At 44.6% G+C, this 141,184-nt stretch overlaps 8 protein-coding genes and 1 pseudogene across 11 annotated transcripts; 4 read left to right on the forward strand and 5 right to left on the reverse strand.

Moving 5' to 3' along the window:
• The first annotated feature begins 6,446 nt into the window (after window positions 1-6,446).
• On the forward strand, window positions 6,447-8,667 carry POP5 (POP5 homolog, ribonuclease P/MRP subunit). Its single transcript, XM_079942148.1, has 5 exons — window positions 6,447-6,490; window positions 6,558-6,700; window positions 7,735-7,884; window positions 8,066-8,149; window positions 8,262-8,667. Exons 1-5 carry the CDS (start codon window positions 6,471-6,473, stop codon window positions 8,375-8,377), a joined length of 513 nt encoding a protein of 170 aa, XP_079798274.1. The 5' UTR covers window positions 6,447-6,470; the 3' UTR covers window positions 8,378-8,667.
• Window positions 8,668-9,418: 751 nt separating this feature from the next.
• Window positions 9,419-42,066, reverse strand: RNF10 (ring finger protein 10). 3 transcript variants are annotated; one of them, XM_079942065.1, is made up of 17 exons: window positions 41,460-42,066; window positions 32,649-32,848; window positions 27,532-27,731; window positions 26,321-26,411; window positions 25,114-25,298; window positions 24,898-25,034; window positions 22,084-22,244; window positions 20,635-20,760; window positions 20,045-20,321; window positions 19,697-19,830; window positions 18,577-18,694; window positions 18,237-18,338; window positions 17,069-17,224; window positions 14,159-14,259; window positions 11,716-11,773; window positions 11,460-11,618; window positions 9,421-10,859 (listed from the first exon to the last, which is right to left on the reverse strand). In XM_079942065.1, the coding sequence occupies exons 1-17, from the start codon at window positions 41,614-41,616 to the stop codon at window positions 10,783-10,785; spliced, it is 2,439 nt and encodes an 812-aa protein (XP_079798191.1). In that variant the 5' UTR covers window positions 41,617-42,066; the 3' UTR covers window positions 9,421-10,782. The 3 variants fall into 3 exon arrangements, with proteins under 3 accessions (XP_079798192.1, XP_079798191.1, XP_079798190.1); XM_079942066.1 differs by lacking the exon at window positions 17,069-17,224 and having other exon boundaries at window positions 9,419-10,859; XM_079942064.1 differs by lacking the exon at window positions 9,421-10,859 and having other exon boundaries at window positions 10,895-11,618.
• A 2,912-nt stretch (window positions 42,067-44,978) lies between these two features.
• On the forward strand, window positions 44,979-63,331 carry COQ5 (coenzyme Q5, methyltransferase). The gene is made up of 7 exons (XM_079943392.1): window positions 44,979-45,189; window positions 48,916-49,065; window positions 52,932-53,153; window positions 57,755-57,861; window positions 59,692-59,780; window positions 60,373-60,484; window positions 60,567-63,331. Exons 1-7 carry the CDS (start codon window positions 44,988-44,990, stop codon window positions 60,666-60,668), a joined length of 984 nt encoding a protein of 327 aa, XP_079799518.1. The 5' UTR covers window positions 44,979-44,987; the 3' UTR covers window positions 60,669-63,331.
• A 153-nt stretch (window positions 63,332-63,484) lies between these two features.
• Window positions 63,485-65,840, reverse strand: DYNLL1 (dynein light chain LC8-type 1). Its single transcript, XM_079943393.1, has 3 exons — window positions 65,686-65,840; window positions 65,335-65,472; window positions 63,485-63,804 (listed from the first exon to the last, which is right to left on the reverse strand). The coding sequence occupies exons 2-3, from the start codon at window positions 65,464-65,466 to the stop codon at window positions 63,667-63,669; spliced, it is 270 nt and encodes an 89-aa protein (XP_079799519.1). The 5' UTR covers window positions 65,467-65,472; window positions 65,686-65,840; the 3' UTR covers window positions 63,485-63,666.
• Window positions 65,841-86,754: 20,914 nt separating this feature from the next.
• Window positions 86,755-93,363, forward strand: SRSF9 (serine and arginine rich splicing factor 9). Its single transcript, XM_079943593.1, has 4 exons — window positions 86,755-87,077; window positions 89,452-89,612; window positions 91,108-91,280; window positions 92,903-93,363. The coding sequence occupies exons 1-4, from the start codon at window positions 86,890-86,892 to the stop codon at window positions 93,044-93,046; spliced, it is 666 nt and encodes a 221-aa protein (XP_079799719.1). The 5' UTR covers window positions 86,755-86,889; the 3' UTR covers window positions 93,047-93,363.
• Window positions 93,364-93,540: 177 nt separating this feature from the next.
• GATC (glutamyl-tRNA amidotransferase subunit C) lies at window positions 93,541-105,738 on the reverse strand. Its single transcript, XM_079943594.1, has 4 exons — window positions 105,552-105,738; window positions 105,284-105,456; window positions 98,147-98,250; window positions 93,541-94,683 (listed from the first exon to the last, which is right to left on the reverse strand). The coding sequence occupies exons 1-4, from the start codon at window positions 105,630-105,632 to the stop codon at window positions 94,631-94,633; spliced, it is 411 nt and encodes a 136-aa protein (XP_079799720.1). The 5' UTR covers window positions 105,633-105,738; the 3' UTR covers window positions 93,541-94,630.
• LOC307197565 (heterogeneous nuclear ribonucleoprotein A1-like) lies at window positions 95,142-98,088 on the reverse strand (annotated as a pseudogene). Its single transcript has one exon. The product of its transcript is annotated as a heterogeneous nuclear ribonucleoprotein A1-like (transcript).
• TRIAP1 (TP53 regulated inhibitor of apoptosis 1) lies at window positions 105,585-108,900 on the forward strand. The gene is made up of 2 exons (XM_079943597.1): window positions 105,585-105,875; window positions 106,830-108,900. The coding sequence occupies exons 1-2, from the start codon at window positions 105,696-105,698 to the stop codon at window positions 106,911-106,913; spliced, it is 264 nt and encodes an 87-aa protein (XP_079799723.1). The 5' UTR covers window positions 105,585-105,695; the 3' UTR covers window positions 106,914-108,900.
• A 123-nt stretch (window positions 108,901-109,023) lies between these two features.
• COX6A1 (cytochrome c oxidase subunit 6A1) lies at window positions 109,024-110,960 on the reverse strand. The gene is made up of 3 exons (XM_079943595.1): window positions 110,805-110,960; window positions 110,517-110,659; window positions 109,024-109,314 (listed from the first exon to the last, which is right to left on the reverse strand). The coding sequence occupies exons 1-3, from the start codon at window positions 110,902-110,904 to the stop codon at window positions 109,231-109,233; spliced, it is 327 nt and encodes a 108-aa protein (XP_079799721.1). The 5' UTR covers window positions 110,905-110,960; the 3' UTR covers window positions 109,024-109,230.
• Window positions 110,961-141,184: the final 30,224 nt, after the last annotated feature.

Here is a 141,184-nt window from a genome sequence, read left to right on the forward strand (position 1 = left end):
CATTTTATAGGTAATGGAATTGAGGCCCACGAGTATGTATACAGATCATGTAAGTAGTAGTGGCTGGATTTGAACCCCTATATTCTGAGTCCTTTAACCCTTTAACCACCACCCTATAAAGCCTCTAGAAGCCCCAGAGCCTGCCTCTCCCGTCAGCTTGGCTTCTAACCAGCTTTGTGATCTCGAGCATGTGAACCTCTCCCCGGGCCTCAGTTTCCCCACCTGCCAAGAGAGGATTGTGGGGGCCAGTGTTGAAGGGCACTTCCTATTGGTCTAAGAGTCCAGGTCCTGGCCAGGATCTAGCCAGTGCTGGTGACCTGCTGACCCCCCAGCCCAGGTGGGGCAACACTTGGCATGGGCTGGATTGTCACAGGCGGGTCACTGCATACCGACAGCTGCGCGATCCACCCGCCCCACACTGGGGGGAGTCTGGCCTCTGCCTATTCCCGGTCCCCCAGGGCTCCTGAGGGAAGCTGAGGCGGCCACCCCCAGATGTCTATTCCTGTCCCTGGCCTAGTGCCGTGCTGGGGAAGCAACAGCTATTTTGAGACCCTTCTCCCTCCAAACATGAGCGGTGGGAAGGCGCTGGGAACATCCCGAACTGGGAGGCCGCCCGTCGCAGCCTCACCCTGGATCTGGGCCACACCAGCCCTGCGGCTCTGCCCCTTTTTCCAGCTCTGGTGATGTGATCAATTCTGATCACAGCAACCACAGTGGGATAACCCAGGAGAACAGATCCCAAAGGACTTCTGCTGGAGGCTGGAGCACAGGGCAGGCTGGGCCTTTCCCTTCAGGGAGGGGACGGGAGCAGCCACAGCTGAACCCACCAGCTGGGAGATGGAACTGCTCTGAGCTTGAAATTGGGGAAGACAGCATTCAGGACAATGTATAAAAATACTCAACATTTCTTGAGCGTTCACAATGAGACAGGCCCTGTTCTAAGCACTTGACATGGAGGTAATGTTCTAAGCACTTGACATGGAGGTAAGTCATTTAATTCTCACAGAGAGGAAACTGAGGTTCAGAGAGGGGAAGTGACTGGCCCAAAGTCACACAGCTGGTGAGTGGCTGAGTCAGGACTTGAACCCAGGTAAGCTGGCTCTGGAGTCCATGCTTTTAACTGCTTTTCTCCCCTCTGGGCCTTCCAAGCCCAGGAGGCTAATATAAATTAGGGGAGTGAGCACTGGGTTGAGGGTCAGTACCCCTTTGCCATTCCCAGGCATGTCACCCAGCAAGACCACCTCGGTGAGCTCAGCTTCCTTACCTGCAAAATGGGGGTCATGATAGAACCCACGGCCAGGGTTGAGGTAAGGATTAGTAATAACATACTGTAGTGACTGGGGCTCAGTAACTCCTCTAAATTATGAAACTAACATATGCACATGGTAAAATAATATGGTATAAAAGGGGACACAGTAAAAAGTGAGGTCCCCCTCCTACGTCACACCTGTAATTCTTCTCCCCACAGTTAACCACCATCAAAGCTTTTGTGTCACCTTCTGGAAATTTTCCATGCACATAAAGAAAGAGAAGCTGAATAGGATAGTGGTTAAGGACAAGAACTGCCTGGTCCAAACCCTGGCCCTGCTGCTTACCAGCTGTGTGAAGCTTCGGCAAGTTACATGTCATATGGGGTTAATAAAACTAAGTCCCTGTTTTATAGGGTAGTTGTGAGGATTAAATGAGTCAATCTATGTAAAGCATTTAACAAATTCTCTGGCACATGGTCATCTAATAAATATACACATACAGTGGATCCTTTCTGGCAGACATTGAAGTAGCCTTTTGCTATCACAAACAATGCTGTAAGACATGTCCTAGTCTACCTGTCATTGGGCACAAGTGCAAGAATCTCTGTGGGATAAATTCCTGGTGGAGAAATTGCTGGGTCAAACAGTAGTGTCCTTGTAATTTCAACTAAGTTGGGGATGAGTGAATCCTCACAGCAGGCAGGGCAGAGGAAAAGAGGTCCACAAAGCAGGGAGGATGAGGGAAGAAGCAGGATGGTTCTGTCTCTGAGGTCCAGGGAGGGCCGTGCCTGCCCCTGCAACCCAGTGGATACAGCAGCTCCCCAGGCCCCTGGCCAGGCAGATGGAGGGTTTACTTTTATCCAGATTGTCCCCATAAAGGTTTTATAGGGAATTGGCTGATTGGATTAGAGGAGCAGGAGCCCCTAATGAGCAGCGGCTGATTAACAAAATGCTGAAGCTGAACAATGTTCCTTTGCCACCATCCACCACGGCAGCATCCAGGCTCTGATCGGGACCCCCTGGCTGCCAAAGACACTTCAGAATGTATATGCCTTCCTTGAACATTCCTCTAGGTCCCAGACATCCCAGAAGAGGTAGAGAGCAAGGGGTCAAGAGCACAGGTTTGGGGGTAAGACAAAAGGTCTCTGTCTGCTGAAATTACTGTGAGACCTTGGACAAGTCACTCCCCTCCCTGAGCCTCAGAGAATAATGGGGCCTACATTCATGGGGTTGTCATGAGGACTAAAGGAAGTCAAGCGCATGAAGTGCTCAGTACAGTGTCTGGAACAGAGAGCCTAATAAATGGTAGCTGGCGATGGGGTGAGGGGGAGGGATAAATTGGGAGATTGGGATTGACATATACACACTACTACATATAAAATAGATAACTAATATAGCACAAGGGACAATTCTCAATACTCTGTGATAACCTATATGGGGAAAGAATTTTTAAAAGAGTGGATATATGTGTATGTATAACTGCTTCACTTTGCTGTACAGCAGAAACTAAACACCACATTTTAAATCAACTATATTCCAATAAAATTTATTTTAAAAAAATTGGTAGCCCAGAACGTAAGGATGAAGAATAAAGCCGGCTACTCTGGATCCCACCGCAGAAGGCCCTGAGAACAAGGTACATAGTTACAGCTTCCCACCTTCATGGTATGGGAGCATTTTAGCAGTTGCCTCAACTACCTCCTAGGGAATGCGCCAGGTTTCCCAGTCCGAGAAATGGGTTGTGTGATTTACGTTTCCAAGTAAGGTTTAAGGGACTTACTGGAGCTGATACTCGGCTTTGTGTCTGATCCAAAAGGGCAAATTGACAGTAAGAACCTTCAGATGGGAAGGAGGGGAAGAGCTCAAAGGAAGTTCCCCCCCACACACCCATTCCTCCTTTTATCTGATCTGAGACCCACTCTTCTGAGTAGTCCCACGAGTCACAACAGCAAGTACCCCATTGATCTAGGCAGTAGCCGGTTAAGAGCACAGGCTTGGGGTCAGGGAGGTAAGGATTAGACCATTCCAGCGTGCGTTTTCGCGCCTGTGAGTTCACTTCTCCGAGCCACAGGCCCCTTCCTCACCTGTAAAAGCGGGATGATAATGGTTCCAAAGACTGACGGACGCGCATTCTGGGGTCAGGCACTGCCGGGGCGCACACCCGCCGCCGCCAAGCGGATCTCCTGGCCGGGGAGGCAGCCGCTGTCCACACCCCAGCGGGCAGATTCCCCCGCGGCCTCCCGCGCCGCGCGCCGGGGACCCGGGTGATTGCAAACAGCCACCGGCCTCATTAGGAGACGTGTAATTAGCGGCTGGCGCAGCCGGAGCAGACACCGGCTAATTACCGCGGGGAGCGGGCTGAGCCACCGGCGCCGCCCCTCCCGGCCGCCCGGGACCCTCGTGTGGCCTCCAGGCAGGCCGCCCGGCCTGGTCGGAGGAGCGGAGGCCCAGGACCGCCCCGCTGTGCTTCCCCTGGGGCTATGCCTGCGGGTAGCGGTAAATCATTCGCTCAAATCTGCGTTTACTGTGCACTCACTGTGCCAGGCGTTTGCCCACGATATCTGGTTTAAATTTCATATGCACCCATGAGGGAGGAACCATTATTATCCTGTTGCACAGATGAGGAAACTGAGATCTTGGAGACGCGAATCAACCGCCTCACAGCACGTGGCTGGTAAACGACGGAGAGGAGATTCTAATTTACGTCTGTAGTCTCTCCAGTGTATACGAAGTGGACAGCGAAACCGTGCACCGGAGGACATCAGCGGTGTGGACCGGAGCAAGGACCACGGAGTCGGATGGCCTGGAGTTCGAATTCTGATCCTGCTCCTTATTGGATGTGTGACTTTGCTGAAAGCCCCAACGGCATCTATGAAATTGGCGCGGTGTTTGGATTAAGTGAGTTGAAGGCTGGGAAGTGTTAGGGGAGTTACTTTAGGGACGGGAGAGGAGGGGGGAAGCTCAGAGGCTGAGACTTTATCCACGCACTACGAGCCTCTGACGCCCCCTGCTGACCAAAGGAGGACGCTGGCGGGAACAGTTTTTGGATAAAGAGGTGGTTCTTGGGTGAGGGGCAAAGAGCCCTGGTCCCTCAGCAGGACCACAGCTCTCCCTCTTCCCCTTACTTCCTTAGCATCCCTCTTTTAAGGTGATTTAGAGTGAGAGATGGAAAAATTGAGAACTCATTCCAGATCTTGCAAACAATCGGTTGTGAAACCCGACTCCCTTCAGGGACCTCACAGAGCCCACCAAGTCCATGACAGGTCTACAAATAATCAGGGATGGATATAAAGAGCTTGTTACAAGGCTGGGCATCAAAGTGCTGGGTATAACAAGAAAATCTGGAACTAATTTAAACGTCCATCGTGGGAATATTGACCAGTTTAGCAGCTGAAAAATAACCTTGAAGAACAGTTGACATTAAAATATAGTCAAATGACAAGAATGAATCGTACAGACAATATGTTGAGAGAAAGGAGCCAGACGCGCACACACAAACATGCTGTTGGAGATTTATATTTATATAAAGTTCAAGGACAGGCAAAGCTAATCTATCGTGATAGAGGTCAGAATAGAAGCCATTTCTGGGAAGGTTTATGGCTGGGATAGGGCACAGGAACCTTCCTGGGTGCTGGAAATGCTCTCTTAATGTGGGCAATGGTTGCAAAAGTCTATACGTATGTAAAAATTCAATGATTTGTACACTTAATATGCGCTTTATGTATGTTATGCCACACTAAGACAATTTTTAAAAAAGATATTCAAGGGGAAAAAAAGAAGAGTACTAAACAGTATGATCCTATATATATATATTTTTTGTCTGCTTTGGGTCTTGTTGCTGCGCGTGGGCTTTCTCTAGTTGCGGCGAGCGGGGGGCTACTCTTCCTTGCGGTGCACAGGCTTCTCATTGTGGTGGCTTCTCTTGTTGTGGAGCACGGACTCTAGGCACGCCGGCTTCAGTAGTTTTGGCACGCAAACTCAGTACTTGTGGCACACAGTCTCAGTAGTTGTGGCACACGGGCTTAGTTGCTCCACGGCATGTGGGATCTTCCCGGACCAGGGCTCGAACCCGTGTACCCTGCATTGGCAGGCGGATTCTTAACCACTACGCCACCAGGGAAGTCCAGTATGATCCTACTCTTAAAAAGAAAATAAAAGGAAAAATATAATTTAACATACGGCAGAAGTTCTCATCTCATACTTTTTTTTTGTCTCAGGACCCCTTTTCACTCATTAAATTATTGAGGATCCCAAAGAGCTTTTGTTTTGTGGGATATATTGATATTTACCATGTCTGTTAAAACTGAGAAGTGTTTAAAACACAATACACAATTCTCTTAGCCATCAGAGCAATAATGTCAGCACTGTTATGTGGCCTCTGGAAAACTTCACTGTCCACTCTGAGACAGTGAAACAAATAACATCTTAGTATTATTATGAAAGTAATTTGATCTTGGGAACTTCCTGAAAGAGTCTCAGAAAACCCAGTGCTTCCTGGACCTCACTGGAGAACTGCTGGCACAGGGGGAAAATGAAGGAAGAAAACCCACTACATTATAAATTATTCTCTCTCGGTGCTGAGATTATAATTTATTTTTATTTGCTTCTTTGTGCATTTCTGTTCCACACAGAAAATATAAAGACCACGGATGGTTTTTGCAAACAAAAAACAAGACAATACACCCGACTCCATAAGGTTGTTGAAAGGCCTAAGCAGTAATAACATATTTGGCTGTATGGGGAAATTAAACCGAGCTCTAATCTGAAAATAAGGGTCTGATTTCCCCTTTGTCAATCCCTGGCCTGTGAGTGCAAAGTGTTGCCTTCAAAAGTTCCACCGTCCATCTTGGGGAGAAAATATAAGTGCACACACGACTGTGTTGCAAGCTAATAGAAGGTAAACGTCCTGGAGGTTCCGAATGCCGCGGCTGCGTCCTACACAGCGGTGGAAACTCCAGCGTGGGGCGTAACCACCCATCACAGCACAAGGTGTTCTATCTTGGAATCCAGCTCCCAAACAACTCAAATCAGCGAATATCTGAGCAGGCCGCCTGCGCTCCTCAGAGGGAGGAGGAGCTCGAAGGAGACCGACACGGGGCTCCGCCTACATTCTAGCTCCGCCTCTCCCTCTGAGTGGCTGCCAGGACAACTTCCCATTGGCCGCCGACCAGAAAGCAGACATCCGGTTTGCGGATCCGCCTGCTGGAGGCGGAGGCCGCAATGGTGCGGTTCAAGCACAGGTAAGCAGACCCTTGCCCGGTCCCCGGCGGCCTGGCCCCGCGCTCACCGCCCTCTCGCCCGCCTTAGGTACCTGCTCTGTGAAGTGGTGTCTGACGACCCCCGCTGCCGCCTGAGTCTGGAGGACCGAGTGCTGGGCGGCCTGGTACGGGAGACGATTGCCCGCGTGCACGGGACTTTCGGCGCGGCCGCCTGCTCCATCGGCTTCGCGGGTGCGAGGGTGCTGGGGAACCGGGGGCTGGCGGGACGTGGAGGGGGCAGTGGCCAGAGGAGGGAGAAAGAAGGGGCACAAGCGACCCCAGCAACTGCCAAGCCCTGTGCACAGTCCTATGTAAGATATAATCCTTTAGGACTTTGCTGGAGGCCTGATGGTTAAGCCTCCTCGCTTCCAATGCAGGGGGCACGAGTTCGATCCCAGGAGGGGGAACTAAGATCCCACATGAGGGGGGTGGGGGTGGGGCAAAATAAATTTTAAAAAGATATCGTCCTTTTTAGGAATCTCGGATCCGAGCCCAAAGTCTGCGTGAGTCCAGAGTTAGGCGGAGAGCTAAGAGCAGTAAGCAGTGAGACTTTGGGCAAGAACCCCCTGTACCTATTTGACATATGTATTGTTTAACAGGATGGTGAAAATTAAATGAGGGAAGCCGTGTATGGTTCTAAGTTACTTGACTGGTTACGTTGACATCACATGGAAAAAACATTGTCAAAATTAACCCTGAAAAGGGCCTGTGAAGTACAGAATGTGTGTAGGTAAATGTAGAAGGCCCTTTCAACAGGCACTCTATGTAAACTCATTCTCTTACCATCTACTCAAAATTGAATCCAGTATAAGGAATGCACGTAGGCACAACTCTCCTACATCAGGTGAGACCCAGTTGGCTGCTACAAGAACCTGCATAGACCAGTTGCAGAGCAACTTGCTTTTCAGCCAAGGGTTTTCTGAGGAAGATGGATCTATACGCTCCCCACCCATTCATTAACTAGTCAGTCGATTAGAAGACCGTTTTAAATTCTGAATTCACCAATTCTGAGTGGTGTGCGAGGCACTGGATGTTGTTTCTCTCCCTTCTGTAAATGAAGGTCTGTCCTAATTTTTTTTTCTTCAGAAATCAGTTCTTGCTTAATGCATCCCAGCTGCCACTGCCTTGAAGGATCTCTAGCGCATAGGCTCTGAATTACCCCAAGATGTTTAACCCATTCCCGAAAATCCAGTTTCCCCAAATGATTTTTTTTTTTCCTGCTGTAGTGCGATACCTCAATGCCTATACCGGAATAGTGCTACTTCGATGCAGGAAGGAATTCTACCGGCTTGTGTGGTCAGCTCTTCCCTTTATCACATACTTGGAGAACAAAGGACACCATTACCCGTGTTTTCTCAACACCTTACACGTGGGAGGTATGGGTGCATGTGATATGTCTCATTTCCAATAGGTAACAAGCTCAGTGTTCAGTCTTCAGTGGTGGGTGGATCTTCCTGCTCTCCTGCCAAGAGCAAGATACTTTTTCCTAGCTCTGCAAGACTCTTGAGGCAAACACTTTTCACAAGCTGTTGACCACAAAGCTCTTTCATGTGCCAGGTACAATCAGAACATGTCAGAAGTTCCTGATTCAGTACAACAGGAGACAGCTGTTGATCCTGTTGCAGAACTGCACTGATGAAGGTAAGGCACGCTAGCCCTGTGCCCACTGAGCAAGTGACTGGCCTCCTCCTCCAGCTGAATGAAAGGCCACTCCCAAAGACATCTTTAATCACCCGTACTGTACTTTCTTCAGGAGAACGAGAGGCTATCCAGAAGTCTGTCACAAGAAGCTGTTTACTAGAGGAGTCGTCGGCTGGGGAGGAGCTTTCAGACAGTGGTGGTGAGGAGGCTGCTGAGGCAATGGAGTGAACCTCTACAGACTGCCCTGTGCCCCAGCCTCAGGGCCCACTTGTTGGGACAGGACATTCTGGGAGGCAGCAGCATCTTCTGTACTTCTCAAACAGGATGACTGCTGACCAGAGGCCAAGTGACCAGCTCAAAATGGACTTATTTGCTTAAAACTAATCGAAGTCACCTTTACCCAGCATTGCCTGGTTAAGTGGTTCTGGAGGTTGTGAAGCCCCTGGAGTTATAGACATCTTTGTATCTAACTGCCTGGCTGAGAGCAGGTTTAATAAATGTATTTGGCTTCTGTAGTGTTTAGTGCGCATGTGAAGTTCATGCTTGGCCTAGTCTCTTTCACCCCTCCACCCTCGGCTGGAAAACTGGCTCCCCATGTGGTACTAGATGCACAGCCTCCCACTTGAAACCTTGTACCCCTGCCCCTAGGATGGGCCCTAAGTAATCCAGGTCATTCAGAGTAGCAGTTTTAGTGAGACACAGCAACTAAACTGGCACAGATCTATAGCTGGTCTCAGTACTGACCCACAGGACCTTAAGAATTCCAGATTCCTTGCCAATACTTAACCAGGTAACCTGACAAAAAGTACAGTTCTTGCAGTTTTGAGTGGGGAAAAAACCTGGTCTCACCTGACCTCATTATTACGAAGTCAAGCAGCAGCTGCCAACTTCTGGTAGTTTTCCGCAGTTCCACCCTTCCCCATTGCCTTTTACCTGCCTGGTACCTGAAGGCAGGTGAGACAGTGCACTCACAGGAATTAGGAGGGAGAAGAGACTATGATCAGTTTTGATCTGCTACCTATGAAAGACATTTCTAGGACCTATCTTCTCCTTAATGAAATGGACATCACTCAAAGTCCCTTAAATATTTAACAAAGATTTGTGATTTTTTGCTTCACATGCCCCTTCATCCACCCAGAAGAGTTCCTGACCCAGGATCTCTTCCTTTTAAGAATGGGAGGTTAGAGTTAAACCCAGCTCAAGAACCCTTTAGGCCTGACCTAAAGGCATTACTCGAATTGCTCAAGCTCATAGTAGCTATTAATCTATTAGGAAGTATAGGTCTTCCCTGGTGGCACAGTGGTTGAGAGTCCGCCTGCCGATGCAGGGGACACGGGTTCGTGCCCCGGTCCAGGAAGATCCCACATGCCGTGGAGCGGCTGGGCCCGTGGGCCATGGCCGCTGAGCCTGCGCGTCCGGAGCCTGTGCTCCACAACTGGAGAGGCCACAACAGTGAGAGGCCCACGTACCACAAAAAAAAAAAAAAAAGTATATGTCTAGCGACTTCCCTGGTGGTGCAAGGGGTAAGCCTCAATGCTCCCAATACAGGGGGCCCAGGTTTGATCCCTGGTCAGGGAACTAGATCCCACATGCATGTTGCAACTAAGAGTTCACATGCCACAACTAAGGAGCCCGCCAGCCACAACTAAGACCCAGTGCAACCAAACAGATAAATACTAAAAAAAAAATAAAAAAAGCTGCCCTGAAATCATCTTAAAGAAACCAGAATGCTCACAATGCTTGTGGAGGTGATTTATTCCAACTATTGGCCTTCATCGTCTATTACACCTAGAGGTTACTTTATTAAGCAGCAAAATAGTTCACATCAGCCAACTTCAGCTGAAACCAAGGCATAAGACTGCTCTAGGCAACAGGGAGGCAGTGGGCAAGCCCACCGCTTTTAAACCTGTCCTGCTCTTCCTCCGGTTGTGCCAGGCTCCTCTGTTCCTGTAACTCAGGCCACTGTCACTTGAAACAAGCTTGATCCAAAGGTTGCCAAGTCCCCAAGCTTCCTTCGTCAATGACAGTTACAGCTTTCCTTGCCAAACAGAAGCCACGTTCAAGAGGCAAAACCCTCCATCACACATGCCAGTGCAACCTGGGTCTGACACCACAGCGTGGTTATTTGTCAGAAGAAAAACTGCAATTTAAGCTGGGTGTCCTAAATCCATATTATTCCCATCCCTCTGTTTCTTAAAGATAACAAGAGGAGAACTGAACAGATAGAAAAGATTCAACTATTAGGTGTGCTGAAAGCATGGTGCCCTGACACAAGATGTCACAGCAGAGCAATGCTGTAACACTAACACTGATGTGGGCTGCTCCAAGGGACTCAAACTTAGTTCAGGTTGAGAAAAACTAACTACACACGGGTCAAAAAGACTAACCTGGCAACAAACTAAAAACCGTGGCAGGAAGAGATCTCTTGTGAGTGTCAATACTTTATTTTGGTGTGAAGACAGGAAGCTGGAAAATACACTGTATTTAAAATTTTCTTGGTTCCCCCTCACATTGTGGAAACCCCCTCCCCCCAGAGCTAATCTGTTCAAACTCAAATACTTAAAAATTACAGCAGCAAAACAAAAGCGCAGAAAAAAGAAAACCAGATGGAGAAGGTAGCCAGGCCAGTAGTGTCACTTGGTGTGGACGACTGAGGTGCTGAACAGGAGCTTCTGTTTCTGTTTTTTTCTTTTCTTTCCTCCTTTCTCTTCTAAACAGAAAACAGAAACAGCTTAGCTTAGAATGCCATCGCCTTGCCCCTGGCCAGTTTTCATTAATGATAGTCGCAGGCAGCTAGGAGTGCAGGCTCTGGAATTAGACCTGGATTCAAATACCAGTCCTTGCACACTCTGGTGTTTGTCTTCAGGTACATCACTTACGTCCCCAGCCCAGCTCCTCGTCTGTAATGTGAATTATACCCATTTAATATGGTATTGGGAGAATAAAATTAGCACAACGCCAGGCACACAGGAAGCACGCATAAATGCCAGTGTTGTTCTTATCTAGTTCATGAACACCACAGAGCGGGGGTGTGCTTCAAGCCTGACCTTCTTCATCTATTAGCCACCCTCCACCACTGTGTCTTAGAAGGTTAAAAAAAAAAAAAGGTCCTCAGAATTTCACACCAAGGCCTCAAAAGAACTAATCTGGGGTGCAAAAAGGTGCTAACGTACCAAATGGAATGTTAGTTGACACTAGAACGTGAGCCCTGAGGCTCAGAGGGAAAAATGCAACTGATTAGTGATGTCTGCCACTGGATCCAGGAGGGAATGACAGCCCTGAGCTGAGCACCCCACTTCTGTGCCTTTACCAGAGAGGGGATCTGAAGTAGCTGGCGTGTCCAGTTTCATGAAGGCTGCTTCAATAGCTTGGCTGAAGGAATTCTGGAAACTGGGCACAGGAACACGGTCTGAGTTATCACTCTCCCCATCGCTGTCCACAGGGGCAGGAGGACCTAAGCTGTTTTCACCTAAAAAACACCAGTGTTAAAATTGTAGAAACAACACTAGAGCCTTTTACCTTCTGAAAGGGGCCAAATTTCCCCTTTACCAGAGGGCTGTTCTCACCTTTCTTTGGAGCAGTTTTGGGCCACACATCTGCTTTTGCTTTTCCAATTCTCAGCATCTGCCAAAGTGGGAAAGGGGAGGAAAGAATTTAAGTAACTGACGCCATTTCTTCTCCAGACTCCTACCTTGACACCGACTGGTACGGGAGACAAAGAACCAACTACCCCTCTGGGAAAAAGATTTTCTAGATACTTCTCTCCTTAACACTGTTTTGGTCATGTCCTCTATATCCTGACCAATGGAACTGGCAATGAAACTCACAAGGTGGGAAACCAGTTGTTCCTTAGCAAACAGGTAAAGCATATTGCAAAGAAGGCACAAGAGATTCATACTCAGATTCTGAAGCTGGGAATCCTGACTGTGTCATTGCCTGCTTCTGACAAATTTTCCTACTCTTCTGGAGACTCCTAAAAACATCAACCTCTTAGAATAAGGAGTGTACAGGACCTTCCAATTTTAAAACAAACCACCTGGCTATCAAACCTCAGTTACTTAAGGCCACAAAAATCAATTTAACTTTATCTCGAAACTGCTCCCACAGCCCTCGTTACCTTGTGGTCTTTGCTTTTCCAATAGTTCTTTAACTATTAACTTTTAGATCCAGCCATAAACCATATTCCTGCAAGTACAGTAAAATCAGAACAACAATTCCTCTTGCCCCTGAGTGAGGAAATTTTTCATCCCACTTGGCCAAGACCAGCTTTGTAAGTGCTGAGGGCCACTATGCATCCCAGCTGCCACACATACCATGCCACTCAAAGCAGGGTGAATTTTACCAAAAGACAACCCCAAGAAGATACAAGTAGGAATGCCTGTCCTAAATGTTTACCAAAGTGGGGCTTGCATGTTGTGCAAGATGAGTTCAACTGGCAGATGCTGATTTCACTGATAAACTTCATCATGTGCCACACTTTGATGATCTGCTCCCTTGGTCCCTGGGAGTCTGGGGTCCAATAGTACGACATCTGAATCATCTTACTCTTCCAAGGTCATTAAAATATATCACCTATATTTTAATCTTGACAAAAATGTTTAAATGTTTAACCTGAGTCCACTCATAAAGAAACAATCAGAAAAATCTCAACTATAGGATAATCTATAGAACAACTGGTCTGGATGCTTCAAAAATATCCATGTCACAGGTAAAAAACAAAAAAACAGAAGCCAGAGGAACCGTTATGGATCAAAGGACACTAAAGAGACTTGAAAACCTAAATGCAATGAATAGTCTTTGATTAAATCTGACTGAAAACAATACAGGACACTGAAACAAATGGGAAAATAAAAATATGTGGCATCTTAGATAGTATTAAATCAGCTGTCTTTGATGTGATAATGGTAATTGTAGTTATACAGGAGAATGTCATTTTGGGGGCATGTATCTCCCAAGTATTTAGTTGTCAAGTGTCATTCATGAGGTCTGTAACTTACTTTCAACATAGCAAAAAAAAAGAGAGAAAAGCAAGCAAATATAGCAAAATAGTAACAACTGGTAAATCTGGGTGAAAGGTATGAATGTTCATTATACTATTCTTTCAACTCTTTAAGTTTGAAGTTTTTCAAACTATAAAGTTGAAAAAAGCAATGGCAGTAAAACCTAGCTAAAAAAACAACTTAGGCATTGACCTAACTCCTAGGAGCCACTTGCTTATAACCTCTGAAACCTAGCAGTTCATTCTCAGGATTGCTCTCAATTATTTCATCCTCCTTGACTTCAAAGACTCTCCTCACCAAAGTTCAATTCCTGCTTATTCCTCAGCACAAACTGCCGTTTGTACGTGAGAAATACCCAGATCAACTAACTGCTCTAAAGAACTGTTAAGCTAACGATTCCAAACTAGCCCCAAAGAAGTGAACACTAACCTCCTACAAGGCTGCTTGTCAAGCTGTCTGTCCATCTTCCTCAGTTATCTGAATACAGGAATGCTGAGTGTTTTGCTTGTTTTAAAGATTAATACTGATCTGACATCAAATCTCACTAGCCTAGTGTTGCCTCCAACCCAACTCCTCAAGAAAGCTGATTTGGCTACTTACAGGATAATCAAGACAACTTTCCCTTTCCCAAAGTGAAGAAGAATGGTTTATTGTATGTAACAGATACCACTGAATCAGAGGTCCTAGAACCAGGGACCAGTTAAAATTGACTAACATATCCCCAGCCCCTAGAACAGTGCTCAGTATAAAAGTATCTATTGATGTGTTAAATAATTAAAACCCCTGATTCTTCCTCAACTACTCTTAGCCACTTTCCTTGGTAAGTCTATGGTAATATCTGAGACTAACTCCATGACCTTCCATCTTTAAAAAGCCTTCCATGGTTATTAGAGTCAGTGCAACATTAGCCTGTAAGTCTCCCCATCTCCAACAGAGGGATTTCCAGAAAGAACAAGCATCAGAGTTCATGTTAAATACCCTTGGGCTGCTTCACAAGCAACAGGTTTACCTGGGCAAAGGAAGGGAAGGGAGAGTCTTCTTCCAGACTCCCAACGCAGAATGAAGAACTGCCCTGACTGGCCGTGGGTGACAGAGGGGTCAGCAGGAAGTCTGAAAGGGAACCAGAGACCTGATTATACAAGTCAAGTTCCAAAAAGTTAGTGTCCTGTTAATAAGAAAGAAGAAACAAACCCAGAATCGGGTCTGGATAATTACCAACCCTGCCTCAGAAAGCTAACTGTGATCCACTTTCAACTCTGCCATATGCTTATAAAACCAAGAACATGGCCTATTGTTCACAGGAGTGATCACCATAGAGAGAGAAAAGTTTAATGGTTACAATAACACTAGAAGGCATAGCAAAATCTATTCCCACGGTAAGAAAAATCCTCTCCACATCAGCCGGTTCTCAAGGCCTAGGTATCGGACTGTCAGAGAATGGTTTTATATGGATGAAAAAGCTCCAAGAAAAGATATAAAATGTAATCATGTCAGCCTTTATGTTCCCGCCAAAAGAAGTCTATGACCTGGGAATATTCAGTTAGAATCCAAAACACATACAGCAGCAAAATCCAGCAAGATGCAAGCTTTTCCCTGATACTCCCTAGGGAAATTAGTCTTTTCCATCCTTTCTGACCTAGGGTTGAACATTTCCCACAGATCAGTCTACCCACTGCCCTGATCACTGCTGGGAGGGAGAGGCCTATTCACTCTCCCAGCAGCAGGCCCTGCCACAGTCAGCCAGGGCTCTGTGGTACTTTTATTCCTAGGACCATCCAACTGCTCTTGCCTGAATACATTAAAGCCCAAATAACTTCAGAAAAGCTAGTATGTGAAAACGCAATCTTTTTATCACAGATGATGTAGTCAGTGTTTTGCCATGTTCCTTTAGTAGCTTTAGTAGTTCCTTTAGTAGCTCTCTTCTCATTATGAAGAGCATAAGTGTTGTGCAGCCCTCAAGACCCAGATTCTAGTCCCAGTCCCTGCCACTAACCAAGTCCCTGCCTTGGTCTCAGGTTCCTAAATCTGCCAAGTGATGGGCATATGATCACAAGGGTCACCAAGAGTTTTAAATATTCTGATCTTGGACTTTTCATTGAAAATGCCTGACAAAAATAAATTTTAAGTATCAGAAACTATCTGCCAGGAGGATGAAGATCAGAAAAGACAGCTCTCTGAAATTATAGTAACTCCTTTTAACTGTTTAATTTCATGACACATTAACACATTCTATATATAAGGAAAAACATTTTTAAAAGGCTGAAGGCCTATACCCTGAGAAAACCATAATTCAAAGAGAGTCATGTACTACAATGTTCACTGCAGCACTATTTACAGTAGCCAGGACATGGAAGCAACCTAAGTGTCCATCGACAGATGAATGATAAAGATGTGGCACATATATACAATGCAATATTACTCAGCCATAAAAAGAAACGAAATTGAGTTATTTGTAGTGAGGTGGATGGACCTAGAGGCTGTCATACAGAGTGAAGTCAGTCAGAAAAACAAATACCGTATGCTAACACATACATATGGAATCTAAATAATAAAATGGTTCTGATGAACCTAGGGGCAGGAGAGAAATAAAGACGCAGATGTAGAGAATGGACTTGAGGACACGGGGAGGGGGAAGGGTAAGCTGGGACAAAGTGAGAGAGTGGCATGGACACATATACACTACCAAATGTAAAACAGCTAGTGGGGGGGCTTCCCTGGTGGCGCAGTGGTTGAGAATCTGCCTGCCAATGCAGGGGACACGGGTTCGAACCCTGGTCTGGGAAGATCCCACATGCCGCAGAGCAACTAGGCCCGTGAGCCACAACTACTGAGCCTGCGCGTCTGGAGCCTGTGCTCCACAACAAGAGAGGCCGCGATAGTGAGAGGCCCCTGCACCGCAATGAAGAGTGGCCCCCGCTCGCCGCAACTAGAGAAAGCCCTCGCACAGAAACGAAGACCCAACACAGCCAAAAATAATTAATTAATTAATTTAAAAAAAACAAACAAAAAAAAACAGCTAGTGGGAAGCAGCTGCATAGCACAGGAGATCAGCTCGGTGCTTTGTGACCAACTAGAGGGGTGAGATAGGGAGGGTAGGAGGGAGATGCAAGAGGGAGGGGATATGGGGATATATGTATGCATATAGCTGATTCACTTTGTTATATAGCAGAGACTAACACAACATTGTAAAGCAATTATACGCAAATAAAGATGCTAAAAAAAAAGGCTGAAGGCCTCTCAATCCTGCCCTCACTCCTTAGAGTGGAACACTGTTACCGGTCTGGAACACAATCATCCCAGTATTTTTCTATACATTTAGACATATAAACCCATACTGAAATGCTTTGTTTTGTGTGGCTTTTTTTTTTTTTTTGTGTGTGTGGCTTTTTTAACCCAAAAATGGTGTCATGTTTTGTCTTGTTCTACAACTTCCTTTTATCTTAAAGGTCTATCCATTAGTTCAGGAAGAGAGCTATTTCCTTTTTCAGTAGGTGTAAAGAATTTCATAGTAAAAATGCTGTAATTTAGCCATTTCCCTACCAGTATACTTTAGGCTGTTTTCTCTCCCTATCATAAATAAGACAACATAAATAAAGATGTTCACAGAAACAGGGGGAGCATCTTTAAGGTAGAAACTAGAAATAAAACAGCTGGGTTGTGGAGAAGAATCTAGGTTTAACCATCCTGCTATATGAGCTGCCTGAGGTTTTTAGAAGCTAAGTCGGTACAGCCAATGGAAAAGTGAATCAAATAGTAGCAATTTGATGGATCTCAGGAATCTATTAACTACCCAAGTAAGGTTAGTCCCGTAAAGACCCCCACCATGCCGAGATCACAGTTGTAAATTCAGACACTAGGGCTTTGCTTAAGGTCTGTGGCTGGTGGTCAACTTGATTCTTTAAATCCCAACTCTATTTACCTGCTTGGGAACCTGGACTTCTGCTAAGAGAAGAAAGGGAGAGAGCCCCATGGCCCTCGGTGCTGGTAGGACCCAAAGCAGAATCAGAGGAGCAGGTATAGGAACTGAAGGCAGGAAACTGCTGTAGATTCTCTAAGGGAATGTGGACTTCTGGGTCTGCAAAGCAAAGACGAGAATGGTAGGCCCATGTACAGAATCCCTCAAATCTTTTCCAACAGTTGTGGACAGTCAATATGAATCCCCCAGGGATCTGAATGATGGAGACAGAGCTTTAAAACCCAAATTTATAGTAACTGTCACTTTATAATATGCCTTTGTTTTAGTATAAAAGCCTTGCTCTAACTCTTCTTGGTTGAAGCTAGGTGATAAACCTGGGGGTTAATTATAATATTCTGTATACTTGTGTTTGAATATTTCCATAATAAAAAATTAAAACAAAAAAGCCTTTGTTCCTGAAACATCACTTTTCTCAACTATTCAGGACTTGTGCTTTAAACAGCTACACAACACTGGTATGCCAGCTATACACTTATCCCAGTTGAAGAAGTAAAATTTATGTTTACCATACCACATGGAGTCAAAATAGTTAAGTCCTTTCCCTAGCCAAGGACTCAATTCCTTGTTTTCAGGAGGTTAACTAGACCCTCATGTCACACAGTCCTTGGTTCAGTGAAGCTTATGTTTAAGAACCAGATCAAAAGATTCTACTTACTGGTATTAAGGAGCTCAAATCTAACTTCCTGCATGTATTTCCTAGTTTGTCAATAGGTCTCTACTATTTCAAACTCTCCTGGTAGACTTGCTATGTATAGATGTCTCCAGAGTCAAAGGTGAGGCCAACAATGTATCCAGAGAGCACAGGGCCAGTTATCCCCAACATGCAGCAGATCTCCAATTCCCTTCCCCCGCCCACCCAGGGTTTTTTCACCCACTATGCCAAGGATGAACTTACTATGTGCTATGCACTTTGACCAACATCAACTCGTTAATTCTCATGTAAGCCTACAAGTAAGGAGGTACTCTCACAACTCACATTTAAGAGCTGAAGAAAGCAAGTGGCAGACCTGACATACGACCTAAACAGTCTGGCCCCTGGGCCCAGGCACGGGATCTCTGTACAGTGATGCACAGTTGTGCTCATCACTGAGATGAGAGTTCTTGAACTTACACTTGCCCTGCTTCTTGTTCTCCTCCATCTCAATCCGGCGCTCTCGGCGACGTTCCTCCCGGGCCTTCTTCTGGCGCTGCCGCTTCCTCTTCTCAATATCATCTGCAGGTTGGTGAGGTTGTGAGGAGACAAATGCAGGACAACCTGGCCATTAACTCCTCCCACTTGGCTAGTAGCTAAGGGCACACGAGTGGGCCCAGCTGGATTGGGTGAACGGATGGAACGTATCAGGAGGTTCTGAGACTCATGACAAAAGCTCCTTACTTCCTCTTGTGGGTTTCTAGTCACAAGAATCCCTAAACTCCACTAAAAAGGGAAGCAAAGTAGGGGGCATTCTCACCTGAGAATATCTCTAGGGTTTCCTTAGAGACCAGAGGAGGCTGCAGAGCCAGTTCACAGATGCTGAACTCGCAGGTGAGCGGCAAGTGAGAGAGGTATCTATGACGCTGTCGCACATCCTACAAGGGAAAAGGGACCGATGCTCAACTAAGACCAGGCCTAACTCTAAGAGCAGAGGTTCCCACCCCAGGTATCAGGCAGTACACCACACCCTCTCAGATGGCAATGGGGCTCAAAGAGTTAGTGCTCAAGTTATCAGCTTTTGAAAAGCTGAACAGAAATTGTCAATTAACCTACTGTAAGGTAGAATAAGCAACCAAAAGCAGTTTTTTGGTTTGTGCTGCAAATGAATGAATTGAGGCTGGTAATGAATGATCTAAAGCTGATCAGCTGTTTCAGCTTTTCTGGGGGTCCACAACAAACGGGAGAATAAGGAAGGTAAGAGTTATTTACTGGGAAAAAAATCTGGGAACCACTGACTGAATTAATGATAACTGAGAAGGCAGATAAAGCAGGTTTCCCTACTGAGCAAAGCTTGGCCTAAAATAATAAAAAATGAAGGTCATTAATTTAATTTTCTTTTAATTCTTTTTCGGCATGTTTGATGGAAAGTTCACAGTACTTAAAAAATCTCTAAATTTAAGGCTTTTAACAAATTTGTGATCAATACAACTGTAACTCTCAAAGAGCAAATATTCACATATGTAAATTATCAGACACTAATTCACAGGTAGCTGCTAAACCAAAAATTCATAACGAGCTTGTGTAAGCTACCTTAAAGCCTCCAAGGACTTTGTTTTCTTGCCATTTTCTCCCAAGCAATAAGGAGAAACAAAAACAAACTCATCTCTGAAAGTAGGAGACATCTCTATTCCCAAACCACAATAAATGAACCTGTGATACAGGGAGCAGTGGTGAGTGACCTAACAGAACCCCGGCACAGTGGGGGAGGGTCATTTAACTTTTTAAAAATTCACAGGCACCATCACTAACAAAAAGACTTAAAACCTTTCAAGACTAAAGGCCTTGAAAGTTTGTGAACTTGGTTCAGCTAGGCCCACCACAAAGAGACTAGGTTAATGCCGCTTCCTGCCCCTCCACCTTGCAAGGCAGGCCCTTACCTCAGACATGGAATACCCAGCGATCTCCACCACCGTGGCTGAGATCTTCTCAGGGCTCTGTTCCAGGCTGCCATACTCCCGCACGAGGCAGCGCACATTCACGGGGTGCAGGAACATGTGCTGCCCATCCTCCGCTGAAGACAAGTGGCTCTATCACACAATACTCTTGGCCAGTCCTCAAGTCAGGCCCTCCTTATCCCAGGCCCAACTCTCCCTCCCCAAGCTGAAAGGCACAACAGACCCCATCTGCCCAGGAGCTAGCGGCAATACCTCCCTCTGCTCAGAGAGCCAGATCAGGTCTCTGAATCATTAAGCAGCAACCCAGCCCTCCTCCTCAGGGACACTCACCTTGGTAAAAGTAGTAACAAGGAGAGCTGCTCAGGTGTGTGATGCTTGGCTTGGTGACGGGTTCCTGCTGGCTGGACTCGGTACAAATGGTCCCCTCTCCAAGATTGTCTTCTGCTAACTCCAAGTCCTCACAGGCCTCTGACAACCCCTCAGGCTCTGGTTCAGAAACTGCTTCCTCTTCCTCTACCAGAGGGAGAGCAAGAGGACGAGGAGGAGAGCCAAGAGAACAAACTTCTGTGGTCTCTTCATCAAAAGCAGACAGATACTCCAGCATGCCCTGTTGGGACAAACTGCAGGTCACAGAAAGAACATGTGGCAAAGGCAGGCACAGGAACCAAGCTCTCTTGAGGTTTACCTTAGCTGTCACATTCACTGATTTAACATAACTGGGGAAAGAACACACATAGAAAAAGCACATTGGAAAAATTTTAAAATAAATAAATAAATTAATTAATTAATTTAAAAGCACATAGGAAATACTCATAGTTCCCTCTTACCCCAAAAAAGTTCAAACCTCACAACAGGGCCTAACAGCTGAAGAGCAGCACCTGAGGAATGGCAGCCATTTAGTCTGTAACTGGGACACTAACCTTCCTTGGTTGAAAAACGGACTCCTTCGCCAAGGGAGCCATCAGCACCAGTTGTTCCAGAGCAGCCACGACACCAGCGACCTCCCCGCTGCTTTCAGCCAATCCTGACAGAGCCTCTTCCCGAGTCTAGAGCACCAGAGAGAAAACCAGAAACATACTTAGTGTGAAGGGCCAAATCTTACAATGGCCTTTCTCAACAGGAGCAAAAGTTAAAAGGCAAAAAGGAAGAGTCTAAGTACTTAGAATTCTCAATCTTTAAGGGAAGCAGGAAGCAAAAACACCTAGTACTCAAATGGGATGGTACTCTGCTTAGCATCTCTGACAAAGATAACGACAACACTACAAAAAAGCTTCCTGAACAGAAATCCCAGGACACAGGACTAGTCTTCTAGTTTTTACGAGCGAAGCTTTGAGAGAGCCCCAGTGCAGGAGACAAAGAGTCTGGGCAACCCCCACCTCAACCCGGATAGCTCTACTTCTAGGCAGCTTTTCTTCTCCCTGAAATGCATTTGAACAAATGCTCCGCACTACAGAAAGAAATTTAGAAGTATTGGGTTGGCCAAAAAGTTCGTTCGGGTTTTTCGTAAGACATTACAAAAACCCAAATGAACTTTTTGGCCAACCCAATAAATACACAGAACGCTGCCCAAAGAGGACTTATGAGTTAGAGAGAGAGAAATTCAAATACCAGCTTCACCTCTTATTAGTTATATGTCCTCAAGTAAATTATCTAACCCATGATTCCATCTCCTCATCCATGAAAGGGGATACTTGTTCTATCACACCAGGTTATGGAGCTTAAGTGAGAAAAAAATAACACAGCCCCTTTCATGGGGGCTTTCATTGTTCTAATATAGATCAATGATTCTCAAAATGTGATCTGGGGATGAGCAGCATCAGAACCACCCTGGAATTTGTGATAATGCAAATTATTAAGCTTACTGAGCCTAGACCTACTGAATCAGTCTCTCAGGGTGGAACACAACAACCAGTGATTCTGATGCTTGTTCAAGTTTAAGAATCTCTATTGTAGACGATACAGGACATAAGGGATTCTATATTTGGATAATTCTTGCTGCTCCAAAATCCTCAGCAGGCATTGCTAGAGCCCACTGGAGAGGCCATAGTAATTTCTCCACAATGTCCCTCAAATAAAACATCTCCAAAAATAAATCCAAATGTTTTCCTAAAGAACAAAAAAACCTACCTTGCTTAATTAAGAACACAGCTAATCTAGAAACTCAAGGGTCTCAGTTATAAGATCACCTTGACTTGTTCCTTTCAGCTCCAGAGAGCAGTTTAAAAATCCCTAGGTCAACCCCTTCCCCTCCTATCACCAAAGCCCAAAGCAAACCTACTTTTTTAGCCATTCCCCGCTTGTAATCTTAAATGTGGGGCTGAAGTAACTAATCCCCACCACCCCATCCCATTTCCAGTGCATCATCTCACCTTGAGCTCCTGGATAGCTGCCTCAATAAAGCAGGACTCGGGAGTGTGCTTCTCCTCTGCCAGCTGCTGCTCTAGTGCTGCTTTCTCTTCCTGAACCACCCGGTGCAGCACCTGCTCCTTCGAGGCCAGCAGCAATTTGGAGTACTGGCTGTGCTGTTCATCTACAAGAAAGCCAACAAGATGACAGAAATGCAGGACTTCCCTGGTGGCGCAGTGGTTAAGAATCCACCTGCCAATGCAGGGGACACGGGTTCTATCCCTGCTCCAGGAAGATCCCACATGCCACGGAGCAACTAAGCCCTTGCACCACAACTATTGAAGCCTGTACACTCTAGGGCCCCTGTGCCACAACTACTGAGCTCGAGTGCTGCAACTACTGAAGCCCGCGAGCCTAGAGCCCGTGCTCTGCAATGAGAAGCCACCGCAATGAGAAGCCCGCGCACCGCAACGAAGAGTAGCCCCCACTCGCTGCAACTAGAGAAAGCCCGCACGCAGCAACAAAGACCCAACGCAGCCAAAAAAAAGCTCACGGCTGTGTGACTAAATAGGAACTTTCATACACAGCTTTTTTCCTAAAGTGAAAACGGACTGATTTAGCATGTTTTCTTTAAAAAATTTTAGCAATGACCTTAATATAAGGTTTGTAACTCTGACCCCATAACACAAGAAAGCTATCCTAAGAAAACCAAAGATGTAGTCAAAAAATTAATGCTCAGAACTCCCTGGCGGTCCAGTGGTTAGGACTCCACACTTTCACTGCTGAGGGTCTGAGTTCAATCCCTGACTGGGGAACTAAGATCCCACAAGCAGTGAGTTGCAGCCAAAAAGAAACCAAAAAACTGAAAAACAATGTTCATTAATTATAGCATTATCTTTAGTATTAGAAAAGCTGCAACCAACTAGTAAGTCCAATAAAGGAAGTTAATGATATGATGGTATATTCATTAAAGAGAATTCTGCAGACATTAAAAATGCTTTTCTAAGAAGGAGGAATTTAGTGACACGGAGAAATAGCCACATTACATGGGGAAAGAAAAGATGCCAAAGAAGAAAACAATCCCAATCTCACAAAAACATACACGCATAGAAGAAAACTGTACAATTAACATTTGGGGGGTACCTCTGGATAAAAGGATCATGGATGACTTATTTCCTTTATTTCCCTCCCCCAGATTTTGTGGACTTTAAAATGTAATACACAGATCTATCTCATTTTTACCTTCTGTATCATGTTCGACAGCATGATATACTCTAATGAAAGTTTCTTGTGGAACATTTAGGTTATTGCCAATTTCTATTACACTGTAACAAAAATATCCTTATACATGCTCCTTGGTACAAATGACTTCTTTATGATATTTAAGTATAAATGCTGAATCAAAGGTTGTGCATATTTTAAATACTACCAAATCCACCCCGCCCACACACACACACACACAAAAGGCTGTATCGATTTAAACTCCTATGAAGAACAAGAGTACCTAATTCCCCACCCCTGCCAAAACCCAGTACGGGCATGCCTCAGAGATATGCCTGTTTGGTTCCACTGCAATAAAGTGAGCATCACAATCAAGTGGATCACAAATTTTTTGGTTTTCCAGTGCATATAAAAGTTTTGTTTACACTATTCTGTAGTCTATTAAGTGTGCAATAGCACTATGTCTAAACGATGTAGATATCTTAATTTAAAAAATACTTCATTGCTAAAAAATGCTAACCATCATCTGACAACAGCAGGGTTGCCACAAACCTCCAATCTGTTAAAAAAAACAACTCAGTATCTGTGGAGCACAAAACGAGGTATGCCTGTATTTGCCTCATCGTGTGCGTGCGTGAGAGTGACTATGACAGGCATTTTGATTTGCATAACTCTAGGCAAAGTTAAACCTCTGTGGATACTTGGAGTTATTCAGATATCTTTTTCCTGGAAATGCTTTGCCAGATGCTTAGCCTATTCTACTAGACTGTTCATCTAATTTATAGAACACCTGTATGTTCTGGACATTAATCTGTATTTTAAATGTGTAAACCTTCCCCTAAGTTTATTTATCACCTGTTGACTCTGAGGAGTCTTGCTGGATTTTATTCTTATAAAATCAAATTCATCAATCTTTTTCTTTTATAGCATCTATGGTTTCAGCCTGGTTCAAAATTCCATCCAGGTAAAAACCCTGAGGATTTATAAAGATATTTTCCTGTATTTTCTTTTAAAAGTTTTGGATTTCGTTACATTTAATTCTTCAATCCATCAGAAATTGATATTTATGAATGGTATGAGATAGAGATCTAATTTCATTTTATTTTTTCCATAAGAGTCAACTGTTTCAATACTGTTTATTGAAAAATCTCTTTTGCCCAGAAACTGAAATGCCACTTTAATTCAATGCTCATTTCCATGTGGAATACAGAGAATACAACCTCTTGCACTTCCCCCACTGTAAGCACTGCCCACACTCTAGATCCGAACTGCCTGGCCACCAGTCTGTCTCTTCTATTAGACACCGAGTTCCTTGATGACAGGTGCCAAGACTGGCTGACTGGGGAATCCCCAAAACCTGGGCACAGAGCCAGACACTATTCAACAAAGCTTTATATGTACTTTAATTTTTCATTTTACAACTGAACCAAATTGAAACCAAGAATGAAACCACTTTCTGCAAACTCCACCCCAACCTACTGGAACACTATGACTAATTTGGAAATGCCAGAAATGGCTTGCTGAAAGGCTAAATCTCTGACAGTAAAAAGATATATTCAAGGAACCTTAAAGGGTATACACCCACCATTATCTGCCCCCAAATTAACCGAACTTACCTCCAAGATGAATAGGATGTTCTACATTCATCCATTTGGATTTGGGCAAGGCCACCAACACCCCTTTCTGCCTCTTCATCAGCTGCATTGTAATGGTATCACCAACAACATACTGATGTGATTCTGTGGCAACAACACTGTAACATGGACATTTATATGTAGCAGGGCAAGGAGTTAGCAGACTGGGATCTAATCTAGTAAATATCTCCGTCTTACCTCTTGAGATCCTTCTTATGCACAGAACTGTAACAGATGGGACATTTACTCCAGGTCTTCTCGCTCAATGAAAGATAGTGCAGGATGCATGCCCAGCAGAAGATGTGTCCACAACGGGTTATCTTGGCTGCAGTAGGTGGATATAGGCATATTGGGCAAGATGGCACTTCATGGCTACAAATGCGCTGAAACAAAATGCCACCACAAGTTAAACTACTTTCAGAAATGACTACGGATTACCAAAGTTAAAGCCTCTCCTCTTCCATCCCCATCCCTATACAGCTCTAACAACACATCTTCACAAAACTGTTCAACAGTGCAGGTATATGTACAATAGCGCTTCAAGCAAATCATAAAGGAAACAGTAATAATAGTTCAATATACTAAAACAACTATACAACAGGTATTTTGGGGGTTCTACATCAAAGGGAAAAAATGACAGAAATCAATATATGATCCCATTTACAAAAAAAGATTTATATGTACGCATACATAAAGGCACAAAAAGGTTCTAGAAGTAATGTACCGGTAATTTCCAAAAGAGGAGTCAATGAGACTTCCACTTTATACTGTACGTCTCTACTTTTTTTTTAAACCAATGCATATAAAACCTAAGTTTCATAGACCTTCTATGTCATTTTCAGATGATTCTATGAATTTTCACAGTAATGGGAGTCCAGGCTTTGGGTCCATCATTTTGAAACTACATCATATAACCTCGGAGTGACAAGGGGATACCCAGAGCCCATAACAGAGAAGAGAAAACAAACACAGCAGTAGCTTGGACAGAAGTACAGCTGTGTAGCTCATTTCACCTGTCACAAGGCCAAGGCCTAATCTGATACTGATTACTACAAATGGCTACCAATGAAGCAGTGTCCATGTAATGAGTCCATCCTGGGTCAGGAGGGTAACCAGAGTTCTCATATTCCTCTGATTACTTCTTCCCAGAAGAGAAGAGGTAGTAGACAGGACTGCTTTTGTCCTACAGATCAGAGCCCTCCAACACCCAGTCCTGCAGGCCAGAGCCAATTAGCACTAAATGAACTCCAGAAGAAACCAGGACTGATCTCTGGAAAACATCTACACTAAGGCCAGGCAGAAAGTGGGATCAGCAGTAAACCCAGCCAAAAGCTGCTGTCACCACGGTCCCTTTCTTTAGTTCTCTCTCCCACTAACAGGTTATAAGCTTAGCTGAGCTACTCACCACTTGCTCCACAAAGTCCCAGTTGACTAAGGTATCAGGATCAGCAAAATGAACTGTGTAGTCTTGGTCTTCAGACACCACAAACTGGCAGCTAAAAAATAGGGAGAGACAAGTAAAAGGCACTGTCAGAATCTACCAACAAGCCTTCAGCAGAAATTCATCATCTCTTTACTTAGAAATCAAATGCAGGCCATTAGCAGCCATGCTTTGTGAAGCACTAAACTAGGACTTCAGCCTCAGTTCCAAGTCCTGGCTCTGGAAGGAATCCAAAGACTCAGCGGGTAGGAGTCTACCATGAACTCTGTTTCTTCTGCTTTCAGGCCCAGCCAAGCTGCCTGCAGGCCCTCCTCTGGACTAAAATTAAGCCAGACTGTGGCTCCATCAACCAGAAGGGAAGCCAGATCTCCTCCCTCACCCCCAGAAACCACTAGTCTTCAAGGCAGTAGAAAAAACTGTCCCCACTCAATCTTTTGAGTACTAGCTTTTTGGTTATTTTGGCCACGCCACACGGCTTAGGGGATTCTCAGTTCCCTGACCAGGGATCGAACCCAGGCCACAGCAGTGAAAGCCTGGAATCCTAACCACTAGGCCACCAGGGAACTCCCACCAGTTTATATAAAGTACTAAATGGTTACTTCAGTCTAGATCTAAGGTCAAACCTTACATTATAACTAATGCCACACAAAAGGAAACAAAAGAGAATCAGTATTTGAGCAAATGTATGCCAAGCACTCCAACTTGGCACTCAATTCTCCCTTAAGTAATTTCTCCTCCTTTACAGAGAAAAAGCTGAATCTCAAAGTGGTTAGGTAAGTTACCCAAGGTCGAAGGCCAAAACAAGATTCAAATCTGGATTCAATTCCAAAGCAAACACTTTTACTACCTCATCATGATACTAAAGCATTATTTAATTTTAGCATTTATTTATTTAAGCTAAATAAATAAATTTATTATCTTCTTTTGAGCACCAAGAACATCCACTTGAAACACATCTGTGTTTTCAAAGTGAGGTGAGTGAGAGACACACAGAGAGAGACAGAGAGAGAGAGAGACAGAGACAGAGAGACAGAGAGAGAGACAGAGAGAGAGACAGAGAGAGAGAATCAACTCTGTTTCCGCCTCTCTCCCACAGTAGTTTAAAAGAAGCCTCTTTGCACCACAAATGCCCAAAGGCTCAACTTCACTTCCCTCTTAAGAGTAGCCATACTCACTTGGCTTGTAAAAACAATTCCTTGTTAAAAGGCTTATGTCCCCACTTGTTCCTTTTTCCCCAGCTGCCATGTCCACTGCCTTCAAAATGACCTGCCTGGCCACGGGGTTCAAAAGTGAAATTCAACAAGTGATTCAGGTTGATCTTCTTCGGACCAGAGAACTGGGCAGGGCTAAACTCTGCCCGCTGAGCCTCTGCTACCTAGAGAGAATGAGAATAAATCAGAGGATTTTAGATTAGGATGACACTTGCTAAATGACAGCAGAAACCTGCACAACCCCTCCTTCTACACGGCTTAAAATATTAACTAAATAAAACACAGGCTTATATTTAGTAAACAATTTTCCTAGGACGGGGTAATGCAAAAGTCTACCTAAGATCTAGATGGGAGTGGAAAAAGAGAAAAAGAGCCTCTAACATACAATTACTTATAAACTATTTAGTCTGCCCTAAGTGGCAATTAACCATTAAATGACAAAACCCAGCATGAACTTCTCTAGCTATCTTGAAGCACAAAGATTTACTTACCGGATTAATCTTTCCACAGTCCCGTAAGACTCCTACACCTTCACTCTTGTTAGCTACTTGCTCTCTGGTTTGTTTCTGGTCAAAATGAATCTGTGGAACTATACTCTGGAGGCGGCCTGCAGGCAGCTACTAACTGCCATAGGCTTCAGGATCCTGCCAGAGACCTCCTGTCTAAGACACACACTGCTATTCATTGTTAATTAAAACTGACAGAATTAGAACATGTAGGCAGACTAGCTCTGTGTCCAGAAATAAATCCAATCAGCACATTCAGAAACAGCTTAGAAAGTGACAAGAAACCACGTGTGAGAAATACCATTGCACAGAGATGGAAGATTTATTGTGTTGGAGCTTTTGTGGTCCTCCTAACATTCCCAAATTGAAATGGTACAGGTACCTGCTATAAGTCAGCTAGTCCATTTTCTAATCCCACTTTCCCAATTAACGTCATAGGCACTTGGCCCTGTCACTAAATACTAGTAAAGAGTCACTTTTTTTTTGGTAAGCCTGTTTTACGTTTATTTTTTTTTAAGATTTTTTTTGATGTGGACCTTTTTTTTTTTAAGTCTTTATTGAATTTATTACAATACTCCTTCTTTTTTATGTTTCGGTTCTTTGGCTGTGAGGCATGTGGGATCTTAGCTCCCCGACCAGGGATCGAACCGCGCCTCCTGCATTGGAAGGCGAAGTCTTTAACCACTGGACCACCAGGGAAGTCCCTGAAGAGTCACTTTAAATAGCTATATACCATTATATTACGATAGGTATACTATAATGCCTTAGTGTAGGACAGATTGTTCATGGCTTTTCCAGCATTAACAAAATAATGCTATGATAAACACAGTTGACAGACCTTTGTGCACAAACATTTGAGCACCTACAATTATTTCTTTTGAATGTAGAGTAGGAATTACTGAGTCAAAGGAAATGCAAATTTAAGGCTTTTGCTGCTTGTTAGTAAAGTCAAATTTAGAGTTTAATGAGCAACACTTGTATATACACGATAAAGAAATCTAAAGAGTACAAAAAAGCGGACTTCCCTGGCGGTCATGTGGTTGAGGCTCAGCGCTTCCACTGCAGGGGGCGCGGGTTCAATCCCTGGTCAATCGGGGAACTGGGATCCCGCATGCCTCGCGGTGAGGGCAAAAAGAGTACAAAAAGGGATAAAGCCAAAGATACCTTCTATTCCAGAGGCAACCAATATATCCTCTGAGATATTCTATGAATACGGAATCAGAGTATATGATCTTTATGATTAAATACAGTGGCATATCACACAGTTAGGCAATCTCCTTTTATCTTAACAGATCTTGGGAGACAACACCTCCCCCTCACTGTTTATGTAACTCACCAGAGGAAGCCCAAGACTTCCAGGTCATCCCTTATCTCTCACCCCTAGACTCTCATGTCCATAGGCTCTGCCTCCCCTAATCAGTCTTCCACTCTAATGCCCCAAACTCAGATAAGAGCTCATGTTCACTCAACAAAATCTACCACATTCTCAACCTTCTACCTTCATCTTTTTACCACTAACGGCCCACTGTCTCTAATACTGCCCATCATAATTCCTGATTACACTTCCAACATGTTCACCTCTCAGTTCCTTGACTTCCTCTCCTCCAATCAGCTTGCCCTCCACTCTACCTCTGCCACCCACTGCCATGGGCATACCATCTAGAGCTGTGCTGTCATAACAAAGCAGCCACTACTATCCAGATATGATGGCTACTGAGCACTTGAAATGTGGCCAGTACCACATCATGAAATAGCATTTTAGCTATATTGGATTAAATATATTAACATTAATTTCATCGTTTTTACTTGTTTACTGTGACAACTAGAAAACTTTAAGTTACATATTTGGCTTGCCATTTCTATCTTAGCATTTCTACTGGATGGCACTGCTCTACAGTCTAGACCACAGTAGTAATAACTGCACCTCTTCCACCATCTTAATTTTGAGCACCCTACCAGCAACTCACTCCTTTCTCAGCTTGTTTCCGTTAGTTCTGATTCTAACAACTTTTCACCTCCATTGGGATCTCCAAACCAGTGATCCAACACCCTCCCCCCAAATCTTCTTTCCTTATTTGGCTCTGATCCTATTGCATTGCCCTCTTCTCTTTGTCAGCTGTACTCACCAGGCAAAACTTTCCCAATTAACCCACAGCATCAGAGCAAGTAAACATGGCTAAAGAACACAACCACACCATACCAACCAGCCTCACTAAAGTAGACCTTTCTGCGGCCCAGCGGTCATACTGCAATCCTATTACGCTTCTGTGCTCCACGGATTCCCCCAGACACCCAGACAAATCCTCCAGTCCTCTGGTTTCCAAACCTCCTCTCTTGGCTCACCTTTTACACTTCACTGAGACAGTAAGAACAATCAGAAAAGAACTCCAACGTGCTCCTAGTCTGCCTTCCTCTTGTTACTGTGGATGAACTGGCGAAGCTCCTAAGCCAACTCCTCCACCTGTGCGCTAGACCCCAACTCCTCAGGAACTCAAGGACACTTCTAGTAATTCTCTCTCTCCTCTGCATCACATTTTCCCTCTTACCAGAACAATCCCATTAGCAGAAGTATGCTGCATTTCTCTAAGCTTAAAATCTCTCTTGACCTCACATTCCCCTCAAGCTACTGCCTCACCTCTCTGGTCCCCTGTAAGAGCAAAACCACTAGAAAGTAACTATCTAAACTTGCTGTTTCTTCTTCATATCCTCTCTAAAGCTATGCCAATCAGGTTTTTGTCCTCACCACTCCACCAAAGCAGCGCAAGGCCAAAAACCTAAACTACCTTCCCATTTCCAAATCTAAAGGTCAACTTTCCATCCGAATCTTCTTACCCAGCCTAACAGCAGCACAGGACAAAACAAGCCATTTCTCCAAATGGCTTTCAGTTCTCTTCCTCCCTTTTTGCTGGTTCCTTATCATCCTGACTCCAGGCTCAGTCCTTGAATCTATTCCCTTTTCGCAACACTCACTCCTTAATGATCCCACTTAGTTCCATAGTTGCAAACACCAAATGTACATGGACAGCTCTCTAGCCAGGGTCTCCTCCTTGAACTCGACTCAGTTAACAGCCTATCTATACTCAGAGATCCAACAGGCATCTCAATGCAAATATAACACTTCCAAATGACATTCTTTATCTAATCTAAACATCCCCCTTCCCTCCCCATCCCAAAACCCTGTACTCCTCTTGAACTTGCCCCCATTTCAGCAAACGGTACCTGAATTGGGCCCCTACCAAAAACACTAGTCATTTATTTCTCTGCTCAAACCCCATATCTAATCTATTTAAAAATCCTGCTGGCTCTACCTGCAACTATCTCCCCAAATATGATCCCCTCTCATCACTATCACTCTGTTTCAATCAATCTCACCAGGAATACCTTAATAAGCTCCTAACTAGTCTCCCTGCTTCCACTCTCCCCTTTACAATTCCAAGTCAGATTACCTTACTTCTCTTCTTAAGCCCCCCAATAGCTTCCCATCTCTCTGAACAAAAGCCAAAGTCCTTCAAGGGCCTATGTGATCTGATTCCTCTGTCTTACTCTTTGGCTTCATTTCCTGCTTCTCCACCCATGGTAGCCTATTTGCTTTACCTCAAACACACGAAAAACATTACCATCTCTGGTCCCTTGTACTTGTAAATTCGCTCTTGCTAACACACCCTTCCTCAAATTCTACTGTGTGCTCCCTTGCTTCATTCAGGACTCAGAGAGTCCTCAGAGAAGCTTTCCTTAGCCACCTCCTAAAACTACTCTTTGTTACTCTCTATCCCTTTACCGCTCTCAGTCTACTTTTTTTTTAATTTAATAATTGTATTTATTACATAACGATTTGTTTATTGTCTCCCCAAACTAGATTATAAGCTCTACCCAATGCTGTATTCCAAACTCTAAATGATATTTAGTGCATAGTAGATGAGGAATAAATTTCTGGTGAGTGAATGAATTCTTCCATTAGTGCATCCATTAAATCTTGTTGTATACTGGTTACATAGTAGGCAACATTCAAACAGCAGGATAATATATTTAACCAACAATGTATTTAACTCTGATAGCATTTAGTTTGTTTCCTAAATTGTACAACTACAAACAATGTTGCAATGACCTCCCTTGTACATGAGTCTTTATGCACTTACAGAAAGATATCTAAGAAACTCCTAAAATCAGAGTACCTGGGACTAAGAATATATAGCATTTTACATTTTTCTAGATACTACTGGGCAAATTAATGTCATTAATTAATGCCATTTTATTACCTAAATATTCCAAAGTGTACCTATAAATCAAGAGTGATAATAAAAGGATGACACAAAATTTTTTTAAAGCATGATACAAATTACAGTACCCGAAATTTGCTATAATTTCTCACAATCCATAATTACAATGTCTTCCAAGAAAATGTTCATAACCTTCAAGGGAAGAAAGGAGGAGAAGTTCCAAACCTAGTTAATCCTCAACTACTCAAGTAATTCAGAAAGGGGGGGAACTCTTGCTCCAACCACTAATAAACTGGGGATGGGGGGATCAGACCTCATGCTTCTTATGTTCTAGAAAGGACATTCTAAAATTCCGTACCTCATCTCGTCTTCCACCATTGAAAGAAGAGCTAAAGAGTTTGTTGCTGCTGCCGCCGCCCCTTTGAGGAGGCATCTTATTAAAAGTTTTGCTTTTCTGTGAATTGGAGCGACGGGACTGGTTGATAAAATTTTCATTTTTGGGGTAGGAAGGTTCACGTTTGCGATTATAACGCTTGGATCCACTTGAGTTCTTTCCATCTGAAAGCAAGAAATGTGAAAAAATTAGTTAAGAAATGATACATATACTTGACGAATTGCTCTCCACCTCCCAACAAAATTGTGTTTAAACAAAGGTAAGTGGGCCCTTCCATGACCTCCAAGCTATCTGGGTTGGGCCAGAGCATCAGTGCTTTCGGCAAGACATTACACAGTAAGGTGAAAAAAAAAAAATTTTTTTTTGGAATGAAGCCTAAAGGGTCCCTCCCTCAGGAGGGACACAATATAGATCAAACCACACAGACTCTCAGTTCACAATGTCTTTCTTTATAACGGAGCTTAATCACTGCTCTTGTATTGATACAAATCCATTCAGACAGAGTGACAGAAAAAGAACAGCCTATCTATATTAAGGAAAAGTACTTTATCTGGAGGCAGGACAGAAGGCATTCTTCTTAAATTACTACAACACAGCTAGACCCTATACCGCAATGGTGTGGCCTAGGTCTTAGCAGATATACAGAAGGCACAAAAGCAAAACAATATTTACATACGTTTTAGAGGTCAAACTGAGAAGCTATTAAATTGACAAAACAAAAGAAGTTGGACTCTAAGAGTATATCAGCATGAAGTTATACCCTTTTAAAAATTGTTTCTTGCTTTTTTTCTCCAATTACAAGAACATAAGTTCAATTTTGGAAACCAGAAGAATAAATTCGCCAGTGCCCATGGAATACCAACCTATGAAGTGTTTAATTTCCTTTTATTCTCCATTTTATACACTCATCACACATCTTCCACAGAATGACAGGCATATAAGATATATTGTCTTCCACCTATTACTCCTTGAGCATTTGCATGCACCCCTAGGCTTCAAAAACACGATTAATGGCCACACTGTTGTCTACCATATGCTATGGCGTAACATAACCAATTTGTTGTACATTTAGGTGGTTTCTGACTTTTTGTTTATTTAATATAATAGTATTGGGAGCCTCTTTATACAGAGGCCTGTGTGTATAATTATGTCAAGTTCTCAAAGTAGAATTAGCAGATTAAGTATGATCATAAAGCCTTTTACACATCCTCAAGTTGCTTTCCAGAACCATACCAATTTATTTATATTCTAACAACAGTATAAGAGAGAACATCTAGTTTACTACATTCTTTATAATACTGAGTTGAATAAACTTTGTTAAACTGAAGGGTCAAAATAATTTGTTTCAAATTTGAATTTCTCTGATGACTAGCAACAAACAGTTTTTCAGTCTGTTAACCATTTGTATTTTGTGTAAAGAGCTCGTTTGTATTCTTTGCCCCACTTTTTCTACTGCAGAGCTGAACTGCATAGATTATTTTGTCCAAATTGAACAAAGAACCCTGACCAGACACTTTTTTTTTTTTTTTTTTTGCGGTATGTGGGCCTCTCACTGTTGTGGCCTCTCCCATTGCGGAGCACAGGCTCCAGACGCGCAGGCTCAGCGGCCATGGCTCACGGGCCCAGCCGCTCCGTGGCATGTGGGATCTTCCCAGACCGGGGCACGAGCCCGTGTCCCCTGCATCAGCAGGCAGACTCTCAACCACTGTGCCACCAGGGAAGCCCCCAGACACATTTAACATGTGCAAAAGTTTACCAGCTTTAAAAAAAAAAGCAGGGGAGAGGAGGCAAAATAAAACCTATCTGAGAACCTGAGGCCCATACCAAGTAAATAACGGTGAAAGGTCCCCAAATTAGTCTTCAGACAAAAAAAGACTGATCTTTCTTGTCCCTTCACTCACTTCATCTTGCCTTATTTCAACAGAGAAATCTGACCAAATCAAGTCTGTACCCTACACTTTAATGGCTTTAAAAGCAAGAACAGAGAAAACAGAAGTTGGGGGACTTTTAATGAAGAAATCCATTAGGCTTACTCTCAAACTTTAAAGGGGTGGTAGTTTATAAAGTCGAGAAGACTCCAGGGCTTCCCTGGTGGCGCAGTGGTTGGGAGTCTGCCTGCCGATGCAGGGGACACGGGTTTGTGCCCCAGTCCGCAGAGCGGCTGGGCCCATGAGCCATGGCCTCTGAGCCTGCGCGTCCGGAGCCTGCGCTCTGCAATGAGAGAGGCCCCAATCATGAGAGGCCCGCGTACCGCAGGAAAAAAAAAAAAAAAAAGACGACTCCAGCATGAGCCTCAGAAACTACAACCCCCCCCACCTGCCAAAATATAGCTTAATCCTATTTATGTTAAAAATATATAATTAATAGAAACGTGTCTGGAAAGGCAACAGAGCAGGCTGTTAATGACATTTACCTTTGGGAAATGAAGCTATTCACGTTGGCCTAAAACAGTGGTTCTCAATCCTACAGTTTGTAGGAATCACCCAGATGAGCTTTTAAGGGATTCTTGTGCTCAGGCCTCACCCTCTAAAATTCTGACCTAAGTAAACAGAATTACTGTTCTGTATACTAATAATTTGGATAATTAAAAAACTGTAAGTACCTACAAGAAATTATTTCTAGACAAGGTGACCAGCTTCTTTTACAGCAGACAAAAATAAATCCAAGGTGAAGCATATCCTCAGGGAAAAGGAAACATCAGCTGATAAACCAGAGTCCAGATTTTCGAAGCAACCACTTCACACTCAGTTTGCCAGCAACATGGGATAAATGAGAGGTATGTCATCCTCTCCAAACCTGACCAGTCATGTGAGATGGCAGCACTGTCAACAGAACAGATGGTCAAAGAAACACTGCCAGGCTAGGGTTCACTCCTACCAGTCACCTTTCAATCCCAGTTAGGGAAAGTGACCAGAGCTTAAAAGTTAGAATTTAAGAACTAGACTTTTACCTACTACTTCAGTTCGCAACAGTTACAGTCAAACATGGCATCAGTGGTAACAATTAGAAAATGAAACTTCAGATCTCAAATTCTGCCTTGCTCTGAACCCATGAAATCAGTAAGATTTCAAATTAACGGAAAATTCAGAGGGATACAGAACCCCAGCTAACTTTACCATGAAAAGAAATGAGGTTTTATGAAGAGGATAGGCATATGCAGAAAACATATGTTCCCCAAACCTTATTATCCAAGACTATTTCAGATGATCCTGCATTTGACCCTGTTGTTTTCAAGACCTAATAGATTTAGACTGCACAGATTTAGGTAAAGCCAGATTCTACACTTCAAGGGCTCAAAAAGGTAACCTGGCACTCAGAAGGAGGGCTGTTTTCATTTCTTCACTTATTACCACACTGGCAAGGAAATGGTTTCATAATGCTTACAGAACTGCTGACAGTGAACTGCTCACTTCTAAAACATTACGACAACTGACCACATAAGGATTCAAGATTTTAGTTGCTAAAATCCACTCCCTCATCTTGTCTTTCACTTACCTACAGGCGTGAAGTCAGACATCTAAAGTGAGAGGCTGGCTCTTATCTCTAGACCCAGGCAGCTAAAGATTGAAGGTAGTTAGGCCTGGGACCCAGAGATAAAACTCAGGAGTGCTATTTCTGAGGCAACTTGCCAGAATATACATGTGAATAAGTTGGGGGATGAATCTGTCCTCCTTTCTCTAATAGGAGATAGCAATGAGGTGATCTGCTTTAGATTCTGGAAAACAGACAAAAAAGTCAAACTAAGTTCCTAGGACACACATATTCTCTGTTGAAAGTTTTAAATTTCAAAGTGGTTGTTCACAATCCTGGCTGCACAAGAGAATCATTTGCAGAGACTTTTAAAACTATGGATGTCAGGGCCCAAACCAGACCTAAAGAATCAGAAAGAATTGCTAGGGAAGAGCCCCACACATCCTTATTAAGAAAAAAAAAAAAAAAAAGGTCCTTAAGAGATTCTAATGCACACCCAGAGCTGAGAACTGCCAAAAACTATCAAGACACATTCCAAAATGGACCATTAGTTAAATGGCTCAAATCCAGAACACAGGAGACTTGAAAACTTAATCCACTGTGTCTCAGCTGTCCCACATTTCCCTAAGAGAAAGGTCTCCACCAAGTAACAGTAAGCATATTTCAGTCTCTTCCCCCAATTACCAAATAACAGGCCATAAATTTTTCAGTTAAAAAATTTGGCAACATCAACATTTCTAGCTGTAGTTGTAACAGGTGGGACAGTCTACAGATCAGAATACCAGCCAGAAAGTTTCTGCTGCTGATTCATGCCATGTCACAAGCAAGTTGCTTACCCATCATCCAAAGCGGTTGACAAGCACCTCTGGAGGGGCAACATATGGCCTTACTACAGAATCAACTGATAACTGAGTCCAGCTGAAATTATTAATTCTGAATGAAAGGAAGAGAGATGGGGTATCAGGAATGACACATGTGCCAATAAGTTACTTGCTTGTTAAGTGAATTTATATAAAGTGTACTTAGTAATATTGCCTGGAACTTCTTAGGAATTTACTTGGACAATTACTCTAACTCCTGGTTTTCTTGTCAGTAAAATAGGGCTAATCCTCTCCCCTCCCTCCTCATAGAGTCATGAGGACTAAGAGAAAACTTCTGTAAAATGCCTACCCCGGTGGCTGGCACATAGTTGCTGTTATTTGAAAGCCTATTATTAATAAATCTAAAATTCCTATCAAGAGCACCTATTAGACTTTCAAAAAGCCATAGAAACCAAGGACTCAAGCCAACCAGCCTGGAAATTCTTTTAACTTCCCTAAATGGTGTTTATTGAAGGCTTTAAGTCACCTCAATTTTCAAAGCCATCAAAACCTCCAGGTCCATTTACAGCTCAGAGGCTTTCTTCAGAGCAGATTACCCCTAGTAACCTGGCTTCTGGTACCGGAATATAAGAGGAAGAGTGTCAGGACAGTGCTTCATACCACCAACCTCAAAATAACTGCTTCATAATACCTGACCTTCCTTTAACCTCCATGGCAGTACCATCCCCCACCCAGAAGGATGGGGCAAGAGACTGGTTCCGGGCCAGGGTCCATTGTTTGCCCCAAAACAGCCAGGTCTCTCTCTTGCCTCTTTTTACTTTCCTTGCTCTTTTTTTTTTTTAAATCAGTTTACTGTTTGTTTTTTTAAATATTTATTTTTATTTATTTATTGGCTGTGTTGGGTCTTTGTTGCTGTGCGCAGGCTTTCTCTAGTTGCAGTGGCTTCTCTTGTTGTGGAGCATGGGCTCTAGGCGCATAGGCTTCAGCAGTTGCAGCATGTGGGCTCAGCAGTTGTAGCTCACAGGCTCTAGAACGCAGGCTCAGGAGCTGTGGCACACGGGCTTAGCTGCTCCGCGGCATGTGGGATCTTCCCGGACCAGGGATGGAACCCGTGTCCCCTGCACTGGCAGGCGGATTCTTAACCACTGTGCCACCACGGAAGTCCCTCTTTGCTCTTTCTAAACAACTTTCCCCGAACTCTAAACCACCTCTCTCCTCTGGGCTACATTCCTGGGATATTTACTGTTGAACGTTCTTAGAACTACATCTTAGCACTACTGGAACAAAACTGTAGGAACAGATCCAAGAAAAGGAGTATTATGCAAATGTTTGAAGCAATTAGCCAAGGCAAAGAAACTGTGGTATGCCAATCTGGCCAGAAAGATCAAGTAAATCCTGTTAGCCAAATGTACTTATTTCCTGTGTGCATGAAGGGCAAACCTAAGCCAGTCGCAGGAACAAAGACTTAAGTATATTTATCATGTAACTAGGAAGCAAATGACCATTTATTACACACATGGTTTACAGAATTAGAAACCAAAGATTTTTTTCTCATGTGAGGTAGGAAAAGAAGAGTGGAAAAGGGAATTAAATATTTAAAAACTGAAAAACTCTTGTTCTTGTTACTTTAACAAAAGACAGACAAGTTGTAAGTCATGTCTTTTCACCTCACCTTTCCTGTTCTTCCTTCAACTCAGTACCATGAAACTCAAGAGGTCCCTTCAACAATTTCCAGCTGAATCAAGTACATCAAGTGTTGAGTCAGCTTCTGAAATCCTACAGAAATCTTTTTACGGAATTATGCAAAATTTCAACCTACTCTTTTGTTAGAGCAGCCATCTAGAAGTAGAAGTCACTGTGTAAGAGATCCTGAACAATATCTGCTATGGTAGCATTAGTCTTAGTTGTAATGTTCTTAAGGCAGTATATGCTACCTTTCAGCTCAACCTTAGCCAATATCTAGTTTCCTAAGCCATTTTTAATCTCTATTTACTGTCTCTGAATTTGTTCCTAAATGCAAACAGGTGATTATGGTTGATGATGAACTCTATTTAGCTACAGGCCTATCCTTCCTTTTTGCTAAGGGAATATACATAGCAGCAGCCAGAAAAGTAGGCAATAGCAATGGCAAACATATTCAAGCTCTCTTACAGACACATTAAACAAAAACTAATGCTACCAGAGGGCACACCTGTGTATTTCATAAAGCCCAGCAAAAAAGTCCTTTCCGTGAGTTTTTACTTCCTTCCTCAGAAGCTTTCAATTGATAAGGTGAATAGTGTTTTAGAAGTCTTTCATGGGGTTTTTGTTTGGGGGGGAAGGGGAACGTCCGTGGCAGCCCAGTGGTTAAGACTCCATGCTTCCACTGCAGAGGGCACGGGTTCCATCCCTGGTTGGGGAACTAAGGAACCCACATGCCCCATGGCAGCAGCGGCCAAAAAAAAAGAGTATTTTATGGGTTTTTTTTTTTTTTTTTTTGCCATGCCGCATGGCATGCGGGATCTTAGTTCCCCTACCAGGGATGGAACCCGTGCCCCCTGCAGTGGAAGCGTGGAGTCTTAACCACTGGACCATCAGGAAAGTCCCTTTATGTAGCTGTTTAAAAAAAAAAAAAATTCACTTAAGTCAGAATGAACCCAGCAATTAATACTTACTCTATACAAGTCTGACTGAAATGTTAACACTGACAAATATTTACTTTGGTCAAACCACAATAGAATTCTGCATCATCCTGTTGGGTAATGAGAGTTAGTTCCACTAATCAACATATTCAAAGTCAGGACAATACAAGTTAAATGCCTTACATACCTCAGATTTGTTGCTGTATTATTTTGTTTGAGTTGGGGCAAACTTTCACCTACTGCTTCACTAAATAATAAATCAACTTAAGGCATTTACTGCAACTGATTCATGACTGTAAGTTAGTGGCTTAAACAGGAGCCCCAGAAAAATTAGTTGAGAATTAAGATAGCTGGAGAACCAGAATCTTTAACATCTAGGAATAGAATGCAAAAGTTATTTACCAGCTGTACTGAAAAATATGAAGACTGTTCTAAACTAGTTCCAACTCTGGCCAAGAGGACTGGCAAACCTCTATCTCTAGGGGAGATCTCCGATAAACCTACACATGTGCAAAACCCCAAAATTAGTCTACATAATACTGCCTGACATGGTCTGAGAGTCTACACTTATCCCTGCTTAGATGTTTAAAGCATTCATTCTTATCAAGACAACTGGTCTCCACCTGAGTTCCAAAAGCAAGCTCTAGAAGACCTTGACGTACCAGGTAAACAAGTTTGCTATATAGAGCAGAAAAACTCTGAACTCAACTCAGCCTTACAGTTGTTTTTCTGGTTTTTAAGTCAGCCTTGCAGTTTTCTTAATCTTGGAAGTTTTAAACAACTGGAGCTCCACATCTGGGCACTCCAAATGTTCCCCTCTCTGCCACACATCCCCACTATTCCCACTGAAAACACTTCCTATTACTGCTAATTTAATCAAAATACAAGAGCAGAGCTCTGAAGTAAGATGAAGACATTCAACTCCAGATCTCCTGGCTTCTCACCTTTTTCCTTCTTTAGATGTGAACAATTCCACCCTGCCGGACAGGTGACTGGAGTATTGAAAAAAGAGGTAAAAGCCTAGCCCAGTACCTGGCACATGGTAAGCCCTCAATAAATAGTAGCTATTATCATCATGATGGTCATATTTAATGTTGAGAGGCATGACTACAGAAATGACAAAATCTTCCCCATAAGATGACACCATCCTAGTCTAACAAGGAAATAGACATGTTGTGCATTTGGTGCATAACAGGTGTCAGGTACTCTCCTAAGCATTAGTTCATTTGTTTCCTCAGTTAATCTATTTTCTCCACCTTTACAGGTAAGGAAACTGAGACACTCACTCAAGGTCTGGCAAACCTAAAAAGACTGAATCCAGAGGCTGGTCTCTTAACCACTACTCCACACTAAACAAAGCCATTCAAAGATGAGTCCTCTTCATCTGGGGAGATCTGGGACCAGGTCATTCAACATGAGATTTGAGTTTAACAAATCTCTGGGCCCCACCCTCCCGTTTAAACTTGAACACTACCCAATTCTAATTCAACATTAAGAGTAAATGAACTTAGTGGTTTTAGGAGCGTACGCTGGTGCGTCAGACAAACCAGGTCTTCAGGCCTACTACACATACTAGCTGGTGACCTCACCTTTTCTGAGCCTCAATTTCCTCATCCGCAAAATGGGGATAAGAATAGCATCTACTTCACCGAGCTATTTCGAGCTTTAATGCAAGGATGTACTAAAACCACGCAGTACAGTTCTCATTAAGTGTTAACTAGAAGTAATGGGAGCCATGGGAAAGAGAAAGATATGAATAGTAGAAAGCGGAGCTTGTCCCTGGGTGACCCAGCTGGCACACGAGCGAGGATCCTCCCCAGCATTAGGAGCAGTCGCCCCCCGCCACAGGAGCCCGCCCTTACCGCTCTTGGGTTTAGACTCGCCGGCCGGCCCTGCAGAGGCGGAGCGGGTGGGCTGTTGCCCTTTGCTGCTGCCCGAAGAGGCGGAGGAGCTGCTGGAGCCGCTGTTCTTGTCCATGTCGGAGGCGGTGGCGGCGGCGCTGGGGGAGCTCTGCGGCATCAAAGGGGGCCTTGGCGGCGGCGGCGGCAGTCGGAGCGGAGCGGGCGCGGCGGAGACCCAGGCTCATGGCGTTCGGGGCCGGCGGGGGTCGGCGGCGGCAGCGGTTCTCGGCCTTCATGGCGACATTTTTCCCTGTTTCCTTCCTCGGCTTCTCAAACTGGAAGGAGAAGCGGCGGGCGGGGCTCTTGAGCCCGGCGGCGGCGGCGGTGACCGAGAAGGAGGAGGAGGAGGCCGGGGCTCGGAGGTCCGGGCCGGGCCTGGCGGGGCGGAGGCTGCAGGGAAAGGGGAGGCGAGGGAGGGTGCGCGAGCCCCGCCGGCCGGCCGGACACGCTCTCCCGCCGCGGGGCAAGGGAGAGGGCTTGCTGTCTTGGTGTCGGGGACAAGTGTCTCCGACACAGAGACCGACACTCGCCTCTGGGCCGAGGCCGAGCTGCTCCGGGAATGGCGACGAGTCGCCAAACAGCATCTCGAAGAACCCGGATGAACTATATATAGTGGAGATGTGAGTGTGAAGCACGCTGGGAAATGTAGTTTTATGCCTACATCCGGGTCCAATGGGTTTTTGTTTGTTTGTTTTTTGTTTTTTTTCCTTTGTTTTCCTCCTCAATGTGTGACAGATCTTACAGGATGATGGGACTTGCAGTACAGGTTTTGGTCTTAGTACACTAATAATAATATATACCACTCATAATGCATCCAAACGTTGGAATACCTGTGGAATTCCTTTATTGACTCATTGTAAGTTATAGTTCTTATTCTAGTATTAATATCAATTTATTTATGGCTCTTACTCAATCTCCTAATAATGATAATAATGACAATACTTTACATTTAGTATCACTCTACAGCACTTCCTCATGCAATTACTTCATTTCATTGTCATTTATTAATATAAATCATTGTTAATATTTCATGTCAGTGTTAATAATAATAGTTATCATTGAGTGCTTATCATTAGCAGACACTGCTCTGTGCAGTTTTTATGGAGTATCACATCTATCCTCACAATAATTCAAATTTAAAGACAAGGAAACGGGCTCAAAAAGCTTAGATCATTTGCCATGATCACAAAGCTAATAAGTGACATTCTCAACTACCTGTAAGATAAGCAGCTCTCCATTTTACAGATATGGACACTGAGACTTAGAAAATCACATATGTATTTTAGAAATCATATGACACCCATCTGTACTTTGGAAAATTATAAATGATTCGTTCCAACCGTAGCAGTTCAAGATTTGAAGGATCACAGAAAAACACTGTGAAAAAGATAAATAATTATTATAAATATAACAATAAATAAGGCTAACCTTATCTAGTTAGAAACCTATTATATGCCAGGCACTGTGCTCAGCCCAAAGAATTCCAAAATACATTAATGCAAGAATGTGATAAGGACTATAATAAAGTTGACACAAAATGCAGACCAGAGCAGAGGCCTCAAGGAGAGACATACAAAAATTTAGGAGGGGTAGAGGAGGGCTTCCCCAGAGGTGGTGTTACTTGAGCTGAGCATAGAAGGATGAGCAGAATATCAGCAGTCATAGATGAACAAATAAACAAATAGACAAAATCCTAGACTTCCCCTAATTAGGCCCTTTTGGGTTCCTTATTAATCATCACGTTATACAAAACATTAATAAGTATATACAAGTCAATCCATCTTGCAGTTAACAGTTTTAACTGGGATAAAGGAAATTAGATACTAATCTCATTTTTTCATTTATTTATTTATTATTTATTTATTTATTGGCTGTGTTGGGTCTTCGTTGCTGCACGCAGGCTTTCTCTAGTTGCGGCGAGTGGGGGGCTACTCTTCATTGCAGTGCGCAGGCTTCTCATTGTGGTGGCTTCTCTTGTTGCAGAGCATGGGCTCTAGGCATGCAGGCTTCAGTAGTTGTGGCTTGCGGGCTCTAGAGTGCAGGCTCAGTAGTTGTGGCACACGGGCTGAGTTGCTCCGTGGCACGTGGGATCTTCCGGGACCAGGGCTCGAACCCACGTCCCCTGCATTGGCAGGCGGACTCAACCACTGCGCCACAGGGAAGCCCTAATCTCATTTTTTAAATTTCCTTAAATGCCCTCCAGCAGTCCTTATCTTGTTTTCCCTTTACCAGCTTTTTTCCCACCACAAATCATATTGAAATGAGAGAATGGCTACATCATGCATCAAATTAAGTCTAGAAAATCCTTAAGTCCATTCTTAAGTATGAATAGACGTGGAAGATACACTAAGATTCCTGGATGATTTTTTATTTCCTTTAACAAAGATGTGAGAACTCTGATTACATGGGTGAATCATTCCTTTCTTCTATCTCTCTTAAAAGAGAGGGAAAGAGAGAAATCCCAGTGTAGTTCTTCCAAAATAAAGCAGTAGGTGTCCATCTGTCAGGCTACATTAAGCCAAGAAGAGATTTTTCCTTTTCAAAGTAGTTTCTTAGGGTCCTTGGCACTTTCTCCTTGTGAAACATTTACAGGAAACATACTTTAAAGAAAATTAAAGCAGAAACATACAGAAATCCAAATAAAACTCACCACCTCCATCCTCTTTTGCGCAAGATGCTCTATGTTACACTTACCATAGAAAAGAATGGGAAAATCTGGGGTTGAAGGAAAGCACTCATTCTATACCAGTTGGAGCTAGAAATGTAGCTTTGTGATAGCAGGAGAGGGAGGCTGAGTGGTGTTTTCTGGCGACTTACTAAATAGATGCCAGAGCTTTCCTTCCCATCTATGAACTTCCTAGGTCCATAAAATGGAAAGACCAACGAACAATCTTTCCAATGTTTATTATTCAGAGTAGTCTAGCATATGTTTCTCAAGACTGGTCTGCCAATCCCTCTCATAGAAATCACCAGAGAAGTTTGGTCAAATAGATTCTCAGTATCCATATCAGATTTACTGATCCAAAATCTCTGGTATTTGGGGCCCGGAAATGTGCACTTTAAGATCATGCCAAGTGATTCTTTATGCACGCCAAGGATTGCGAGAATTTAACCCGTAATATTAGCCTTTTACCACACTGTACCTCCGTTTGCCCTCTTCTGCACCAGAAAACAAGAGTTACTCAATATCTTGGAAGTTAGTAGTACAGGTTGGCAAGATGCAGAGACGTGCCCTCTGAGAAGTGATTGGGGGTTCTCCCTAGGGTCCGCTCATTCCTGGTGAATTCTATATTCAATTTGGAGAGAGAAAGAGAAAGGGATTTCGGGTATTCAAAGACTAAATAGCCTCAGAATCCCAGGGATCCTGCAGAACTCCTTAATATCAGGTTTCAGGACGCCTTCAGCTAATAATGTCTCTGGCCGGCCGCCGTCAGCCATCTAGTGAGGCAACGCGACATCCTGCCTGGCGGCGGTCACGCGACTGTCAAGATGGCGGCCCCCAGGAGCTGGGTTTTATGGAGCTTCTGCTGCCGTGGGTCGTCGCGGGTGTTGCTGGGCTGCAGGCTTCCCGGGCTTCGTAGCTCCTGGCCCAGGGGCCCGCTGGGTGCGCGGCCCTTGTCCCAAGAGAAGCGGGCAACCGAAACGCACTTCGGGTTTGAGACTGTGTCGGAAGAGGAGAAGGGGGGCAAAGGTGAAAAGGGTGAGAGGGTGGAGGGGGGGAAATCTGACCGTCTGCGATCTAGTTTCTTCCGCCCATATTAAGGGTTGATTTAAAGTCCTATCGGCTCTGATGCATTATCTTCTTTATCTTCTGCAGTCCTGACCTCCAAGAAGTAGCCCCAGCCTAACCCTGCCAAACTGAGACGCTACCTCTTTTTAAGTAATTATCACAAAACCCCATCAGTTGAGCGTTTATGATGTGCCAGGCAGTGTGCAGACCTTGTTTACAATCTCATTTCAACTTCCCGATGATGAATATTGCTATCCCATGTTACGTAAGAGGAAATTGAGGCTTAAAGCTTAAGCAAAAACTTGCCCAGTTTAATACAGCTAGTGAGTGGTGGAACTAGTATTCCAACCCAGTTTGGCCCAACTACAGAGCCCAAGTTCTTAATCTCTTGCTAAAGGGATAGGCCATCTTTTATACAAAGAAAGAAGGAAACTATTTTCTGTGTGCCTCAGCTTCCAAATTTGCCCGATAGGAATAATAGTAACTTTTTTCATAGAGTTCTTGTGAAGATTAGATTACTTCATACACTGAAGAATTTTGAATAATGCCAGGCACTTCATAATTGCTCAGTAAATGTTAGATATTTTTGAGCAGTTTTTTGTGTTCACCATAAGCATGGGAAAGGAAAAGAACTTTTTTAAAACTCCAACTGTACCATTTGTAATGGGGAAGGTATTATGCCCATATTACAGATGGATAAGGTGAGACTCTGAGAGGTTCCTTAACTTGGCCTATGTTCACCCAGGAAATAAGAGAAAGAGCCTACAACTGAATTTCCATCCTCTTATAGACTAGCACGTTGTATTACCTCTCACCTGAATCTTAACTAAATATTATACGTAGCTCTACTGTAACTCTGATTGTTTTATTTTGTTTTTTGCGCTACGCGGGCCTCTCACTGTTGTGGCCTCTCCCGTTGCGGAGCACAGGCTCTGGACGCGCAAGCTCAGCGGCCATGGCCCACGGGCCCAGCCGCTCCGCGGCATGTGGGATCTTCCTGGACCGGGGCACGAACCCGTGTCCCCTGCATTGGCAGGCAGACTCTCAACCACTGCGCCACCAGGGAAGCCCTTGTAACTCTTTGAATACTGAATTTAAATTAACATTTATTTCACTGTGACTCCCCAGAAAGCTAGGATGGTGGCTCATTCACGTCTGTATCCTCAGCACCTGATGCACATTGGGAGCTTGATAACTGATTGTGGAGTGAAATAAATGGAGCCAAGTAAAACGATAGCAAACTTTTATTGAGGCCCTGAAACCTTTTAAAAATATTTTACATTAATTCTTATAAATACAAGCGTATGAGGTAGGAACTCTTATCCTGTTTGTATAGATGAATAAACTGCTGATAAGTGGCATAGCTGGAATTTGAATACACATGGGTTGCTTCCAAAATAATAATAATGCTTAACCTCTGTATTGTGCTTTACAATGTATAAACAACATTTCACACAATGACGGGGGGAAGAGTTACCCACTAAGCTAAATATGACTTCCAGATTGGGACCCAAGATTGAAGTACAGGCAATCTTTGCACAATGATGCAGGACAGTAAAAATGTCCATGCAAGCTGAAATCATGACAATGATCGTAAAGATCAATGGGGAAAATTGCGATTGTTCCAGAACCTTTAAAAATTATCAAACATAAAAAACTCTCTTAATGTCAGTTATAAATATATAAGGAAATGAAAAAATAGTAAAGTTGATATTTATTTAGCACACTGTCATTTAAAATTAGATTTAATTAATACAATTAGAATTTTTAATTGTTTAAATTTAAAATTAAATTAAAATCTAACAAAAAATTAGAAAGATTGAGAATTAAGTTGTTTTAGTCCTTTGTAAAAAATTTACCACGAGTAGTTTAAACAGTGTTTGCATCCTTTTTGTCATATAATTTACAGTAGGGAGTGAGCACCTTCTCCATGCCTCAGCAAACGGTCAGACGTGTTTCTAAGGTTCAGTCAGCTTCTAACATTTTATCCTTTCACTTTCAATGTCATGAAATATCTCCAAGAATTCCTTTAATGTGAAATTTTTTGCTGGCATCATTTCCTCTGGGACATCTTCAACCTTTTCATCACAACCACATTCTCATTTACATCCATAAGTTCATTTTCCCAAAGTTCCTCTGGCTGCATATCTAAAACCTCTCGAGGGGCAGCAGTATCAACATTCCCATGGTCATGTTTCTCCTGTAACTCCACTGATGTATTCAAATTTCACTTCCAGGGTTTATCACTTTTCATTATTTTGTTGCACTTTCATTTCCATTGGCCAGTTTCCTCTTTCAGTTATCTAGTTTTGTAAAATGCCCCAGAGATTTACAGCTGAGATGAGAAGATAACACAACTACATGCTTTGCTGTCTGCATGTGAACTGAATAACTGATGTATAGTGACCAACCAGCTACAAACTGTAAGAGAAGTGACATTGTTGGCTTCTGATCATGATGCATATCTGTTATTTATGTATGATTTGTGGACTGAAGAACTACTAGCAAAATGTGTACTTTATGTAATTAGTCACAGTTAATATACCACTGGATTTGAATGATGTTGCTAGAGGACTGGCATTATTGAACTAAACCACAGTAACTGAAATTCTTGTATATTAGAACCATATAAAGCAAGAAGGGCTTATACTTAGTGGGTTGAGCCTTAGTGTCCCTCTAAGTACCCCAAAAGATGTTCAAAAGCAAAGGGCAAGCTTATAGGATCCCAAGGTTGAGAATAGACATTCAAGATTGAGTTAAAGGAGGGGGCTCTATAGTCTGCTGATTCAGCAGAGGACAGTAATATTTTGGGTCTAAGCAGCACATTTTATCTGAGGAACTCAACGTGTCTCCCCTTCATTACCTAATTCAGCCTTACGGCAGGCAGGTAGGGGGCTGGCGCTGATATTCTCATCTCATGGGCAGAAATTGAGGTGCAAAGAAGTTAAATGTAGCCTGTACTTTAAAGTGTATTGGATAATAAATTCCTTAACTCTTCAGCTAGCCCAGATTCCACATTCTGCCTTAATCCTATGTTGGGTCATGAGGACCCTCTACAGTGTGACCTGGCCCTGATTCACATCCTGCCATCCATCTGCCCACCAAATTGTACATGAGGTTTTTCTCAGTGATGCTGGCAGAGATGAGCTGAGGTCTTCCCATCCATTTGTCGTGTCTTCCTAAAGGATTTTGTTGTCTTTTATTATAATAATATTAGAAACATTCCAACCCCCTCCCTGCCCCTTCCTCTAAGAAACAGAAACTGGGGAATTCCCTGACGGTCCAGTGGTTAGGACACAGCGCTTTCACTGCTGAGGGCGCAGGTTCTATCTCTGGTCAGGGAACTAAGATCCTGCAAGCCAAGACGTGTGGCAAAAAAAAAAAAGAAAAAGAAAAACAGAAACCTATTTAGTACTTAAGTATGTGCATGACATTATTACAAGGTAATGGCCCTAGGTAAAGCTAACTAAGATAACATAAAAGAGGTTGACTTCTTTCTTACATGATGTAATTTAAGCCTTTTTTAGAAGGGGTAATGTTAAGGTGAAGATTTGGGCATCAAGCATTATGACTTGGCTCCACCTTGCAGACAGTTAATTTCATGGGGGGGAAGCTTTCTCCTCTTTCATTTAGGACTTTTCCAGGTTAATCTTATGAATAGTCCAATCATGTTGTATTTCTCTCAAGTCTATCAGGTGTTTGAAAGTGTGGCCAAGAAGTATGATGTGATGAATGATATGATGAGTCTTGGTATCCACCGTATTTGGAAGGATTTGCTGCTCTGGAAGATGCGCCCGTTTCCGGGGACCCAGCTGCTGGATGTTGCTGGAGGCACAGGTAACATACAGTTCTGTATCCTGGGGTACCACTAAGCTCCTTTTATAAAAATTAGTGTCTCTTGGGACTTCCCTGGCGGTCCAGTGGTTAAGACTCTGCACTTCCGCTGCAGGGGGCACCGGTTAGATCCCTGGTCGGGGAACTGAGACCCCGCAGCCTCGCAGTGTGGCCAAAATAAATAAATAAGTAAAAAATAAAAATAAAATAGTTCAAAAAAATTAGTGTCTCTTGTTGGAATGAGCTAGCTCACCTACCATTAGCCTGAAAATAGTAATTGAAAATCAGTACACTTCTCAGAAAGATTTATTCTTTCCTTTTTTAACTGAATGTCAGTCAAAAGCACAGAATATCAGCTTTGTGCCTGTCACTTTTCTAAAATTCAGAGGATTACAAAGTAAAACGACCAATTTTTAACTCTAGTGGCATTTCCCCATCTAAACAACCGTTTTACCTTCTATTTAACCTTTATCCCACTTTCCCTCTTTCTTTGGTGTGGGAAAGGGGGAGAGCTTTTATCATGTTATGTAAGCTTTCTAGGCAGACTTTTCTGCCTAATCTACTATGATACCAGATATCAAAAGCTCATTTATTTGTGCATGGTCCTTTGTTATTTGGTACACACTAGGCATTTGGAGAGAAAAATGTCACAATGTGTAATATAATGTAATAATGTAATAATCTATACTAATAGGATAATGTATAATAATAAATTACAGTAGAATAATGTCCATGTTTGACACATGTTTATGTGTGGCTTTGTTGGTGTGGCCCTCTACCCAAAAGGAAGCACAGAGGGCAGTACGGTGGAGGACAGTTTAGCAGAATCTATCAAAATCTAAAATGCTTACAGTCTAGGATCCCACAGTTCCAATTCCAGACATCTAGTCTGAAAACAAAAACAAAAACAAAAACTTGCACAGAGAGATAGCTACAGAAGGGGGTCAGTTAGAGCTGCTTCCATCTCCAATGTACCCCAGCCAGTAACATTACCACATGCTGGCAACTGCCCATTTAGAAAATGCAATTGAAAAGTAATCCCATATATTTAAAAAGACATTGAAAAAGTAGAGCTACAAATATGCTCACTGCATAATTTTTAGTCATAGTGAAAAATTGGAAATAACCTATTTCTACCTCAATAAAGAAATGGCTTTAGGGACTTCCCTGGTGGTGCAGTGGTTAAGAATCTGCCTGCCAATGCAGGGGGCACGGGTTCGATCCCTGGTCTGGGAAGATCCCACGTGCCGCAGAGCAACTAAGCCTGTGCGCCACAACTACTAAGCCTGCGCTCTAGAACCTGCAAGCCACAACTGCTGAGCCTGCGTGCCACAACTACTGAGCCCACGTGCCACAACTAGTGAAGCCCACGAGCCTAGAGCCCATGCTCCGCAACAAGAGAAGCCACCGCAATGAGAAGTCTGTGCACCGCAATGAAGAGTAGACCCCGTTCGCCACAACTAAAGAGAAAAGCCCACACACAGCAACGAAGACCCAACACAGTCAAAAAATAAATAAATATATTTTTTTAAAAAAGAAATGGCTTTAAATTAAGATACATCAATACTATAAAATATTAGGTAGCTATTTAAAAGAATGAGGAAAGCCTAGAAATACCAATGGAATGGCCTCAAGGACATATTAAGTGGGAAGAAAAAGAAAAGTTGTATACAATGCATATAATATGATCCCCATTTATGTTTTTAAGTTGTTTTATATGAGTACATATAATTATATTTAAATATATAGGAAAGTGACTAGAGAATACCGAATTGGATGGAGAAAATGGAAAAACTTAAGGATATATTTCTTACAGTGTAAGAAAAAAACAAAACAAAGACAAGGAAACCGCATTGTAAAAAGGGAAATGTGATCCCGGAAAGCACTGGCTTTGCCCAAACAATATTTACCTAGTCACAATAATGTACACACTTGATTTTCAGCTTTTAGACTCAAACCATCAACAAAGCACAGAAGACATAGCTATAGAACAAATAAAATGTTATCAGGCTTGACAGAATAAAAATATATATATGATGGAACGCTGAAGGGAGTCAAAAGAGATACTGTCTGTAGTTGGTGGAATAAGAAATAAAATACTGGGGTGGAGGGATAAATTTGGAATTGGGATTAACAGATGTATACTACTATATATAAAATAAACAACAAGGACCTACTGTATAGCACAGGGAACTGTATTCAATATCTTGTAATAACCTATAATGGAAAAGAATATGAAAAAGAAAAAAATGTATATATATGTAAAACTGAACCACTTTGCTATACACCTGAAACATTGTAAATCAACTATACTTCAATAAAAAAATTAAAATTGAAAAAATATATTGATTAGTTTATTACTTTAGGTTACAAAGGTATCTGTGAGGAATTATGAAAAGTGATAAAATATATTGGGAGGATAAAAGCAAGCAGAGATGGGGGTGAGTAAAGAAGTAGCTGTAACCAACAGAATAAACAGCTAAAGGAGTTGGGAAGGATGGTCTGTGGGGAACTGAACTGGGAGTAGGAAGTGGTGTGGCAGGGAACTGTTGCTTGTGACTGTACCTTTATGTTACTGTCATAAAAATTATTAGAAAAAGGCTAGAAGGATGCACACTGAGCTCTTAACACTTGTTATGTCTGGAGAGTGTGGACAGAGAATGCAACTTTCATGTTTTATTCTACATGTTTAGGTATTGAGTCTTATAGTAAGAATGTGTCCATGCATTACATATGCAATTTTTTAAAGGTTTTTTTTTTTTTTTGAGGTATGCAGGCCTCTCACTGCTGTGGCCTCTCCTGTTGTGGAGCACAGGCTCCGGATGCGCAGGCTCAGTGGCCATGGCTCACGGGCCCAGCCGCTCCACAGCATGTGGGATCTTCCTGGACCGGGGCACAAACCCGTGTCCCCTGCATCAGTAGGCGGACCCCCAACCACTGCACCACCAGGGAAGCCTGAGGTTTTTAAAAATTAATTAATTAATTAATTAATTAATAAAATAAATTAATTTATTTTAAATTAAATTAATATAAATTAATTAATAAAATAAATTTATTTATTTATTTTTGGGTCTTCATTGCTGTGCACAGGCTTTCTCTAGTTGTGGCAAGTGGGGGCTACTCTTCGTTGTGTTGCACGGGCTTCTCACTGCGGTGGCTTCTCTTGTTGTGGAGCATGGGCTTCAGTAGTTCTGCCACGTGGCCTCAGTAGCTGTGGCGCACGGGCTTAGTTGCTCCGCGGCATGTGGAGTCATCCTGGAGCAGGGCTTGAACCCGTGTCCCCTGCATTGGCAGGCGGATTCTTAACCACTGAGCCATCAGGGAAGTCCAGGTTTTTTAAAGAATCTTAGACGTTAGAAATTTACTGTTAAAATAAAAAGTTACTGGGCTTCCCTGGTGGCACAGTGGTTAAGAATCCACCTGCCAATGCAGGGGACACGGGTTCAAGCCCTGGTCCCCGAAGGTCCCACGTGCCGTGGAACAACTAAGCCCGTGCACCACAGCTACTGAGCCTGCGCTCTAGAGCCCACTAGCCACAACTACTGAAGCCTGAACACCTAGAGCCCGTGCTCCGCAACAAGAGAAGCCACCGCAATGAGAAGCCTGTGCACCACAGTGAAGAGTAGCCCCCGTTCACCGCAACTAGAGAAAGCCGGCGCACAGCCAGGAAGACCCAACGCAGCCAAAAATAAATAAAATAAATAAATAAAAATAAAAATTAAAAAAATAGTTACTGTTGAGATGAGTACAAAATTCAATTTTCATACACTCCTCAACCCCTGTACCTTTGTTGCTCCTTTGGGGTTTAAGAAATGCTGGGTTTTTGTTTTTGTTTGTGTTTGATCTTTCCTCCTGTTGGCTTCCCACAGGTGACATTGCATTCCGGTTCCTTAATTATGTTCAGGCACAGCATCAGAGAAAGGAGAAGAGGCAATTAAGGGCCCAACAAAATTTATCCTGGGAAGAAATTGCCAAAAAGTACCAGAATGAGGAGGATTCTTTGGACGGTTCTCATGTCATGGTCTGTGACATCAACAAGGAGATGCTAAAGATTGGAAAACAGAAAGCCCGTGCTCGAGGATACAAAGCTGGTAAGTCCTGCAGAAAATGGACCCAGAGGAGATGTTTATATGTTTATAAAATAAGATGGAATATGTACAATGCTGAAATGCTTTCTTTCCAGGTTTCAAAAACTTGCAGGTAGGTAGGAGTGGAAGATAATTTGTGTGGCTGCGTCCAGCATGTGTGCTGTTATGTACATTATTTCAGCAACCCAGGGAGTTAGATTATCAGCCACATGTGACAGGGGAGATAACCCAAACCCAAAGAGGTTAAGTATCTGCTTCAGCTAACACAACTTAAATGGCAGATCCGGAATGGGGGCTGACTCTTTGGATCTCAGCTCTTGGACACTGAGACAAGTTTGGCTTTTAATTCCCAGCAGCTCCCCAGTGACCCCCATGCCCTGTTCTTGAGCCATTTCATCCCCCTCCCAAAACTAAGCTCTGCTTCAGCTTTCAAACCAGGGGGCTCCTGGGGCCTGGACATTTCCCACGTGGGGCTCTTTTCACAGGCAGTCTTTGCTCCAGAGCACCTCCACCCCACCCCCGCCACTGGGTGGGCTGAGACTTTCTCAGATTTTCATCCAGGTCTAATGGCTTTGTTTTTTGGGGGAGCGGGGGGGTGGGGGGCGGGGTTGTGATTTATTTATTTATTTTTTTAATACATCTTTATTGGAATATAATTGCTTCACAATACTGTGTTAATTTCTATTGTACAACAAAGTGAATCAGCCATATACACACATACATCCCCATATTCCCTCTTGAGGCTCCCTCCCACCCTCCCTATCCCACCCCTCTAGGTCATCGCAAAGCACCGAGCCGACCTCCCTGTGCTATGCTGCTGCTTCCCACTAGCTATCTCTCTTACATTTGGTTGTGTATATGTATGTCAATGCTACTCTCACTTCGCCCCTCACCCGCTGTGTCCTCAAGTCCATTCTCTACGTCTGCGTCTTTATTCCTGTCCTGCCACTAGGTTCATCAGTACCTTTTTTTTTTTTTGATTCCAAATACATGCGTTAGCATACGGCATTTGTTTTTCTCTTTCTGACTTACTTCACTCTGTGTGACAGACTCTAGGTCCATCCACCTCACTGCAAATAACTCAATTTCGTTTCTTTTTATGGCTGAGTAATATTCCATTGTAGGTCTAATGGCTTTTCCCACACAGCCTTGCTTCCTCTCCTTTTTATTTTTTCCAGGTGTCTCCTCTCACCCCCTGCCCCCAAAAAAGAAAAAAACCCTTTTGCCCTCCTACCTCTATTTCATCGTGGTTTTCTCAGAGGGCCCAACTGATGCAGTTGAAGAATCACCTGTAAATGGTACTCCTCAAATTTCCCTAGCACGGTACTCTCAACAGCCAATGGGAGAATGCCTGGGTATCTCCAGGAACCTGTTGCAGCCTCCAAATAGACAGTTTCTGCTCTAGCTTAAAGATATATATTTTGCATTTGGCTTTCTGTTTGTTTTCATATTTTGAAATACTTTTGCCCCCAGTTTTATGCCCCAGTAGTAGTACTGATCTGGCAGCTGCAGCATGTTTACCCAGCTCTTCAGAGCCGCTGCACTGCCCTCTTCCACGCTGGCCGAGCACTGCAGGCAGCCCCCGTGAGAGGCAGCGGTGCACAGCAAAGGAAGCCAAGTCCCTTGGGTCCATGTCAGCACTTCTCCCCTCCCCCACCCCCACCATGAGTGTCTATGGTTATTTTAGCTCAATTCTGCTTCCTCCTCCTCCTCCCACCCGCAGAATGAGCTGCCTAGACGAACTGCAGCCCACTTGGCCCCCCAAATGAAGGGCTCTTTTGTTAACCATCAACACTGATCAGAAGGCTGACAATCACTAGTGTTTCTAGACAAAGGCACCGTGTTCTTACTCCTACTGAGAAACGTGTTTCCCTTCTCTCTGGTGCTTAGCCACGAAGACTGGAGAACAAAGATGGAAATGATGGGTAATGTTCCACCTCTTGAATCATCTCTTCCATAGCACAGCTTGCCCTTCAGGCTCTCCTAACAGCCAAGAAATCCACCTGCATAGAATCATTACATGCTGCATAGTATGGTTTTATCTTTCCTCCTTGCTTTATCAATCTCCAATAATAATGCCTTTGCAAAAAATATCATGCAAAAAAATTTGAAACTAAGTAGGAAGATCCTAGAAATGATTTAATAGTTTAAAAAATTAATGTGTAAAGGCATTTTTGTGTGTAGTACTATGATGTGTTTTCCTTACATGTAGCACTTCCTCCCAAAATGGAAGCTTGGAGGGCAGGAACCTTAAAAAGATTATTTGATGGTTTATAAAAGTGATATATTTGGGAAAATTTTGGATATTAGAAATCAAAACTTTGAAAAGGTATTAAGAAGTAAATATTAACCAGAGTTTCAGCATCCAGAGATGACCCTCAATATATTTCCTTCCTAGCTTTTTCCTAATCATGTTCTTTTTATAAAATTGAGAACATCTTATGTATATAATTTAGTATCCTGCTTTATTTAATTCAGCATTGTATCATGAGATTTTCCCATGTTATTAAAAACTCCTGGGAATTCCCTGGCGGTCCAGTGATTAGGACTCCACACTCTAACTGCTGAGGGCTCAGGTTCGATCCATGGTCAAGGAACTAATATCCCACAAGCTGCATGGTGCGGCCAAAAAAAAAAAAAATTTCCTTAAAATCATTTTTTATGATATTCTCTCATATGGATGTTTTATGATTTGCATAACCAATTTATGTAACTAGTTGATCTTTCATTTTTTTCTGATGTTTTTGCACGTAGCACAATGTTGTGACATCCTTATTTGTAAATTTTTGCATGCATCATTATTTTCTTTTTACTGACAATATATTTGGACAAGTGTTCAGGCTCTCTAGATCTCAATTACCTTATCTATAAAATGTAGAAAATAATAACCCTTCTCACAGTAGGAGGTACTATCCCATAACTGTTAAAAACACAGGCTCTGGAATAAAACTTACTGAGTTCTAATCCATCTGTGTGACCTTAGGCAAGGTACTTCAATCTTTCTGATACTCAATTTTGTTCACCTGAAACATGAAGATGATAGTACGGCTGTCTCAGAGTCGGTATGAGGATGTGAGAAGATAATGTATGTAAAGTGATAACACAGACCCTGCCATCATGGGCTTAGTAAGCAGTAGCTTTGATGATGATGTCATTAATGTCCTCCTCCTAAAATTCAAATAGCTGGGTCAAAGGATATACTTATTACTAAGGCTCTTGTTAAATACTGCTGGCATGCTTTCCAGGAGGGTTATTTCCATTTACCTACCCCTATAGTGCCTTCCTTCTATATCATACTTTTTTTTTTAAGTTCCATTGAGACACCGAACGTGACAGTGCTTTTATTTAATTTATTTAAGGAAGCCAAGTGTTTTATTTTATTTTAAATGTATTTATTTATTTATGGCTGCATTGGGTCTTTGTTGCTGCGCGCGGGCTTTCTCTAGTTGCAGTGAGCGTCGGCTACTCTTCATTGCAGTGCACGGGCTTCTCATTGCGGTTGTTTCTCTTGTTGTGGAACACGGGCTCTAGGCGCACGGGCTTCAGTAGTTGTGGCACGCAGGCTTCAGTAGTTGTGGTTCACGGGCTCTAGAGCACAGGCTCAGTAGTTGTGGTTCACAGGCTTAATGGCTCCGTGGCATGTGGGATCTTCCCAGACCAGGGCTCGAACCTTGTCCCCTGCATTGGCAGGCGGATTCTTAACCACTACACCACCAGGGAAGTCCCTATATCATACTTTATGTCTGATTCACTGCAAGTTGAATAATATTAAAGCCAAATCAGGATCCTCAGAGGACATAGCTACCCTGATGGGGAGCTCCCTTGGGTGTTTTCTGAATTCATGACCAGATTTGCAGTCAAGACACTTTGCTTCTCTATGACTCCAGTAGAACCAATATAATTATACTAAATTACATACTTAGAATACTTCCAATGACTGTCTGAAGTAGGTACTATTATTGACTCCATTTTACAGATGAGGAAACAAAGTAGTTTATTAAAGATTATATGGCTAATAAATGGGGAAGCTGGAATTAGAACACAGGCAACCCCAGGACCTGGGCTCTTAACCACAGTGCTTTACACAAAACACCTAGTTGGATAAAAATTGCTTAAGGGTAAGGCATAACTAAGTAACCAGTGTCTACTCTGAGAACCTTGGGGGGACTTCCTGCTAAACTTCAAGGGCGCCAGCTTCACATTCTCAGGACTGGAGGACACCGTGAAGACGGTGGCCAGGAATCCACTGGAGAAGGCAGGTGTGTATTTTCTGACACCACTTCAGATACCACATGTGTGATGTTTGCCCAGCACCAAGCAGCTCTCCAGTTCTCCAATGTCAACCAGCTGTCCAACAATTTAGTTCAGTTCTGACACTAATTACCCAGAGTTAGCTCAGATTCCACAGGTTTAAGGGCTAATTGCCACAGGACTGTCCCCACTTCACAAGCCAGCCGCAAACAGGGTGTCCACGGTACCCACAGTTCTGTCTGGCCTACTGAAAATTCAGGGTTTCCCATGACCCCCTCCTCAGGTTTGACAGTTCACTGGGTGCAGAGGAGACAGTTGTCCAGACTGAGGCCAGAACTGCTTTTCTCTTTCAGGACTTGCTTGGGTAGTGGGAGACGCTGAAGAACTGCCCTTTGATGATGACAAATTTGATGTTTACACCATTGCCTTTGGGATCCGGAATGTCACACACATTGATCAGGTAATGAATGGCTGCATCCGCTTGCGTGACTCAGGATATTAGTTCTCCTGGAGTGGCTCCACGGTGAATGAGGAAAGGGAGAGAGTCTTCTCTGGGCTCAGCTCCTGAGTTGAATGTTTCAGGCTTAGAGGTCTTAATCCTTTAAATTGCCCATTTTCCTGCCCACAAAATTGAAAAAAAACCACAGAGCAGATCCCCACAGAAGCCTTTGTTGCTTGGGTTGGTATTTACATCCTTAAAAAAAAAAATTATTTATTTGGCCGCATCAGGTCTTAGTTGCGGCGGCGGGCTTCTCTCTAGTTGTGGCATGCGGGCTCTAGAGTGCGTGGTCTTAGTTGCCCTGTGGCATGTGGGATCTTAGTTCCCCAACCAGGGATCAAACCCGCGTCCCCTGCATTGGAAGGCGGATTCTTAACCACTGGACCACCAGAGAAATCCCAGTATTTACATTTTTGAGACTGTCAGTCTTGCTCTCTCATTTCATCTGCTTCCTCTTGCTTGTGAAGCCACCTGACTCTGACACTGCAGATCAGAGGGATTTCCAAGGCTGACAGAGAAAAAGGCACTCAAACCCTATTTTGGCAGAAGGTAGCTAGATTCATGGTTCCTCTGTAGGAAGAAGGGAAATGTTCAGCTCTTAATCTGATGCAGCTCTTCTTTATTTCTGCTTGAACATTCTGTCCAAACATTTGAAGATGGTAAGCAAGGCACCCCATTTCATTTCTGTAATGTGGACTCCAGTTGCCTAGTTGCCTGCTTTGGGTGGGACATCCTTTATGGTGTACTTTAGCTTCATTTTTATGACCTGTCCTATGTCTGTAGCCAGTTTATTATTCCTTTTAAATTAAAAAAAATAATAAATTTTAGTAGATTCAAAGTTCAAAAGGCACAAACGGATATATCAGTAAAAGTCTTCACCTTGTGTCCCAGCCATTCAGTGCCTCTTCCCCCTGCAGTCACCAATTTCTTAATGTAGCTTTGCAAAGATGTCTTGTGCATATTAAGTGTATTTATTTTCTTTCTTTTTTATACAAATATTAGCATATGAAACATTTTGCCCATTGCTTTTTTTTCCCTTAAAAATATACCTGCAGGGCTTCCCTGGTGGCACAGTGGTTGAGAGTCCGCCTGCCGATGCAGGGGACACGGGTTCGCGCTCCGGTCCGGGAGGATCCCACATGCCGCGGAGTGGCTGGGCCCGTGAGCCATGGCCGCTGAGCCTGCGCGTCCGGAGCCTGTGCTCCGCGGGGGGAGAGGCCACAGCAGTGAGAGATCCGCGTACCGCAAAAAAAAAAATCTATATATCTATATATCTATATACCTGCAGACTTTTGCATGTCAGCACATAAAGAACACTGGCTCTTCCTTTTTTTAATAGCTGCATAGATTCCCTTTGTGTATATATTCCGTAATTTAGCCAGTCTCTCATTAATGGTTAAGATGCTTCTAATCTTGGTGCTGTTCAAATCGTGCCATAATGAATAACCCATGTCGTTTCCACAATAGAAACATTTCTGTAAGATAGATTATTTGAAGTAAAATTGCTGGATCAAAAAGGAATATCCATTGTGATTTTGAGAAGTAATTCAAAAATTGCCGCCTGTGGGGCGTTGTACCAATCTGAGTCAGTTTAGATTACTCCAAGTAACCTTCTCTAGTCACTGGCAGCAGAATGCCTATTTCTGCTGTTACAGCTTCCCAGCTGAGAGTGAACACGGGATCTGTGGGAAATCACTTTTATAATGCCCATAGAAGCTGACGCCGCCTCAGCCTCCCAGAGCTGAATGAGGGCTGCTGACGAGTGTGTTCTGTTGTTCCTGTCTTGCTCAGGCGCTCCAGGAAGCCCATCGGGTCCTGAAGCCAGGAGGACGGTTTCTCTGTCTGGAGTTCAGCCAAGTAAACAATCCGCTCGTATCCAGGTTGGTATTGTTAACAGGGCTTGATTTTCATCATCTAGCCAAGGGTTTCCCATCCCAAAGTGGAAAGAAAATAGCCAGTAAGCTACAAGCATCAACCTCATAGTTCAGTGTCCCAGAGTCCCTGAGGGACAGTGCCACCTCTGAGGTCTGAATGACAACACCTAGGCCAGAAGGGTCTCAAACCAGTAACCAGAGACTCAAGTGGGCCCACGTATGTATTTTGTTTGACTCATGGTATTTTAAAAATTGACTTAGATGTCCATATTTTAAAATCAGGAAATTTTACATAAAAATCTAGATTTCCAGCTTCACTTGAGAAATCAGATATATGGCAATCCTGGTTAAGCCCATATTCCCACATGGCAATAGTCAGGGCTGAGTAGTAACTGCCCTTTCTCCACTTTTCTGGTACTTCCTAACTGTGCCTGTCACCACACCCTCACTACTCCCTAGGCTTCTGCACCTGGCCCACTTCACTTATTTCAGGTACTTGCTTGACCCTTATAGGCATTTGAGTTTATAATCCCAGGCTTAGACCTTCTTGCTTATTAATGGTCACGTTCTAATCTTAATCTTTTGCCTTTTTGTTTAGGCTCTATGATGTATATAGCTTCCAGGTCATTCCTGTCCTGGGAGAGGTCATTGCAGGAGATTGGAAGTCCTATCAATACCTTGTAGAAAGTATCCGACAGTTCCCATCTCAGGTAAAAAACTTCTATAGCTTACAACAAAGGCCCTACAGTTGAAATCCAGGCGATTTTTGCTGTATCCTTCTTTGTGTTTTAGGAGGAGTTCAAGGAGATGATAGAAGATGCAGGTTTTCAGAAGGTGACTTATGAAAATCTAACATCAGGCATTGTAGCCATTCATTCTGGCTTCAAACTGTAACTCCTTTAAGATCCTGGAGTGTGAACCAGTCACATCCTGTCAAAAGGCTGGAGCCGAAGGATAATGTGGTTAGTGAGACCAGCACAACATCTCCTCCTAAGGCTGTGCGCCTTGGACTCATGTTCTGATATGACCAGTCTCAGAGTGAAAGAAACAAGCTTCTGTCACTTTATTGCAGCTTTCCTTTGGGGCTGCTTCAGGCCTTCTCCCAGAGGTATTTAGTCTGTGCTTTTTGCTTAACTCCTACTAATTTTTCTTGGCTCTGTAGTATGTGGTTAAGGAAAACCAGCACTGAAACTCAGTTTTGAAGTGTATCTGTGGCTTCTCTGCCAGTGCTGCCTTCCAGAGGGATAATGAATCATTAGAACCCAATGATGATTTGAACCAGAAAACTTCCTAGCTGTACCCAAGTCCATCTTTCAGCCTAGGACTAAGTCTGGGGCCAAAAGCCAAGGCCCAAATTAGAGGGCTAAGGATCACAACTAGAATTGTGCCCTGAAACACTAAGAGTTTACAATTTTCATGGGTTTTGTCATTTTTTTCTTGAGGGAGGTGAAAGAAATACACTTTCATCATTATTCATTCAGTCCTCTTCTACCAAAAGCCACTATTGTGTCCTCAGTGCCTGTCATGAAGGAAACTTGACAAATCCTTGTTGAAGGAATAAATGTACCTGATTTCACGTCTTACAAAGAGAGCTTCTTTGTCAGGATACGTTTGAAGTCAGGATCTTATAGCCAAAAAAAAAAGTTTGATAACTATTTGTCTAGCCAAACCCCCTCCAGTACTCAGAAGAGCTGGACAGAGCTCTTGTCTCCTTAATACAGTCCACTCTTTGATGTTAAAATGAGACCATAAAAAAAAAAATGAGACCATAAATATTTTCAGTGCAGATGAAACTTAAGGGTTTTTTTGGGGGGTGGGGGAGGGTTGGTAAGAAATCGCAGAAATCAACCTGTGAGTTGGCTGGCAGTTGAATTGCAGAGACCTTAGTTCAAGGCTATTTGAAAAGTCTTCAGATATGCTGCCTCTCGCCCCAGCACAGAAGGGGTCATTTACCCCTTCACGTGAGTCACGACCTTCACTCACAAGATTGTGCCCTTGTCACTGAAAAGCTTCCAGATACAGCACTCTATATACACCTGTCTCAAAGAACAGCACCTTAGAACGATTGATAAAATGCTAAACCTTAGAAAAACTTTTAAGTTTTGTTTTCAGCCGGCTGGCGCCTCTGAAATTAACAAGGAGCAGGCAGTAAAAAAACCTTCATAGGTCATCAACCCAGTCCTCGCTCAGTGGCAATGTGATTCTCATATCTGAATCAAGAAAGAAAAGTTAAAAGCTGTCACTTCCTGGCAATAGATATGGGCCTGATGAAATTAGAACTCCCATTGTCCAGCCGTTTGTGGCCTGAAGGCAGCTGGAGACTGGAAGTAGAGCTAAAATCGACAAGATTGATGCAGCTTTGAAAGCCAAACACCTGTTGGGCTTCAAATATAGCCAGGTCACAAAAGAGGAAAAGGAGGTAGAAAAAAGATGTATTACAGGAACATTCTCAGTCTGTTCATATAAATACAAACCTAAACGACTGCAATTGCAGTCCCGTTCCACAGTACCTCCTGCTCCTCTCCTGCAGAAAGCAGGGGAAAAACTTCTCCCACTTGAATTGCCATAATAGTAAAACAATTGTTTGCCCCTCTACCCTGAAACTTTCTCAGTCCTAACATTGATCAACTTCACTAGAACTTTTAAGACCCCAAGTTCTGGTAAAGAAAAACAACCTCCCAAAGATGTTACAGACCTAATATTGCTCTCAAGATGGAATCATCAGTCAATTCAGATCTATCACCCGCTCTGTGTAGCATTAGCCTGGCTGCTCAGACACCCTAATTGTATCTCATAGATCCAAGGTCTAAAACAAAAAGGCTTACCTCATGTGAACACTGAAAACAAAGGGGAATTTAAAAGCCAGGACCTTCCTTGCAGCTTCCCAGGATGGGCGTGGGTTGTCTCAGCCTCTGGAATATTTCCTATCTACAAAAGCCAAGTCTGCCATATTCGCTTTTATTCATAGAAAAGATTTGTCTTCCTAAAATTGATAGCAGGAAACCTTTAATGAAGTTTACTTATCCAGTTTTAATTGGGTCTTTTAGTGAAAGCTTCAATTCACATGTGAACACAGCTAGTTAAAGCACAGCACAGCAGGCTTATAAGTTTAAATTCCTGCAGACTTTATTAGAATCACATGGAGGGCTGCCTCAAAAGATTTCCCTTTTAAGACCACCTTTAATCTTTAGAATATTCTTTGGCCAAGGCAGGGGAGGGGAAATTAGTCTAGAGCCCAACTTTCTTATTAGCTTATTTCCATTTTACAACCATGGAACTACTATACATTCATCACCACTTGAGGCCTAAGGCCCAGAACACTCTATAGCAGTATCTTTTAACAAAATGAGCACTTAAGGAAAGCATCAGATTAGGAATAAGAGTTAATTCAGTAGTTTCTCTGCCATGCATTTCTTAACATGCACTTCTGAGTAGTATTCTTCCATGCATAACAGTAGCAGGATGGGCAAGAATGAAACTCAAGAGCGTTGAATAGGCTAGTCTGTTATATCCCACAGAAACTTCAAGGAATCACCCCCACCAAACTACCCAAGATCAAACAATAGGCCATCTTCAACCCTAGATTATTTGAACAAATCGTTATTAACGCACACTTCTCCAACACATTTATTTCTTTTAAGGAATGGATTTTGAAGAGAAAAAACATGGGACAGAGAGGTATGGAATAGAAAATAAATACAAATGTAAGCTGTTTTGCTAATTGCTTTATAACCACAACAACCTAGTACAGAGAATGCCCTGTACAAAACAACACAATAAAGATCGAGGTGTTCCCTTAGGCAAGGCTGAAGATTTCAGTCTCTGGTGTTTGGAATTTAGGCTGCAGTCCTTGTTTTTGGATGGATCACTGGGTGTGGCACAGTCCATGCTTTTAACCAGATTTGAACAGGAGAATGGCCACTTGGCCCAGGTAGAAGTAGATGAAGTGTTTGGTTTCATGTGTCACATAACTACCGAAGTTCCTCCCCACGATGCAGTGCCAGGTGGGGTTGTATTTCTTGTCAAACTCCTGGGGGAAGGGGAGAAGAAAAAGAACACAGAATTTTAGTGCTAAACCAGAGGTCAGAGTTTGCCTCCTAGATAAGCAGAGCAGAAAGAAGGAACGTCAGCATCTGCAAATTCTTAGAATGAAAGAATGTTCCTCAGCTCCAAATCGCCTACATGGTGCATTAATGCAAACATACTTGCAATCTGAGCTAAGCTGGGAATGGGGGCTGGGGAGGTAAAAGTCAGAAAGGGCAACGTCAGAGACAGAGCGCTTTGTTATCATGGCAATTACACCTTCATAACTTCTAGAATATTCTTATTCATTAACAGCAGGTGACATCAGTTCTAGTTTATCCTCTAGTTTTTAAACAGAACTAAACTATCCTCCTATTGTACGACATGCACCTACAAAAGCCAAGAAAATAGTAAATATTTAGCCCAAAATACCCCCACTATAACTCATTTCAGTATTATTGAAACAGAAGACTTCCAAAAGAACAAAGCCTCAATGAGCTTCTAAACCACTGTGGATCAAAATTTAAACGGACAAGACACTTGGCACTCCACTGTCCCTATAAAAAGAATGCTGGAAGCAGAACCTGACAGCTACCTGGGCAAATTTTATCTTTCTGTCAATAGCCCTTCTTCCCACATCTATCCTAACAGTGCTAATCTACCACCTGGTCCTCAAGGAGAGCAAACTGCAGTAACAACTTTTCCCTATTTTCCCCACCCCCAGAGGCTCTAGGTTTCACTGGGTAGCTCTAGGCAGGGGCCAAAGCTAGTCCTTCTCTATGAAAGTACTACAAGTCTCTGGTGAGTTAGGCAAAATTTGGCTACTATTGTATTGTACACAGCAAGAACGTCTTTTAGACTAAGGGGAATAAAATTCTTACAAACTAGACCAACGCACTGCTGCTGCCTCTGTCAAAAAGGTATTTATTTCTGCTCCATCCGAAGTCTTTCATCTTCTCATTCTCGACTAGAACCCTCCCACGGCTTAGGCTGCCAGCTTCCTTCCCTTCTAGAAAACATAGCTCGAGAAGTTGGCAGGCCTGCCAGCTTTCTACAGACTGCCATTTACCAATCCCCCAACCTAGTACCCAGCCCTCACTACCACCCACTTTCCCTCAACTGCCGACTGACTCCCCACTGAAGGCTGGCAAGATCTCCCTTCGGCCCTGCTGGAAACACCCACGCAGCTACCCCCCTCTCGAGCACCCAGATGGATCCTGGGCGCAGCAATCATGCAGAAGGGGGGGAACCGCTGCTGCCTGATCCTAGAAACCGTTACTAGGTGGCGCTTTCCCCGTGGAGCTGGGTAATTAAAAAAAAAAAAAACTTCGAACGCTGAGGGGCCGATCTTCAAGAGAAGCGCAAAATTCATTTGCGTCCTTTTCTGGAAACCTCTACACCCGCGCTACTTTGCGTGCCCCCCAAGTATCTCTGCCATTGCTCGGGGGACGCAGGATCGAGGAGAAGGAACTAAGTTGTGACTCGCCCCAGCTGAGCGCAAACTGCCCGAAACCCCACGCCCGCGCCCTGTCCTCACCTTCTTGATATGGGCCGCAATGTCCTTCTCTATATTATACTTCTCCAATGCCTGAGTAGCACACTCCACCGAGTCCTGTTGCATCTCCTCCGACATATCGGCATTTTTGATCACGGCCTTTCGGTCACACATGGTTACCTGGGGGGGCGAGGCCCGGGCAAAGGGTGAGGAGTTGGGTTACGGGCTGCGCCTGCGAGGCGCCAGCTTCCCGGGCCCGCTCCGCCCGCCCCACGCCACCCCGGGACGACCCCCAACCCCACTTCTCAGGAAGCGCGGGCCGCGCGGACCGAACGGCGGGATAAGTCCGGCAGGGGACGAAGCCAGATAGTGGAACCCCCCCGAGTCTCTCACCAAAGAGCAGGGGCTAGCCGACTGCAACGGTCTCCTGGGGGAGGGGCTGGCGAGGCTCAGACCGGTCGAGACGAACGGTCCCTACTAAAGCCGTGGCGCATCTATGGAGCCCCACGCCACCCGCCGCCGCCTAGTACCTAAGCCCCGCCCTGCTCCCGCCGGCCCCGCCCCCCACCGAACGTCCCTATTGGCTTGACACAGCCCCAGAACTCTCCCATTGGCCCATGGACTCAATGGTTCCCTCAGGATCTTTCTCCTGCATTTTGTTGCAGACCACAATGCACCGCTCTCGGCGTCGGTTGCCCCGGCAATGGGCCGCACGAGATGAGGCCAAACACCCCGAAGGCGGTGCTGGGGTGGGGTCGCGAGGACCGCCCAGCGGCTAGAGAGGTGCGAAGGAAGCTTCCGCCCAGGTCAAGAGAAGTGATTCCAAATTTACGGAGGTTGTCCCAGAGTGTGTTCTAGAATAAGTATTGTCTTTGGAAGTTGGGTATCCCACGTCCCTTCCATCCCAGGTCGGAAGGATTTACCCTTTCTGACTGAGGTAGCCAATCGCTTCACTAGAAGGGTATCTCTTAAGCAGGGCTGGCTTCGTGGGCAAGTGATCCGTGCAGTCGCAGAAGAGGAGCCCCAGGATTTGGTTTAATGCTCTGCTGTCTCATTGTTGAAATTCGTATTTTTTTTTAATACAAGGGACGCCACATTTTCATATTGCATTGGGCCATGCAAATTATGCAGCCGGACCTCCTCTGAAATATGGGAGTGCGGGTGTCAGAGGTCCTCAGAAATGGGAGAGGGTTTCCTTATGAATTAAGAGATTATCCCCAAGAGTGGGGTCTCCCTGCTGGGCAATGCAGACCTCATTTAAGGGGGTGGGGAGCCCTCCGGGTGGATTTGGGAGTGCCGATTCCGGTGGTGTGTGTCCAGGGTGGGGCTTCTTGCTCAGATGAGGCAGTCTTTCCTGTGTAGGAGTTTCTTGGTGGGGATTTACCTCTAGGGCGGAGGTGCCCTAATGAATAGAATGGCATCCCTTAGAGGTATTTCCTCTGGTTTAGGGAGACTAACCACTAAGTGGATAAAAAACCAAGGACTTGGGGTGGGGTTGGGGAGCAGGATCAGATCTGGATTTAAATATTTAAATCCTAGCCCTGTCATTTTACTAGCTGTTTGAACCTCAGTTTTCTAATCTGTAAAGGGATTAAATATAAAAGGAAACCACTTCATAGGCATGCTGGGAGTATTAAATAAACTAGTGCATTTGAAGTTCTCAGCACAACTTGTGGCACATAGTAAGGGTTGGAAGAATCTTACCGATGGCTGTCAATTTATGGAACTGTCCCAAGAGTCATGGCAAGGTTTTGAACAACCAACCCTTAAATACCTAAAATGTGTTTTTGAACTTGCATAAACAAGTTATCAGTTTAATCATGTAACCAGAAGCTTTCTGTTTACATTTCTGCCTGTTTCTACTTGACCACCCACTCTCATTAATCCAGAGCCCCTTAGACAATTTGATCAGAGGCACACAATGCCAAAGAGAAACCAGCTGGGAATAATGAGAAACTCCGGTACAACATATGCATATCAATTAAATCAAATTAAGAGACTTTTCCCAGTTTCAGGTTTCCAGTGGTGGGATTATGGGTTGGAGGAGTTAAAGTAGTTCTACACAGAGTCGCTGCTGGGGAAGAAGTTGTATTGGCAACAGGAGTGAGTCTGGGTTAGTGCTTCTACCTGACTTGCTGACTTGGATGCATGATTCAGAACTATGGAATCTAACGATGATGCTAGAACCTGAATCTCTCTTGGGGGCCTTTACTTTTCATGTATATAGTTGTTGTTTTTTTTTAACATCTTTATTGGGGTATAATTGCTTTACAATGGTGTGTTAGTTTCTGCTTTATAACCAAGTAAATCAGTTATACATATACATATGTTCCCATATCTCTTCCCTCTTGCATCTCCCTCTCTCCCACCCTCCCTATCCCACCCCTCCAGGCGGTCACAAAGCACCGCGCTGATATCCCTGTGCTATGCGGCTGCTTCCCACTAGCTATCTACCTTACATTTGGTAGTGTATATAGTTTTAAACCCTCTGATCTATGGCTTGGCCAGCTTCTCCTTGTTTGAACAGAAGGAGCTGAGAGTCGTTAAAGGGGATGAGGTCATAAGAACAGCAGCTGTGTATTGAGTGGTTGCCTATCACCAAGTGCTTGGCATTTACTCAGTTGCTCCTCACAACAGCTGTGCCTGGGACCCCTTTCCTCCCATCTCCCTCCTGGCATAACTTCTGCTCATTTAGATTTGAGCTCAGATGCCTCCTTCCCTAAAGAATCATCTCTACTTACCCCCTACCACCACACTTCAGTTACTCTCTACTGAAGTAACTTTTTTATTTCCTCCATTGTACTTGCCTCATTTATTCCTTCAGAATAAATTCACATGAATTAGCTCATGTATTTATTTGCTCAGTTATTGTCTATTTGTCCCTGCCTGTCTTCATCACTGCTGCATCTTCATCATCGAATTCAGCATCTGCCACATAGCATGCACTGACTTAGATATGCATTGAATTAAGAATTCCAGGTCTTATATCCCCAGCTTACAGATTAGGAAATTGACTTTCACAAGGTCAAGCTGTTAATAAAGGAAAAAATTCCAGGTCTGGATGACCCTAAAGTCCATTCTCTTAACTTCAATATTACTTTAATACATTTAGCTGAGGAGACAGTGTGCCTTCTTCTTATTAATAACTTTGAAGAAAAGGAGTTTGGGACGGGATGATGTTAAGGTTTTCTAACAAATAAGAGGATTTTGCTCGATAAATGCCTGTAGGTTTTTCTCCATTTGTAGCACCTGCCTTCCTGAGCATCTTCTGTGTTTGCTGCTCATCTCAACCAGCTCTTGACCCTAATTATTTTCTTTAAAAGTGAAGGAAGAGGGACTTCCCTGGTGGTCCAGTGGGTAAGACTCCACGCTCCCAATGCAGGGGGCCTAGGTTTTATACCTCCTGATCGGGGAACTAGGTCCCGCATGCATGCGGCAACTAAGAAGTCCACATGCCACAACGAAGATCCCACACACAGAAACTAAGACCGGGCACAGCATAAATAAATAAATAAATAATTTTTTTTTTTAAAAAGTGGGACTTCCCTGGTGGCGCAGTGGTTAAGAATCCATCTACCAATGCAGGGGACATGGGTTCGAGCCCTGGTCTGGGAAGATCCCACATGCCATGGAACAACTAAGCCCCTGCGCCACAACTACTGAGCCCGCGAGCCTAGAGCCCATGCTCCGCAACAAAGAGAAGCCACTGCAATGAGAAGCCCACACACCGCAGCGAAGGGTAGCCCCCACTAGTCGCAACTAGAGAAAGCCTGCGCGCAGCAACGAAGACACAACGCAGCCATAAATAAATAAATAAATATTTAAAAAGTGAAGTAAGAGCACTATCAAAAACTCATGCTGGGACTTCCCTAGTGGTCCAGTGGTTAAGACTTCGTGTTCCCAGGCTTCCCCGGTGGCGCAGTGGTTAAGAATCCACCTGCCAATGCAGGGAACACAGGTTCGAGCCCTGGTCCAGGAAGATCCCACATGCCGCAGAGCAACTAAGCCCGTGCGACACAACTACTGAGCCTGCGCTCTAGAGCCTGTGAACCATAAGTACTGAGCCCACGTGCCACAACTACTGAAGCCCACATGCCTAGAGCCCATGCTCTGCAACAAGAGAAGCCACTGCAATGAGAAGCCCGTGCACCACAACAAAGAGCAGCCCTTGCTCGCCGCAACTAAAGAAAGCCCGCGTGCAGCAACGAAGACCTAACACAGCCATAAATTAATTAATTAATTAATTAAAATAATAAAGACTTCGTGTTCCTAGTGCAGGGGCCCTGGGTTCGATCCCTGGTCGGGGAACGAGAGCCCACATGCCGCAACTAAAAGATCCCGTGTGCTGCAACTAAAGATCACGCATGCCCCAACAAAGATCCTGCACGCGGCAACTAAGACCTGACGCAGCCAAATAAATAATAAATATTAAAAAAAAAAAAGAAACTCATGATTTTCTGGCCTGTGTTTAACCCCAAGAGACATTTTGGGGATATTATTTCTAGGAACCAACGGCCTTTTTCATTCTGTTACCACTTATTTTTGCAGAATCATTTCTCACTTCCTATCTGCTTATCGCACAGTGAGGCAGGTAATAAATATCCGCTAGTTGTAAATGAAATGTCTGTTCAGGATTTGGATGCTTGAAATATATACCCAGAGTCAGTTACAGCCCCATCCTCAAGGAGTTTCTAGTCAACAGTAACCTAATCTTTCCAATATCATGGGTTTGGGGGTTTGAAAGGGCTTTAGAAGTACAGGAGCCCAGCAGGTAACATTAATGAGTGAGGTGAGGTAGGTGGCACAATAGGGAGTGGAGGGGACTGTGGCAAATAGAAAAGCCCTTTTTTAAAAAGAAGTATTTATTTATTTTGGGCTGCATTGGGTCTTCGTTGCTGCACGCAGCCTTCCTCTAGTTGTGGCGAGCCGGGGCTACTCTTCGTTGCGGTGTGCGGGCTTCTCATTGCGGTGGCTTCTCTGTTGCAGAGCACAGGCTATAGGCGCGGGCGTCAGTAGTTGTGGCAATGTGGGCTCAGTAGTTGTGGCTCACGGGCTCTAGAGTGCAGGCTCAGTAGTTGTGTCGCACAGGCTTAGTTGCTCCATGGCATGTGGGATCTTCCTGGACCAGGGCTTGAACCCGTGTCCCGTGCATTGGCAGGTGGATTCTTAACCACTGCACCACCAGGGAAGTCCCTAGAAAAGCCCTTTAAAAGGTGCCCAGGCAGATGTTGCCATTTGGGATTGTTGACCCAGTGTTGCTAAAATCATCTGATTTTCAAGAGAGACCAGAAATCTGAATTATTTTTATGGGAAATATCATCATTTTAATGTTGGTCACAAATTCATTTCTTAAAACACAGTGCAGTCTAGATATGGCCTATGGGCCTCCAGTTGGCAACCTTTTATTCAGCTGAATACTCTCTTTTTGTAACCAGAAGACAGACTCAAAGAAGTATAATAGAATATATATATATATATATATATATATATATATATATATATGTATTTGGTCTTTGTCCAAAGATCCAGGCACAGAGCTCTTAAACCCTTGAAATTATTTGAGTTATAAGAGAATCTTTTGTTATCATAATGAGTCTCTATCAACTACACTGGAGTTTAGGTAACGAGGTGACTCTTTGCGGGGAGGGAGGCAAGATGCCTTCAGATATACAGATAGTTTCAGATATCTAGATAGCTGGTCATCAGAGGAAACAACCATATGATTAGAGGGTTGAAACTTTCAGCCCCCTATTCCTACCCATGTCCCCTTCCCCTACCTTCCCCATCTCCTGACCTCCTGGGAGGGGAGGGGAAGGGATTGAGTTCAATCCCCAGTGGCCATGCCCATGTAACAAATTCTCCATAACAACTCCAAAACTATAAAGTGCTGTGCAGGTGGTGCACCCTGAGAGGACACTGAAACTCTGCATCCCCCCACCCCCCAATACCTTTTGCCTTATGCATCTCCTCTATTTGGCTGTTCCTGAGTTGCATCCTTTATAATAAATCTGTAATAGTAAGTAGAGTACTTTTCTAAGTTCTGTGAGTCATTCTAGAGAATTATCAAGCCTGAGGAAGTGGTTGTGGGAACCCAAATTTATGGTCAGTTGGGCATGGTGAGGGTAACGTGGGCACCCCATTTGCAGTCTTGTGGGTCTGTGCCTTTAGCCTGTGGGTCTGTGCTAACTCTAGGAGTCAGCGTCAGAACTGAATTGTTGGACACCCAGTGGATGTTGGAGAATGGATGTGGAAAAATAAGTATTTGGTGTTAGAAAAACAAACAAACAAACACAGTATCAGAAGTGATGTCATGGAATTCACTGGTGGTCTAGTGGTTAGGATTCCGAGCTCTCACTGCCGAGGGCATGGGTTCAATCCCTAGTTGGGGAACTAAGATTCTGCAAGCCGTGCGGCTATGGAACCAGATTTCTAAGATCCTGGTCTGTTTGACTCCAAATCTAGTGCTGTTTCCATCACCTCAGACAAGTTGGCTTTACCCTTGGGTGCTGGGGATTTCACACTTTCTGGGCGTGAATGGATCATGGCCTATGCTTGCTACTTGGCACATGGTGTTTGCTGAATAAATGAATGGGTATGGCACCAAAATGCTTGCACTTAGATCTGCATGAGGACAGTATCTGGTGTAGTTTTGATTGGCAGCAGGGAGGGTTCAGCTCATCATAGGCACTAGGGGAATTCCATGGGAAGGTAAGAAAGTGGAGACTCAACAGCATTTTTGGTTGGTCAGAACCATGCCATCAACGTAGAGAGCCCCAAAATAGGTCATTTCCAGGGTCCTCTGGAAATTCAGATGACGCTAAAGTAAACCCACCATGACTCCACCAAGGAGAAACCCCAGAGACATTTCCCAAATCGTCCTCATGGTTTTTGCCATACCTGCACCCTACCTCTACTATTATTTCTTCAATATTTTTCTTCAATTAAACTGCCTATTTTTAATAAGCATTTTTTAAAGGCAAATTTATATTATTACCATAAACAGAAAACTAGTCTCATTTATCATAAATAGAAGGTACCCATAAAATATAAACAAATATTATAATATAAAACGTTTTGCCCTCATATTGCTAAACTGATCTGGGACCCCGCCAGTGATATGTGTCCCACACTTGGGAAACGCTGCCCTAGCGGAGGGCTCTTAAAGGGGGTCCGGTGGATGGATTGCGAAGGTTTTACAAGTCCCCAGGAATTATGCACAAGATGTGTGTTGTGCTCACAGGCATTTTTCCAGGGAGAGGATCTATACCTTTCATCAGAGGCACAGAGGGATTCAGAACCCAAGGAGGATAAAGAACAATTGCTCTAGAATAACCTATACTCTTGGAATGAATGCAAGATTCCCTCACCAGGTCCCACTGAATTGGCCCATCAATTGGGTTCTGTAGCATCACATGTCTGGGCAACTCACTATATTCCACTCCTAGCTGCTAAGTTTTCTTGAGAACCCTTCTGAGCCTGAAAACATGCATTTTCTATTCTTATTACTGGAAATCATCATGAGAGGGAGGCAAAGCTTCTGAAATCATAGGCTTTAGAATGAGACAGACTTGGGAAAAACCTAAGTTGTGTGCCCTCCTACGAGTTAGCCTCTCAGAGGTATAGGTTCCTGATTTTTAAATGGAGATAATACCTTCATTGTAGGGTGGTGGCAACGTTTATATTAAATAATGCATCTAAAGACCTAGCCAGGGACTTCCCTGGTGGTCCAGTGGTTAAGACTCCATGCTTCCACTGCAGGGGGTACAGGTTCGATCCCTGGTCGGGGAACTAAGATCCTGCATGCCGCGTGGTGCAGCCCAAAAAAAAAAAAAAAAAAAAGACCTAGCCAAGGTCCAAAAGATGGTAGCTACTGCTGTTATGTACTGAGAACTTACTATGTGCTAAGCATTTGGGACACATTATCTCCTTGACTTCTCACAACTCTATAAGGTGGATGTTAAGAGCTGTTGATCTCTCCATTACATAGATGAGGAAAAATTAGGTGCGGAGAGGTGAGGTCCCTTGCCTAAAGTCACAATGCTAGGAATGACAAGGCTGGAATTTGAACCCTGCTCTGTCTGACTGTACAGACTTACGTGGTCGATGAAACCTCTGAGCTGCCTCACCTCCCCAGACAAAGGGAGATGATGTGTGTCCCCGGAGACTCTCAGCATCCGTGGCTCCTGGTGGGAGCTCCCTAAATATATGTTGGATGGATGGATAGATGAATGGATGGATAGATGGACTGAAGAAAGAATGGATTTTTCAAACTAATTCAGAGTTGTTTTCTCTCAAATTTGACCCCAGATTTGTCCTTGACTGTCTTGATCTTCCCTGAACAAATTCTTTGCACTTTAGCCATCATACTTTCCCAGGGCCCTCAGAAAGCCCTTTGGATTTGTTCACAAGCACACTGAGGGATTTCTTGCAGGGACTGGAGGTCCCAAAACAAGACAGAAAAAGCCACAGCCTGCACCCTGCCACTGGCCCAGGACTGCACTGTTCCCAGCCCTGTCCAGCAATCACTTTCCAAGATTTTCTGGGACCTCAAGCACTTTCTTGGACCATGAGTTCTGTCACCAACCTAGCAGCTCCAGCCCTCCCTTACCTGAAAGGAAGTGTGAGGAATGTGACCTTGCAGTCCCCAGGGTTGATTCAAGAACTCCTGTACAGAAAGGAGAGGCTCAGTGGGAGAGTGTGCAAGGCCTAGGTCTGAATCTAGAAGCTTTCTTCCCATGGAGAAGGGCTGGCACTAGCCTGGGGCTGGCAGGGGAACTGAGTTGTGGAGCCAAGAACTGTACTGCAGTGCAGGGAGAGTGAGGCCAGACAGACTGGGACAACTCAGGGAAGAAAAAGCTTCCCTCTGGCCCATAGCCAAGCTTCGCCTGAATGGACAGATACCTCCAAAGCCTGATTGTTCAGCCCCCTGTCCGGGGTGCAGCAGATAAATTCAGGCACGTCCAGAGAGGCCTAGTGGGCCCCCCTCAGCTCCCAATCAGTAAGCAGAAAACCCAGAGAAGAGGCTAAAAGCACAGACTTTGAAGCCAGGCGGACCTGGGTGTGCAGCCTTACCCTGCCCCTACTAAGGTGTCTGAACTTAGGTAAGTGACTCTACCTCTCTGAGCCTCAGTTTCCTCACCTGTAGAATGGGGATTGTAATAGTCCTTGTTTCTCAAGGACAATTTGGAGATTGAGATGGTGCATATAAAGTAGGTGGTATAGGACTTGGCACATGGCAAAGGTCAATGATGCTGGCTACCAATTATCATTAATGGTACCCTAAACCAGGATTCTTCAACCTCAGAACCAACATTTTGGACCAGAAAGTTTTCTGCTGGGGGACTGTTCTGTGCATTGAACGATGTTTAACAGCATCCCTAGCCTCTACCCACTGGATGCCAATTGCACCGCACACCCAGTTATTAACCAAAAATGTCTCCAGACAGGGAATTCCCTAGCAGTCCAGTGGTTAGGACTCTGTACTTTCACTGCAGAGGGCCCGGGCTCAATCACTGGTCAGGGAACTTAGAGCCCACAGCCAAAGATAAATAAATAAATAAGAGTCTGCAGACAGTGTCAAATGTCCACTGGAGGGTGAAATTGCCCCCTAGTTGAGAACCAGTGCCCTAAATAAATCTAGGATGGGACTTCCCTGGCAGTCCATTGGTTAGGACTCAGCGGTCTCACTGCTGAGGACGCGGGTTCAATCCCTAGTCGAGGGATTAAGATCCTACAAACCAAGCGGTGTGGCCAAAAAAAAAAATAATAATAATCTAGGATGAGTCTGAATGCCACAGATCCCAGACTCACAGCCCTGTGTAAGGACCACAGGGCAGGCAGGCTTACTTACAGACAAAGGGATGGGATGTCCAACAATTACAGAACAAGTTCCCTCCTGCATAGACTAGGAGGCAGGACTGGAGTCTGCTCTAGGAGCCCCCTCTGACTCACTAGGTGACCTTGCTGTCACTCTTTAATTATATGCAAAGTGGCCCCAAGTTAAATCTCAATTATTCTAGGGCCCCAGACAAAGGAACAAGCAGTTGGTATCTGATTTCCGGCATCTCCACTCTTACGCACTGACTGGAAGAAAACCTGACTCTCCAGAACTCAAGAGTTCATTCAGACCTTCATTCATGATTGCTGAGAGAGAACCAGATGTCAGTCACTGTTCTGCGTGCTGGGGATTGTGACATTACAATTTATGATAAGAAATATATATATATATATATATATCTTGTTATATATAAATATAACACGAGCAATGGGATCATCTTTTGTTATAACATTCGGTCTCTTGTCCTCAGTTCCTGAAATCACTTCAGAGCTATAAAGGTGAAATGAGTGTTTTGTTATTCATAACAAGCCCCTTCCCACCACAACTGGGTTTCTGCTGATGAGCTGACTTTTGGAAAGCACCTAAGGTGGGGCTGGTTGTCAGTGGAGCCAACCATGAGATTAAAGGCTTAGAACTTTCAGTCCCACCCCTGGCCCCTGAGGTGGGAAGAGGGGCTGGAGAGTGAGTTCAATTACCAATGACCAATGATTTAATCAACCATGCCTATGTAATAAAGCCTCCATAAAAACCCAAAAGGACGGTGTTCAGAGAGCTTCCAGGTTGGTAAACACATGGAGGTTCAGGAAGGGTGGTGCGCGGCAGAAGACATGGAAGCCCCCCACCCTTTCCCCATACGTTGTGTCTCTACCATCTGGCTATTCCTGAGTTACAGCCTTTCATAATAAACCAGTGATTTAAAGCAATTATACTCCAATAAAGATGTTTAAAACAAACAAGCAAACAAACAAACAGTGATTTAGTAAGTAAAATGTTTCTCTGAGTTCTGTGAGCTGCTCTAGCAAATTAATTGAACTCAAGGAGGGGGTCGTGGGCACCTCTGACTTATAGTCAGTTGGTCAAAAGTACAGGTAACAACCTGGGCTTGGAACTGGCTTCTGAAGTTGGGGGAGGGGGCAGTCTTGTAGGACTGAACCCTTGACAGTGGAATCTGATGTCATCTCCAGGTAGATGGTATCAGAACTGAGTTGAATTGTAGGACACCCAGCTGGTGTCCAGAGAATTGCTTGTTGGTGTGAGGGAAACTCCATTGTGATTGGTGATCAGAACCCTATTAGGGATCCACAAGAGAACAAAACTGGCAAAATCCCTTCTTCATGGGACTTACACTCTAACAAGAGAATAAAGATAATAAGTAAGCAAAAATATGTCTGACCCTGCTAAGTTCAATGGATAAAAATAGACTAAGGGAACCAAAGGGGACAGAGTGAGAGATCTTGTCTTAAATAGAGGTTTCCAGGCAGGTCTCTCTGAGAAGGTGCCATTTGAGCCAAGACTTGATGACCTGGCTATTGGGTGGAGGATAGAGTGTGGGGAAGCCAGTGGGAGCAGAGAGGCCAGCAAGAGGCTACTGCAACAGTCCAGGTGAGAGGTGATGGTGGCTTGGACCAGGACAGTAACAGCAAAGGTAGGATGAGAGGCGGTTGGATTCTGGATATATTCTGGAGGTGGAGCTGACAGATTTGCTGATTAATTGAATGCGGGGTGTGGGGGAAAGAGAGGAGTTAAGTATGACTCCAAGAATTGTGGCCTGAACAATGAGAAGAATGGATTGAGATAGGGAAGGCTGGCCAAAAGAGAAACAAAAAGTTGTTTTGGCTATGTTAGTTTGAGATGCCTATTAGACATTCCAAGTGGAAATGTCAAATATGCAGTTGGATATATGAGTTCTGGGAAGAGGTCCAGGTTAGACCTATAATTTGGGGAGTCATCAGATTACAGATGACACTTAAAGCCATGGGGCTTGATGAGATCACCACCAATGCGAGGAGTACGTGCAGATATAAGAGGTAATGCTTATTCAGCTAGCAGCATTCTCTGAGCTTTCACTGTGCGCCAGGCCCCGAGCTAGGTGCTGGGTACAGAGATGTACCTCCCTCAGCACCTGCCAAGAGAAGCTCCATTACTTATTTAATTTTTTCTTGCCTAAGTGCTTTGGCCAATTAGAGGATAAACACTGAGAGTTCCTGCCCTGTGTCTTAGTCACTTGTTCATTATTTCAAGAGATACTTATTGAGCACCTACTTGGTACAAGGCCCCCATCTAGGCACTAGGGACATGAAAGGGAGAAACTCGGACCTGGCTCCTGTCCTCATGGAGTTTACATTTTGTGTGTAGAGGAAGTGGACACTGAATGAGATGCACATGGTATTTTGTTGTAGGAGCCTGAACAGACTAAGACACTTCCCATTCACTCTCCAGTCCATTCCACCAAAACAGCTTATCAAGGTTACCAGTGACCACCACGCTGCTAAATCCAGTGGCCAGTTCTCAGCATCCTTCATTGATGTACTTGTCACAGTTGCTCTCCTCCTCTCTGAAGCTCATTCTTCGCTTGGCTTCCAGTATCCCCAGGACTCTCCCTCTTCTCCCGGCTCACTGGCTGCTCCTCCTCAGCTTCATCTACTTGCTCCACCTCTTCTCCCTGGCCTCTACAGGAAGAAGTGTTCTGGGCCTCAGTCTTTGGACCACTTCTCATAGTTTCCATTTTCAAGGCTTTGAATAACACCTCCATGCTCATGACTCCTGTCTTAGTCTGTTCAGGACACTGTTACAGAATATTATATAGACTGGGTGGCTTATAAACAATAGACATTTAGTTCTCACAGTTCTGGAGACTGGAAGTCCAAGATCAGAGTGCCAGCATGGGCAGGTTCAGGTGAGGGCCCACTTCCTGGTTCATAGATGGCCACCTTCTCTCTGTGTCCTCACATGGTAGAGGGGGTGAGGGAGCTCTCTGAGGCCTCTTCTATAAGGACCCTAATCCTATTCATGACCTAATTATCTCCCCAAAGTCTCACCTCTTAATACGATCACATTGGTGGTTAGGTTCCAACATATGAATTTTGGGGGACAAACAGTCTATAGGAACCCCAAATTTATAGTCAGCCTGGAAGAAGTGTGGGTAGACTGGTAACCCCATTTTCAGCTGGCATCTGAACTGAGGGTAAGTCTTATGGGACTAAGCCCTTAACCTGTGGGGGTCTGCACTAACTCTGGGTAGTTGTGAATTGTTGGACACAGAGCTGGCGTTGGAAAATTGGAGAACTGGTGTGGAAAAACGACACATTTGGTGTCAGAGGTGGTGTCAAAAAAAGACACTGCAGGTATTCCCCGGGTATCAGCACAGTGCTACAGACTTAGATTTCAAGAAATATAAAAATTATAAGCCACAAATAGGAGAAAAGAAGAAAAAAGATGTGAATAAATAGAAAGTGATACCAAACTTCTGGGTGGGAGGGCCAAATACAGCAAGAATGGAAAAATTTTCCCCATGTAAATTTATAGATATAACACCATTCCAATGAAAAAAACTAGAAGATGCCATATAGAACTTGATAAAAAGATTCTAGAATGTGCTTAGACAACTCAACTGGCAAAAATACTGAGGGAATGAAAGGAGCAGTAGGGGACACCTAGGCCTTTCCAAGGTACAAAGTGGGAGGAAAGCTCTAGGCTGGGGTCACACAGGTCTTGGCATCACTGAACACCAACTTACTAAGTCACGGACATGAAGGCCAAGGAGGGTTTGGTCAGGCTAAAGACTGGGGAGGCAGAGGTGGAGAAATCAATGTTCCAAGGAGAAGAACTAGCCCCTGCAACACTTGGTACAGGCTTTCAGACACAGCAGATCCTGGAGAAGTTGGCAATCTGGGAGTAATGGGAGATGAGGGAGAGACTGGTGGAGGCAAATCACAAAGGCCAAGATAAAGGGGTGCAGATGGGGTTCTCTCTGGGAGGCAGACACTGTCCCCTCCACCTCTGGCACCCTAGCATCTAGCACAGTGCCAACAGTAGGCATTCCATAAATAACTTGCACATCTTTTCATAACTACGTATAGGGACTTGCTCTTTTTCACATCTGCATGGTATTCAGAACTGCACGTTTCCCATGTAGCAAGTCCCCTCTGGGTGGACCTTGAGGGTGCTTCCAATTCCTTAGGGAATTATAGTTATTAATAAACATCCTAGCATTTTGAATACAGCACCCCCTGCGGCCCTTCTTACTCAGGCCCAGGAGGGATCGCTGGATTTCTGCTTGGTTCTCTTCTGCTTTCCCTCTGGCTTCCAAACAAGTACCCTTTCGCTTTGCACAGCTCCCCTAGGAGACTGTGAGACTATATTCCCCTCAGGCTCTCCCCTCCCTCCAGCCTATCTCATCCCCTTTACAATCATCCTAGTCAGGGATATACAATAAACATTTGTATGAGCAGCTGAAATACTTAGGATTTACATGTATAATCTAACCCAGCCAGGCTCTGATTTACATTAGGGCTTCTCACCCTAAATCACTGGCGGCTGTAGAGTGAGAAAGAAAGAACACTCCTCAGCCCCACCTAACTGTGCTGAGCTTCCCCAAAGCGACAGAAGTCGGCCCAGCTTTCTTTGCACATGCTTTTCCTTCTGCCTGGAATGCTTTTCTTCTCTCCTCAGGTACCTGGTTAACACCAGCTGGTACATCAGGTCTCACTCAGCTCAGAAGCCACTCCCTCCAGGAAGTCTTCCCTGAACACCCCATTCAGCTCTGGGTTAAGAGCTGCAGGAGCACCCATTGCCATTGTCCCTTTGTCTGTGAACAGTGGTCTTTTTTTTTTTTAACAGTGGGGGTCTTGATAACTCTTGTGTCCCTGGCGCCCAGCACAGAGCCAGGCTATTCTGCGGCTCAGTAAATACCCGGTGGAATGAATGAACAAATGTCAAGTGGGCAAGGAGTGGGGAAAACCACCAAAGTCCCAGATGCCACATACACAAGCCTGGGCTTTTAGAGCTGGGGTCAGAGTGTTCCATGAGGGAAAAAACCCTAGTCTCCTGCAGGCACTGTCAAGGAGTGTGTCATGACAAGAAAAACTGGCAGCCCACGAGAAGGAGGGAATAACAAAAGAAACTGGTCCCCAGCTGCCTAGCTCCAGGGAACGTTTGTCAATGTGACATTCACAGAAGCCCTGCACATGTGCTGGCTGAGGGGGAGAGCCAGCCTCAGCCAGACAGAAGGAAATTTAGCTACTGTGCACATGTTAGCACAGGGGGAGGTACAGCTTGGAAGGTTGGGGTTTTTTTTTGTTTTTGTTTTGTTTTTTACTTTTATAAAATCTGCAGGTACTTTCCACATTTGTTTTTACCTTTAATGAATATGTTTACTCTTGAGGTGCTGTTACCTAATTATATCGATGCAGTTCATTAAAAATCTGCTTAGTACAAGATTGAGTACAAAGCTTTAGGATTCTATTAAATCAGTGCCTCATCTTGCTGCATCAAAAAACATTATCAGCACTGTTGTTAATCTTTTCACACCCTTCCACCCTTGCTTGTGCTTCTGGTTCGCTGTGCCATAAAATAAGTTTCCAAGGTATGTGACAGAGTGGAAGATGTTTAGGGAAAAGTTTTGGGTAGAGGGTAAGGAACTTAGGGCTTAGAAAATAAAACTTGGTGAAACTGAGAAGACCATTTGTCATTTTGTACTTCAGCTCCCTTTTTCTGGAGCTAGGGCAACTCTTCTTTAAGTACTAGTTAAAAAATTAACAGGTGTTTATTAAACACTTACTATGTGCCAACACAACAGGGCTATAAAGGGATTGGCCCTACTGGTTCTTAACTTTTCTGGGGGGTAGTTTTTTTGGGGGGGTATAGTTTTACAGACCTTTGAAAATGATGAACTGCACTGTCCTGTATGGTAGCCACTAGCCACATTTGGCTATTAAAATCAAAATTAATTAAAGTTAAATACAATTAAAAGTTCGGTTTCTCAGCTGTAGCAGCCACGTTTCAAGTGCTTAAGAGCTACATGTAGCCACATGGGGTTACCATATTGCACTCAGATAGAGAACGTTTCTATCATCATGCAAATTCTATTGGATAGCACTGCGTGAATATTCTTCCAGAATCAAGACTATCCTGCTCACGTGCAATATTTTGCATCCAACTTTACAACTTTCACAACTGGGCGGGGTCGTGGGGGGGTTGGAAGGGGAGGCAGTGCTTCACTGACCCCTGCAGCCCATGGATCCGAGAAAAAGCAGCCCTGACATTGACAAGCTATTTGAGGCCTCCATCTCAGAATACAGCAAGTTGGCAAAAATGAAGCAATGAGATTCAGCACGCTTACTGCTTTAGATGTACCTCATATGAAACCAGACCCTCGTGTTCCTACTTGTCTGGCCACATTCAAAGAAACATCAGGGCTTCCCTGGTGGCGCAGTGGTTGAGAGTCCGCCTGCCGATGCAGGGGACGCAGGTTTGTGCCCTGGTCCGGGAAGATTCCACATGCCGCAGAGCGGCTGGGCCCGTGAGTCATGGCCGCTGAGCCTGCACGTCTGGAGCCTGTGCTCCGCAACGGGAGAGGCCACAGCAGTGAGAGGCCCACGTACTGCAAAAAAAAACCCAAAAAACCCAAAGAAACATCAGTTCATTACCCCAAAATAATTGAAAATGTTACCGATTTTCTGCAGTCTCTTAAGAAAACACCAAATAGTCACAATGTACTGCAACTCTTCTTGAATTATCTTTCCCATCTTTCTCCTCTTCTCATCCACCTACACATGGCACTTGCTTCCCTAAAGCTCTCTGCACCCCCTTCCATACTCTCTCCAGATCTCCTAGTTCTGCTGCTGCTTGTCCCCTTCCTCTCCTGCACAGCTCAGTTCTTAATTATGTAGCTCTCCAGAATGTTTCATTTTACTCTATAGCACAAATAAAGTGGCAAAGAATGACAGAAAGCTCCTAGGGTACAGTGGCCAGAAACACATTCCACAGCGACCCAGCCCAAGCCTTCTCTGCCAGCCTGGACCAGTTTCTCTGAGATGACTCATTTTCCCACCGATGGTTTACTCCCCCATCACTTCCTCTTCTGCCCACTGCTCCCAAGGGCCAAGGTCTGGGAGAAGCTCATGACTGAGGCTGGCAGAGAAGAAAACATTTTGCTTGGATGCCAGAGGGGACTGATGTCATAGAGAAAGGGAGGAAACCAGATGGGCAGGTTTGTAGAATGTTTTATCCCCAGTGTTGCTTTATTATTATTTTTTACTGGGCACTGCCCTACTCCCTAGTAGGGAGTAAACGGCTTGCTGTGGGAAATGCATTAACTCTTCACAGTCTGCCAAGGCCAAAGGTTTCTTTTCAATGTGAAGACAATCCCACTGGTGCCATTCTTATCATCATATTAGGAATGATGAACTTTATTGAGCTCCCATACAGCTTAAGTGAAAGCCCCGCCTATAGTGAAGGCCCATGGGATACATGGGCCTATCCCATGTATCAGAGGACTCCAATGTCCATCCACCATCACCTGGTCATGCACCTGGAATTCTGTTCTCGGAGAGGGCACGTAGAGCCTAGAGTCATCACACTTCTTATCCTTCCTTCTTACCTCCTTCACACGTATCTGAACTCATCGTTGTTCATCCTCTTGCAGATCAGTTCCTTCTGCTTTATTCCCTGTCTCAGAATGATACCACTGCCTAGCCAGTACCCCAAGCCAGAAACCTGGCAGTCAACCTGGACTCCTCCTCCTTCCTCAGCTCCCACGACCAATCTATCTCCAAGTCCTATGATTTTTGTCCTTGGAATATCTCATCTCCTTAGCATCTATCTCTATCACCTTACATCAGACCACTGGCATCTCTTGCTTGGATGACGGCAGTGGTCTCCCCATTGGTGTCTCCCTGGACCCAATCCCATGTTACATCCCCATGTAACCTGCTAGTCAATAGGCCACCCAAGGCTATCCCTGTTCTTACCTATACTCACCTCTGGGCTAATCTGAGCACACTGTCATATCTTCCCGGAACAATATGAATCCAACTCTAAAATCATTAATGTATAATGCAGATTTTTTTTTTTTTTTTTTTTTTTTTTTTGCGGTACGCGGGCCTCTCACTGTTGTGGCCTCTCCTGTTGCGGAGCACAGGCTCCGGACACGCAGGCTCAGCGGCCATGGCTCACGGGCCCAGCCGCTCCGCGGCATGCGGGATCTTCCCAGACCGGGGCATGAACCCGCGTCCCCTGCATCGGCAGGCGGACTCTCAACTACTGCGCCACCAGGGAAGCCCGATAATGCAGATTTTTTAATGAAGTCACAGGAGGGGGCTTACACTGCGATTACACAGCAATACTTCCTACACTGACCCTTTAATTATCTCTCCTCTTTCCCCAAGTTTCCCTATAATGGCAGCTGCTGCCACATCTCTCCCTGACTCCCTTTCCTTTCCCTACTATCCTGCAGCTACCCTCCATTCAAATTAGCTCTCAGTCTCCTCCCCTACTCGTTATCTCCCGTCCAGTCAGCTGCCACTTCCTTCTGAGAAGGTCTCATCCCAACATAACTCCTTAAAACCCTTCAATGGCTACTCACTGCCCTCAGTAGAGTCCAAACTCCATAATACAGTCTACTAGGCCTTGGCGGCCCCGGCCCCAGCTCCTTTGCCCTCCATTTTCCTACTTGAACTCTTTGCCCCAGCCATATTGTAGGGAGGTGGGGTTCGCCCCTGGTCTACCATAATCTCATGATCTGAGCAATTGCTCATGCTGTCCTTTTTGTCTGAAAAGCCTTCTCCTTCCCTACGGTTAACTCCTACTGGTCCCTCAGGGCTCAACCTAAATATCTCCTCCTGGAAGCCTCCCTTATAATCTCTAAAACTGCATTAGGTGGCCTCACAGCAGTTTACCCTTATCACAACTGTGGTCTAAATTGACTGTTTGAATAACAACTTGAATATAACACCTTGAGGACAGAATGGTATTACTGCATGCAACCAGGGCCTAAATTATAGCATGCACTTGATGATGTTGAATAACCAGATGGGCAAAAGCTCAAAAGGGTGACCCTCCTTAGCATCTGTGGCCTTAGTAGAGAATGGAGTGCATGGGCCTCTTTAGCATTACGTCCTAATTTGGGCTTCATCTGGGTTCTAACTTGCAAAGGTTAGTACCTGGGCTCACAGAAACAAAATCCACCTTTGGGGTTCCCTGGATGATGCCTCCTAGCAATTTAGCTGCCTTCCTCCTAATCCAGAAAGGCTGTACTTGTCACATCCCCAGATCTGGGCACATTTTCTAGGCTACATATGAACTTCTTTGGTGATCACAAGCTGCAAGACTTTGCACCAGACGAGTTGAATCATTACTATTTACACCTAGAGTTCTGTTAGGTCACTTAGCTGACTCCACCTCTCTCTCCCTAGGAGACTACCCAACTGCCTCCATCTGCATATTCCAGGCAACAATCAGGTAGGAGTGGCAGGACTCAGAGGGTGGTGTTAGTACACCTAAGCACCCCCCCAAATGAGGAGGCATCTGGACTTTAGGATGCCTTTAGGATACATAAGCTCCTATATACTCTGGCCAGGGCTCTTTCCTGCTTGCTTTCTGAAGGCCAGGAAAGAACAACTAGAAGTTTTACATAATCCAGAATACAACAGATGGTTCTGATTGTTTTATTTTAGAAATAATTTATTTTTTATTCCAATTATGAAAGTAGTACATGTTAATTACAGAGAATTTCATAAACACAGAAAAGCACAAATAAAAATATAGAAATCAGGGAACTTCCCTGGTGGCGCAGTGTTTAGGAATCTGCCTGCCAATGCAGGGGACACAGGTTGGATCCCTGGTCTGGGAAGATCCCACATGCCGCGGAGCAACTAAGCCCGTGCAAAACTACTGAGACTGCGCTCCAGAGCACCTGAGCCACAAATACTGAGCCTTGTGTGCCACAACTAGTGAAGCCCGCGCTCTGAAACAAGAGAAGTCACCACGATGTGAAGCCGGCGCACTGCAATGAAGAGTTGCCCCTGCTCGCCACTAGAGAAAGCCGGCAAGCAGCAACGAAGACCTAACGCAGCCAATAAATAAATAAATAAATTTACAAATTAAATATTTGGTTTTATTCTCTTGCTATTGCTAGCACTAACAGAGTTTGTTTTTGTTTCATAACTCCCCCCAACATTTTATTATAAAAGTTTTCAAATATACAGAAAGGTTGAAAGAATGGTACAGTGAACACACTGAATACACCCACCATCTAGATTCTACTAGTTCTACTAGTTAACCCACCATCTAGTTAACGTTCTACTGTATTTGCTTTCTCATGCATCTACCCATCCATCAATCCACAGAGGTTTCTTTTTTTTAAAATAAATTTATTAATTTTATTTATTTATTTTTGGCTGCGTTGGGTCTTCATTGCTGCGCGTGTGGGCTTTCTCTAGTTGCGGAGAGCGGGGGCTACTCTTCGTTGATGTGCACGCGGGCTTCAGTAGATGTGCTCGCGGGCTCTAGAGCGCAGGCGCACGGGCTTAGTTGCTCCATGGCATGTGGGATCTTCCCGGAACAGGGCTCGAACCCATGTCCCCTGCACTGGCAGGCGGATTCTTAACCACTGCGCCACCAGGGAAGCCCCAGGGGTTTCATGTTTAACATGAAAAATCTTTTTAGATCAAGACTCTAGATGCAAGACCTCATTCTTGTAACGTCCCCAGGTTCAATGCTCTGCCCTGAATGTAAATGCATTCAATGGAATGTAAATGTGGAAACGTTCCAAGGTGGGAGTCTACCTGAGCTCCGGAGCTTCTGGACCCAGTGCATAGGCTGGAAGCATGGCTCTGGGTTCTAATTCTGACCCAATTATGATACCTCCGTTTTCTCACCTGTAATATTGGAATCTCTCCATACTGCGTGAGAATTAAAAGCACAGTTCGCGGGAAGCACTCTATAGTGACAGTCGCTACAGTTATGATCCTTTTTTTTTTTTTTTTTTGGCCACGCCGCGCGGCTTGCAGGATCTTAGTTCCCCGACCAGGGATAGAACCCGTGCCCCTACAGTGGAAGCGCGCGCCAGGGAATTCCCAGTAATGATTCCTTTACTCCCTCCTTGTCTCCGATAAATTTCAAGTCCAGCTATGGAGCCCATCTCAGGTCTCTTACATCCATTTTAATCCACCTAACACCCTCAGTTCTAAGCAACTGCAAAACAGGGACAGGGTGGCCCAGAGGGCTACAGACCTGAGGCAGTCGAGGACTCCTTCAGTCCGCTGCGGCGTCAGCCTGAGGCCCTGGCCGACTCCCTGCGGAGCCCTGCGCGCGGAGTGACGGCCCGCGGGGCCCACCCTGAGCGCTACACCCGTTTCACCTCAGCAAATGTTCACAAAAACCTGTGAGGTAGGCAGCGCTACAGAGGGAGAAAACTGAGGCCCAGGGAGCCTGACTCACTTGCCCAAGTCGACGCAGCTGGCGAGTGACTTGCCTTGGGGAACTGACTCCAAATCGCCTGACTCCAAGCTCTCTCCCTGTTGTCGCCCCCCGACCCCCTTTGCACCTACAGGGGGCGCAAGCGCACGCGCAGTCGTCGCAGCCGCGTCCCCTTTAAGAGGATTCCTTTTGCCTCCTCCGACCCTTTCGCTTCCGTTCCTGTTCCCACAATGCTGTGCGGCTGAGCGCCTCCGAGCCCGCGGGGACGCTGCGGGGGGACCCCGGCTGAGGCTGCGGCGGGGACGTGGGCTGCGGCAGGCCCGCGGCGTCGCGCGGTGCGGATGTCGGGCTGGGCGGACGAGCGCGGCGGCGAGGGCGACGGACGCATCTACGTGGGGAACCTTCCGACCGACGTGCGCGAGAAAGACTTGGAGGACCTCTTCTACAAGTACGGCCGCATCCGCGACATCGAGCTAAAGAACCGGCACGGCCTCGTGCCCTTCGCCTTCGTGCGCTTCGAGGACCCGCGGTGAGGGCCCCGCGCCGCCCGCCAGCCCGCCGGCCGGCCCGACGCCCCGGGCCCCCGCCTTCTCTCCTCTCCCCGCTCCTTTCCAGGGCTTCCCCTCCCCCCTCGCCGCAGACCCCTCACGGCGCCCCCGGGTGGAGGCTGAGGCCTCCTCTCGCCGCGGGGCTCCGGGCAGTCCTTTGCTCTTTGCTCCGTCACTTCCTCTATAATTTTTTTTTTTACTTAGAAACACAAAAGCCGGGTCTTGGGAGGGCCCAAGCCCACCCAGACCGACCTCAGGGATGGTACAGATGCCCGTTCTCTCCCTCGCGTCAGGACAGGCACCCTTCGGAGAAAGCGGCCCAGGGCTTGGGAAGCTTGGCCCCTGAGCCGGCCCGGAGAGGACTGGGTGAGGAGGGAAGGGTCGCCCTCCCTGCCCACTCCTCCCCGCAGCTGGGACTCGCCGTTGTGGGGCGCACAGTGCCGGGGTGTGGATGCCTTTGGAGGGCGTATAGGGGGGCTCCTTGATGGAACGGATCTCCATCCACGCGCGCCCCGCCCCACACGGCCAGGGCCTCGTTCTGATAAAAGCGTCAGGGATTTGGGAAAACTTGTAAAACAGTCTGATGGGGGTCTCTGATTTCACTATTCCTTCTCTAATAAGGGAGGCACCGCTAGATGCTAAGGGCCCCGAGGATGTGGAAGCTCTAGATCCCGAAACCGGCTCGAAGCGGGTCTTTGTGACTTTGCAAAGAGTGTCGGCCCTTGCCCCAGAAAAGGCCTGGTAACTTTCAACACTGCGCTTGTTGGTTCGCACTGTGTTGGTTACTACACTCGGGGTAAATCGGAGCCCGCTCGCTGGTTTCCAGCACTGGCAGAGGGAGCGCTTTGCCTAGTCTGCGCCCTGCGGGCTTCACTAGGAGGACTGCTCGTGGGGTGTCCTGCCCATCTTGGGTGATACGAGGCAAGGGGCAGCGTCTGAGGATGAGGAGGCTGGATGTACCCTGAGGCTTTGATGGCTGAAGACTCTGACGGAGCTCATTCCTAGTGTCTTGCCATTTGCCTTAAAAAATGGAACTAGGCATTTTCACACACCTAAACTGGAAAAGGTTGTTCTATTAATTAGTAACAGTTCCCGTGTTTCTTAAGTTGCTATGTGTCATGTGCCATACTATGTATTATTTAGCATTTTCAACAGTCTATAAACTAGGTGCTACTAATCACATTTTCAGATGAGGTAACAGGATTTAGAGTTGATGAAAGGGAAGGGTACTAGGGAAGGTAGGATTTGAATCTACTGCCCTGCCGAATACAAACTTACTGTATGGTATGTCGTCTTTTCCCTCATTCCTTTCATAATGAAAAGCTATCTTTTGCTATCACTAGATGCCAAGTTTCAAGCAAAGCACTGCACACGTAGTATCTTATTTAATCCTTACAAAAACCCTGTGAGACAGGCATATTACATTCACATGTAAAATCTTGATCACATACTTACCCAGAGACAACTACTAGTAAGTAGCAGGAGGATGATTTGAACTGAGGACAGTTTTTATTCAGTCTTAAACCCTGGCAGTTCTGCCTCTCTCTCACTGTATTATGAATATAGCTAGGGTTGAACTGGATGTGGTCCTCCTTGCTCTTAATCCTGGGACTGGAATCTTGATTAGTGTTTATGTGCCTGTGACAACTGAATGCTGCCTTCATTAGTATGTCTTCAGCTGTTTGTCCTCTCACCCTCTGAGGGCATTCTCTCTCCTATCAATATTGGAGAACCAGCTTGGAGTTCCTAACTCTCCTAGAGCCCTAGGAAAGACTTTAAAGTATTACTTTATTGGGTATTTACCTCTTTTGATGAAATTGTACCCAGAGTGGTTTTGACAACTTAGTCCTCCAAACCATGCTGAAAAGGTACACTTGAAGGAATTCCATATTCCTCACAAAACACTAATTTGCATTTGTCTTTTGAGCCTTACCTCTTTTTAAATGGGTTTTTCTTTCTATAGACCTGAATGTACTAGGCCTTGAGGAAGAATATTAAAGAACTAGTGTGTGGTGTGCGTTTTGAGAAACAGCTCACCAAGGTTAGAGAAACACTTTTATTGGCAAAATCAGTCATCTGTCGACAGTTTATTTTTTTCTGAATTAGTTCTCTTATCTGTTTATCTATTCATTATCATTTCATACCTAGAGAACCCTGTGTGTGACAGCTGTAAAGTTTAATTCCAATATCATGAAAGGTCTTCAAACCAAAGCAGTAGTGCATCAAGTTCCGGGTTTTTGTTCTTTTGTTTGTTTTCTCACTTGAGGTTTTCTTTTTATTCTTGTTACTCATGTTCCTCACTGGGAAGTCAGTCGGCCCTCCTGAGTAGCACTAACTCCAAACTTTTCTTTGCAGAGATGCTGAGGATGCAATTTATGGACGGAATGGTTATGATTATGGCCAGTGCCGGCTTCGTGTGGAGTTCCCCAGGACTTACGGAGGTCGGGGTGGGTGGCCCCGTGGTGGGAGGAATGGGCCTCCTACAAGAAGATCTGATTTCCGAGTTCTTGTTTCAGGTATGTTCCTTTCAAACTAAATAAGATGATGCATGTAAAATACTTAGCACAGAGTCTGGCCTCCAAGAAATGTTAGCTGTTATTCTTCAGTGCGTGGGATGTGTGGGGTTTTCTTTTCAACAGCCCATGCACAGTGACAGTCTGAAGCCCTGCCAGTGAGGCAGGTACCTTGCCAATGAAATTGCACTGATAGTGCAGCCTTGATAGAACATAAACTTTCTTCTTATAATGGAGTTTTCTAGTGTTGAAAGGGAAGATGGCAAAACCCCTTGAGCTGGAATTCTAAAGACATTTTCTTTTGGAATGTACCCTGGTGTCGGACTTGCTAGAAAGACATTGCAGAAGCCAGATTTGAACAAATTACCTAGCCTTGGATCCTAAAATAGGCCATATTTTGTGGTGGTTTTGGAATTATGTAAAAAAGAAACCAAAACTACAACTTGGGAGTCTTAGTGATTGTATTGCAAAGTATAGAACGAAATGTCTAGTGTTGACAAGTGATGAAATGCTAAGCTCAGAGGTTTATGCATCTTTTTGAAATATTAACACACTGGTAAAAACCTGGGGCCTTTTGCACACTGCAGGGGTGTTTTAGGGCCCTGGTGGAGTGAAGTGTATTGAGCCTGGCACTGTCTTAGATGTGAATGTCACACAGTCACATCAGACTCCCATGGTGCTTGAGAGTGATACTGTCAGTATCTGCCTATCTGTGTCCCTTTGTAATTTTTTAACCCCAGAACTCTATTCCCTCCTTCAGGATGTCATACATATCTTTTTTTCTCTCCATGCTGCTCTGAAATCCTGCTTAGAAAACTATTAGGAAATGGCTGCAGTCCTGAGCTGTGAGCGGTAAACACAGCCTTTGAGAGCAGGAGCACATTTCCCTTTCATGACATCAGGTAGGGTTGTATGACTCCCGACTAGTTTTAGCGTCTGAGTCTTACCTTTTCCCCTACTGTATTGAAGAGTGTTGGTGATCTTTTAAGAGGTACTTTGTATAGTTTGTCAGTCATTCACACCTACAAGAAAACAAACTTTAGATTTTTGTTGTGGTACTTCAGCTACACTTTGGTTATTGGATGGTTTCAAAATTCCCATGTCCTGGGAACCCAGTCAGGCAAGAAATAATTGGTACCGATAAATTTCATAATGGAAAAAATTAGAACTCAAAGTCTTGGGAGTTTGTTATTAATTATGAAGGACAAAGAAAGAGAGGCTCTGAATTCTTAGAGGTACTAAACCTATAAGGGGATGAACTTCTTGGTCTGTCGGAAAGGCTTGGTCTCTGGAAGATTATCCTAGGACCAGCTTCTTATGGTGGTTTACCACACATACTTTAGTGTTCTTCTCTGGTTTTGTGTCCCTTATTAAAATTTGTGATTTGGGGACCCTCAGGATTTAAAAGTAGTGATTGATGGAGAAGGGACCCTAGGTCTTGATGGCTCTTAACATAGATGAAGGATATGGCCTCTTTTCTTATGTTCTCTGTGCCTAGGACTTCCTCCATCAGGCAGCTGGCAGGACCTGAAAGATCATATGCGAGAAGCTGGGGATGTCTGTTACGCAGATGTGCAGAAAGATGGAATGGGGATGGTTGAATATCTCAGAAAAGAAGACATGGAATATGCCCTGCGTAAACTGGATGACACCAAATTCCGCTCTCATGAGGTGGGTCCCCACCTTCTGTTGAGGAGCTTGTACCTAGACCACTCCACCTGAAGCTGACCTAGCAGAAGTAGCAACAGGCCATGCGTTTGCCATTTGAGGACCTCACAATACCATTAAAGATCTATCTTACGTGGACAAAGCCAAGGAATTCATCATGCCTAAGCCCTGCAGGGTCATAACAGAGAGAAGTCTGCAGTCATAGTATTTTTAACCTGGAAAGAATACTGGTGCAGTCTGTCATAATGTGGTGAGCTATTCCATGATAACACCCTTTCACAACTGGCTTAATCTGTAGTGTCCCTCCATGAACCTAATTATTATGGCTCTCCCTCCTTTGGGTCTAGTCTGGGCTCTGCAAGCCAACCTCATCATCTCAGCCCTTCTAGGTACTGCTACTGGGGCTGAGTTGTCACTTCACTGTGTCTTTCCCAAAGTGATGCAGGAGCCTCTTTGAAACCTGAGCCCTTGGCATTTTCTTGTTGTTCATCACCTCACCCTGGGGACTTAGTTCTTCATGTACTTCCTTTCAAGTAGGTGGCTGCTGCTTTGGATCTCAGTCTGATTCAAATGGTGACTATTCCTCTGATACCACTGAGACCAGATACCAGACCACCAATTGGACATTTTTTCTGGTTATCCTGTCCTGACTTGCTATGGGGTTTAGGGATGTCTGGGGACATGAATTTCTCGGCCCATTTCTTTTTCTAAGGATTCATATAATTCCCTAACTTTATGGCTTGGAGGCTGCCTGGGTTGACAGTGCTTTTGCTCAGACTGTCCTCTAAGACTTGAATTTGCAACAGAAACAAAACAGCACCTGGTCGTCAGTTACACTACAAAGCAGGGTCTCAGTAAGGGTAATCAAATTACTGACTTCACTGAGGGAAAAAGCATCTGGCTTCTTTCATCTTAGGGTCTTTAGATCTGAGAATGCTGGCTGAGGGCAAAGGGCCTGGAGGTAGGCCTGCCTGGACATGACTTCTCTGCTGCTTATTAAAATCTTAGCCGACGTACTCCGAACCCTGGTTCCTCTATATGCAAAATAGTCACAATAATAGCATTATCTTAAAAGACTTGCTAGGGGCTTCCCTCGTGGTGCAGTGGTTGAGAGTCTGCCTGCCGATGCAGGGGACTCGGGTTCGTGCCCCGGTCTGGGAAGATCCCACATGCCGCGGAGCGGCTGGGCCCGTGAGCCATGGCTGCTGAGCCTGCGCGTCCGGAGCCTGTGCTCCGCAACGGGAGAGGCCACAACAGTGAGAGGCCCGCGTACTGCAAAAAAAAAAAAAAAAAAAAAAAGTTGCCAGGAAGCTAAATTATGAAGATAACTAAGCATCTAGCCCAGGTCAGATTCTGGGGGTTAGTGGCAGGAATTCAGATATGTTAACAGTAGTAGCTAGTAGCTGAGTTATTTACCACGTAATCGAGTTGCCATTTATTTGTGTCACCTTGGACAAGAATACCTACCTCCTGCACTATTGCGAGGGTTTAATGAGATAGCATTGTGCCAAGCAAACAGTAAATGCTCAATACTTAACTATTATTGTTAGGCAGCCATGTTAGGTGTTGGTGTGCTTTATTCTTCTGGGTCTTATTTTTTCCTTTACCTTTTGTTTGAATTTCAGGGTGAAACTTCCTACATACGCGTTTATCCAGAGAGAAGCACCAGCTATGGCTACTCACGGTCTCGGTCTGGGTCAAGGGGCCGTGACTCTCCATACCAAAGCAGGGGTTCCCCACACTACTTCTCTCCTTTCAGACCCTACTGAGACAGGTGATGGGAATTTTTTCTTTATTTTTTAGGTGAACTGAGCTGCTTTGTGCTCAGAATCTACATTCCAGATTGATGATTTAGTGTCTTAGGACATTTTTTTAATTTTTTTTTTTTTAAGGAAATAAAACTACATAATTTCTACCAGGGCCATATTAGCAGTGAAACATTTTTAACTGCGGAAATTATGGTTTTGGTTCAGAAACAAGTTGTATATTTTTCACCCCTGATGATGGGAAAAAAAACAGTGCTGTATCTTTGTGGGTTGCTCTTCTACGGAGATCAGCTGTTACTGTGACTTAAGTCGGCCCATTCTGTTTAGAAATATATTTTAAACGTTTAGTAATTGACATGTGTGATTGTCCTTAATTACGTTCATAGATTTCACCAAACAGGCACACTGATATAGTAAAAAAAAAAAAAAAAAAAAAAAAAAAAAAAAAAAAAATCATTGAGTTGTAGTGGCAGCTTGTACCCAGCTGGTAAGGAGCAGGAGTGGATTACTTTATTTGGGGATAAAGATGTTGCTCTGATGGTGGTCTGAGAACTTCAATCCCAAGGGCAGGTTCAGGGTTCTCTTATAATTCAAGGCCAACTGTGTAAATTAAGCTGCTTTAAAGAAAAGAGGGCGCACTGCAGATAGGGGAAGGGAATGGGAAGGCTAAAAACAGACTTTTAAAAGTGGGCACCAGCATAAAGATCATTGGGAAATTCTTAGCCAAAACCAACTTTGGCAGTTGGTTAGGGAAAAAAAAAACCAAAAAAGTTTTGGTTCTATCACTTTCACTCCTAAATTTGTCTCATTTGTCCCTGGTATCTGAGCTTTAAAAAACAAAACAAACCCCCAAACAAAAAACCCCACTGTCTTGGGATTCTGTTCAGTTCAGTAATCATGGGGCAGGGGGCCTACCTTGTCACAGGCCCAGGACTAGTTTTTTTTTTTTTAGACCACTTTATTGAAATACAGTTGACCTGTAAAAAGCTGTACATTTAATGTATACAACTCAGTGAGTTTGGGGTTAAGTATACACACATGAAATCACAACCATGAAGGCCATAAACATATCCATCACCTCCCAAAGCTGCCTCCTAACCTTAGCAGGAAGTCAGCCCTCTGCTTGGAGCAAAGTGGGTACCCAAGAACAAATTTAAGTGTGTTCAGTAAAGATAAAAGGCTGCTCAAGTCAATGGAAGCAGCAACTGAAAAGGACAACTCAGGTTGTCACATAGTGATCAGATGCAATGTCTAACAGTTACATAATAGAAAAATTCACTTAAATGCAGTTTGGTAGACAGTCTTTTGGGGAGGGGATAAAATCTTCCATACAAAACAGCCTGTGAGTACACTTGATCCATTTCCTTGGAAACTGGCAATACCTTCTACTTCCGTTGGCATCAGGGACTATTTGCCTTATTTTGGCTAGATCTTTCCCAGTTCTGTCTTCAAAAGAGTTAGTTACTAAGAGATACTTAACCATCACTTTTTTCAGGTGACTGAAGGAAGTGGGAACATTAGTGTTCGTAACAAAATAGTCATTGCACTTCCACGTTTTTAGAGGGCACCCCTTCCCAGAATAGCTACTCAGCAGTGTGAGAAGGGCTCTTTTTCATCCAGCTTTGGCCAAGAGATATTACCTGTTTGAAAACAATAACAAAAAGGAATGTTACAGTTGAGCCTGCTTTCCAACTGGCTCTACACTGAGCTAACTGGTTTGTTATGAAAAATAAGCAGTGGAAATAAGTGTAGCTATTACACTGTTTTTCTAATGATGATCTGAAAGAACCAGTTATAAGTGAAGCGTAATCAATGCACACTTTTCAGTAAGTAACAGAGACAGGTTAATTGGACATTTATATGCATATGGGAGAGAACGGAGAGACTATGACTGTGAACTCAGTTTTTCCCAAGAAGCAAAGTCTGACACAAGGTTCTATTTGAGAAACAGCACATGTGATCAATGGATGTGTCTGCTGAAACAGCAACAACTATCAGACACTGAGATTGAGAGATTATAAAATCTTATTTCTCTCCACAGTTAACTGAGGTGGTTCAGTTAATCAGAGGCATGAGCTCAAAATTTTTTTTTGCGGTACGCGGGCCTCTCACTGTTGCGGCCTCTCCCGCTGCGGAGCACAGGCTCCGGACGCGCAGGCTCAGCGACCATGGCTCACGGGCCCAGCCGCTCCGCGGCATGTGGGATCTTCCCGGACCGGGGCATGAACCCGTGTCCTCTGCATTGGCGGGCGGACTCTCAACCACTGCACCACCAGGGAAGTCCGAGCTCAAAATTTTTTTAGCTTTCCTTCCCATCCTTGCTTCAACCAGAGCTTTTCTTTAATTGGTTGGTCTTGATCAAAGAGGTATTCCCTGAGCCAGAGGACTGATGTTTGTCTCTGGAGGCTGCTCACGATGGTTCTCCACTGAGGGACATCTTCTGAACTTGAAGCTGGCACTTGGAAAGCCATCTACCTGGAGTGCTTAGGCTAGTCCCATTCCCCAATGTCCAGAGGGGTGCAGCAGCTCTGAGGGCTCACCTATCTGCAGTTCAGCTACCCAAGGTTCTGGGTTTTATTATTGGCCCAGAGTTTTAAAATAGTTACAGTGAGGTTTAAAGATGCAAATCTCCACACTAGGGGTTGCAGATTGATCACAGGATGCACCTGGCTTGCAGCAGGTATGTTTTATTTTCATGGTATTTTTTTAAATCTTGAATTAACACTTAAAATTTGGGAAATAGCACACAAAATGCCAGATGTCCAGGTTCTCTGGGAAAATGGGCTCCCATTCCTGCCTGGCACTGAATGAGAAGCAGCGCATGCCAGCTGCCCCTTTAGGCATAGCTTGAGCTCCAGATTTGCCACTCTACACATCTCTCCCTGCCTCGGTCCTGTTTTTGTTTTGCTCATTCCTGTTAACACCTGGCCCCTAGAGGTGAATGTGACCCTGGAATCTACTGCCACCTTAGTGTCACCACCTGTATATACTTTGTTTTTTGTTGTTATTAATACATGTATTATTTTTTTTTCAAGAGGGTATTAAATTGTTTATTACACATGATAATGGATGATACACAAGCTTCACTCCCATCTATATCTGGTACCATAATCCAATTTAGATATATTGCATAGGATGTGCCAACAATCATATATTAATAATAAAAAAACTCCATGACTTGGCTTGGGTGACCCTTTTCATGGTGAACTGCAGGTCACAACACAGTAACTGTCAGTTCAACTACACCAAGGTTTCAGAAGACAGTAGCTTCTCCACCAAAGCAGGTTGTAAATAAATTTTGAATGGAACCTGGCATCACCCTGAAGGAATACTAACTTCACACTGTTGGGGTAGTTTACCAAAATGGCTTCAGGGTAGACTAACTTTATACAGCACATTTAAAAAAACACATTTATTCAGCATCATGATCAGACTATTACATTTAGCAATCAACAGCATGGGTGCAAAAAAAAAAAAAAACTACATTAAAACCCTTTGTTGGAATGCTTTACACTTTCCACAGAACAGAAACTAAAATAACCTGTCATACAATTAGTCACAAATACAGTCCTCGAGTTTTTTTTGCCCATACATGTGAGTATTGTCTAAAACATGTCTTCTTTGTAGCAGCTAGGCCCTGCCACCACTGTGCTTGGCTGAGCTCACAAATCTGTTGTAACCTGTAGCTTCCCTGTCACTTCTCTGGCTCTCCTCTCCTGCTAAGCTTTGTTTCCTGGCAGTAATCAAAACCTTCTGCCACTGCCATAGCTACTGCTGCTGCTGGAACCGCCATAGCCACCTTGGTTTTGGGGTTTGGCAAAGTATTGGCCTCCACCACCACAGGGGCCAGAACTTCTGCCTCCAAAGTTTCCTCCTTTCATGGGTCCAAAATTTGAAGATTGATTGTTGTAACTGCCAAAATCATTGTAGCTTCCACCACCTCCAAAATTGCTTCCATCATTACCAAATCCATCATAGCCATCCCCACTGCCACCATATCCACCACCACCGCGGCTGCCACCAAAGCCACCTTGACCACTGAAGTTTCCTCCACGACCAAAGTTGTCATTCCCACCAAAACCACCTCCATGACCACCACCAAAGTTTCCAGAACCACTTCGACCTCTTTGGCTGAATGAGGCACTAGCCATCTCTTGCTTAGATAGGGCTTTCCTTACTTCACAGTTTTGGCCATTCACAGTGTGGTATTTCTGAATGGCAATCTTGTCTACAGAGTCATGATCATCAAAGGTTACGAAAGCAAAGCTTCTCTTGCCACTGCCTCAATCAGTCATGATTTCAATCACTTCAATTTTCCCATACTGTTCAAAATAATCTCTTAGATGATGTTCTTCAGTGTCTTCTTCAATGCCACCAACAAAAATCTTTTTCACAGTTAAGTGGGCACCAGGTCTTTGAGAATCTTCTCTTGAGACGGCCCTCTTTGGTTCCATCCACCTTGTGTGGCCTTGCATTCATGGCCACATCCACCTCCTCCACAGTGGCATATGTGACAAACCTGAAGCCTCTGGAGCGTGTGGAGTTTGGATCCCTCATTACCACACAATCTGTGAGCGTTCCCCACTGCTCAAAATGGCTCCTCAGACTCTCATCGGTTGTTTCAAAGCTCAAACCTCCGATGAAGAGCTTCTGCAGCTGTTCGGGCTCTTTGGGTGACTCTGACTTAGACGTGACGGCAGTGGAGGGTGGTGGGGGAGACGTCAACGATGCTTACTCGGCGGCGTCCACAAGCAGAAAGGAGTAATCTCCATGTGTTTTTTTAATTTCCAGTTTTATTGAGATAATTGACATACATTGTATAAGTTTAAGGTGTGTAACACAATGATTTGATACATGTGTATATTGCAAAATGATTACCATGATATGATTAGTTAACATCCTAGAGTCACCATGCTGTACATTATATCCCTAGGACTTATTTAACTTATAACTGGAAGTTTTTACCTTTTGACTTCCTTCACCCTTTTGCCACTTTATACTTGTCAAAGTGCTTTCACATAGCAAATCTGGGCCTCACAGTTCTTACTGCATTCTTAGTTTAGTGTGGGACAGTCTGTTAAGCCATTTTTGGGCAACACATACCTGGGGGAGCCACAAAATACTCCTCCACAACGCGATGGGAGTTTTGTAGTAGTTCTTCAGCACAGTTGCCTTCTACCACATTGTCGGATCTCAAGTACAGACATCTACAAAACCAGAAGTTTAAGGTTACCTTCTCAGAACGTGGCTTCTAGGGCATGGGTGGAGAGGGTCAAGTACGGGAGAACAAGGGAGCAGCATATTCTTGAGTTATAGTCACTGCTCAAAGATGGAGGAGTTGTACTCAACAGCAGACCAAATAACAGCCTACCATTTATAGATTCTCCCAAGAACCCTGTGAGGTAAGTGGTAATTATTCCTCAGGATTGATATGTTTAATATTTTTTATGATTACTATGGGTAAGTTGCTTTTGGCGGAGATAGGTAAGAAGGCAATTACAGTATAATATATTAAATCTAACAGAGGTAAGCAATGCTCGCCAAGGGACTAGATAGGGGGACCTAACCCAGCCTGGGTGAGAGACAGGTCCTCAGAACAGGTGATGTCACTCCTTAACCATGATCAAGGAACAGCTGGGTTAGGACTTCCCCGCCGGTCCAGTGGTTAAGGCTCTGCGCTGCCAATGCAGGGGGCCCAGGTTCAATCCCTGGTCAGGGAACTAGCTCCCACATGCCACAACTTAGAGCCTACATGCCGGGCTTCCCTGGTGGCACAGTGGTTAAGAATCCGCCCCCCAATGCAGGGGACACGGGTTCGAGCCCTGGTCGGGGAAGATCCCACGTGCCGCACAGCAACTAAGCTGTGTGCCATAATACTGAGCCTGTGCTCCGCAACAAGACAAGCCACTGCAATGAGAAGCTCACGCACCACAATGAAGAGTAGCTCCTCAGTGCAACTAGAGAAAGCCCACGCGCAGCAACAAAGACCAACGCAGAAAAAATAAATAATTAAAAAAAAAGAAGAGCCCCCATGCCACAACTAAAGATCCTGCACACAGCAATGAAGATCCCATGTAAGACCCGGCATAGCCAAATAAATAAATATTTTAAAAATATGTATACACTTTAGGGCTTCCCTGCTGGCGCAGTGGTTGGGAATCTGCCTGCCAATGCAGGGGACACAGGTTCGAGCCCCGGTCTGGGAAGATCCCACATGCCGTGGAGCAACTAGGCCCGTGAGCCACAACTACTGAGCCTGTGCGTCTGGAGCCTGTGCTCTGCAACAAGAGAGGCCGCGATAGTGAGAGGCCCGTGCACCGTGATGAAGAGTGGCCCCCGCTTGCCGCAATAGAAAAAGCCCTCGCACAGAAACGAAGACCCAACACAGCCAAAAATAAATAATAATTTTTAAAAATATATGTATACACTTAAAAAAAAAGAAACAGCTGGATTGGGGGGAGTGATGGGAAATAAGCAAGGTGCAGAAACTTGCTCAAGATTGGTTATAAATAACCTAAGCTGCTAAGTGACAGGACTGGGATCCGAGCCCGGTTCTGGTACCCCTAAGATGAGTGCTTTTTTCATCGCAACCACCTTTGTGGATGTAAAAGTACCTGCCCTTGCAAGATGTACCACGAACATAGCTCAAGAATCTCACACTGTTTTCGGGGCTTAGTGGTTTCATTAAACTATCCAGATGGCAAACTAGTGAAACCAAACAGGAGTTGAACACATCTGTGGGGCTTCACTACTGTTTTAAGGTTTAAAAGTGCATGACAAGAGGTTTGAGTTGGCTTCCAGATACCTGGGCTGAAAAATAAGCAGTCTGCTCAATCACTAAGAGGGTAGCAGCCAAGCTCTTTCTGCTCTGAGCCAGACATAGACTGCAGGCTAAACCTAATGGGACAATGGCGCAAGGGTGTGACATGAACATCTGGGTAAAGGCTGCATAGAAGGCCAAGTTGTAACGGTAAGATTCTTTTAGGAAAGGATTGGTTCTTCTATTTCTTTGGGGCACCCAGCCCTGGGCAAGACACGATAAACACTTATTCATGGTGCAAAGAGTGGAAAGCTGTACTCTATTCCAGGACTGGCACCGTCTTAATGCGTCACCTTGAACAAGTATGATCTTTCTAAGACCTTAAGCTTCTTGCCAAAAAAAGTGAAGGTCGCACTAGATTTTTTTTTTTTTTTTTTACCATACAAGGATTATGCACTCATACTCATTCAAGGAAACTTGGAGAACAAAAATAAAAGTAATCTGCAAAGGTGACCATTGGACTTTCTGGGGTTTATATTTCTGTTGGGCAATATAACAAAATGGCTAAGAGACTGGGCTCCTGAATCACTGCAGAATTCAAACCCCAGAGCTCCACATGGCCTGTATGCAAGTTACTTATCCTTTCCATGTATCAGTTTCCTTGTTTGTAAAATGCTTCAGAGAATTGCTGGGACAATTAAATGAAATGATGTTTAAAAAGAAGGTCTGGTAATGCTGGGCTTACATTCTTAGGGCAACAGAAGGTGGGCGCTGAATAGCACCTGCTCTTTTTTCAAAAAGAGTTTGTACACCCCGGGTACACCTCAGTCGCCACTACTCATTCAGAGAATACCTATGCACTTAACCTGCTATAATCACTCACAACCCTCCCAGTCCATAGGGACTGGAGGCTGCTAATTGTTCCTGGGCGTTTGGAGATTTTGACAAAAAAGACTATACTACTGCCAAGAGGTGGTTAAAAGCTACTGCTTCCCAACAGTAGGTAGCAATTGATTTGTTCACTCATTTGGTAATTGGGTTTCCTATTAAGTGACATTTCCAGAAAGACAAAATTCACCTCTTTAAATATCACACATTTCCACCTAATTACTATTTAAGATGGAGTTGTTTGTAGAATAAATCCACACCTCCCTATTTTCTTAAACACAGGCTACTGAACACAGGGTCTCTGAGGGTGGCACACCAAGCAGACCCCTCACTTGGCAAGTCGCTTAACTTTTCTTGACCTTGGAATCATGCATAAAACACCAAACAAGACCAGATGAGCTCTTTAAGTGCCTATCAATTATAACTGACTGAATGTCTACCTCACCTCATCTTTCTCAGTCAGGGTTCTATTATAAGAGCATTTAGTCCAGATATGTAGGACAACTTCTATGCATCTGGGCTACTTGTTAGTTATGTACCATCCTTGGGAGACTTGAAAAAAGAGTCCATTGATCTTTCTGTGTCCTCAATCAGATGAAAGACCCCGGTTGAGAAAACTTTTGACTGTGAATTAGAAACCCTGCCCTCTAAAGCTCACAGACAAGGCACTTAAACCAGTAATTGAGGGAAATGCATTTAATTTCATGGAAAGCACTATGGCAGCGTGGCAGAAGAAGTGCCTCTGTTGGCCCTTGGGCTGACCAATGGAACAGTTCTGCTGTTGTATTAGTTTCTTTCTGCCTCTTCCCTGCTATCAGGCTGCCAGGAGTTGTTTCTCTGGGCACCACTCTACTTCCATCTACAAGCCTTTTAATTTATTTCTAGTTTCATGCGGACTGAAATGAGAGCTAATCGATTTGGCAAATAAGGCTCTGAGGGACGTCCTAAGCATTGAAGTTATTTGGCTGCAGTCAGAGATGTCACCTGAGTCAGTCTCTGGATCTGAGATGAAAAAGGATAAAGTTTCTAGGGGCTGACTTTATTATTGATTGATTGATTGATATTTTTGGCTGCGCCACGAGGCTGGTGGGATCTTAGTTCCCCGACCAGGGATTGAACCCGGGCCCCAGCAGTGAAAGCACCGAGTCCTAACCACTGGACTGCCAGGGAATTCCTGGGGCTGACTTTAGAGGGCATATCTAGAGCAGTATTTGAGAGAAGCTCTGAGTTCCAAGTCCTGGATTCTCCTCGTAATACCTGTGAAACTTTGGCGCAGGTTACATAACCTTTCTGAGGCTTGGTTTCTTCATCTATGAAAGAGATACTAGTATTTGCCTTTCGGGATTATATGTGATTACTGAGATATAACGCATATAAAATCTTAGTGCCTGGTACATAAGCATGCTAATGCTTTTCAGCTCAAAACAAATGATAGGTTATTAATGGGCCAAGAGATTTCTGTTAGCCAGTCAGGACCTTTACAGCTAGTGTGGCTATCACCTAAAACCATTTAACACTTGTCTTCACTTAACTGGGTTCCATTTCAAATGTCAGTGAAGGCAGTACATTCAAAACATGAAAATCCTACAAATGTCACATCTAAAATAGAATCATTACCCCAAACTGGTTTCCTAATTTATGGCAAGATTGCAAATCACTGAATACTAAGTCACTATTCCAGTTACCAGAACCAAATCCCTCTTCATCTTTTCCACAAACTCTTCCCTGAATAATAGTTGCATTTCTTTATAGTTACCCTCTAGATGCCTTGGGAAATTCTGACTGCTCTTTGCACTCTATTCCCACCTTTCCCATAGATAATAAAGAACATTCAACAAACATTTACTGAGTGTCTGCTCAGTGCTAGATGAAGATGAGCAATAACAGACATGCTTCCTGTGAGGTGGACGAGCAGTAGGAGAGGGGCAGAGAATCAAATATCAATTAAATACATGTATAAATACATGTAAAATTACAGCTCTTTTGAATACCATGAGAGCCACAGGTCCTGAAAGAGAACCTGACTCAATACAGAAGAATGAAAACTTCCTTGAGGAAGTGGCAGTTGAAATCTGAAGAAAGGAAATTAAGTAGGCAAAAAAAAAAAAAAATGTGGGGACTTCCCTGGCAGTCCAGTGGTTAAGATCCCATGCTTCCACTGCAGGGAATACGGGTTTGATCCCTAGTCAGGAAACTAAGATCCTGCATGCCGCACAGTGAGGCCAAAAAAAAAAAAAAAAAAAAAGGAATGCATGGGCTGAGATGGGGGTAAAGGCAAGAGCCCAGAATTCTAACAAGGGGAAAGAATGGAGAGCTCTGGGAAAGCGATGTCTTGAAGAAGTGGGCAGAAGCTTGGTTAAATGATGCCCCACAGGCTATGGTGAAGCTTTCCTTTTTATCCTAAAGAGCACTAGGAAGCCACCTGAAGGGCTTGGGTAGGAGAATGACATCAGATTTCTGTTTTGAAACACTGTAACTTTGGGCAAATTGGTTAACCTCCCTAAACCTAAGCATCAAGATTACAAAATAGAGGATTTGAAGGAATCAAAGACTGGAGTGAGGGCTTCCCTGGTGGCGCAGTGGTTGAGAGTCCGCCTGCCGATGCAGGGGACACGGGTTCGTGCCCCAGTCTGGGAAGATCCCACATGCTGCGGTGCGGCTGGGCCCGTGAGCCATGGCTGCTGAGCCTGTGTGTCAGGAGCCTGTGCTCCGCAACGGGAGAGGCCACAACGGTGAGAGGCCCGCGTATCCCAAAAAAAAAAAAAAAAAAAAAGACTGGAGTGAGACCACGAGGCTAGCAAGCACTTTACATGAAGGTTATTGTTACAGATAAGTGTGGCTCTCCCTACCAGCATTGACTAATGGCAGCTTTCTTCCTCCCACCTGTACCAGGAGTTTATTTTTAAAAATTCCATCAGAAAAAGGCTAGGACAGAGTTGTAGACTGCCCATATCTTTATAGGCTACATACCCATCCTCTCTAAGAAGCTGCAGTCCCAAACAGCAAACAAGTCTGCTTTTCAAAAAAGATCATTTTCTTTTAAAATGTATTAAGATTTGGCAAAAATTGGTAGAGGTGGGTAGAGGCTGCACCCTTTTAGTATTCATAAGCTGCTTTGTCAAAGACCCACCCCTCCCTGTTTCATTACACTACTTCACTACTTGGGTTATTACTCTGCCCCCTTAGGCATTTGTGTTTTGGGCCCTAGGTGTAAAATGAAAAGTTAAAACTTCCCTCTAGGCTTCCCTGGTGGCGCAGTGGTTAAGAATCCGCCTGCCAATGCAGGGGACACAGGTTTGAGCTCTGGCCCAGGAAGGTCTCACATGCCACGGAGCAACTAAGCCCATGTGCCACAACTACTGAGCCCGCGTGCCACAACTACTGAAGCCCACGCGTACAGCCCGTGCTCCGCAACAAGAGAAGCCACGACAATAAGCCACGCAGCGCAACAAAGAGTAGCCCCCGCTTGCCACAACTAGAGAAAGCCGGCACGCAGCAACGAAGACCCAACACAGCCAAAAAACAAACAAACAAGAAAACTTCCCTCTGCATTCCCATCTTCTTTAACACTAACCATCGTTAATAGTTTCTTGCATGCCCTTTCAGGGAACAAAACAAAACTTAATGCATACACCAGAGTATATAAAATAGATTACACATAAAGTATCGATAATACCATACACGATGTCATGAACTTTGCCTTTTTTTTTTTTGCCTTTTTTATTAAGTATATCTTGGAGACCTTTCCATATCAGCATATAGTTATTTCATTATTTTTAACTGCCAAATATTCCAGTGTACTATGATGATGTATTTAGTCATGAAGGACACTTAGAATGTTTCTGGGGTCTGTTTCTTTTCTGTTGTTTTGTATTATAAACAGATTTGCATACCCTGGGCACTTGTGAACACATCTTGATGCACTTTCACAGATATTTCCATAGGGAACCACGAGGTCAGAAAATATGTACATTTAAAATTTTTGAGACAGGAATTCAGCAGCAAGGAAATCAGACATGAGCTCACATTCTATTAACAAGAAACATTACAAATCAACAAAAATAAGATTATCAAGAAAAATATTAGAAGAAAACCCTGGGACTTCCCTGGTGGTCCAGTGGTTAAGACTCTGCGCTTCCACTGAAGGGATCGCGGGTTCGATCCCTGGTCCGGGAACTACGATCCCGCATGCCGCACGGCCAAAAAAAGAAAACCAGACAGGATAAGGAGTTAATGCAAAGATCCTAGAGGAGCAACGAATCTGGCGTGTTGGAGAAACGGTAAAGAAGCCAATGTGGTTGGAATGATAAAAGCAGTACTTCGGTGCGGTAGGGAGGGACTCTAGGAAGTTGGGCCTCGAAAGTGAAGCTTAGCAGTTCGGATTTTGTTCCTAGTTACACTGGGAGCCATCGAGGATTCTACAAGGGAGGGACAGGATCCATAATGAACAAGGGAAAGAGTGAAAGCACCCGCGGGGTGACCGTGGGCAAGTTCTCGCATCTCGCTTCTGTGAAATGAGACACTAACCTTCATCTTAACTGGGAGCGAAGGCGCCGCAGGCAAGGCTTGGAGGGCCGTAGTCGCGAGCTTACCTGTCCTCCAGAACTGACTCCATGGGCTCCACCCCGTCCGTGTCCACGGCGCGAAGCCGGTCGGCGAAGGCGATGGCTTTCTCCAGCCGTGCCACGGCCTCTTGGCTGCCGAAGTCCACAAGCGCTAGCCGCTCCAGGTGCTCGATCAGCTCGGCCGTGACCCGGCGGCTTCCCTGGGGGAGGATGAGGCGGAGGGCTTGGGTCACCGGTGGGGCCTGCTCCGCCTCCCGCCCCGCTTCGGCACCCGCCTAGACGCCCCGGCCTCTACCTGAGGATCGGCCTTGGAGGGGAAGCCCCGGCGCCCGCCCGCCGACGCTCGAAGGCCCAGCCACACTGCCCGCGTCCACATTTCTCTCCTTCTCGGCCCCCGTAGTGCGTCCTCTCGTAAAGCCTAGCGACGCGCTTAAAAGTGATGACATCCGAGAGCGCCGCCACCGCCGACGCCATGAACAGTGTAGGGGAGGCTTGCACCGACATGAAGCGTGAGTACGACCAGTGCTTCAATCGCTGGTTTGCCGAGAAATTCCTCAAGGGGGACTGCTCCGGGGACCCGTGCACCGACCTCTTCAAGCGCTACCAGCAGTGTGTTCAGGTGAGCTGAGGCCCGGGTCCTCTCGCCTCTACCCCAGGCACCGGCTTCTCTCTACGGTGTCCCTGGCCTCACGCATCGTATCTTGAGGGCGTTGGGACTGGCAGGGTAAAGAAAAGCCTCGATGAGACCAGTGACAGTAGTTCTGTCCCCTACCGTCACCAAGGCTGCCTGGTATCTTTCCGAATGGCAAAGTTAAATATTTTTGCAGCACTTTACTTTTTACGGAGCCCAGTAACATTCTTTGGTTCATTTGGTGCTCAACTTGAACTTGCAAAGTGGGTATAGTTATTCGTATTTTATGCATGGAACACTCACGCCCAGAAAAAGGAAGTGATTAGTCGAAGTTCACTAGAATCAAGTTTCCTTGGATTTTGCGGTGGTGCACTTTTCCAATATTGCTGAGGGATAAGGAGGGGTGTTAGCCTCTCTGGCCTGTTAGACATTATGGAGGATCTCCTTTTGTTATATTCCCTTCATTGACCTATTTTATTCTCTCTTGACTAGCCAGAGCATCTTCATTCCAGCCCAGTGAATGTGAAACTGATCTGAATCATAATAACAGCCCTGGGCAAGGCACTCCCAATTAGTTAACTTAAAAAACATCCTCAGTAATTCCAGGTGGAGCTGCTGTCTTTACCCAATATAGATAGGAAAGTTAGGCTTGATCAAAGTTACATAGCCAGTAAGTCCTGGGACTGATTTGAACTTGTGTCTGTCACAATAGAGTGGTGATACTGTTTAAATTCCACTTCTGAATTTTGATGTTAACTCTTTCCAATCTCTCTGGTTTTACAGTTAATTTCTTTGTAATCTTACTTATGTTAAAAAGCATGGGGTTTGAATCATGTTTGGTAGTCCTTATGGTCCAGTCGGATTTACTTTTGTACCATCATATTTATAAAGTTTGGTCCTCAGGCTCCATGTGGACCTTTATCATGTGTTTTCTTCCATCAGAAAGCAATAAAGGAGAAGGAGATTCCTATTGAAGGACTGGAGTTCATGGGCCACGGCAAAGAAAAGCCTGAAAGCTCTTCTTGACCTTGACAGTCACCTTGAAAATGGACTCCTCAAATCAGGAAATTGAGGACTCTGGATCGTGTCAGTTAAAGCTGTGAAGATAGCATCGATTTGATGAATCTAGGAGAGGAGTTTCCTGTCCTCCTTGATATTTTTCTCTCATTTGTAAAAGATGATGAAAAAAATCACTCTTTGCTTTGAAATTTCTGGCTTTGGCATCAGCAGGAACTCAATCTGCTAAATAATGGGATTATGGTTGCAATACTTGGTCTGGGATCGGTTTTAAATATATCTTGTATGTAAATGCTGATAATGACCAAGGTTGCCTGAGTTATGCTTCGAAGGGCATTACTTGTACACTGTACTGGGGTTACTGTTCATGGAAGCAACTGGTTAGGATCTCTCTTTTCTCTCACGGAGATAATGCTTTGGAAAGGGTTCCCAGCACAACAGTTTCGATCAATGCTTGGGAGCAGTTTTATTTTTATATAGTAACTTAACTGTTAAGATTGCTGATGGACTGGGTTAGCCAAGAGGAAGACAGCTTTTAACAGTTGCCTACCTTAAGAAGAGGTGTCAGATCTCATATTAAGAGGTGAAAGCTTCAAGAACACTGTGAACACCATCTCAGAGTTCATGGTGTAGTTCAGCAATTAAGATCCTTGGAGTGGCTATGCAGGAGGATCCTAAATTGCAAAGATTTGCTGTTGCCAGCTTTCAACTTAAGTAAATGAATTAAGTCAATCTGTGTATCATAAAAGTGCCAAAATGCTGCATCTGGTTAAATGGGGAGAGAAAAGAGTTCACTTTATTTGCCTCCTTTACCCACCCTGCCCTGTAATGCCTGTAATCATGAAGATGGAACAAACTGTAACATTTAGTTTCTATCATTATTTGCCCCTGAAATTCAGTGCACTTTATGGAACTACCACCCTGTAACCCCACACATCCCATATATACACTGGGGGGAGTTTTTTTTATCATTTTAAAATGAAGATTTATCTAAGCTAGGTAGTATCGTATAGCAAATGGAAACCACTGATTTCTAAAATTTCCACAGTAAGCTACACAGGTATCTTAAAATGTTTATATAATGGCACCCCAAAAAAATGTCAGGATCAGGTGAGCACTTACACACTTTAGAATATCATGTAGTCTCCACAATTGCATATCTTGAGTAATGTGGTTCAGTTTTTTTTATGTACCCATATAGTATGAAACTTGATTTACAGAAGTCCTAGATCCTATTATCTCTTCTCCACTTTACCAATTAATAACTTCATATTTAATTTGACCAGTCCTTCATGTCATTGCAATACATTCTGCATTTATATTTTGACAGGTTAAGGTCCATTATACAAAAGATATCTGGAACCCAGTTGAGGGAGTCCAGGCAGCAAGCTAGAGTTAAGTATAACTGTCCTGAAATAAGCCTGCCCACAAGCCAGTAAAACCTTATAGGCTCTTGAATCTTACCACAAAACTGTCTGGTTGAGCCTTGAGAATAAAACAAATGTTATTATAATTGCTACTGAGGGAATAATAATTTTCTGATTGTTCCTCATGCTATTTTGACTTTATCCTGCCCATAAAATGGCTCCCACTATCTCAACTACTTAAAAGGTTTTAAATTTTGAAGAGGAAATCTTAATTGCTCTTTAATGGTGATCTCTCCTAATTCCTATGGCTACAGGAAGGTTTTAATTCCAGAAACAAATAAAGCCAGTTCTATATGCAGAAATGTGTCACACTGCCTTTATTTCTCCAAAAGTTTCTGACCCTTCCAGCCTTCCAGCCTTAAGGGAGATGAGAGATGACCCAAGATGAGAACTTGACATCTTTGGAGAAAATTATCTGACTATAGGGAGAATTCTTCAGCAAATGCTGGTGTCTTTGCCATCTGAAGTCTGCCAGGGCCCAGTTTTGACCCTTAATTAGCTTGACTTGTGGTATCTGCTTTACCCACCCCAGGCACAAGAAACCAGTGCCAGGCCTGTTACAAACATTGTTATTTGGAGGCCTGAATTGGACCTGAAACACCGTAAACAGCAGCCGCAGACCTTCACTGCAGAAATAGAAATAACATCAATGTTAATTTCTGAGGGAAAAACACCACCAAAGAATGCAAATCTCAGCTCATGACTAAATTATTTATTTAAGCCATCTCCTGCCATAAGCAAAGGGACGGAAGATCAGTATAATGGTCATCAAGTATAATGGTCATCACTGGATACAAGAAGGTGAGCTTAAGGTCTCGAACACTTTTCTGGTCCATGTGTGCAGAGTAATGGTCCAAACCAGTGCTGTGGTCCCCACTGGGTAATGGCCCAGGTTCTCTTTATTCGTCTTCATAGCCAGTTGGAAGCGGATTCACGTGAGAGTTATGGAATAGGGTATGGTTACCATCTCCCCAGGGAAAGGGCTGTGGAGTGAAGATGTCAATTAAGCAATTCCAGAAAATAGTTCAGAAACAACACTACCACGAACTGCCTAAAGTAGGGTGAGTAACAGTTAATACATAAAAACAAAATGGAAATTAGTCCTTTAACTACTGGCATATTTCAGCCCTCCCATAATTTAAGGGAGCTCTTATAAATTCCAGGGGAGCCCGTAAAGTAGACAGTATGAAAAGCAAGCTCAAGTTCGTTACTCAAAAGCCTCTCGCTGGTAACTGTACATCAGTGCTGTGTTTCTGAAAGTGCAATCCTCCCACCACCTGTATCAAAGTGGTAGAGGTGGGTATGGGGGCAGAGAATGTTACTTAAATGCAGATTTCTGGACCTGAAACAAATCTCTGGATTGGAAACTGCAACATACCCTCAGTTATTTTGCATGCTACTTTTGAAAAGCATTGCTCTAGGGCAGTGATTTCCAGCCCAGGATGATTCTGCCCCTGTGGGGACATAAGCCAGTATATGGAGACATCTTGGGGAAAGAAGCGTATACTACTAGCACCTAGTGGTTAGAGGTCAAAGATGCTGCTAAACATCCTATAACTCACAGGACAGCCCCTCCTCACCCCAAAGAGAATTATCCAGCCCCAAATGTCAATAGTACTGAGGTTAAGAAACCTTACTGCACGGCTTCTAATTCTATTGTACAAGGGTGGGAGTGGCGCTCAGACTCAAAAATTCTTTCTGGATCTAAGGATCCTGCTTAATTTTCCAGTCCTACCTGGGCTAAGTGAGGTAATAACTTTATAATATATCTGCATCAATAGCCAAAGGATGACATAGTTGGGATGATAACTAGCACAGAGGTGAACAGAAGCTGTCAATCTCTTCATTATGCAGCTAGTAGCTTCCAGATGCCCAGGTTTTAGAAAGGTGAACCGCCTTCCGACTTCGCCAGTCTAAGGGAGTTTCCCAAATCTCCAGGTTTTGTACCACCGACAACTGTTTCAGAACAGTATCAGAAGGCAAAAGGTGGGATGACTCGGAGAAAGGAAAACTGAAGGGCACTTATTGTACGACCTTGAAGAAGAAAGTGAGATATGACCGGAGAAAATAAAATGAGAAAATTAAATGAGAAACTACACGCACGGCACCCACGCTTTTAGAGAATGAAGAACTTGGCATTTGGAATGAAAAGCGAAGAGACACTCGAACAGACTACAAGGGGTACCTTGGACCTGATGCGGAGATGGGGGTAGGCGACGAACTCGGGTCTCTCCTCCTCTCCGTGGCGCGACTTCAGGAACACGTTCAGCATGCTCACTCCCACCCCGGGGAGCGCCACTAAGTAGGTGAGAGACTTCCACATGCGAGCTGCAGAGGGGGCAAGACGCTCAGGCCTGGCGGTAATACGCCCGGGTCTCCTCTCCCTCCCCCAAGGCCTCAAGCCAAGGTCACAGTCCCGCCGCTCTTCTCTCCAGTGGGGCCGAGGCCCGCCCTGCGCACCCAGTCCCAGTACCTGAGCCCTCCTCGCCGTGAGCGCCACTCGACATAGGCCGGCTCAGCAGCCGGGAACGACCCAGCAGCCCAGAAACCCTGGGTACAGCTGCCACCGCCATCTTCGACCAGAATGGCCGCAGCGCCGGAAGCGGAAACAGAAGAGTTGGCTGTGGGGGCGGGGCCAGAACCTCAAAAGGAAGTTCCTATTGGGCGGTGCCTTTTAACCCGAGGAGCCTGCGCACTGTCCTCCCGGCCCGCAGAATCCTAGCCTGAAAGCTCGGAGCCGCAGAGCTAGAGGGAGCATGCGCTCCGCACTCCTGCGTGCACTCCCTGCTCCCTAAGGTCAGCACCCTGGTGAGGTTAAGCGCAAAAGAAAGGTTTGTGGAGGACACCCTGGCATCCGGGGTCGCTCCCTTCGTTGAAGTCCGTACACAGCAACAGGAGGTTCCGAGCACAAACCACTCTATCTAAAATGCCATTTCCCTTCCTCCCTATCCTTTGACTCTGCGCTATTTCTTTCATGGCACCAGGACATAATAATAATTGTCATCATCATTATTACAATATTTTGTCGGCATCACAGAGTTTATGTTCTATCAGGGGAGTCAAAAGATTTTGCCACTGCAGCATCCCCAGACTCTGGAATCGTACCTGGCAAGTAACAGGTGCTCTACACAAATTTGTTGAATGAATGAATAGCAACGGGAAACAATTGACATCTGTTATATTTTATCTCTACAATTCTTTCCCACCCCTCCTGTCATTTTTCTTCCTTCTACTCATCTAAAAACAGTTTTAAAAATAAAAGTTAAAAAATAGATACATAAGATAAAATGAAAGTAAACTTTTTGACTATAGGTTCCTTTAAGGATATAATGAAAGCTATGAATCCTTCCCTCACAAAAAATGCAGCTGCTCCTAAGCACACACAGTTTAAGCCCACAATGTTGGGGGAAGAAGGTACTATAAAGTACATCCGGACACCCCCTAAGAGTCCTGTGCCCCAGGTTAAGAACCTCTACTTAGAGGAATAAACAGGGACTCTGGCATGGTAAGACTGGATTCACATTTTGTTTCCATCCCTCACAGCCTGTATGACCTTGAGCAAGTTAGATAAAACGAATGCTTTCAGGTCCTGCAGTTTCATGAAAACAAAAATTTAGGATCATATTACTAGAGCTTCACAATCTGATCTTTCTTTCTCTGAGTAGCCTGGGTTTTTGCATGTTATGGTGAAATTAGGATTGTCAAATCCCTAGGCATCCTCAAACACAGCCAGAGGGGCTGTGAAGCCCCACAGTGTAGCCATGGAAAGGGTCCAAGCTCAAGGATCAGGAAATCCTGGGTTCAAATCTGGTCTTCCCCCAACTGTTCCTCTTCTCTAAAATGGGAATGTAATGTGCACTTATTCATCCCTTTATCTGACAAACAATAATTTAAGACACAGCCCCACCTGGGGAAGTTACTCACCCTCTATCCATAATAATGATTGTTCATTTAATAAATATTAACTACGGTGACTACTATGTGCCAGGTGTACACAATAGTATGCAAGAGCTATAAGATCTCTCTCATGCAATTTACAATTCAGTGTTAGAGACAGGATTAAGTGAAAAATGCCCAATGCCTGGGATATGTTAAAAATTCAACAAATGTTTATTTTCTCATAGGACTTTCATACATCTTGCAGGGTGGTAGTGCTAGGTAAAGATTCTGTCTGTCGTATGCTTGGCCCACAGTACATTCTCAGGCATGATGCCTATGATGTTATTGCCAGGTATGCTCAGCATTTGCAAAGCTTTGGGTGACTGAGTTTAGACAGCCCAGGAAACCAAAATCATCAATACAACAAATAGTTGATATTTACTAAGCACTTATTTCATGCCCTCATCTATGCTAAACACTTTACATAAATTGTCTTCTCCACCTCAGTAAATGGGCACTCCATTCCTCAAGTTTAACACCTTGGAATCACCTTTGATATCTCTCTCTCTCTCTCTCTCTCTCTCTCTCTCTCTCTCTTTCTCTCTCTCTCTCACACACACATTTTCTATCCAGAATCTGACAGCTACTTACCACCTACTGCTACCAATTTAATCAAAGGTGTTATCACTCACCTGGCCAATTGCAACAGCTTCCTAACTGGTCTCCCTGCTACCTGGCCCTTCTACAGCCTATTCTTACGTGGCAGCCAGGGGAAAACCTGTCAGATCATCTTCTTCCTCTGCTCAAAATCCTCAGTGGTTCCCATCTCAGAGTAAATGCCAAAGTCCTGACAGTGGGCTGCCAGGTCCTACACACCTTGCCCCCAGCCACCTCTCTGACATCATGTAGTCTACCTGCTCCCTTGCCCACTTCACTCCAGCTACATTGGCCTTCTTGCCTTTCCTTGAACATGCCAGGCATGCCCCTGCCTCAGGACCTTTGCACATGCTCATATCTCTGCCTAGAAGAGTTCCCCCCCACCCACCCAGTAGCTGCATGAATTGCTTCCTTATTTCACTCAGGACTCTGCTTAGAAGCCATCTCTTATCAGAAAGGCCTTCCCAGACCACCCTGAAGTGAAATAGCTCCTCCCCGCCCTGACACTCTATCCTCCTTACTGTGCCTTATCTATCTTTGTGGCACTTGCCACCATCTGCTGTATTAAATATTTATTGGTTTATTGTCTGCCTTTCCTCACCACATACCATGGGGGCAGGGACTATATTTTGTTCACTGATGTGACCACTTGGCACATGATAGGACCTCACTGAATATACATTAATCCCAACCATGATCCTGTGAGCTAGATACTATTCTCCCCATTTTTCAGATAAGGAAACTGAGACTCAAAGTTGTGAAGGAAATTGCCCAAGATCACAAAGCTTTAGGCAAGTTGTGGACTCAGGCAGTGTGGGACTCAAGCCAGTTCTTTTAACCTCAAAGCCATACAGACTTTGCTTTAGGTAGAATGACACCAACTCCGAGAGGTCACCCTGTCAAGCTCATGCTAATCTGATGCTCTGAATAAGCATTAGCAAGATTAGCAAGAAAAAAAAAAAAGAGCTAATAATTTCTGACTTCAGTAGGTTTGGAAAGAAAAATATTTCCAGTCATGGGGCCCTTGAGAATGGATGGAACCATCAAATGTGTTTTCAAGGTGCTGAGCTGGCAGTTCCCAGCTTGTGCGTCCTCTCACAGTGAACCCCAGGGCATCTGGCTTCTCTGTGCAGGGAGTCTCCCCAAGGCCATGGCCAGCCAGGCCTGGATTTGACGTCATCTTCTCTGGCAGCTGGTGATGTTTACACTCATGTTGAAGCCACTAAGGTCTCTGGTGCTCTGTTTCCTTGAAACAGGGAGCTGGCAGGCAGGCACCTCAATATTGGGGCCAGCTGCTGATGCGGGGATTGGAGGGAGACTGGGGGAGGCTGCCTAGCCAAGGACAGGGCTTGCTTAGGGGAAAGCTTATCTGGGGCATTCTGCCTGCTACTTCTACTGTGGTTTCTCCCAGCTAAGAGTTCATCCAGTTCCTGGACCAATAAATATTTGTCTGCAGAGAGACTAATCCCAAGTCTCAATTAAGTACTCAATTATCGTTCGTTATTATTTTTGCCATGATCAGGGGAGGGGTACAGGTTCTATGGAAGCAGAGCAGAGGGGTATGTGGCCTGCACTATGCAGAAGGCACTGAAGCTGTTTTCCAAGCACGCTAGAGGGGTGCTATGACCACCACTTCCATCATCTGAGATGCTTAGCATCATCAATTCATTTAATTAGGGTCTCAACTGTGTCCTTGGACTGGGGCAACAGCAGCGACCTCATGGAACACCCAGTCTAGAGGGAGAGACTGACAAGTAAACAGTTACTACAACAGTGTGATGAGTTCTACAATGAGGGGCAGTACAGCATGAACCTTGGTATCAGGTTCAAGTCTCAGGTCAGCTACTTAGCTACATAATCATGGGCAAGTCAAGTGACCTCTTAGAGTCTCGCTTGTGAATTGGAGTTATTACAAGGACTTAACAGGATAATAGTTATTAGCTAATATTTATTAAGCATTTACCATGTACTGGGCCCTTCACATGCATTAGTGTAGTCATTACAGCACTCCTATGGGACAGCTACTATTCTTATCCCCGTTTCACAGATGAGGAAACTGAGGCACGAAGAGAGGTGAAGTCATTTGCCTAAGTTTCACACCCTCTAAGTGATTGAGCTGGGATTCAAATCCAAGAAGTCTGGCCTCAAAGTTTGCACGTTTAATCACTCTGTGATACTGCTTCAATAACTCAAGTGACCAAGCAAAGGAAATTACAAACAAGACGAAAAGACAACCCTCAGAATGGGAGGAAATATTTGCAAATGAATCAACGGACAAAGGATTAATCTCCAAAATATATAAACAGCTCATGCAGCTCAATATTAAAAAAGAAACAACCCAATCAAAAAAGGGCAGAAGACCTAAATAGACATTTCTCCAAAGAGGACATACAGATGGCCAAGGGGCACATGAAAAGCTGCTCAACATCACTAATTATTAGAGAAATGCAAATCAAAACTACAATGAGGTATCACCTCACACCAGTTAGAATGGGCATCATCAGAAAATCTACAAACAACAAATGCTGGAGAGGCCACAACAGTGAGAGGCCTGTGTACCGCAAAAAAAAAAAAAAAAAAAAAAAGACACGTGCGGGAGATTGGGATTGACATATATACACTAATATGTATAAAATGGATAACTAATAAGAACCTGCTATATAAAAAAATAAAATAAAATTCAAAAAAAAAAGACACTTGCACCCCAATGTTCATTGCAGCACCCCTTACAATAGCCAGGTCATGGAAGCAACCTAAATGCCCATCGACAAACGACTGGATAAAGAAGATGTGGTACATATATACAATGGAATATTACTCAGCCATAAAAAGGAAAGAAATTGGGTCATTTGTAGAGACGTGGTTGGATCTAGAGACTGTCATACAGAGTGAAGTAAGTCAGAAAAACAAATATCGTATGTTAATGCATATATATGGAACCTAGAAAAATGGTACAGGTGAACCGGTTTGCAGGGCAGAAATAGAGACACAGATGTAGAGAACAAACATATGGACACCAAGGGGGGAAAGTGGTGGGAGTGGGGGGATGAATTGGGAGATTGGGATTGACATGTATACACTGATGTGTATAAAATAGATAACTAATAAGAACCTGCTGTATAAAAAGATAAATTGAATAAAATTCAAAAAAGAAAATAAACTCAAGTGACTTTAGCACGGTGCCTGGCACAAAGTGAGTGCTCAATAATTTTTTGTTAACTATTATTATTGCCATGATTAGGGGAGGGGGAACAAGGTCTATGGAAGCAGAGCAGAAGGGCATTTGTCCTGGACTAGGGAAGGGCAGTCAGGGAAGGCTTCTTGTAGGACGTGACATCTAAGTCATGCCACCATCCCCCTAAATAAATATGAGTGAGTCAAGGACAAGTTTTGGTTGGAAGGGAGATGGGAGAGTTTTCCAGGCAGACATCACCACAGAGAAAAGATACGGGTACTGTATCCAGAATTCCAAATGGTGCCTTAACGTTGGAGGTGTGGAGGGAGAGAAGGAGCAAGAACTTAGAGTCCTGCAGACATAGAGAATGGACTTGAGGACATGGGGAGGGGAAAGGGTAAGCTGGGACGAAGTGAGAGAGTGGCATGGACTTATATATACTACCAGATGTAAAATAGATAGCTAGTGGGAAGCAGCCGCGTAGCACAGGGAGATCAGCTCAGTGCTTTGTGACCACCTAGAGGGGTGGGAAAGGGAGGGTGGGAGGAAGACGTAAGAGGGAAGAGATATGGGGATATATGTATGTGTATAGCTGATTCACTTTGTTACACAGCAGAGACTAACACACCATTGTAAAACAATTATACTCCAATAAAGATGTTAAAAAATAAAAATAAAAAAAGAACTTAGAGCCCTACAGTCCTACAGGCTATGATGAGTTAGGATTTTATCCAAAGGGTACTAAGAAGACTTGCTTTTAAGCTAGGAGAGAGGTGATCAGCTTTGCACCTGAGACTTTGTACAGGCTGGCCTCTCCTGTCTGGAAATGCCCTTCCCACCCTGTTGTGCATCTCTGTCTGCACGCACCCCGCTCAGTTCTCACCTCCTACAGGCAGCCTTTCTTGGTTACACCGTGCCCCTGGCCTCTGGGACCCCAATAAGGTTTAAGTTCACTACATTGTGTTTGAAAACTATTCCTTCTCCTCATTTCCACTCTGAGCTCCAGGAGAGCTCCCTCACCCTTTTCTAAGATTCCTCTGAATTCCCATACAGCCTGGCACAGAGCAGTCATAACAAAATGGTTAAGAACTCAGTTTCTCAATCAAAGCTGGATTTTTTAAAAATATTTATTTATTTATTTATTTGGTTGCACTAGGTCTTTAGTTGCAGCAGATGGGCTCCTTAGTTGTGGCATTTGAACTCAGTTGAGTCATGCATGTAGGATCTAGTTCCCTGACAGGGATCAAACCGGGGCTCCCTGCATTGAGAGCACAGAGTCTTAATCACTGCACCACCAGGGAAGTCCCTCAAAGCTGGATTAAAATCCTGGCTCTGCTACTTTTGCTGGACAAATCACTTCACCTTTCTGTGCCTCAGTTTCTTCATCTGCAGAATGGGGAAAATCATAGTACATACCCACCTAATAAGATTGTTGGGAGGACTGAATGTGATGATATGTGTAAAAACACTTAGCATCTTGCTCAACAAATAGAAGAAATTTGTATTGTATTATTATTAATCATCTGCTGTTACATTAAGCTGAAAACAGTACCAGTGTATGGTCTGTGAAATATATGTCAATAAAGCTGTTAAACACAACAAAGCAGGCTACGAAATATGATGAAATGTGTATTTCCATTTTGGTAAAGTGCATGGAAAAATGCTGTAAGGGTTATACTTACGTGTTAAGAGAAGTATGTCTGGGTTTTAATTTTCTTTTAAAAATTTCTACAATGAATATTTATTACTTGTGCTATAAAAACAAAGGCTCTCACCAAAAAGCAGACTGTGAAGTTGATACCAGAACTTGTGTTGTTGGTATTCTTCCCATTAGACTGTAAGCCTCATGAGGGCAGGGACCCCTTCTGCCTGGCGCAGGAAAGGCCCTGAGTAATTGACGGAAGGGTGACTGGATGAATGGGGGCTTCTCTGGTACCCTCACCTGCAGTACCGCACTCTCCCTGTGGGTGGCAGGCTCCGCATGTGTGGGCGCCGCCCACGAGTCTGGCCACAGATGAGTCGCGCCAGCGACCTTCAACGTGGCTGTCTTGAAGGAGCGAGAGAGGTGGAACGTGAGAGAGAGGTAGAGGGAGCTCGGGCTCAGGGACTCCTTCTTAATGCCTTGCCTCTGAGACGTCTCCTGAATCTTCCCCGGATTGGAACAAAAAAACTTCACTTTCTAGAGAATGTCCCCTCACCCCACCTCACCCCACCCCACACTGGGGGCAGAGAGGAAAGACTGAAAGGTTCCTGGGGCCTGGGAGACAGAGGAGGAGAGAGAGAGGCCATCCTGAAAATCTTCATCTTCACAACTCATAACTCACAGGGTGCTGCTCTTGGCAGTTGACTAATTGCCCCTATCCAGTAGCTCTTTGATCTTAGAAGGGAGGTGTGCTAGCGTCCCATTTTGCAGACGAAGGTCATTGTGGCTTAGAGAGGTAGCTCAGAGAGGCAGACCTCAGCTGAGTCTGATTCCAAATCCCTTCCCTTGACTCTGCCTCCTCCCCAACTCCCCCCGCCCCTCCCCCACCGTGTGTCAAGCTGAGACATCCTTGGAGGGGGTGTGTACCCATCTAAGTTACCATTATTAATTGTTAATACTAACAGCATTTGTTTAGCCTAGCCTTCCTGTGGTACTGGCACTTGACATATATTATTTCATTTAATCCTTCCAACAACACTTTGAAGTAAGAACTACTATTATCCCCATTTTACAGATGAGAAAACTAAGCCTCAGAGATGCAAATATTGACAAATTTGGAGACAAGTTTGACAGAGCCAGGATTCAAATGCATGCCTGTCTGACCCCAAAGTATGCTTTTTACCAGTACATGTTTTTCCTTCATAATTATTTTGAGTATTAAAGTATCGAATACATACATCTATATGATACAAATTATAAAATAATAATAAAGAATGAAAAGCCTCCCCATCCCTGTTCTCCAACCACCCAGTTTTACTCCAAAGAAAGTTACTATACTAGAGATTTCTGATGATCCTTCTAGAGATATTCGGTACGTAGATGAACACCTGTTTTACTGCCTCTCACACACTGATCAGTGACTTTCTAAACTATAAGAAGGACCAAGTCCTCTTCTAGAACACGGTGTAATTTCTCTTCACTGACTCCTTGGATTGGCATGCAGGGCCTCCCAGGGGCACCTCCACCCACTTTGTGCATCAGCCACATAGGTCTTCTCCAAGCTCCGCATCATGTTGCCACCTTCCCAGCCTCCTTGCCTCCAGCCTCCTTCCAACTGCTTCATTTATTGTGATCTCTTTCCCTTTGAGGCTCCCCAGCCAGAACCTATCCCCGCTCCCTCTCTGCCCCCAGAGGCCCTGTTAACCCCTCTCTTTTAGCACATTTCATTGTACCATGTGTGATGGTGGTTGTCTCCATGGCTGACTCTCCTACTGGTTCATTAATTTTAGGTGTCCCTTTTCATTGGGTAGGTGGCCTTATAATGATGCCACCATCCACACAGTCCCCAAGCTAACAAACTAGGAGTCGATCTTTCTCATTGTCTTCTCTTTCATTTTCACAGACAGTCAATCACCAAGTGGATTTTACTTTGGAAATGTCTATCTAATGTTCTCCATTCCTGTTTCGTCATGGCCACTCTTCTCTCTCCTCTGGACTATTGCATTAGCCTGAGTGTTGGTCCATCTCCTTATAGCTTCACCGCCTTCAATCTTTTCTCCATAGGGCAGCTATGGTGATTCTTCTAAAGGGCAAGTCTGACTAGACCTCTCCTCTCTGCAACCCTTCAATGGCTTCCTGTTCCCTGAGGTTAAAACCCAGCACCTCACTCTGACCTTCAAGGTCCTGAAGGATATACAGTCACTGCTTATTGCTACCATTTTCACTAAGGACACCTCAGTCATCCTCTGAGCTAATCTTCTTTTTGTTTCTGAAATATGCCAAGTCCCTTCCAACCTCAGGGCCTTTGCTCATGCTGTTCCCTCTGCTAGGAATGCTCTTCCCACTCCTCATCTCACTAAATTCTAAGTAGCTGGGGAGCTTCATGAGAGCAGGGACCTTGTCAACCTTGCTTACTCCTGTATCCCAACACCAAACCCAGTGCCTGACACAAACCAGGTGCTTAATTTTTTTTTTAATGAAACGATTCTGCTTTTTAAATTTTTGACACAACTTTCGGTCTCTACCATACAATGTAACATCATGTCTTCTGTGTTTTTTTGGGGTTATTTTTGGCCGCGTGGCTCAGCATATGGGATTTGAGTTCCTTGACCAGAGATCAAACCCGCGCCCCCTGCATTGGAAGCGCGGAGTCGCAACCACTGGACCACCAGGGAAGTCCATGTCTTCTGTGTTTATCTAACAATTTCGTGTGCCCCACAGCTACATCCTAAACTGCACCCAGACAGTCACCCACTGTCTGCATTTCCCATGCCAAGCTGCACAGTAATAAATACTAATTGTTCTAAAATTTTTTTCACGTTCCAGATTTTTATTATTTTTACTATTATTATTAATTTTTTAAACATCTTTATTGGAGTATAATTGCATTATTATTAATTTTTTGGCCGCGTGGCATGTGAGATCTTAGTTCCCTGATTAGGGATCGAACCCATGCCACCTGCAGTGGAAACACAGAGTCCTAATAACTGGACCACCAGGGAATTCACTGAAGATTTTTATTATTATTTTGATGTTGTTGTTCCTCTTCTGTTGACAAAATGCCAACTGTAAAAACTTCAGACAGAAATAAATTAGAAGGTAAGAGTTCCCCATCGGCCCATCCTTTAGAACCATTGCTGATTTAAATGACACCTATAACCTTGTTTCCATTTGTAGACTTTGCAGGGGAGGAAGACAAGGCTCACCTGCCTGCCTGTGAGGATACCGCTTCTTTTCTTATTTTGTTTCTTTTTTTGTTTCTTATTTTGTTTCTTTTATTATTTTGTAGCCTACACCCCACCCCGTAGTTATGCACACAGCATTGACCCCAACATTACACATTTTCTGTGAAGTTGGCAGTCATTGGCACCAATGACTCTGATGGAGAGGAGGTCTATTTAAACCTCACCAGGGATGGAGCCCCATTCTCAGGCTTACATCAGACTCCAGGTTTACATCAGACTCTAGGTCTCCTTTCAAGTTTGTAAACATTGAATGAACTTGAACACTGCTGGAAAAAATAAAATTCCTGGGTCAAACTGAACCCAGGTTCAAATCTTGCCGCCAGCACTTCCTGTGTGCCCTGGGGCAAGTCATTTGCTTTCTCTGAGCCTCCTTTCTTCAGCTGGAAGATGACAACAAAAAGAATAGGATCACACTCCAGCTGTATCAGCTTTCTTTTTCCTTGAACAAGCCAACCTCATTCCCACCTCAGGGCCTTTGCAAACGCTGTGCCCCTTTCCTGGAACCCTCTTCTCCCAACTTGTCATGTGATATGCCTCCCCTTAAATATCAGCCCTCTTGGAGAGGTCTTCCCTGGTCACTCTCTCTAAAAGAGCTCCTCTTTCTTTATAGCCACTGTCATTTTTTTTATAGCACAAATCATAATCTGTGCTTTTGTTTCTTATTAATTACCAACTTTTTAAAAAATAAATTTATTTTATTTATTTATTTTTGGCTGCTTTGGGTCTTCCTTGCTGCGCACAGGCTTTCTCTAGTTGCAGGAGTGGGGGCTACTCTTTATTGTGGTGCAAGGGCCTCTCCTTGTGGTGGCTTCTCTTGTTGTGGAGCACGGGCGCTAGTAGTTGTGGCATGCAGGCTCAGAGTTGTGGCTCACAGGCACTAGAGGGCAGGCTCAGTAGTTGTGGCTCGCGGGCTTAGTTGCTCCACGGCATGTGGGATCTTCCCGGACCAGGGCTCGAACCTGTGTGGCCTGCACTGGCAGGCGGATTCTTAACCACTGCACCACCAGGGAAGTCCCTATGCAACATTTTCTGAGGTCCTGCTGTGTGCCAGGCACTCTTCTAAGCATTTCATAGGAAAATTCATTCCATTCTCAAAATAACACTTTGGAGATAGTAAGTACTGTTAGTAGCCTCCTTTGCCAGAGGAGAAAATTGAGGCATCAAAAGGTCAAGTAACATAGTACGAGGACAGGTCATTAGAAAATGGCTGGGAGGAGATTTTTTTTAAATAAATTTATTTATTTATTTATTTTTGGCTGTGTTGAGTCTTCGCTGCTGTGCACGGGCTTTCTCTAGTTGTGGCAAGCGGGGGCTACTCTTCGTTGCGGTGCGCGGGCTTCTCATTGCGGTGGCTTCTCTTGTTGTGGAGCACGGGCTTTAGGCACTCGGGCTTCAGTAGGTGTGGCTCGCAGGCTGTAGAGCACAGACTCAGTAGTTGTGGCCCACGGGCTTAGTTGCTCCGCGGCATGTGGGATCTTCCCGGACCAGGGCTCGAACCCGTGTTCCCTGCATTGGCAGGCAGATTCTTAACCACTGCACCATCAGGGAAGTCCTGGGAGAGGATTTGAATCCAGGCTGGCGAGGGCCAGAGTCCTACTATCCACCTAATATGAGTCATCAATGATGTCCAGGAGGGTCATTCCAAGAGGGAAGAGATCCTGCGCTTCTTCTGTAATTGAGTGGATCTAAGCAGGTGTTCTCCGGGTCCCATTTCAAAGGAATTCTCCTCCACCATTTACTACTGTGCACTAAGGACTCTAGATGGAAGGACTTAGTTCAAACAAGCAAAGGCTTAGCATTGACAATGGAGGTGAAAACAGCATCCAGATTAGAGGATGATGTGGCTTCCGCCCACTGTTACTAGGCTGATAAGAGGCCTCTAACGTCCTGGGAGATGACACCTCTGACCAGCCCTGGATCTCTTCCACGCCCATTCTCTTCACTCAAGATGTGATGAAGCAGATGTTTATACCTGGGTGTTGGAAAACAGTCACCTCCTCTGCAGAGTCACCCCTGATTCCCCAGGTTGAGTCAGGCACCTTTTCCACATTCCCAGAGCCCCCTGGGCACATCCTTCTGCTAAGCTGCTGTCACTTTCCATCCCCTCTCCTCTCACTCCCCCCTTCCCCCCTCTGAATTCCCTAAAGACAGAGACTGGCTTCTTCCTTGCTGTGTCTCTTTCCCCTTCCCCTTGGTCTATTCACTCCTACTCACCCTTCAGGTCTCATCTTAAAGGTCCCCTCTTCCAAGAAGCCTTCCCCGGCAACCTCCATAATCCATAGAGAAAACTTTTCTCTGTGTAACAATTGCTTGGGACTTCCCTGGTGGCGCAGTGGTTAAGAATCTGCCTGCCAATGCAGGGGACACGGGTTCGAGCCTTGGTCCAGGAAGATCCTAACTAAACCCGCGCACCACAACTACTGAGCCTGCACTCTAGAGCCCACGAGCCACAACTACTGAAGCCCACCTGCCACAACTACTGAAGCCTGCGCGCCTAGAGCCCATGCTCTGCAACAAGAGAAGCCACAGCAATGAGAAGCCCGCACACCACAATGAAGAGTAGCCCCTGCTTACCACAGCTAGAGAAAGCCCGTGCACAGCAATGAAGACCCAATGCGGCCAATAAATAAATAAATTTAAAAAACAATTGCTTGCTTGTCCAGGTCACCTCACCCTCCATCCAGGAGTTCCCACATCTCAGTGTCTATGAATCAACCCGGGAAACTTGTCAGATGCAGATTCCCAGCTCTAACCTCAGAGAGTCTTATTCCAGGGACTGGAGCTGGGCCTGAGAATCTGCCATGGAGCTGCTCACACCCTGAATCTGGTGCTGGGGGTGTCAGAGGAAGGATGCAATAAATGGGGCTGCTTGAGGGGAGGGACCATGATCATTGTGAGGCTCCGTTAGCCAGTCTGTGTCTGGCACATGAATGATTGTTAAATGAATGCTTGAAGGAATGAATGGTTGCCAGCATTATATTGATATGTTCTCCAAATACAGCAACTTGATTTTGGCCTTGAAAGAGCCCCATGGGGCTTATATGTTTATACTCCCCTGGATTGGAGGTGGGAGAGTTGAAACTCTGGTGTCCACAGTGCTGAATTGGAAACCAGGACCCCTACTGCTTGGCCATGCTACCTGAGCAAGTTAATGAGTCCTTCTAAGCCTCAATTTCTTCACCTACAAAGTAGAGATGATAATGACAATGCCTGCATCATTATTATTCACAGGGCTGTGAAGAGATTAAATGAAGTAACAGTGCCTGGCCCAGAGTCAGTGTCCGAAAACTTCTGAATCCTATTATTATTGCTCTTGTTGTTATCATTACAGCTATTAGCATCACAGCTAGAGGGACCTCAGATCCTCACATTCAGGGGTTCCCTACTCAGTGTTCCATGGATCACCCTCTCCTAGGGAATCTGTTGCGGGGGTTCAGGAGGGTGTTCTGTGAACATCTGGAAATGGAGTACAAAATTGTCTACGTTTGCCCATTTTTCTGAGTAGGAGAACCTTAGCCTTTAACCACTTAAAGATGGGAAACTGAGTCCAGAGAGAGCAGGGGCCTTGCTCCAAGTCTCTCACTTCATTCATTCATTCATTACTCCTCATTTCTTCAACCAAGCACCAAAGATTTCTTGAGGGCCCACTGTGTGCCAGGATCCAGAGATGAACCAGTCACATCCTAGTCTCTACTCCTTACCTCCCACCGCAAGGCATCTCCTCCTCACTTTGTAAAGGTTTCGTGCTTTTATTCTGATTCCTTTGCTACCCACGATATCCTGGTGGGTAGTTACTTCATCGAGTAAGTCTAAATTCTTGCCCCAGTTGAATGCCTTGCTGGTAGTTTTACTTGAAGCCTTAACTTCCCTTCTCCGAGCCTTGGTTTCCCAACCTGTAAAAAGGGGGTAACACCCGCTGCCCAGAGTTGTAAGAATTAAGTGAAACAGATTTGGGACTTCCCTGGTGGTCCAGTGGTTAAGACTCCGTGCTCACAATGCAGGGGGCCAAGGCTCGATCCCTGGTCAGGGAACTAGATCCCACATGACGCAACTAAAAAAATCCCCATGCTGCAATGAAGATCCCGCACACAGCAATGAAGATCCCATGTGCAGCAACTAAGAACAGTGCCTGATGCACAGCAGACACCCAATAAACCTTAGGAAGAGTTAATATTATTAGGAACTCACAAGAGGCCTCTCTAATTAGGGTGAAATACGTCTGGGAGAAAAGGGAAAACATGTTAGGGGGTTGAAAATCTTTCTCAGCAGTACAAAATAGCAGGCATTTTGACCTCATTATATCCCTTTGCCCTCCTAATAAACGCGTTGAGGTAGGTATGATTCTATTCCCTGCCCATTTCACAGACGTGGAGACTGAGACTTGGTGAGGCGGAACGACAGCTAAGAAGAAGGAGAGCTGGGACTTGACAACATTCATGTGCCTCACGTGTCCCACCCCAAACCCTGCCCCAGACAGACGCAGGCAGGTTGCCAGCTCCCAGTGCCAGGGGAGCCCCGCTCCAAACCATCTACTCTCCAGAGTCTGACTGTTCTCTTCCCAGGCCCCCCTGCCTGGTGCAGGAGGAGTCTTGGATTTCCTGCAGAGGCCACAGCAGGATTGTTTTCTTGGTGCTCTAGAAGTAAGGCCTTTCAACTCAACTCTGCTGCACAGGGATTTCCTGGTTCTGTGCCCTGGACCGTTTCTGCTGCTTTAGACCCTTGCCCAGCTCCAGCCAACACCAGCATGATTCAATTTTGGACCTCAGACCAGAACTAATAAATACATTAATTCATTAATTCATCAGACATTCCACCTGCTATGTGCCACACACTGGGAGTACAAAACAGACACAGGCCCTACCGCAGAGAACCTGAATATTCACGTGAAGGACACACAGAACCAAGAAATAACATACAGTGTGATCAGTGCAGAGATGGGAGTATAACCTGGCTCTGTGAGAGCCCAGAAGAGGCACCAGATCCAGCCTGAGAGTGGGAGGGGATCTAGGAAGGCTTCCCTGAGGAGGTGACCTCTGAGCTGATTAGCAGGAGCTCACCTTAGTGTTTCATCAATTTCTCATTTTGTAGATGGAGAAATGGATCCAGAGAGAATTATTTAGTTCATTCATTCATTGAAGCAAGCAAACATTTCCCTAGTATCTACATTTCTCCAATATCAGGCCCTGAGCCTGAGGATACAGAAGTATGAGGATACAGAGGTATAAGGAAACAGCCCTGCTAGATGGAAGGGTACAGAAAATCCCCAAGCAGCCAGGGGACCTCACCCTTGACCCATGGGCACCTTTGGTTTTTTTGTGGGTGTATGTTTTTTTTTTTCTTCTACCTTTTTGAAGTCAGGGTTATTACAGTATGCTTTACATAGAGTAAAATTCTCTCTTTTTAGTGTATAGTCCCATGAGTTTTGACAAATCCATACCGTCCTGTAACCATCATAATGGAGGCCTAGGACACCATTTGTATCTCATGCTCAACCCACTTCCCGAGCCCAAGCTTTCCCCCTTATTCACTGTGGGACCTGGGGCAGGTCTTCCCCTCCCTGAACCTCAGTTTCTTATCTATAAAATAGGCACCATCATGTCTGTCTTACAAGAGCGATGTGAGGAGGCCAAGCACAGAGTAAGCACTCAATAAAAAATACCAACTCTTAAGTGGATGTCCCTTTTTCATTCTCCTGTTTCTGTGGTCTCTCTCTCTCTCTCTCCGTGTCTCCCTCTCTCCCTCTCTCTCTCTCCGTGTCTCCCTCTCTCTCTCTCTCTCTCTCTCTCTCTCTCTCACACACACACACACACACACACACACACACACACACACAAAGACATTTTTGAAGCCTCTCGTTTCTCAGAGAGGTTTTATTTATAGGCCGCGCCTCATTGTGAACGTGAAAAGGAGAAAGCCCAGGCCCTCCGTAGACCTTTCATGTGTAAATCAGCCCGGGCCAGGAGCACCGGGGTCACCAGGAGGAGGATTTCACTCTTAATTACTCCTAGAGAAAGCGGGCGGGAGGGAGGCTGGGCACAGGCTCCACCCACGTGGGAGGGAGGCCTCGCCGGCAGCCCTGGGCCCGCTGGGCCCAGCCCCTCGCCGCCCAGGGCGGGGAGCCTGACTCTCCCAGGCCCGGGCCCGGCGGGCGTGGGGCTGCACCAAGGCAGAGGCGCAGGTGCCCCTGGGGAGCTGGACCCCAAGTGGGTTTCTTTGAAGGCAAGTTTGGACGTGGAAAGAGGGCGCACAGTTTGGCAGAGTGGGTGGTAGGGAGGGGATGGTCTGCAAAAGGGCAGTGGAGGTCCTAATTTGAAAAAAAAATTTTTTTTTAAGGTCTTTTATTCATTCTTTCTTTTCCGGTGTAAAAATAACCTGCTCTAGAAAAGGCGTATGGAAGTATTCTCACCAGGCCTTCAACATTGTTAACCTCAGGGAGTGAATTTGGACGTGAGGAGAAGGACATTATTAACATTATTTCTAACACATTTCTTTATTTTTGACTTAGTTCAATGACTATGTATTGCCTTTTGTAATTAAAAAAGAGGTACTTTTCATAATATCTGTGATACTGTTTTCTGATTAGAAAAGAAATTTATATTCTGTGTAAAACACTGAAATAAAACTACCCATGATCCCACACAAAGAAAATCACTTTTAATATTTAGGTATATAGCCTTTGATGATTTATTTCTGCACAAAGTTTTTCGGTTTTGTTTTTGTTTATTTTGCATACTTATACTGCACAAACACTTTTGGCACTACTTAACATATTGAGGTTTTCTTCCATTTGTCTTTTCATGTGTTTTATATACATATAGTATATATATTTAAATTTGTATAAATATATATGTATATAAACATACATATATTTATATAATGTATATTTCATATTTTATAAATCCATTATATATTATACATTATATAAATACATTATATATTTATATAATATTTAAATATATTTAAATATTATAAATGTATATATCTATTTATGTTGCTGGATGGCAATATCTTCTATCTTTTTTTTTTTAATTGATTTATTTATTTTTGGCTGTGGTGGGTCTTCGTTTCTGTGCGAGGGCTTTCTCCAGTTGCAACGAGTGGGGGCCACTCTTCGTCGCGGTGCGCGGGCCTCTCACTGTCGCGGCCTCTCCCGTTGCGGAGCACAGGCTCCAGACACGCAGGCTCAGTAGTTGTGGCTCACGGGCTTAGCTGCTCCGCGGCATGTGGGATCTTCCCAGACCAGGGCTTGAACCCGTGTCCCCTGCATTGGCAGGCAGATTCCCAACCACTGCACCACCAGGGAAGCCCTTCTATCTTTTTTTTTAAATACCTTATATCTTGAAATTTCAAATACACAAACCATTGGGCCTCAGCAATTCCATATCTAAAATTCTATTCTGGGACTTCCCTGGTGGCGCAGTGGTTAAGAATCCACCTGCCAATGCAGGGATACGGGTTCGAGCCGAGGTCCGGGAAGATCCCACATGCCATGGAGCAACTAAGCCCGTGCACCACAACTACTGAGCCTGCACTCTACAGCCTGCGAGCCACAACTACTGAAGCCCGCACACCACAACGAAGAGTGGCCCCCGCTCCCCGCAACTAGAGAAAGTCGGCACACAGCAACGAAGACCCAACACAGCCAAAAATAAATAAATTTATTTTTAAATAAATAAAATAAAATTCTATTCTACAGGGAATTCTCTGGTGGTCCAGTGGTTGGGACTCCGCACTTTCACTGTCAAGGACGAGGGTTTGATCCCTGGTTGGGGAACTAAGATCCCACAGGCCACACAGTGTGGCAAAAAAAATAATAATAATAAAATAAAATTCTATCTACAGATATAGTCACATGAGTGGGAAAAAGTTAAATATTATAAACAAATATGTTCATTGCAGCAGTGTTTATAAAAGCAAAAGCTAGCAACACTCTTGATGTTCATCATCAACCTTGATGGTCATCAGTCAGGATTAATTAAATAAATTATAATGTCACATTACAGTGGAATGTTTTGTAGTTATTGCAGTAGAATATCATACATGCAAAGATACCCAAAAATCTATACTGTATTGAATAACAAAGCACGTTTCAGAATCATTTATATTGTGTGAATCTCTCTTTCTCTCTCTCTCTCTCTCTCTCTCTCTATATATATATATTTTAATGGATAATCATATCTAAGTGTATATGCACAGAAAACTTCTGGAAGAACACACATGAAACTAGTAACAGTTACTTTTGGGGAAAGAGACTAAGGGATAAAGAGAGGTCCAAGAACTTTTACTTTCACCTGATACTTTTGTGTACTGATTGAATTTTTCTTTTAATGTGACACGTTATATTCATAATTTTAAACTAGTTAACAAAAATGTAGTTTAGCTATATATAATTCTAATATATTTTCATTAAAGAAAGTACAATATTCATTAAGTAAACACAAAGTTCATTAAAGAAATTCAATGTTGATTAAAGAAAATATAATCCCCTATACCATCCAAAGACAACCACTGTTAACATTTTGGTTTATTTCCTTATAGTTTTCTTTCTAAAGTTTTTTTTTTTAACTCTGAAAAATGTACTAGTGGAAAAATATACACAAAGGATATATTTGTAGAAAAGTTAAGAAGTAAATACCACTCAAACCCTACTATTCAGAAATAACTACTGTTTACATTTTAGTGTATAAACTTTGAATGCTTCCCTGCAGCATTTTCTATGGGGAGTTGATTTTGTTTTTTTCAACACCATTCCTTCTATATATGTAAATTTGTATTTTCCCTTTATTCATTAGCTTATTTTTATATGCTTTTCTATGTTGTTATAAACGACTTGCAAATATAGTTGTTTAATTTTGTTTGCTCCCCTTCCTCGAGCCACGGAGCTTGCGGGATCTTAATTCCTTGACCAGGGATTGAACCCCAGCCCACGGCAGTGAAAGCGCGGAGTCCTAACCACTGGACCGCCAGGGAATTCCCTATAATTTTAATAGTTACAAAATATCCTTCACTCAAACATTCCCCTCTTAAAGACGGCAAAGTTGTTTCCAAGTTTTTGTGATTATAAACAACTCAGATGAGCACTTTATACTTACATTTTTTCTTCTATGTCAAATAACGTCCTTGTATCTCAGCAGCGGAGTTATTGGGCTAAAGGCAATACTCATTTTTCAGGTACTTTAAAAGCATTGTCCAGGGACTTCCCTGGTGGTCCAATGGGTAAGACTCCGCAATCCCAGTGCAGGGGGCCCAGGTTCCATCCCTAATCGGGGAACTTGATCCCGCATGCATGCTGCAACTAAGAAGCCCGCATGCTGCAACTAAGACCTGGCGCAGCCAAAATAAATAAATAAATATATTTTTTAAAAAAGCATTGTCCAATATTTCTCAAGTGTTACCTTTCCTTACATCCCCACCCACAATCTCTGAAATGTCCTGTCTGTTTCACTCTGTATGAAGGGCACAGGCATTCTGGAGTGGGGGAGGGTTCAGCTTGGTAAGATTGGGTGTGAACACCTGGAGTTTAAATATATATCTCTGCCTGTCTGCTGCCAGCTAGCTCCTTTCTTTCTCTTCTCTAACATTGCAGCAGCCTCCACCAATTAATAAGTGTTTACTTTGTGCTTTGCACTGTACACACATTATCTCATTTACTTCTTACAAGAACCCTATGAAGTGGGTGGTCTTACCATCCCCATTTTACAGATGAGGAAACTGAGGCTTAGAGAAGTAAATGTCATTCCCAAGGTCACGTAACTGGTAAGTGGTTCGGCTGAGGTTTGAACCAGGTAATCTGCTTCCCTTTGTGTAATTCATAGACTGATCAAGCTCTCATTTTACAGATTTAAAAAACTGAGGCAGAAAAGAGATGTGAATTGCCCAAAGTCAGAGAAAGAGCCTAAGCCCAGATTGCTGAACTTTTTTCCCCTATGCTCCATTGTCTGGTCACAGGGCACTAATCCAGGGAGTTAAGACTGTAGGAGTTCCAAAATTCTTTGCCTTAGAAAATCTTCCTGTGGGGCTTTTTGGTTCCAGCAAGATTCAGAGTCTCTCAGAACCACAGCTCCAGCTGTGCATCTCCCCTCCAGGGCTGGGTGCTGCCTGTCAGTCATTAAAAAAAGGAAATAGCAGTTAAGCACCCACATGCCCAGACAGGGAGGAAATCGGGCAGCCCCAGTGCATGTTCAGCAATGGCCATTCCATGGTTGGGAGCATGAAGTATTCAGATGAACAGAAAAGAGGTGATAGAAGAGGAGAAGAAAAATGCTTTAAAAAGCAGTGCATTCTGGGGAAAGCCTGAGAAAACAGGCGGTAAAGAAGGAGATGGTGCCTGGAAGAAATAAATTAGAATTGGCTGGTCTCCACAGGTGAAAGAGGACTAAGGGCCTTAGCCTGAGTTCTCACTTCAAAGAATTGTAGGGTGTCTGACCTAGAAGTTCCAGTCACTGCATTTTACAGATGAGACCTCTGTAGCCCAGACAGGTAGGCTCTCCCCAGCCACAGAGATGGCAAGCCTGGGATTCTGCCATTGCTTCTGAGGTCTCCTTCTGTTACATAGTCCCATCATCACTTGGTTAAAGGTCAGAGCTACAGGAGGTGAAGGTCTAGATCTGTCTTCCTTGCTCAGGCCTGGACCACACTCCCTGCTCATGTGGACCCAGTTGCTCTAATGGGGAAGCAGCTACTAGAATGGAAAATTCCAAGGAGGCCAGGACACTAGATATCCATCCATCCATCCATCCATCCATCTATCCATCCATCTGTCCATTCATCCATCTGTCCATTCAACTCTCCACCCATCCATTCATCCATTCATGCATTCATATATCCATTGATTTGTTCATCCATTTGCCAGTCCTTCTCTCTGTCTGTCCATCCATCCATCCATCCATCCATCCATCCATCCATCCATCCATCCATCCATCCATGGATATACATCATCCATGCTAACACTAACCACTAGGCACAGGGGCATGCTGGTTAACACTTGAGTGCTGGAATCAGACTCTCCAAATTAGAATCCTGGCTCCACCCCACACAAACTCTGTGACCTTAGGCAAACTACTTAGCCTCTCTGGTGTCTTAGTTTCTTCACCAGTAAAGTACAGATAACAGTATTATATTCACCTCATAGAGTTGTTGTAATTGTTAAATGAGTTCATCCATTTAAGATACTCAGCTGGTTCATATCTATTGGGCAAATGCTCCTTAATGTTAACACCACTTACTATTATTCAAGGATGTGCTATATAGGGTCCTGAGGTTTGAATAAGGTGCCATGGAATTCAGAGGCAAAAGCGAACACCCTGGTCCAAGTCAGGGAAAGTTGAGGTTCCTGTTCCTTGATTCACTATTTTCAGGGTCCTTGTTTGGAGTCCAGAGATGAGAGGAGGGGAGAATGCCCCCTCCCCTGGCTGTGGTCTGGGGGCTGTGTAGCAGATGCCGTGGTGCACTGTCCTGATGCCCCTTTGCAACTGAGGTATACATTTCCCTGGTGTTGGTGGCTGACAGGTCATGGCTGAGTCCTCTCTGTGGCTTACTCGCAGTTGAAGGGAGCCATTGCACCAAGGTCATGCCCCTTTCTCAGGGTAGCTCATGTTCTTGGACTGGTAAATGCAGCTATAACTGCTCAGCCCCCTCATGTCAACTCAGGACAACTGTGATGGACCGTCGCAGCTTCAGAGCTCTCCAGAGGGTTGGCTGAGGCCTCCACTGAGACTGCATTACAGCCCAACTCTTCCCTCTACCCATTCCTGCTTTCTTCCTTTCCTTTCCACAGGTGTTGGTGCCAGGAACAACTCTTAATACAGTTCTGCATGCCAAGCTCCATCTCTGAGTCTGCCTCTGGAGAAGCTGATGAGTTGGATGAAGGATACAACATCACATTGAAGGATCAATGTTGAAGGATCAACATTATATATGTGCTATATATAAAATTCCTGATACTAACACCCTCAGGGAGTAGATACTATTATTGCTCTCATTTGCAGATGGGGAAGTCAAGGCACAGAAAGCTGAGAGGATTTGCCCAAAGTCACACAGCTGGTGTGGATTCAAACCCAGCAGTCAGGGAATTCCCTGGTTGTCCAGTGGTTAGGACTCTGTGATTTCAATGTCAAGGGAGCAGGTTCGATCCCTGGCTGGGGAACTAAGATCCCAGAAGCCCTGCAGCGCAGCCAAAAAACAAAACAAAACAAAACACACACACACACACACACACACACACACACACACACACGCAAACCCAGCAGTCAGGAGCCAGAGTCTGTGTGTTTAACCTTTACATTACACTGCTTAATGAGGTCTGACCAAGCCCAAGAATTCAGCGCAGGGTGGGGTGGGTGGATGTGTAAGTGTGGGGGGAAGATGCATGTACTTGTGAGGTCACACATACTCATGTGTTCCCTGTGTGACTGCACGGGTGCATGCCCACGTTAACACATGCCTGTGTTAACATGTGCTGTGCTGTCATGAGGGTGACTGAGCAAGACATGTGGGGATGTATGTGCACAGAGTCCCCCGCTCAGGTTTCCACATGACCTGTCTCCCTGGTTTCTCCCCTTCCCTTTTGGTGTACAGGAAGTGTGATTATGTGTATGGGGTGGGGGGCAGGATTTGGATTCCAAACCTAAATTACTGTGTCCTTATTCCCACCATGCCTCCCAAGAGTAGAGGGCTCTGGACTTTGGAAACATCAAGCTCTCTGTGGAGTAGACTTGGCCATCAGGGCAGGGAAGTCAGAATGATGTGCTTTGCCCCAGGAGGCAGCAACCCAGCCTTTGGCCCTGCCTGGCCTCCAGTGGGGTGGCTGGTATCTGCTACCTCAGTGAGGGCCATGTACTTATGGGTAAGAGAAGGCTGTGGAGTGAAACTGTTGGGTTCAAATTCCAGCTTAGCCTCTGAGCTGTGTGACTTCAGCAACTTACTTACCCTCTCTGGTCCTCTATTTCCACCCCTGTAAAATGGGAGCCTAATAATAGTAGCTCCTTCATAGGGTTTATTGTAAGGCTGAATACCACTTGAAATAATGCTGATAGTGAACAAACATATGGACACCAAGGGGGAAAGGGGGGTGAGATGAATTGGGAGATTGGGATTGACATATATACACTACTATATACAAAATAGATAACTAATGAGAACCTGTTGTATAGCACAGGGAACTCTACTCAATGCTCTGTGCTGACCTAAATGAGAAGGAAATCCAGAAAAAGAGGGGATATATGTATACATATAGCTGGTTCACTTCACTGTACAGTAGAAACTAACACAACATTGTAAAGCAACTATACCCCAATAAAAACAGAAAGAAAGAAAGAATGCTGAACCCATAGTACGTACTCAATAAATGCTAGTTTTGTTATTGTTTTGAACCCACACCAGGTAAGTAAAGAGCACAGGAAAGTGCTTTTCCAGAGGATAGTGATTTTGTCTAGCAGCTATGTTGTCCAACCTTGTGAAGCAGGTACTATCATGCCCATTTTATAGATGAGGAAACTGAAGCTCAGCAAAATGAAGTAACTTGCCCCAGGTCACACAGCAAGTGAGCGAAGAAAACAGATTTCAAAAGTTGGTCTCACTCCAATTCCAGGGCTTTTCCTACCACCCCACATCTGCCTCCTTGTTTGGCCTAGAAACTTCTGGGTTGTGACAACTTGTCCTGTAAACTCTGTTCAACACAGATATTTTGCTGCCTACATGGTTTTCTCTCATGTTGCCTACTCACAAGCGAATATGTAGGGATTTGCAGGTGGTCAGACTTTATGGGAAAAAATAGACATTTCTCTTTGTGCAGAAAGAAATACAGTGAGACAGTGGAGACAGTCAAGCGGGGAGCTCTTAGAGGAAAATGGGAGGTTCAAAAAGCAATTAATGCTTCTGTCTGAAACTGTAAACAGATAGTTACCAGCTCTGACACCACCAGCACACAGACAAAAGGCAGACAGAAACAGTGCACCACAAGGAAGCTGGGATAGACTACGCCCAGGGTGGAAATTAAATGTTTTCCTGAAAGCAGAAAGGAAAACCATGGTTAAAGCCAAGCCATGACTCTAAGTCTGTGACTCCATGGCAATATAAGTTTAGCGAGTTAAAGGCCCGTAATTTGTACGTAGGTGTTGTGAATCTTAAAGTCTTACTTGGCATTCCCTCTTGACCTAAGTTTGTAAAACAAAAGTAATAATTAGAAGTGAGTCTTCAATATACACTGTCATTTTAATTAAAGATATATATCACATATATATGTGTGTGTGCATATATATATGTATATATATGTTTGTATATATATTATTTATACACGGAGAAAGAGAGGACATAATTGGTATATTTAGTCAGAACGCTTGGTTGTAAGCAACAGAAAACTCAACTCAAACTGATGCAAAGAAAAACATTAATCATTAATAATAATTATTATTTAGTGGCTCACAACTGGATCCAGGTGTTCAAAGATTCCAATGTCCTTGCCATGTCTGGCTGTGCTTTCCTCAGTGGCTTCATTCTCTGGCAGATATGTTCCTCCCCAGGGTGACAAGATGGCCCTCAGAAGCCCCATGCTTGCTTTCTCCTCCTAGTGGAAAAGAGATTGCCTCTCCCCAGCCAAAATCTCAGGGCTCTCTCTGATTGGCTCTCATTGGGTCACAGGTCCATCTTTCAACCAATCCTGTGGCCAGGCTGGATCACAGGGGTGGAGTAAGCTCCATCCAAGGTTCAGGGACTGATATTGGTTGAGGGAGAGCTCCTCAGAGAAACTGGGGTGCTATTTCCTGAAGAAGACACATGTTTATCTAGCAGGTCCTACCTTTCTGTTAACCATGCTTAAGGAGAGGCTGTTATCAGGAATAATAATAATAAACAATTCTTATTGAGAATAATAATGCCAGTGTGCCAGGCATTATGCTAAATGCTTTAGATGCATTATCATATTTACTCTTCATATTTTTTCCTTATCATCCTCTAACTTCACCAATGGGCAAACATGTTTAGAGTGCTTAAGGAACTGTCCCAAGTTGGTACAGATAGTAAGGAGTGGAACCAGGCAGTCCTTTTCCAAATCCTATTCTATTAGCCACTCTGAGAACTACATTTAGAGCTGGTCTATCTCAGAATTGCCAGCTTCATGCCACAGTGGAAGCCCTGAGCCTTCTGAAGGGCTACCTTGCCAAGGCTAACCAGTGTGGGATGGCAGATAGCATCATGAGGCTCATTTAGAGTCATTCATGATTCTCAAAGGATTTCTCCTGGAGCAGAGCCATGGATCCAGTGCCTTGGCTACCGAGAGGTTTGACAACAGGGAAGTTGGATCCAAGGATCATTGTGGGTTTAAGAGCCAGGATCCCTTGCCACCCATGCCTTCTCACCCACCAGGAACGATGGAAAAAGAGTGTGCCATGGAGGGATGTGCTAGGTTTGAGACCATTCTGCTGCCACTAACCAGCTGTATGTGTCCTCGAAAAAACTCCCTTTATCTCCCCGAGCCTCAGTTATTTTTTTGTTTTTGTTTTTTTTTTTTTGCAGTACGCGGGCCTCTCACTGTTGTGGCCTCTCCCGTTGTGGAGCACAGGCTCTGGACGCACAGGCTCAGCGGCCATGGCTCACGGGCCCAGCCGCTCCGCGGCATGTGGGATCTTCCCGGACCAGGGCACGAACCCACATCCCCTGCATCAGCAGGCGGACTCTCAACCACTGCGCCACCAGGGAAGCCCCCCGAGCCTCAGTTTCTGCATCCATAAAATGGGCATAACACGTTCCTCAGAGTGTTGTGAAAATTGAATTGTCTGCAAAATAATTCCTGCTTGTCACACAGCTGGTGCTCCATGAATTTAGTTTTCTAACATTATCTCCTTTCTCAACATCCCAGAGATTTAGCAAGGGCGGCAAGGAGAGAAGGGGAAGCACCTCTGCCTTTCCTGCTCCCCGCCCCTCCCAATCCCTGGCCCTCTGTCCAGCCTCATTCCTGGGTTTGAATCCCAGCTCAGTTGTCCTCTTCATAGCATTGTGACCTTGGGTAAGTCCCTGTCACCCCCTTCAGCTGAAGAACACACCTCCCTCACGGGATGAAAACCCCCCTCTGTAAACACGCCTGGAACACAGCTTGTTTATTCTCTGGGTCTGAACCAGAGAAAGGGGCAGAGCTGGGGGGTTAGTCTGCTTTGGGCAGGGCCTGAGATGTCTGGTCAGCAGAGGGGCCCTCTCGACTCCACTTCCCATCTCCTGAATAATTCATGACAAACAAAATGGCTGGCCCAGACTCCGGCCCTCCTCCTCCCAGCTGAGGAAGGGAGAAAAGTTTCTAATTACAGGTCAGCAGCCTGGCTCCCTGGGGCCCCTGGGTGCTGCACACAGGGGGTATTTATGGGAAGAGACAGGAGGAGGGGAGGGCTTAGTCCCAACCCCTTTCCAGAAGGAACTCAACTCCTTTTGAAATTGTAGCCTGGGCTTGCCAAGGCCCAGGGAGTGACTGGGGAAAGAAACTTAGAATCAGCAGGAAGAGAAAGCCGTGCTGAGGGGTCAGAAAGAAGTGCCCAGAAAAATGGCAGGCCAGGGAGGGGCTCTCAGGAAGCCTTGGAGAGGGAACACACAGGCTGGTGAGGGAAGAGACTTACCAGAGTTCCATGGAGAATGTGGCCATGCCCGGCTTCAAAAGGAGGATGTCCTGGCTCCAAAATCGCAGCCTCTCAGCCACCTCACTTGCAAAATGGGCAGAAACACTGAACAGACCTTACAGTGTAGTTGGGGAATTACATTAATTAATATATATGAAAGGCTCAGAATACTGTCCAGCACATAAATTCAAAAAATATATTAGTGGTAGTATAGGTGTTCTTTTTTACATTATGTTGCCTCCATGGGAGGTCGGTAAAGATGAAGGTGACAAAAAGGTTCAGGGAGATAGTGGGAGAGGAGAAAAATGTTTGTGAGGCAGTTTTGTATAGTGATTAAGAGTAAAGACCCCATAGCTTTTGACCCCATATTTTTCACAACAGTAAAAACAACAGAAATAAACAGTAAGAATCCCAGGACTAGGCTGCCTGGGCTCAGTCTCAACTCTCTGCCTCTTATTAGCTGTGTGATCTTAGGCAAGTTGCTATACCTCTCTTAGCCTCTGGACTCACCATCTGTAATAAGGTCCCTGTCCTCGTGGAGCTTACAGTCTAGCAGAAAGGTTCTGATAATCAAGAGCATTTACTGAATGCCTATTGTGTGCAGGTCCCATGCCTACTGTGTCATGGAGCTTGCTGTCTACCAGAATCGCTATACTAATCTAGAACATTTATTGTGTACCTACTATGTGTAGGTCCTGGGCACTCTGCAGACAGTCTCTCAAAAACCCTCACAGATGGGACTTCCCTGGTGGCACAGTGGTTAAGAATCCACCTGCCAATGCAGGGGACATGGGCTCGAGCCCTGGTCCAGGAAGATCCCACATGCCTCAGAGCAGCTAAGCCCGTGAGCCAGAACTACTAAGCCTGCGCTCTAGAGCCCGTGAGCCACAACTACTGAAGCCCACGCACCTAGAACCCATGCTCCGCAACAAGAGAAGCCACCACAGTGAGAAGCCTGCACACTGCAACAAAGAGTAGCCCTCGCTTGCTGCAACTAGAGAAAGCCTGCATGCAGCAACGAAAAACCAACGCAGCCAAAATAAATTAATTAATTAATTAAAAGAAAAAAAAAAAAACCCTCACAGCATCCATTCCCATCTTATAGATGAAGAGACTGAATCTCAAAGAGGTCAGGAAAGAGGGGATTTGAAACTAAGGGGTCATTCAACAGCATGGTTGAATCTCCAAACTAGCATTTGAGCGGAAAAAGCCAGACACAAGAGAGTACACATTGTATGATTTCATTTATATGAAATTCTAGAAAATGCAAACTAACCTATAGTGACAGAAAGCGGATCAGTGGTTGCCTGGGAACCGGGGATGGGGGGTGGGTGGGTGGGAGAGCAGGCACTGACTGCAAAGGGGCACAGGAGAACTTTTTGGGGAGATGGAAATGTTTTACATCTGACAGGGATGCTAGTTCCATGGGTGTATGCATTTGCCAATCCTCACTGAACTGGACACTTAAGATGGGTGCATTTTATTTCATGTAAATTGTATCTCAATAAAGTTGATTGTTTTGTTTTTGTTTTTTTTGTTTTTTTAAATTATTTTATTTTAGGCTGTGTTGGGACTTTGTTGCTGTGTGCAGGCTTTCTCTAGTTACAGTGAGTTGTTGCGGAGCATGGGCTCTAGGCACATGGGCTTCAGTAGTTGTGGCACACGGACTCAGTAGTTGTGGCTCGCAGGCTCTAGAGTGCAGGCTCAGTAGTTGCGGCGCATGGGCTCAGTTGCTCCGCGGCATGTGGGATCCTCTCGGACCAGGGCTCGAACCCATGTCCCCTGCATTGGCAGGCAGATTCTTAACCACTGCGCCACCAGGGAAGCCCCAAGTTGATAGTTTTTAAAGGGGAAAAAAACTGTGCACCAGACTCCGGAGCACTCCCGAGCCCTGCAACCCTTCTTATATTATTTGAGTGTCTGATTTCAAGCTCATTTGTGGGCAGAAACTGTATCAGATTCACCTTTAGGTTTTCCTCCCTCTTCCCTCTCCCAGGGCCTAGCAAAATGTTCTCAAACCCAATAGTGCCGATCAACAAATATACCTTGGGCACCTTTATTTGTGCTGGGTGCTGAGGTCACAGACCTATCCCTTTAGTGGGGAAAACAGAAGAAAATAGGCAAATAGACACAATAAGACAGTGCAGTCAATGTTCCGATGGGGTAAGTGAGACATCAGGGATGTGCCAGCTGGGTCACAGTAATGAATCCTGAACAGAGCCTGGAAGCTTGCACAGTGGGGAGGATGCCTGGGCTCTGGAATCTACTGCCCGCGTTCAAATCCTCACTCTGCTCCTTGCTAGCTGTGTGACCTTGGATGACAACCTTAACATACCGACCTTCAGTTCCCGCCTCTGGAAAGTGGAGATCATAGCCGCTCCCACCTAGAGGGCTGTTGTGAGGATAAAAGAGACAGGTAACGTCACATGCTTAGCACAGAGAGCATAGTAAGTGTTCAATAATTGTCAGCTGTTCCTACTATGATGGAAGGTGGCACACACACAGTGAGAGAGGGGGAGTCCCTACCTGACCTGGGGGTGGGAGAGGGGTCAGGGATGCTTTCCCAGAGAGGTGATAACTTGGAAGAGGAGTTTAAGTGGCCAGTTTAAATGGCCATGGGGGCAGGAGAGTGGGAACAGCTTGGAGCAAATGCTCAATAAATATTTGTTCAATAAATAAAAAAAATAAGGACTGCAAGGCCTGCCTGTAACCGGGGGAACAGAAGCCCTGCCAGGGCAGACTGGGGCGTCCTCAGGAGACCGGATGTGGGTGGCAGACCCCACTGGCAGGCTCCAGACCTTTTTGGACTACAGCCTTCCTTGGCCTGGTCCGACCCCACCCTGTGCCCTGCCCAGTGGCCCTGAAGGGATCTGGACACCCCCAACACACACCTGAGGCCTGGAGCCCACAGGAGGGGGAACGGTGGGGCGGGCTGGCGGGGCGGGGGTCCTCCCGGGCCTTAGGGCCTCTCCCCCTAAGGAGAATGCGCCGAGTACCCGCGAGGCGCCGTGCCCCCGTTTGTCCGAGCCACAAAGGGTCGGGATCAATGGAAGGCGGGAGCGGCCGAGGGGCCTCCTCTTTGTGCGCCTGTCTCAGGCCTGTTTGCGCCGCCGTCTCCGCGCCCCCATTGATCAGGCATGTGGAAAGATTCCGCCTCCCGGGCTCCCTTTGTGGCCGCGTTGCCAGGCTGCGCCCGGCGTGACTGCACCGCGCCGGGCGCTCCCGCCTGCGGTGGGCACCGGGCTGCGAGACCGGGTGGGGTCCCGAGAGGCTAGGGTTGCCAGATTTAGCAAATAAAAATACAGGACGCCCAAATAAATGTGAATTTCTGGTAAACAACACATAAAAGCAAAGAAAAAAAATCAGCGCATGTCCCAAATATTGCATGGGACATACGTATACCTTAAAAGTGTTCGGTTTTTTATCTGAAATTCAAATTTCACTAGGCTTCCAGTATGTTTATCTGGCACTCTATGAGAAGGGGAAGCGGAATAAAACTTAGGCTGGATACTTCTCCCAACTTCAGTCACTGGAGTTTTTTTGCTTTTTGGCCATATCTGCATATGCCCTGAACTATTTATTCACTACTTTTCTTTAAATGAATTTATTATTTTTAAACTTAAATTATTAACAGTGATCTACTGGTGCAAACATTAC

The sequence above is a fragment of the Stenella coeruleoalba genome (genome assembly GCF_951394435.1).
Source record: "Stenella coeruleoalba genome assembly, chromosome: 14".
Taxonomy (NCBI): Eukaryota; Metazoa; Chordata; class Mammalia; order Artiodactyla; family Delphinidae; genus Stenella; species Stenella coeruleoalba.

What these genes read in the sequence shown, in the direction of transcription:
- GATC (XM_079943594.1), bottom strand. Translation starts at nt 105,632, where the DNA reads ATGTGGACGCGGGCAGTGTGGCTGGGCCTTCGAGCGTCGGCGGGCGGG. An exon ending in CCTCCAAGGCCGATCCTCAG is followed by an intron (nt 105,457 to 105,551) that starts GTAGAGGCCGGG and finishes ATCCTCCCCCAG; the next exon opens with GGAAGCCGCCGGGTCACGGC. An exon ending in GTATTTTGTGGCTCCCCCAG is followed by an intron (nt 94,684 to 98,146) that starts GTATGTGTTGCC and finishes GTTTTCAAACAG; the next exon opens with GTAATATCTCTTGGCCAAAG.
- DYNLL1 (XM_079943393.1), bottom strand. Translation starts at nt 65,466, where the DNA reads ATGTGTGACCGAAAGGCCGTGATCAAAAATGCCGATATGTCGGAGGAG. An exon ending in TTGCGGCCCATATCAAGAAG is followed by an intron (nt 63,805 to 65,334) that starts GTGAGGACAGGG and finishes CCCTTCCCCCAG; the next exon opens with GAGTTTGACAAGAAATACAA.
- RNF10 (XM_079942064.1), bottom strand. Translation starts at nt 41,616, where the DNA reads ATGCCGCAGAGCTCCCCCAGCGCCGCCGCCACCGCCTCCGACATGGAC. An exon ending in ATGGTGGAAGACGAGATGAG is followed by an intron (nt 27,732 to 32,648) that starts GTACGGAATTTT and finishes CATTCTCTCTAG; the next exon opens with GTAGCAGAGGCTCAGCGGGC. An exon ending in CCGTTTTTCAACCAAGGAAG is followed by an intron (nt 20,322 to 20,634) that starts GTTAGTGTCCCA and finishes TTGTCCCAACAG; the next exon opens with GGCATGCTGGAGTATCTGTC.
- POP5 (XM_079942148.1), top strand. Translation starts at nt 6,471, where the DNA reads ATGGTGCGGTTCAAGCACAG. An exon ending in CTGCTCCATCGGCTTCGCGG is followed by an intron (nt 6,701 to 7,734) that starts GTGCGAGGGTGC and finishes TTCCTGCTGTAG; the next exon opens with TGCGATACCTCAATGCCTAT. An exon ending in CAACACCTTACACGTGGGAG is followed by an intron (nt 7,885 to 8,065) that starts GTATGGGTGCAT and finishes TTCATGTGCCAG; the next exon opens with GTACAATCAGAACATGTCAG.
- SRSF9 (XM_079943593.1), top strand. Translation starts at nt 86,890, where the DNA reads ATGTCGGGCTGGGCGGACGAGCGCGGCGGCGAGGGCGACGGACGCATC. An exon ending in GTGCGCTTCGAGGACCCGCG is followed by an intron (nt 87,078 to 89,451) that starts GTGAGGGCCCCG and finishes TTTTCTTTGCAG; the next exon opens with AGATGCTGAGGATGCAATTT. An exon ending in CCAAATTCCGCTCTCATGAG is followed by an intron (nt 91,281 to 92,902) that starts GTGGGTCCCCAC and finishes TTTGAATTTCAG; the next exon opens with GGTGAAACTTCCTACATACG.
- COQ5 (XM_079943392.1), top strand. Translation starts at nt 44,988, where the DNA reads ATGGCGGCCCCCAGGAGCTGGGTTTTATGGAGCTTCTGCTGCCGTGGG. An exon ending in AGAGGAGAAGGGGGGCAAAG is followed by an intron (nt 45,190 to 48,915) that starts GTGAAAAGGGTG and finishes ATTTCTCTCAAG; the next exon opens with TCTATCAGGTGTTTGAAAGT. An exon ending in GGATGTTGCTGGAGGCACAG is followed by an intron (nt 49,066 to 52,931) that starts GTAACATACAGT and finishes GGCTTCCCACAG; the next exon opens with GTGACATTGCATTCCGGTTC.
- COX6A1 (XM_079943595.1), bottom strand. Translation starts at nt 110,904, where the DNA reads ATGGCGGTGGCAGCTGTACCCAGGGTTTCTGGGCTGCTGGGTCGTTCC. An exon ending in TCACGGCGAGGAGGGCTCAG is followed by an intron (nt 110,660 to 110,804) that starts GTACTGGGACTG and finishes CCCCCTCTGCAG; the next exon opens with CTCGCATGTGGAAGTCTCTC. An exon ending in ATCTCCGCATCAGGTCCAAG is followed by an intron (nt 109,315 to 110,516) that starts GTACCCCTTGTA and finishes TTCACTCCACAG; the next exon opens with CCCTTTCCCTGGGGAGATGG.
- TRIAP1 (XM_079943597.1), top strand. Translation starts at nt 105,696, where the DNA reads ATGACATCCGAGAGCGCCGCCACCGCCGACGCCATGAACAGTGTAGGG. An exon ending in GCTACCAGCAGTGTGTTCAG is followed by an intron (nt 105,876 to 106,829) that starts GTGAGCTGAGGC and finishes TTCTTCCATCAG; the next exon opens with AAAGCAATAAAGGAGAAGGA.